Source organism: Thalassophryne amazonica, chromosome 5 (genome assembly GCF_902500255.1).
Source record: "Thalassophryne amazonica chromosome 5, fThaAma1.1, whole genome shotgun sequence".
Classification (NCBI taxonomy): Eukaryota; Metazoa; Chordata; class Actinopteri; order Batrachoidiformes; family Batrachoididae; genus Thalassophryne; species Thalassophryne amazonica.
This window is the reverse complement of record NC_047107.1, coordinates 118,521,563-118,665,741: the sequence shown is the minus strand read 5'-3', so window position 1 is coordinate 118,665,741 and position 144,179 is coordinate 118,521,563. Positions and strand designations below refer to the sequence as shown.

Below are 144,179 nucleotides of genomic sequence, written 5' to 3'. Positions count from 1 at the left end.
GTCTGCCCAAAAAATGTTAATTGTTGCATAGGATTCTGGGTATAAATAGCCACTTGAAACTCTGTCAGATCTAATTTGCAAAGAGAAGAAGTTTGCATGTGTCCATGAGCAACTTTCAGACAACATAATTTTAAATCTTGCTCTTGCATTTTGTTTCGGGGCATTTTGGGCCACTGTTCTGCAGGCGCTGGCAGCCTCTGATTGCATTATGCCTTGTAATTTAATGCATCAGTGTGTCTGTAAACACCGTTGAAGCTGCAGGGAGGCATGGGATGGATTTTTATTTATTTATTTTTTCTTTATGGAGGAGACAGTGTGATGGTCTGAGATGTCAGATTGTTGTGTTCTGAAAAATATTTTTGCTCATGAAGAAATCTGAGCTCAAATCCAGTGCAGGAGATTTTGTTTATAGGCTGCTGGAAGAAACACTGCTGGGAAAAGAATTCCAGAGTGACGTTTAGAGACAAAAGAAAGGTATATGTTCGTGAGAATAAAGTCATATGTCTACAAGAAGGTCACTTGTTTTTCACTCCGGAGGGCCCAAAGTACCATTTTCTCTCCTTAAGTGTCCAAAGAAATGCTCTTTTGTTTGTGCGTTAAAATTAGCCAGAAGCAGTGTCGTATTTTCCGGAGTATCAGTCATTTACTTTGTTTGTTTGTTTGTTTGTTTGTTTGTTTGTTTGTTTTGACCAGTTTGGGAGGTCCTGCGAGTTATTTTTTTTTTTTTTTAAATCACACATTTGTTTTTATTTATATTGGATTTTCCCATTAATCAATTCACCAAACAAAATAAACTCCAATAATAAAAGAATAAATGCCAATAATAAAAAAAATCTGCAACAATGCACAAAAACCCTAAATTAAAGACCTGATCATCCAGAAAAAGAGGTAGACTTATATTCTGGAAGATATGGTAATTTTTCGAATCAAGTCACAACTAAGCTGCAATTTAGCAACAACTTTCAGAAGGATCTCATCAACTTCTTTTTTATGGCCTCCTTTTAATTTTATAAAGAGGTTCAACTTGTCAAAACAACCGTTTTCTATTAAAACATGAATGTGTAAGAATTCTAATTGGTCTTGGTGCATTGTGGTCTATTTGGTCGAGCCGTGGGTGTTAATGTAGATTTTAAGATGCGGAATACGTAGCTCTTTGCTCCAACTAGCAGACAGCAGGAAGAGCAAACATCATAAAACAGAAGCGGTTCTTCTGTGATTATCGCAGCGACACAGTGTTGCCAATTTAACGACTTTCTCACTATATTTTGCTTTTTTTTTTTTCTTTTTTTTTTTTTGCTTTTTTTGCTTTTTTAATCGTCCCTGACGACACAAAATTTGGGCATCCTGACTTTGCCCATGTTGTTTTGCATTATTGTGGGCTCTGTGACATTTAGAAAAATGTAATTAAATCTGAGGCTTTTTATTCACTTTTTATGTCTCATCATAAAATGAGATTATATGCGTCCTGGTTCACTGGATTTTTGTTTTTTCTTTGTTTTGTTGTGGGGGTTGAACAGACTTGTGCACTGTGAGCAGTTTGCTAGTTTGAAGCTTTAGCTGTTGGTTTACACTTCCTGTAAAAAAAAAACAAAAACAAATATATTTCCTTGATTAAACGCCTGACCTTGAATCGGGACCTGCCTCATTTATTGACCGGGTCAAAAGTTTGTCTGAAAAAGATAAATGCCTGCCTTAAGTAAGGGTATTGTGTGCGTTAAAAGGATTACATTTGGTCGAGTCACTCTTTTTTTTTTTTGTGATCAAATTTTTATTATTCAAAAAAATTTTCCCAAAAAGGAGAAAGAAAAATGAAAACATGGCAAAAATGAAATTAGATACATTAACAAAAAGTAAGAGTAATCATCAAGATGAACTAAGCATAACCCAATAAATTCAATTAAAATAATCAACAACTCAAACTAAATCTGAAATCAAGAATAAATGAATGATTAAATAACCCCTCCCTCCCTTCCTCCCACCCACCTACCTCAGGGACCTTGATGCACAACACAAAGCAGCTTCAGTGACCTTCAATCTAATAAATTCTTCAGTTTCACAGATAGTGCGTTCCACATTTCAGTAGTATTGGTCGAGTCACTCTTTTGTCTAAGTCTCCTGTGGAGTGGTACCTTAAAATCCTAAAGACTGATTTCCAGCCAGATCTAAGGCCAGCTCCGTACCTCCGTGGCCATGCAACGACGTTAACGTGTGCGTGACCCTTTTGAAGTTCTGTGTCGCATTGGTGGCCATCTTAATGCAATTTACCACAGGAACAGTGGTAAACTGCGCATTTCTGGATTAATTTGTTCCTCAATGAGCTCCACTTCTTTATACAATCATCAACCTCCAAACCAACGTTACCGGTATTTGAAATTTTCCTCCATGAATTGTGGGTCATTTGAGCATCTTTTTCTGATTTCTGATTGAGTTTTTCTGAAGTGACAGAGAACTTTAAAATGTTCATGCGCATACTTCACGTTTTTTCCGTCCCCCCGTCACGAAATTAGTCAAATTTTCGTGACTGGGTTTTTTAACTCACGATTACTAACCCTACTCCTCCCCCCACCCTAACCTTAACCACCCCCAACCCCCCCACTTTATTTTTAATTTTGTGCAGCCATCACGGAATGAAATAGAATGAATTTGTGCTGCCGTGATGAAAATGAGGCGCTTTTCATCACAGTATCATGAACCAATAGATGTATATTTCGTGCTGCTGAATCATGACTTGCCATGAGACCAGGATGCCATTGCATGGCCAAGGAGTCACAGAGTGCAGAAGCATAAATCAGGCTTTAATATGTTAAGGTACCACCTCACAGGGGACTTAAACAAAAGAGTGACTCGACCAAATGTAATCCTTGCAGCGGACTTGGAAACGGATTTTGATTATAACGATCCATTATATGCAAGTTTTACTGTAGTGTGTGTGTGTGTGTGTGTGTGTGTGTGTGTGTGTGTGTGTGTGTGTGTGTGTGTGTGTGTATTAGAGCCCGACCGATATATATCGGCCGGCTGATATTATCGGCCGATATAAGCCCTTTTCAAATACTCACTATCGGCCGAAATTTTGCCGATAGAACGCCGATAATTTCTCATAACCAGAACAGTTACTGAAATAATGTTTGTGTCGGCAGTGTAAGTGTCCTTGCACCATTTGTCCAGTAGATGGAGCTCTGACTCCATTCAACTGAGAGCTGCTTACACCCCTGCTTAAATGTGTTCATCACCGGCCCCCATAGTTCGCCATCACACTGCACTGATCGGCTGACAAAAGCATACAAGTAAGTAACGATCTATATCTTTATCCTGAACCTATATCTAAGTTGCAGCAACAAGAGGTACAAGAGCAGATGTATTTCACAACTCTTTTTGAGGATATGTATTTGCTAATTTCACAAAGGTTTAATTCTTGATTGCATTTTTTGAACTTGAAAATTCTCTGTTATAAAGTTAATCAATATGAGGACAAAGCTTCAGCTTTTAGCTCATACCTTTTTTGTTAAGGGTCCAAAAAAGAAGATTTTATTCATTAAAATAATAATAATAATATCGGCTGATTTATCGGCTATCGGCAAATCAGCCGATTTATGGATTATCTGCATTTTTTTCATCCAAATATCGTTATCGGCATCGGCCTCAAAAAATCCATATTGGTCAGGCTCTAGTGTGTATGATACCTGCATACATACATACATTATGTATGTACAACCTCAATTCCAATGAAGTTGGGACATTGTGTAAAATGTAAATAGAAACAGAATACAATGATTTGCTAATCCTCTTCAACCTATATTCAGTTGAATACACCACAAAGGGAATTTTTTTTAAATGTTTCTGCTATGTGTATATATACATACATACATATGTATATACAAAAGTAGCAGACGTACTTCACATGTTGCAGCCAGAAAATACTTTTATGACCTGAATGCAAAAGGATATTTGTGAACAGGTTTTAAAAGCCAGCAGAGGTCGACTCAGAAATGAGACCTCGGAGGAAACACGGTAACATGAGCCAAACGTGCAGAATAATTCAGAGATCGCAGCGTTCTGAAAGTGTAAACATTTCGAGACCTGTTTTACACGGTGTGGATCGTTAATTCTTTATATCTGTTGTTCATCATGTTCTGGCCATCGTAAAGCCTGACAGGAAGCGAAACATAACCTGCGGCGTGCTGGCATCCATCCATTATGTTATAGTCCCATATTTACAACTCGCTCCCTCCAGTCAACCTTCTCCCCAGATTTACACCCTGAACTCCTCCCTGAGGTCCAACTCTGCTGTTGGACCACAAACTGCTGCTGGGGAAGAACCGAGGCCTCTGAACTCACCATCTTCGCCTCACAGTGTGACAAGTAGAGTTGTGTTACTGGTCCAGAACGTCACCGCTGACCTGGATACTCAGAAATAAGATGTCTTACTCATTGTGATTTTCACAGCAGGAAATCCTGATAACACAGGTCAGAGATCAGACAACACCCACATTAAGACTAATGGACATGGACTCAGCTCTCCAAATGCAAAGTTAAAAGGTCCTGGCTCATTGCATTCCAGTATGACCTGGCAGTTAAACTAAAAGAGCACTCAGTGAGCGTGTACCAAAGTGATAGTGACCTCTGCTGTAACAACTGAGCATTTGACCCCAGAGCATAGAACACCACCACGGGTACAGCCAGTTAAAATTGTTCCTTTGATCGAGCAGACGTACAGCAGCAGAAGTCTGAACCATTGTCCAGGTGAAAACAGACTGAGTGGAGGGGTCAGTCCACAAAAAGACAGTCCGACAGAAAACCGTGTCTGTGAGGGAAGCAGCAAGCACATAATCCAGGTAAACAAGCAGACTTTCAGCAAACAGCTCACAGTTCAACAACTCAAGAAATGGCAGGAAAACCCAGGAAAACGTAGAGGCAGCGGGAGTCAGTGACTGTGACTCAAACATGGGAAAGAACGCAAGAAAGCCAACGTGAGAGCAAGATGTATTGGCCCTGCAGTGACAGACTGTGGACAGTTATATACTGCAAGAAACCATCAGTGAGGAATTTAGAGTGCACGTGAAACCGGAAGCTCAAGTGACACGAAGTAACACGACTGAAAATATACACAGAGATGTCAAAATAAGAGCACGAAGAATCGCTAACATGTGGAAAATTCATAGAGAGAGCATGAAGAGACGTAATGAACATTATATAGGAATGTTATTAAAAATACAGACACATGAGACGTGAACCATGACACCTCCCCCCCCCACCCCCCGGCCCAATTGTGTGTCGATATTCACATACTGTGTATGGAAATGATCACATCTTTATGATGTTATTAGTCAAGAATCTTACTGAAGAAATCAAAGAAAATCAGACCTCGTACTGAAAATAACTGACAAATAAGGGAAAACTTTTTTTGAAATGATCCAAATCAACACTGAATTAATTAGTTCCCATTAATTTATCATCTCTGCTCACATGCCACAAACTGGCCAGCATCAATGTTTTTGTGGCAAATTTCATTGACGGCAGTACAACTGATGCAAGAACCGACACATCCACTAGGTGGCGAGTATGCTTTGGCCGAAGACAGCCGAAGTCTACCGAGCCGGGCCCGGAACCTGAGTTTTTTGTCATTGACAACCACACAGTCAGTTGCTCCATCTCACTCTCACACACAGTCTGCATGTTCATCACGCTACTATGTGCAGAACACTGACTGTATTCAACATGGAAACAAGATTTATTTTAAAAATGGTTGATATTTTCAGTACCTCACTTGGTATGCAGGTGCTGTATATGTTGGTTTTCAGGTTTAAAATGACGTATGTGCCTTTTTCTAAGGGGAAAAAAACCCCACCCGCCCTCATCACTTTTCTGACGTCAAGAATGATAAATTAATGTTTTCTTTACGGGGCCTTAATTGATTGTATAATTTTATCATAATTAAAATAACTGAAATGTTTTTACTGTTTTGTGACAGTCATCAGGGGTGAAAACTGACTGGTTTTCTATTCCTAAAGTGAGTCCAGCAAAATAAATAATTAATGAAAATAAATAAAAAGAAGAAAATCTTCTCCGTCAATTAAATTCACACCCTGCTGCCGCCTGACCTATTGATATTCATGGTATGGGGGAGGTGATGGTCTAGTGGTTAAGGTGTTGGGCTTGAGTCCAGAAGATCATGGGTTCAAATCCCCGCCTGACTGGAAAATCACTAAGGGCCCTTGGGCAAGGTCTTTAATCTCCTATTGCTCCCAGTGTGTAGTGAGCGCCTTGTATGGCAGCACCCTGACATCGGGGTGAATGTGAGGCATAATTGTAAAGCGCTTTGAGTGTCTGAAGCAGATGGAAAAGCGCTATATAAATGCAGTCCATTTATTTCCATTTATTCAATATTTCTTTTGAGAAGGCATTTTAAAATAATTTTTGTTTATTTATTTTTGCAGCTTTCAGACTTAAAGCTTGTTCTCAGTCAAAAGTTGAGAGTGCAACATTTAATTAGACTTTTCAACAACAGTTTGTTCAAATATTTGAATGATAAATGTATGAATTGTTCTTAAAACATTACTTTCATGTCAGTCATGTCAATCATCATCGTTATTATCATGTTGTTATTTTTTATTGTGTGGTTTGTTTGTTTGTTTTTCAAAACTGAAAACTTGTAACTGTACTGAAAGTAGAAAAGGTGAAGCTCAGATTCCGGTCGGATGCTGTAAATGAATCATTCATTTATTTTGGAATTCACACCTTCCTTTGGTTTCATTTTCTTATTAGCTGCAACTTTTCTTTAATGACTGTGAACTTTTAGCACTGCAGGCTCAAAATCAAATGGGAAACAAACTTTACCTTCTCCCACTCGTTACTCTGCAGCTGTTTTTTCTGCAATTAACTTCTATAACCTGCTGTTGAATATTAATAATAATGACACTAAGTACCTATGGAATGGTTTTGTTTTACATGAATGGTTACTTGGGGAGTGTTAAGGTTTTACCACTGTGACGGCCCCGCTGTCTTGTAGTGGGGCGGGCCCATAATCAGGGGCACCTGGGCCCGGTGTCCCTGTCTCTTATTTAAGTGGGCCCAACTAATTCATTTTGGTTCTCTCCCTCTCTCGATCTAGGATGTCTCGCTGCGCCGACCGGTAACAAAGTGCCTTTTTGCACAGCTGCACATCTTTGCACCTTTTAATTTATTGACTTAAACTATTGTAAATAAATACTTATGTTTTTCTAATCCTCTAGTTTGTGTCTCCTTCTTGTCACTGTCCTCTGAGCCACAGGCACGTGACAACCACCAACAAGCAAACTGGGAAAACCTGAGTGACATTGATGCAACAAAACAGGAGTACACAAAGGGTTAAATGTCAGAGTACCATCAAATGTAGAGACAGGAGGCTTGCTGGGCGGCCAGGTGAAGCCGAAGATCAGGTCTGGGCGCTGACCACGACGACATCAGGTGGTTAGCCGCGTGGCAGCAGGCGACTGTGCGGCCCCCGGGAAGCGGCCCTGTGACAGGCAGGAATTCAGGATGGAGTCTTAACAGCATCCATTCAGCCAGCAGGACTCCTTGGCAAAGTCTAGAGAGCAGTCGTTCAGCTGGCAGGAGTCCTTGGTGGAGGCAGGAGACCAGCCACACAGCCTCCTGGAGTTTGTGACAGAGTCAGCAGGGCGGCAGTATGGGTCACAGGAGTTCTCAGAAAAAAAGACTGAAGGCCCCTTGGCAACATTCCCAAGAGCAGAGGCGGACAGTCCGCCGCGATGCCTTCATATGCAGGGGTGGGCGGCCCCCCAACATCCTCTGAAGCGGCTGTGGATGGCTCCTTGATGTCTTCTGAAGGGGGGACAGATGGCTCCCCAACATCTTCTGAAGCTGGGGCAGAGGGCTCTCCGGTGACGTCATCAACGGCAGAGGAGGCCGGGCACGCGGTTATGTCTTCAGCTGTGGGGGCTGTTGGCTCCCTGGTGATGTCATTGGCTGTGGAGAGACCGGGCCCACAATAACGCCTGCATAGCCATGGCAGACAGCTCCCACAAACACCACCCACACTTGAGTGTGCCGAACTCAGCAGACCAGTGACGTCATCGGGAGCAGAGGCTGACTGATCCTTTGCAACGCCATTAGGGACCGGGACAAGTAACCCCTCGGTGACTTCTTCAGGAGTGGGACCAATTATCTCCACCATCTCCAGCATGCAGCAAATCAGTAGTAGGTCTGATCCTACCTGCTCACCAACCTGCAAGACAAAGTGCAAAAATCAGATGTCCCTGCACCCACCCCGGAGCTGGTAGATGGCTCTGCTGAGGAACTGGGCGTCCCCTCCTGGACCGGCCCCGATGAAGGCACGAATGGGAGGGCTGCCACTTCCATAGCCTGCCAGCGATCCTACCTGTCAGACTTGTACCGGCGTTTTTCCCTCTTCATCCTGGCCCCGCCCGTGCCACAGGTGGTGTCATGCAAGGGTGGTGACTGAGGAGGGCTGGCCAGTACCACTGGCTGTGGTAGTGCGAGGACCACCAATGACTGAACAGACATGAGGAACGCTGGCTGTGATGATGGAGCAAAGGTCCTGGAGTCCGGTGTTGCAGACCGAACGGTCCCCCCAGTAATCAGTCCGCCCTGCCTTCACTGCGCATGCGTCATTTTGGATGCTCAGTCATTTCTGAGCATCACCTGCGATTCACAGATTATCAACAATTATCATCTATCTCAGCGACAGATATCTGAAGCTTTTGTACAATAATCATTTCCACATGAATTCCATCCATCCATTTTCTTCCGCTTTATCCGGAGTCGGGTCGCGGGGGCAGCAGCTCAAGCAAAGCCGCCCAGACCTCCCGATCCACACACACCTCCCCCAGCTCCTCCGGGGGAACCCCAAGGCGTTCCCAAGCCAGCCGAGAGATGTAGTCCCTGCAGCATTTTACTGGGTCTTCCCCAGGGCCTCCTCCCAATGGGACGTGCCTGGAACACCTCTCCAGCGAGGTGTCCAGGGGGCATCCGGAAAAGATGCCCGAGCCACCTCAACTGACTCCTTTCGATGTGGAGGAGCAGCGGCTCGACTCCGAGCTCCTCCCGAGTGACCGAGCTCCTCACCCTATCTCTAAGGGAGCGCCCAGCCACCCTGCGGAGGAAACCCATGTCAGCCGCTTGTACTCGCAGTCTCGTTCTTTCGGTCATGAGCCAAATCTCATGACCATAGGTGAGGATCGGAACGTAGATCGATTGGTAAATCAAGAGCTTTGCCCCCCTACTCGGCTCTCTCTTAACCACGACGGTCCGATACAGCGACCGCATACAGCAGGGGTAGGCAACCTGTTCCAGAAAGAGCCATGAGGGTGCAGGTTTTCTTTGCAGCCACTGACTTCACCAGGTGATTTCACTGATTAACTGATTCCATCTGCTCAAAGTGATATTAATCAGTAAAATCACCTGGTGGAGTCAGTGGCTGCAAAGAAAACCTGCACCCTCATGGCTCTTTCTGGAACAGGTTGCCTACCCCTGGCATACAGCGACTGCAGATGCTGCACCGATCCGTCTATCGATCTCACACTCCATCCGTCCCTCACTTGTGAACGAGACCCCGAGATACTTAAACTCCTCCACTTGAGGCAAGGACACTCCACATTCCACATGAATTCAAATTTCATAACAAGAGACAGCGGTCTGATCAGAGTGCACAGCAACTGCTGCTGCGCCTACATCATTTCAGAGCGTCAGTAACAACTCAGCTAAAACAGCCTTCTTTCACTGAGGTGAGTGGGCTGGGGCTGGGTGGGAGAGTCTGAAGCAGGCTCTGATGAAGCGAGTGTAGGATGGTGGTGATGAATGGGTATAAAGAAGGTTGATCTGTTGAAGTGGGTGTGGTCTGAGACTGAATGGTGGATAGAAACATCTGGATGGAGGTTATGAGTGGTTGCAGGGGGGGTTATGTCAGTGATGGTGGGCGTGGCTGTTGTCTCCGGTCTGTCAGTAGACTGACCTTGGATGTGAGAGGTGGTTGTGTGAGGCGTGATAGTGGGTGGAGTGGCTGAACAGCTGGAGTGTCTGGACAAAGAAGGTTAAATTCTGGTTAGACCAAAACTGCTCCAGCAGGGACTCCCCTGCATAATAGTGACCCAACTTATTACGTTCTCCGAGGCCATAATAAAATCGGTGTTTATTTATTTATTTATTTGTCTGTCTGTTAGCAGGATTATGTCAAAACTACTTCATGGATTTTGATTAATTTTTCACCACAGATACATATTAGGCCATGGAAGACTCCATTGGAGGTGATCCGGATCTGGATTCTGGGTCCGGAAGATCAAAACACTTCGACAGTGGATCAAACACTTATATGCCTCACTGTTATGTGTTATGTGTTAAGATTTGAATATAATAGAAGAATTTCTGTAAACACAGACATAAAATTCTAATAATTTCAGGATATTTAAAAATCAAACATCAACTTCAAAACCTAATCCTTCAAAAAAAAAAAAAAAACACGTAATCTTTCAAAACCTTTATATAGGTTTTGAAGGATTACGTCAAAACTACTTAACGGAGTCTCACCAAAGTTGCACCACAGATAGATATTAGGGCATGGAAGACTCCAATGACTTTTTGAGGTGATCCAGATCCAGACTGGCGGACGTCAGAAATCTCAGATTGCTCTTGTTATTATTATTTTTATTTTCTTTAATCTGTCACAGGCCTTAAATGCAGGAATGGATGAATATTATTAATAAATTATAAATGAAGTTGACCGGGAAAAAAAACAACATAAAATATCTTGGGTTCATTCTGTCTGCAATGAAATAGAAGTCAAAATAAAAGTCAAAAATTGTTTTTAATTTGTATTTTCTATACCTCTGGTCTAAATTGGAGTTATTCTGGAGGTTCAAAGACTGTAACTAGACTAATTTACGGACTACAGACTTACAGACTAGACTAATTCTTATTTGTCTAAACATTTTCACTTGTGGAGTAGTTTCCGGTAAAACCTGGACCAAGCAGACCTCAAAGAGTCTCTGGACTTTTTCTCTGCAGCTAATGCAAATGTACAACACAGGTGTCCACGTCCAGCCCTGACCCAAACTACGTGGTGATTTACAACAAACCTAATGAATTTCTGTCCAATAGCAAGAGGGCCAAAATTCTCCTGATCCCTGGATTGGTTTTTGTTGGCGGTGTGCTGTTTCCCTTTTTCCTTTTAGCAACATTTTTAAGCTGCGGGGGGACAGATGGTCCCAATCACTTCACCTGTTGCACGGCAGTAAAAATTCACCCAGGAGTCACAGCAAGTGACACTGTTTGTTTTCCAGCACACAACATTGTGGTGTTGTTCTTGGAGGAAATGAGCTCTGACTAAATCAGAAATAAATATTAACTGTGCTTGGTGTCTCATGGATATCGATCCTGTTTTGATCCTGTAATCCACTGTAGCCATACAGACACCGTGGATGACTCCCAGGTGAGTTTTGTCCACCCTCGCTGATCCTGCACCAGTATTTGTGGAGCAGCTAAGTCCAACCCTGTCCATTCTTTGATGTCGTTGACCATTTCCTCTAATCCACCTCGTGGTCTTGTTCCCTGCAAAGTCCCTTGGAGAAGAGTCTTGGGATAGGCTGTCTGATCTGTGCCTCCTCAGCTTCCTGTGCTTCACAGTCATCAGCAGATCTCCATGTGGGCCAGCTGGTTGTTTGATCCTGTTTTGGATTTCCTCATTGCTGATGTGGTCTTGGTAGCGGACCTTACTGTGTCGTGCATGCTGCACACTCGGAGTCGAGGCTGTAGGATGATGTGCTGCTGCTTCTACAAGAAAGATTTCATTGAATGTCACCGTAAACAGTATGATTCAAATCTTGAGGTTAACGATCTATCTGCTGTCATTCAGGCTTTAGCTTTTTCTTTGTTTAGTTTTGTATTGCAAAAGATGCCAACATGACCCAAAATAGGAGGCTCACTGGTCATCACCATAGACTCTATATATCCTGGACAAAGCCTACGTGACATCACCCATAGGTTTTCTATAGAGACCCGGAGCAGCCAATATGAAGGCATCGTCATGCTGGCGGCACTGATTCCGGATATGTCATGATGAACTCATTAATGCATAAAGGGCAGAGCATGGATGGGTCAGTGTATGGCAAAATACACTTGAACATGCCCCTCTCTTGGGACCAGCTAAGCTAAAAGGCTAACCCTGGTTCAGGTGTTTATTAAATCATTTTTTAAGGATTGTGCAGTGTCTGTTGTAATGGTTTTATTGGTATGCACATTAAAAATTATAAGATGCTTATTTTCTCATTAATCGGGCATTAACAGAGTTTAACGGATCAGGCTCTGTTAAAAGTGTTAGCACTTTTATATCTGCTAAAAGTGTTAGTATACAACATTAAATATTACGAGATTCTATCACCTGCAAAGTCAGGTTACAGATGCCGGCTGATGTTAAATGTATTCCTGGGGCCAGAGCTCCCAACATTGCCTCCCATCTTAGGGTGCTGATGCTGCAGAAAGGTAGACAGACAAAGGAACATGACACTAGATACAGTCACATAGTTATTCACATCAGCACCAATGATGTCAGGATGAAGCACTCTGAGGTCACAAAAATGGACATAGAGAGGACTTGTGACCTTGCCAGAAAGATGTGTCAGCATCAATAAATTGAGTCTGGTCCTCTCCCCTCCCGGGGTAATGATGAGCCGTTTAGCAGGCTGACATCTTTAAACAGGTGGCTGGCGCAATTTTGTAGACAGCAAGGCTTTAGTTTTATTGATAACTGGCCTTTGTTTGGGGCCACTGTGGCTTGCTGATGCCGAACAGCCTTCGCCTTACTGGGGAAGATGTCGCCATCTTATCTGGGAACATCGATAGAGCTCTACAGGGAGGGTAACGTTAGGATTTTACAGCAGGCCACGGACCAGGTGAGTAGAGACCCTGCAATGCTTATGGCAAATGTGGGTGTGGAATTAGCTTAGCAGTGAAATTAGTGCCGAAAATCCACTATGGTGACAGTGCAGTTTATGTGGCAGGGAGGGAAATTCATCCAGTTGAGACTGTGACCTGTCTCCGCAGATGTGTCCATAAAAATCATAGAGGGATATGCTTTACAAACTTAATACCCATTACTACTCTGGATGACGTTGAAATTGAGGATGGCCTGCTGGCTGTTCCAGCAATATCAAATATTTTGTGTTTGCTACCTACAAACCATTTGGAATGTCTCAAACCTAAATCTGCTTCCAGGCATCTTATATATGCTACTCTGGAACCACCCCTAAACCCAAACAGTTCATCTGTCAACCCCACTGAGGTCCTTAGTCTGGGTCTCATTAATATAAGATCACTGTCCTCAAAATCATTGCTGGCTTAAACCTAGAGCTGTCCTCAACTTAAATGAAGCTTGCCCACCGGCATACACATTTAGTCACGTCTCTCCTGTTGTGAAGCAAGGCAGGGGTGTTGCTTTTATTTATAAATCTAGGTTTAGTTTATTAGCTGTTGGGGGTCACAAATATAAGTCGTCCGAGCATCTGATTCGCCGCTCCGCCCACGATGCTACGTATTGCCAAGGTCAGGAGAATAAAAATCAGCCGTATTACTTTGTCACTGTATATAGGCCTCCTGGCCCATATTCTGAATTCTTAGATGAATTTGGTGCATTCATCTCTAACCTGTCAACAAGTGCAGATAACATTCTGATCATTGGTGATTTTAATGTTTATATAAATAAGTCTTCTGATCCCGTCAGCAAATTTATTTACGTCAGCAATTTATGGAAATTGTGGCTGTATTAGGATTTCAGCAATGCATTCAGCACGCGACGCACATTAGTGGAAATACCCTGGATTTGATTCTCGCACATGGTATTGCTGTCACAAATATTGACATCATGCCTCTTATATCAGTGGAATCTGATCACTTACTTATTAAGTTTACAGTTTCACTGCCGTGTTTAGTGGAACAACAACCTTATTTATCACTGCTGCGACGCATCAACTCCTCAACTCCTCAACTACGACTGAACTCGAAGCTAGACTGCCTGATATCTTAGCTTCACATTTGGAAAATGCCCAATCAGTAGACAATCTTGTGGATAGTTTAAACTCAGCGCTCAAAACTACACTTCACATGATTGCGCCATCTATATTTAAACCACCACCACCCACCCACCCCCCAAAACACAGTCACCTTGGTTCAGTGATTACCTACATGACCTCAAGCACAAGGCTAGAGGTCTAAAACGGAAATGGCATAGTTCAGAATTAGAAGTATTCCACTTCACGTGGCGTAATGCTATCTTAGACTATAAGCATGCACTACTGGCTACAAAGTGGACCTATTGTTCTGATTTGATCAACATAAACAAGCATAACTCAAAGTTCTTGTTCGACACGGTGGCAACACTTATTCATAGACAACCACCTGTAAGTCACTGTCCTTTTACAGCACAAGATTTCTTGGATTATTTCGACAAGAAAATGGATGACATTAGGTTAAACATATCCCAGCATGCCTTAACCCAGCCGCTACACCCTGCTGTTGAGGTGGGTGCTATTACTGAGGTATTGCCTAGATTTATGGAATTTGATAGTGTATCACTAGGCGTGCTGATGAAACTTGTAACGTCAACAAAAAGCACAACCTGTTTATTTGATCCTATACCAACAAAACTGTTAAGGACCTGTGGCCCACTCTTGGGCTGACTGTGCTGGAAATTATTAATCTCTCATTAACCTCTGGATCTGTTCCTAAATGTTTCAAATCTGCAGTGATTAAACCATTACTTAAGAAATCTAATCTTGACCCTAGTGTATTGAAAAACTATCGGCCGATATCAAATCTATCATTTTGATCTAAAATTCTGGAAAAAGTGGTGTCACGGCAGCTCGTAGACTATCTTACTGAGAATAATCTCTTTGAGCCACTGCAGTCTGCTTTTAGAAAATATCATTCCACAGAGACAGCTCTCACTAAAGTGGTGAATGATCTTCTGCTTGCATTGGATTCGGACACCATGACAGTTCTGGTGCTGTTTGATCTTAGTGCTGCGTTTGATACCACTGATCATCATATTCTACTTGATAGGCTGGAAAATCACTTTGGGATTACTGGGAGTGCCCTTGCATGGTTGATGTCATACCTGACCAGTCGTTCTCACTGTGTTTTGTACAGTAACACTACCTCTAACTTTAGTGACATGAAATTTGGGGTTCCACAGGGGTGTTAGGCCCCTGCTTTTCTCTCTTTATATAGCACCCCTTGGGCACATATTGCGGTGTTTTGGGATTACCTTTCACTGCTATGCTGATGATACTCAGTTATACATGGCGATAACTGCTGGTAATCTCATCCACATAAAATCTTTAGAAGATTGTCTTGCATCAGTGAAAAGCTGGATGTCTAGCAGCTTCCTACTTTTAAACTCTGATAAAACTGAAATGATGGTTCTTGGTCCAGTGAGATATCAGCATCAATTTAACCAGCTAACGCTTTGCTTAGGATCATGTGTCATACATCACATTGACAAAGTGAGGAACCTTGGGGTAATTTAGATCCTACATTGTCCTTTGACCTCCACATTAGAGGTATTACGAGGACTGCTTTCTTCCACCTGTGAAATATAGCAAAATTTCATCCCATCCTGTCTATGGCTGATGCTGAGACCCTGATTCATGCATTTGTCTCTTCTAGATTGGAGTACTGCAATGTTCTATTTTCTGGTTTACCACAGTCCAGCATTAGGGCTCTCCAATTGATTCAAAATGCTGCTGCCAGACGTTTGACAGGAAGCAGAAAGTTTGACCACATTACACCCATTTTAGCATCTCTTCACTGGCTTCCTGTCCCAGTGAGATCAGATTTTAAGGTTTTGCTACTGACTTATAAAATTGTTCACAGACTGTTCACCTTCCTACTTAGCTGTCCTAATTAAACCCTACGTACCTGCCCGAGCTCTGCATTCTCAGGGTGCAGGACTACTTTTTGTCCCAAGGGTGAATAAAAAGTCTGCGGGTCACAGAGCTTTCTCTTATCGTGCCCCTGTTCTGTGGAATGATGTCTCTGCATCAATAAAAGTCAGATTCTGTAGAGACTTTCAAGTCCACACTTAAGACACAATTATTTTCCCTTTCGTATGGCTACCATACAGGCATAGATGTTATTATGCTTTTTACTCTTTTAAATTCATTTTATTAGGAAACGGAGTGTGCCGCGGCCTCAACTTTATCTAATTTCTGGGTGTTTTAGTGAAGCTTAGGGCTAGTGGGCGGTGATCACCTTAGTATTTCCTCTGTTTTTTTTGTTTTGGTTTTTTTTTTGGTTTTTTGGTTGTTTTTTTTTGTCGCTTAATGCTGACAAATTATACTGTATTTGTTGTCTTTCTGATGCCTGATTCTGTTTTTTCTCTCTGTTTGAGGTGTGGCTCCATCCAGAGATGGGTGTGGTGTCTGTTTTTGTAACCCTCTTGTCCTGTGCACAGCAAAATTTCCTGTATATTCGTTTTGTAAATTGTTTTGTGAATTGTCAGTCGCATGGCCCAAGCAGAGGGTCACCCCTTTGAGTCTGGTCTGCTTGAGGTTTCTTCTTCAAATCATCAGAAAGAGTCTTTCCTTTCCACTGTCACCTGTGTTCTTGCTCTGGGGCTTGGTAAGGTAGACCTTACTTGTGTGAAGCACCGTGAGGCAACTTTGTTGTGATTTGGCACTATATAAATAAAATGAATTGTGTTTGTTTGTTTTTTTACTAGTTTGGGAGGTCCTACAACTTATACTCCAGTGCAACTATAATAATAATAATAATAAAAATAATAAATGTTTATATCAGGTTTTCTCCGGAATAAAGCAACAAACAAAGTGATCAACAATAAAAGACTAAACTCCAATAATGAAACTACACTACAGCAATGCACAAAAATCCCAAATTAAAGATCTAATTCAAAAAACAAACAAATGGACTCCTGTTTTAATTGGTGTTAATAGTATGTTTGTGTTATTGTTGTTACTGTAGCGGGCCAGCAATCAGTGTCCATCTGATGAATTTCTTTGTCCAGATTGCATCAAATAACATACAAAATGTTGTTGTTTTTAGAACTGAGCAATCCTTATGTTACACACCACAAGCTGGTGGCTTCTGGCATACTTCTCCATGTTTCTGTGGGCCAGCTATCCATGTTCCTCTTGCAATTTCTTTAGTTCCAGGTGTCATATAATGGCCAACATGTTGTCCAATGCACCTTTTTTTTTTTGTCCATCTTGCTTATTTTTACAGTTTAACCCATTGTTGCGTTGCTTTCCAGAAGCTGAGGGCTTCCTGCATGCATCTGCTGTCCAGTTCTCCATGTTAATGTGGGCCACCAATCCGTGTCCATCTGATGATTTTGTTTGTCCAACCTGTGTCAAATAACATCCAGCATGCTGTCCAACACACATTTATTTGTCCATCTTGCTTATTTTATATAAAGTCACAGCACAGGCTGTGGTGTGCACCTGTGCTGCATGGTGTTCCTGCCCATTATTAAATTCCCCCCAGGGACATGGTGTGTTAAAAGTAAGTTCCACATACAGAAAGAAGGTGCGACTTAGAATTTTTTTTCCTCGTCACAGTGCATGTTTTGACACGTGACATACTTAAGTAAATATGGTCAGTGTATTCTAATTTGTGCTTAGTCTTCCCATTGCCACGTGTTCCATGGATGTGATTGTCCAACAGTTCCGATATGGGCGTGGATTTGGCTCTTCATGCAGTTTAGCTGCTCGGATGTGACACAGAAATGAGACAGGAGTCGTCTTCAAAGGGACCCTGTCGAGGACGCAGTTGGACAGACTGAGAGCAGGAGGGATCGAGTGACGGAACATATTTCCACCTGCTCAAAGCCTGGAGGATAACGGGATGACAGCAGGTGCTTCCTGCACCTCGATAGTCCTGCAGGGCCACGAGAAGAATAACGACTGACAGGCGCTGCTTTTCCTGTCTGCTGGGGGATTCAGCCGCTGAGGTTGAACTATTTTGAAATTGCAGACGGAGCTGTGGGGACGGCGTGTTTGAGGCCAAGCGTCAGAATGGCAGCGCAGCATTGAAGCTGTGGTCAAGTACCGCCCCGACCAGGCCGGCTATTAAAAACACAAGAGACAGCACAGGAAGCCAGACACAGAAAAACCACCCGTGTGCACACAGACCAGTTCAGTTCAGTCCAGACTGCCGGAGCCGGCACAGAACCATCCGGCTTTTCACCCACCGTGAGCTCCAAAGCTGCTCTTGTGGCTGCAGATCCGCAGGAGAACCTTCCAGAATCTGAGCTCACATTATCTCATTTTGGTTTGTTTACTTTTCTGCCTTTGTCGTACCGTGACCGCGTTCTGTGTCCTCGCCAAACAGGAGGCTCGAGGTCAGGGGTTTACGTGACGGGACGCTCATCAGAATTCAGCTGAAACAAAAACCTGCTGCACTCAGACCGCTGACAGTGATTTCAGACTCACAGAGCCGCCGGCTTTTCAGCTTACATAAATACAGACGTCAGTCTTTAAATTTTCTGTTTTCCCTGAATGCTTCATGAAGTCATTTTGAAAAATTTCTCCATTTTTTTTAAATTTATGTTCTTCTCCATCTGTTCTGTGTGATGTGCAGACATCCTTAAACAGCCTCCTGTTTGTTTTTCCTTCAGTCATATGTCAATGAAATACTACCATTTCCAGATTTTTCATTTTATTCTTGCTTGTTTGCTTAAACAAACATTTTCAGATGATGACAAACCTGGCGATATTTCAGGCAACAAATGCAGCATCATAATCAGTCATATTTGTTCTGTGACACCCGGGCATGTTAAAGCGTTTATTGTGTTCCTCCTTCCAAGAGTTTTTATACCATGTGGATCAAACTTGGTAGAATAGCTGAAGAGCAGCCAAATGACAGAGTGATCTGATTTTAAGATGACTTGGCTGAACGTCAAGGTCACAGTCCAAGGTCAAAAATTTGGCCCAGTGCTTATTTATAATGGCTGTTGTAAGGAACGAGTTAACGATGCAACTGTGGGTTATGATTAAACACAATTACAAAGTCATAGGTCACCTTTCTGTTAGTCACATAACCTTCGAACTTACATAAGCATGGAAAGTCAAACTTCATAATTACCATAGTCTAGTATTTATATTAATGCAGTAATTTGCATGAATGTGTCAGGTGCAAATGTTACACTGTCAACATGCAGATTAAACTTTAGTGTGTCGGTGTTTCATTAATTTTGCAGCATCCTTTACATATATATATATATATATATATATATATATATATATATATGCAAATAGTTCAAATACCATCCAACAGACATTTATTTGTCCATCTTGCTTATTTTTGTAATTGACATTATGTTAAATAACAGATCAGGCTGTGGTGTGCACATGTGCTACGTGGCGTTCATGTCCGTTGTGTGTGTGTGCGTGTGTATATATAATATTAAAGCTATGCTCCCACTAACCTTTTTAAGATTTAAGTCTTTTTTTTCTTTGGCATCACTATAATTTTATTTATTAGCCTTTAAATAAGAGATTACTAATATGACATTACCAATATGATCAAACTTTGCATTGTCTTGAAAAAAATTAAAAGTTCCCCTAAAGGGAAAAATGTAAAAAGAACAGATGGCCTTGAACTACTACTTCCGGTAGCGATACATGCAGTCTATGATAGCAATGTCATAGATCGCGTGTGGGCTTCCCCAGTTCACGTGAGGGATGCTAGGAAGCACATGCTGACAGCCAATCAGAGAAGAGAGGCACAGAGAGGCAGCCAATTGCTGGCTGCTAATCCAACATGGTGTAAAACACTTTGAAACAGCTTAATTTTTGTGTAAATCTAACATGTCTCACATATTTTATAAACGTTAGCAAGAAATAAATACTTCTGAATCTAAAAACGCTGTTTTTGCAACCAGGTAACACTTCTGATGTGATTTACAAACATCTCATGGATGTCAGCATGCACACTACGTGTGTGCATCACCTGAGGTCAAAGGTAACTTTGGTCTTTTCAAAAGCTCATTCTCACACACACACACACACACACACACACACACACACGTCATCCTGCAGTTGCGTTAAAAAGGAAAAGTATTTGTAATGAAATTGCTCCCCGATAAATATGTTCTCTTCATTAAGACATTATAAAACAACATTATAATGCTTGGATAACAGGAGAAATGACATTTTATCGGTTTTATTACATTTGAACAGCCATACAGTTTTAATATAATAATTTGGTAATAGCTCCACCTATGTGCTGGGTTCCAGTCTGGATCAGGGAGGACTGGAAAAAGAATTTTGTGCTATTAGGTTCTCTCCATCCATAATCTCATCTACACTGAAAAGAAAAATAAAGGTTTGTTGTATTTCGATGATTTAAATATGAACATGGGCTGCACATGATCAGAATCTGGCCAAATAAGATAATTTTCTTGTTTCAGAAACATAAGAGATTTATGTTAATTGGACAGTTTCTGATTATGTGCAGCCCATGTTCATACTTTAAATCGGGTTTCTTTTCTTTTTTTTTCCTTCAGTGTACGACCACAACATGAGAAGAGTTTGAGCCTCACAGGCTCCTGTACACAGACGTGAACACAGAGCAGAGGCAGCCTGTGATTGGACGGCTGTTCTCGCGCTCGTATCATACGAACCATCTGGGCGGAGGCTTTAGTGGAAACAACAACAAAACAATCGTCTGTATCTGAAGCTCCCCTGAGGACGAGGTGGACACGCCACTGAAACAACTCCGTGAGAATCATCTCAGATTTCACATCTCAGTTCAGATCACAAATTATAGCAACGCAGTAAAAAAAAAAAAAAAAACCTTCTTTTTTTAAGTAGATTCATTTCTATTTGAGTGTTTGTTTTCTAAGGAGGAGCTCACACACTTTTTTCCTCCAGATGCAAAGTTACAAATATTTTGCATTATATAAAACCTAAAAAGATCCTTGATATGGATCATTCATCCCATTTGCCAGTTTGTTCCATTTACAGTGCAGTTTTGGATCTATTTAGTGTGCAATTCTGGTTATATACATTTGTACCATTGCACGCCACAACCACTGCACGCTCACATTAGCTGCAGCGGCTCTTATCTTAAAAACAAACATGGCGGGGTTTGTTTTATTTAACAAATAAAGATTTTTTTTTTTTTTGAGTTTGTTTCTTTGTGGCCTGGAGCCCACAATTTTTTATGTATCATTATGGCATTTTTACAAAAGATTCATATCCTAATAGGCAAGAAATGATTCAGTTTTCAAGGTAATAAAGGGCAAAGTCAGGAAAAATCTTGGAAAATTGGAAAAATCCCTATCTTTAACATTGAATGAATTTTCAAAAATTCATACATCTGTCAAAAAAAAAAAAAAAAAACTAATTTCTTTCATATTTGATAGCATTATGTAGGATGGTGTCCTTTATTGATGGGCAAAGTTCGTTCTGGATCTGATCCAGATTACAGATTTTGTGGCCATTTAAATTTAACATTGAAAACCCCATTTAATGTATATTTTACATTATAGTAGAGAAGCTTGAATCTTCAACTGGACTGGGTTGCTTGATGTGAGGACGTTTCGCTTCAAATCGCAGAAGCTTCCTCAGCTAAAATTCCTCAGCAGAGTCGTCAAGGGAGCCATCAGGAGAGGGACAGCTGCCCTGTCATTAGGAGGGTATTAACTAGAGCACAATAGGTGCTAATTAGAGCTATTGTTTAGTCACCAGCCTATAGCAGTCTGCCTCTCGGTAGGAGGGGTCTGGTTAGGTTTAAAACTCCAGCTTTTGTGACTTCTTGATTATTCTTCTCTACAAGAGTCAAGACAGAAGTCAGACCACCAGAGCAAGAATTTTAGCTGAGGAAGCTTCTGCAATTTGAAGCGAAATGTCCTCGCATCAAGCAACCCAGTCCAGTCGAAGATTCAAGCTTCTCTACTATGGAAACCACCTGGACAACTGAGAGCCTACACAGAAACATTTTACATTATATCTTAATCAAACATGCCCCAATCATGCTCATATTTGAAAGTGAGGTGCAGACTGGCACTCACTATCGCCTGACAAAGTTTGATCCGGATCTGATCCGGATAGTGGATTTTGTGGATATTTGAATTTAATATTGAAAAGCCCATTTGATGTACATTTTGCACTATATCTCAATTAAAAGTGACCCAATCTCTCTCATTTGTGACAATGAGGTGCAAACTGGCACTCTCAATGAACAGACTGTTTTATCCGAATCTGATCTGTATTGTGGATTTAGCGGATATTTAATTTTAACATTGAAAAGTCCTTTTGATCTATATTTTGTATTATGTTTTAGCTTATGAAAAGCCACTTCTAACAGGACTTTGACCTTGAAAATTTTTTCCAAGGTAAAAATCTTTGGAAAATTTGTAGTGTTGGCGTAGGTGTTCGCTCTACGAGCCCAATGTTCTGGTTCATTTGCGCAATGGTAAGAATATTCTTACATAATATATTCTTATATAATCTTATTCTCATATAATATATAATATAATACAACCCCAATTCCATTGAAGTTGGGACATTGTGTGAAATGTATATAAAACAGAATACAATGAATCCTCTGCAACCTATATTCAACTGAATACACCACAAAGACAAGATATTTAATGTTCAAACTGATAGAATTTTTTGTTTTTGTGCAAATATTTGCTCATTTTGAAATGGATGCCAAAAAAGCTAGGACAGGGGCAACAAAGACTAGGAAAGTTGATGAATGCTCAAAGAACACCTGTTTGGGATATTCCACAGGTGAACAGCTTAATTGGAAACAGGTGATGACTGGCTATAAAAGGAGCATCTCCAAAAGGCTCAACTGTTCACAAGCAAAGATGGGGTGAGGATCACCACTTTGCGAACAACTGTGTGAAAAAATAGTCCAACAGTTTAAGAACAATGGGTCATTCCATGTCAGTTCAATGAGGGCCTCACACACTTTGTCTCAGATTTTTAATCAAATATTCCCAGACTATTCAGAACAACAAATCTGAAATTTCAGGCCTGTAGGCCAAGTAGTTTCTGAGATATGGCCAATTTAGTGTGCATGGGGTCTGCCGTTTTTTTAGGCAAAAATTATGTCCGTCATTTCTGGAGCCATGTTCAAGGTAGAATATCTCAGCAAATAATGGACTTAGAGGCCTGAACTTTTCTGTGGCAGTTGTCATGGACACCCAGACTTGGACTATAGTCAAACAACAGACATTGACACTAAACTGTGAAATTTATGTATGCTCAAACTATGGAAAATATTACATTGACTATTGCGAGCCTCCATGTTTGAGACACTGAAGCACACCATTACACTCAAAGAAGCCTTTCCATTTCTTGGCTCCTTAATGCCAGCTATACTGGCTATGAAATATGTAAATTTGGCATATCTGTGGTAAACAGTTATTGTGGGAGAAACCCACAATAACTGTTGTTGTTCTGAATAGTCTGGGAATATTTGATTAAAATTTACAGAAAATCTGAGACAAAGTGCATGTGAGGCCCCTCAAATATTTGTTGAATTGACATGGAATGACCCCAATGTTTCTCAACGTTCAATTACAAGGAATTTAGGGATTCCATCATCTACAGTGCATAATATAATCAAAACATTCAGAGAATCTGGAGAACTTTCTACACATAAGCGGCAAGGCCGAAAACCAGCATTGAATGCCCGTGAACCTTCGATCCCTCAGGTGGCATTGCATTAAAAACCGACATTATTATCTAAAGGATCTTACCGCGTGGGCTCAGGAACACTTCAGAAAACCATTGTCAGTCAACACAGTTTGTCGCTACATCTGCAAATGCAAGTTAAAACTCTACCATGCAAAGTGAAAGTCATACATCAACAACATCCAGAAACATCGCCGCCTTCTCTGGGCAGGAGCTCATTTGAAATGGACAGAGGCAAAGTGGAAAAGTGTGCTGTGGTCTAATGAGTCCACATTTCAGTTTGTTTTTGGAAATCCTGGACGTCGTGTCCTCCGGACAAAAGAGGAAAAAGACCATCCAGACTGTTACCAGCGCAAAGTTCAAAAGCCAGCATCTGTGATGATATGGGGGTGTGTTAGTACCCATGGCATGGGCAGCTTACACATCTGTGATGGCACCATCAATGCTGAAAGGTACATCCAGGTTTTGGAGCAACACATGCTGCCATCCAGGCAACGTCTTTTTCAGGGACGTCCCTGCTTATTTCAGGAAGACGATGCCAAGCCACATTCTGCACGTGTTACAACAGCGTGGCTTCGTAGTAAAAGAGTGCAGGTACTAGACTGGCCTGCTGCAGTCCAGACCTGTCGCCCATTGAAAATGTATGGCACATTATGAAGCACAAAACATGACAACGGAGACCCCGGACTGTTGAACAACTGAAGTCGTACATCGAGCAAGAATGGGAAAGAATTCCACCTACAAAGCTTCAACAATTAGTGTCCTCAGTTCCCAAATGCTTATTGAGTGTTGTTAGAAGGAAAGGTGATGTGACACAGTGGTAAACATACCACTGTCCCAACTTTTTTGAAACGTGTTTCAGGCATCCATTTCAAAATAAGTAAATATTTGCACAAAAACAGTGACGTTTGTCAGTTTAAACATTAAATATCTTGTCTTTGTGGTATATTAAATTGAATATAGGTTGAAGAGGATTTGCAAATCATTGTATTCTGTTTTTATTTACATTTTACACAACGTCCCAACTTCATTGGAATTGGGGTTGTATATAATATATAGAATATTCCATTGCACTCTTAAACATCCATTACTTGTAATACTAACCCCCTCAACGTCCGGCCCTGTTTGGCCTGGTTTGGGACCCATCTGGCTGAGTTTGTTTGGCATTCCTGAAGTGGAGTTCTTCGTTCTCAGGGCAGGAACTTGCTGGGGGACTTCAGGCTGGTCCCACCGTGTGTTTTGAGCTGTTTGTCTAAACAAATTAAAGGCGTAAGAGCTTTGAAAGAAGACGGGGGTCGCTTTTATGTCCTCCCCCAGGCTGTGGTAGCTCCAATTGGACTGGAAGAACAGCTAATGGTCTTAAAGTATTCCGCATGTTCCACAAGGTGACATCAAAGCACTCCAACATTTAGATATTAGTCATTCTCCGTAACAAAAACCTGTTTCGGGAAGTTATGCTGGAAGTACATTTTTCGACTGGCTCCCTTATAATTTCTGGATTAAGATTCTTCTTTGGCCACAAGTGACATTTTCTAGCAAATTACACCTCCGTTGGTTCTGAAAAAAAATTTTAAATTCTCCACAGTCAGTCCTCACATGTGCTCTCTCTCTCTCTCTCTCTCTCTCTCTCTCTCTCTCTCACTCTCTCCGTATAGTTGTAAACATCCTGCAGAAAAAAACAGCTTTGTGGAGCACAGGTGGTCCCTGTGGTAAACGAGGAGTTTCCAGCCAAATCCATCTGAAATACGAGCACAGCATCTCCCTGATGTACCGTTACACAGCAGAGGAGCCGCAGCACGCACAGCATTCTGTCGGCTGCCGCATACGCCTAAAAACATGTGGTTACATGGTCCCAGTCATGTGTGAAATCACCTTCTGTGGCTGTGATTGGAGAAACTGTGCATCGTGCAAGTTTTTCCTGATGCATCACCAGTTATATAGCTTCATGGTGGAGTGGAACCATGAAGCTATATAACTGGTGATGCGACAGGTTAAAATTGTACGATGCACAGTTTCTCCAATCAGCCACAAAAGCCTATAACTCCTTCAGAGTTGTCTTGGTGGCTTCCCTCACTATTCCCCTTCTGGCACAGTTACTCAGTTTTTGAGTACTGCCTCTGCTAGACAGGTTTACTGTGCAGTACCAGACTGCTCTTTTCTTCATCCTCGATGGAACTGAAGTCCAACAAAATGTTCATGTGTTCACCCGTTAACCCTGCAGAGTCCAGGGTATAACTGGTTAATTTTTACTACTTTTAGTTTTACCTTCATAATTTACCTGAAAGAAACTGTTTACTTTGCCTTGTTTGGTGTCATTTTGTTCAGCGGAACTTTGTGACTTTACAGTTTTTGTTTCTGACATATTGTATTAATATCATGAACCAAAATTCACACAAAAACATGAAATCTGAATAGAAAAAAGTTTTTTTTTTCACAGTGAAAACCACGAGCATGTTTAACAAACCATTTTTGCAACTTAGAATGCAAATATAAATTGCAAATTTCAAAAATGTACAAATATAGCAAACAACAAAGTTATATCCAAATATTTACATTAAAATGCAGGAAATGCTTCATGCATTTTTTTGTACAACTATTTACATGCAATAAGATGCCATAGAAATTATATTTGTGCCACTCAGAAAAACAATTCCTATCCAAAACAAAACCTCTCTGACTTGTACTGGACATGTAATGTTGGATATTAGAATGACCTGACATTTTGTCATTGCTGCTGCTGTCCACCTGGAGGCAGCGCTTGTTGTTGATTTCCCCATCGTGGGACTAATAAAGGATTATCTTATCTTAACTAGAGCACTGTGCTTGTCAAGCACAAACCTCTGCCAAAACTAGTTTCCAATTCCACAAATTTTGACCTTGGAAAAAAATTTCAAGGCCAAAGTCCTGTTGGAAGTGGTTTTCATAAGCTAAAATATACAAAAATGTCAATCAAAAGGGATTTTCAATGTTAAATTCAAATATTCACTAAATCCACAATAAGGATCAGTTGCAGATCACACTTAGTCTGTTCATTGAAAGTAACAGTTTGCACCTCATTGTCACAAATGAGAGTGATTGAGGCACTTTTGGTTGAGATATAATGCAAAATGTACATCAAATGGGCTTTTCAATATTAAATTCAAATATCCACAAAATCCACAACCCGGATCAGATCTGGATCAAACTTTGTCAGGTGATAGTGAGTGCCAGTCTGTATCTCACTTTCAAATATAACAGTGTTTGGGGCATGATATAATGTAAAATATACATTCAAGGATGTTTTCAATGTTAAATTTAAATGGCCACAAAATCAGTAATCTGGATCCGATCCGGAACAAATGATAAATAAATGGTAAATTGACTGCATTTATATAGTGCTTTTCCGTCTGCATCAGATGCTCAAACCTCTTATGCCTCACATTCATCCCGATCTCAGGGTGCTGCCATACAAGGCGCTCACTACACACCGGGAGCAATAGGGGATTAAGGACCTTGCCCAAGGGCCCTTAGTGAATTTCCAGTCAGGCGGGGATTTGAATCGAGGATCTTCTGGTCTCAAGACCGACACCATAACCACTAGACCATCAACAAACTTTGTCAGATCTTTTTTGGCAAAGTTATGAATCTTTGAAAATAGGGATTTTTCCAATTTTCCAAGATTTTTCCTGACTTTACCCATTGACCTTGAAAATTGAATCACTTCTTGCCTATCAGGATAATCTTCATTAAAATTTTCATAACAGTGTATGAAAAATTGTGGGTTCCAGGCTGTTCACAAACATGCAAACAAACAAACAGGGGCAATAACATGTCAGAGGTAACAATAATCCACCTACTTAATTTGTCCAATTGCTTATGGTCTCTGAAAATGTCACTTTTCAGCTTCGGGACATTTTTAGAGTCTATTTTCACTGTTACTGTGATGAGTGAAATGGTGAATCATCTCATGAGCTTAGACAAAGTCTACGCTGAGTGCGGAAAACATGGTATTTTTAATGTTTTTGTTTAAAAAACACTACTTTTTGTTGAAGTCGCCGTGACAGCCAGGTTTGCTGTCATCTCGTCTAACTGGTCTGATGAGGACCAGGGGCACGTTTCAATTTTGGCTGAAGTGTCTCTCTGATGTATGTTTGTTGTCGTCATTTCGAGGCCTCTGGGTAAAAGCACAGATTTAAGTTCAGGTGGCGCCCGTCACCGTTGGCACCCTGCGTTTATGTAAGAAAGACCTCAAACCAGAGGAATGGCAAACGAACACATCACCATCACCTCCAGCTGTTTGGGATTAGCGGCCGCAGCTCCTTGATGTGGCCCAGTGGTGGCACTGAGGCTTCCCGCTCTGCTCATCCACGCCCCCAACACACACACACACACACACAGGTACACACACTAAACACCGACCAGTCAAAAGAGCAGATGTTCACATGTGGAAATTAGCCATCTGAAAAGTTTGTGGGTGATTCAGGAGGGTTGGCATTTCGACAAACGAGCAAGTGCACGTTGCTCGTGAAGTTCACTGTCTGCTTTTCACGTGGTGTGAAAAACAACAACAAAAAAAGGAATTCACTGGAGCAAATCCTGTGCCTGTAACAATTTCACAGTAAAGTCTAATTGAAATGTTATTTCCTGCTTTGTTTTGTTTATTGGGCTTTTAAGTTGTTGGGGTTTTAAGTGAAGCGTGATTTTTTATTGGTGTCGCTGAGATACACGACATAAGGTACAGAGGTGGGTTCAGGCTCAGACGATGAGCACAGATTCACTCGCTTCGGATCAAAGTGTTTTGGATCTTCTTTTTTTAACACTGCTGCATTGTCGTGAGCATTTTGTGTACAAAAGATGGCCGAAACACATCGCAGTCAGCAAATGTTCTGAAATCTTCAACGTTAAAAATAAGATTTAAACAAAGAGCTGTGGTCTCAGCTTTTAATTTGAAATGGCAGGTTTTCAGTCTAAGAGCAGGTCCAATTATTTCCAACCATAATTCATAGCTGGACTTGATACAAATGATGTACTGACACTAACATGCAACACTGAGCCCATGCTCCACTTTGTCAATATCTCAGTGAGCCCACCTTTTATACCCAGATTCATGTACACATGAAGTCCTGTATACAACCCCAATTCCACTGAAGTTGGGATGTTGTGTAAAATGTAAATAAAAACAGAATACAATGATTTGCAAATCCTCTTCAACCTATATTCAATTGAATACACCACAAAGACAAGATATTTAATGTTCAAACTGAGAGACTTTATAGTTTTGTGCAAATATTTGCTCATTTTGAAATGGATGCCTGCAACACTGTCAGGACAGGCAGGAGCCCGTCACCAGGAGCGGCTGGACCCGCAATGCAAACTCCCAGACAAGGCTTTGGTGTAGGAGAAATCATGGTCTTTATTCCAGGCTTGGTTTCGGTACACATGTAATCAGTCGGCGTGGCAGAGGTACAAACAGGATCAGGCTGAGACGCAGTCACAAACGAGCAGGGTTCAGGGGCACAAGCAAACTCAGACATCTGGGATGAAGCAAAAGGCATGGTCGAGGTAAACAGAGCAAGGTTCAAGACACGGCAAGACAAAAACAGGACTGTGATGGGCGCTGAAAAGTGTGCTAAGACAACAATCTGGCGAGGAAGTGAAGGACAGTGGGGTTTAAATACTTGTGGACTAATTAGTGAGAAGCGAGGGACAGGTGGTGTAAACGAGGTGCACCTGAGGAACAATCTAGAAGGGGGTGTGGCTTCTGGCCAAAGAGTAAGACAGAGCAAGAGTGTGAGGAAGGGAGTGAGCAAAGTGGTGTGATGTAATAGACAAAGACATGGGAGCAGGTGCAAGTGTGTGAGCGAATGGAAACAAAACAGACTGCATCAAAGTGAGGGAAAACATAATGGCAGGTGCAGGGCATGGAGTGAACATAAGTAACTGGGTGTGAGACAAGGAACAAAGACATGATGGGAGGTGCAGAGTGGAAACAAATGGCAAAAACAGAACAGAGCTAAATTGGAAATCATGATCAGAATATAGTGCAACAACAGGAACTAAAATCAAACATGGCCATGAGTACCAAAGCAACTAGAAATGATCAGGAAACCAACACAAAAGCAAAATTAAACAGGAACAGATTAATAAACAGAAATCCAAAACCCAATATAAAAGTACAACAGAAAACAACAGCCAACATGTATACAGATGAAAGCTAAATGATAAACAATAAAAACACAAACCGGCTGAACAGAACTGGACAATGGCTAAAGTATGAAAAGTAACAAAGTGATAAGAAAAACATAACAGAATAACTCATGATGAAAATAATTACTGATAAATCAAAGCTGAAGCAGACGGAAAACCACAACAAGGGGAAAAACAAGAGCTCAGTGCCCTGACCCGGCCAAATCCCTGACAAACACGTTCCAAAAAAGCTGGGACAGTGTTATGTTTACCACTGTGTTACATCACCTTTCCTTCTAACAACACTCAATAAGCGTTTGGGAACTGAGGACACTAATTGTTGAAGCTTTGTAGGTGGAATTCTTTCCCATTCTTGCTTGATGTACGACTTCAGTTGTTCAACAGTCCTGGGTCTCCACTGTCGTATTTTGCACTTCATAATGCGCCACATATTTTCAATGAGCAACAGCTCTGGACTGCAGGCAGGTCAGTCTAGTACCCGCACTCTTTTACTATGAAGCCATGCTGTTGTAACACGTGCAGAATGTGGCTTGGCATTGTCTTGCTGAAATAAGCAGGGACGTCCCTGAAAAAGACGTTGCTTGGATGGCAGCATGTGTTGCTCCAAAACCTGGATGTACCTTTCAGCATTGATGGTGCCATCACAGATGTGTAAGTTGCCCATGCCATGGGCACTAACACACCCCCATACCATCACAGATGCTGGCTTTTGAACTTTGCGCTGGTAACAGTCTGGATGATCTTTTTCCTCTTTTGTCTGGAGGACACAATGTCCATGATTTCCAAAAACAATTTGAAACGTGGACTCATCAGACCACAGCACACTTTTCCACTTTGCATCTGTCCATTTCAAATGAGCTCGGGCCCAGAGAAGGTGGCAGAGTTTCTGCATGTTGTTGATGTATGGCTTTCGCTTTAACTTGCACTTGTAGATGTAGCGACAAACTGTGTTAACTGACAATGGATTCTTGAAGTGTTCCTGAGCCCACATGGTAAGATCCTTTAGACAATGATGTCGGTTTTTAATGCAGTGCCGCCTGAGGGATCTAAGGTCACAGGCATTCAATGTTGGTTTTTGGCTTTGCCGCTTACTGTATGTGTAGAAAGTTCTCCAGATTCTCTGAATATTCTGATTATATTATGGACTGTAGATGATGGAATCCAAATTCTCTTTTTTGCTTGCTTGCAGCTTGCTTGCCTCTACTGATGGTTGGCTCTCACTGCGGTATTGTATCACTTCCTGTTACGGAGCACAGCGGTGTTTTTCTGTATCTGTTAGCTGTTTAATCTGCGCAGTTAGATTGATCTAGTTATCTAGATTACGATTTGTTTCCCAGTGTAATCTTTACGTGCCTTAACTAAAGCACTCCTTCTGCTGAATCACCTCTAAATTATTTACACATTATTCACTTTGCGTGTTTTTAGGAATCCGCTAGCTTAGCGTAGCTACTAGCTCTTAGCCGATTTAGCATGGCGGCTTCTCCTGTCTCTCCCGCACTTTTCTGCTCTGGGTGTGAAATGTTTAGTTATTCCTCGGCCTCCTTTAGCAGTAACGGTACCTGTAATAAGTGTAGCTTATTTGTAGCTTTGGAGGCCAGGCTGGGCGAATTGGAGACTCGGCTCCGCACCGTGGAAAATTCTACAGCTAGCCAGGCCCCTGTAGTCGGTGCGGACCAAGGTAGCTTAGCCGCCGTTAGTTACCCCCTGGCAGATCCCGAGCAGCCAGGAAAGCAGGCTGACTGGGTGACTGTGAGGAGGAAGCGTAGCCCTAAACAGAAGCCCCGTGTACACCGCCAACCCGTTCACATCTCTAACCGTTTTTCCCCACTCGACGACACACCCGCCGAGGATCAAACTCTGGTTATTGGCGACTCTGTTTTGCGAAATGTGAAGTTAGCGACACCAGCAACCATAGTCAATTGTCTTCCGGGGGCCAGAGCAGGCGACATTGAAGGAAATTTGAAACTGCTGGCTAAGGCTAAGCGTAAATTTGGTAAGATTGTAATTCACGTCGGCAGTAATGACACCCGGTTACGCCAATCGGAGGTCACTAAAATTAACATTAAATCGGTGTGTAACTTTGCAAAAACAATGTCGGACTCTGTAGTTTTCTCTGGGCCCCTCCCCAATCGGACCGGGAGTGACATGTTTAGCCGCATGTTCTCCTTGAATTGCTGGCTGTCTGAGTGGTGTCCAAAAAATGAGGTGGGCTTCATAGATAATTGGCAAAGCTTCTGGGGAAAACCTGCTCTTGTTAGGAGAGACGGCATCCATCCCACTTTGGATGGAGCAGCTCTCATTTCTAGAAATCTGGCCAATTTTCTTAAATCCTCCAAACCGTGACTATCCAGGGTTGGCACCAGGAAGCAGAGTTGTAGTCTTACACACCTCTCTGCAGCTTCTCTCCCCCTGCCATCCCCTCATTACCCCATCCCCGTAGAGACGGTGCCTGCTCCCAGACTACCAATAACCAGCAAAAATCTATTTAAGCATAAAAATTCAAAAAGAAAAAATAATATAGCACCTTCAACTGCACCACAGACTAAAACAGTTAAATGTGGTCTATTAAACATTAGGTCTCTCTCTTCTAAGTCCCTGTTGGTAAATGATATAATAATTGATCAACATATTGATTTATTCTGCCTTACAGAAACCTGGTTACAGCAGGATGAATATGTTAGTTTAAATGAGTCAACACCCCCGAGTCACACTAACTGTCAGAATGCTCGTAGCACGGGCCGGGGCGGAGGATTAGCAGCAATCTTCCATTCCAGCTTATTAATTAATCAAAAACCCAGACAGAGCTTTAATTCATTTGAAAGCTTGACTCTTAGTCTTGTCCATCCAAATTGGAAGTCCCAAAAACCAGTTTTATTTGTTATTATCTATCGTCCACCTGGTCGTTACTGTGAGTTTCTCTGTGAATTTTCAGACCTTTTGTCTGACTTAGTGCTTAGCTCAGATAAGATAATTATAGTGGGCGATTTTAACATCCACACAGATGCTGAGAATGACAGCCTCAACACTGCATTTAATCTATTATTAGACTCTATTGGCTTTGCTCAAAAAGTAAATGAGTCCACCCACCACTTTAATCATATCTTAGATCTTGTTCTGACTTATGGTATGGAAATAGAAGACTTAACAGTATTCCCTGAAAACTCCCTTCTGTCTGATCATTTCTTAATAACATTTACATTTACTCTGATGGACTACCCAGCAGTGGGGAATAAGTTTCATTACACTAGAAGTCTTTCAGAAAGCGCTGTAACTAGGTTTAAGGATATGATTCCTTCTTTATGTTCTCTAATGCCATATACCAACACAGTGCAGAGTAGCTACCTAAACTCTGTAAGTGAGATAGAGTATCTCGTCAATAGTTTTACATCCTCATTGAAGACAACTTTGGATGCTGTAGCTCCTCTAAAAAAGAGAGCTTTAAATCAGAAGTGCCTGACTCCGTGGTATAACTCTCAAACTCGTAGCTTAAAGCAGATAACCCGTAAGTTGGAGAGGAAATGGCGTCTCACTAATTTAGAAGATCTTCACTTAGCCTGGAAAAAGAGTCTGTTGCTCTATAAAAAAGCCCTCCGTAAAGCTAGGACATCTTTCTACTCATCACTAATTGAAGAAAATAAGAACAACCCCAGGTTTCTTTTCAGCACTGTAGCCAGGCTGACAAAGAGTCAGAGCTCTATTGAGCTGAGTATTCCATTAACTTTAACTAGTAATGACTTCATGACTTTCTTTGATAACAAAATTTTAACTATTAGAGAAAAATTACTCATAACCATCCCAAAGACGTATCGTTATCTTTGGCTGCTTTCAGTGATGCCGGTATTTGGTTAGACTCTTTCTCTCCGATTGTTCTGTCTGAGTTATTTTCATTAGTTACTTCATCCAAACCATCAACATGTTTATTAGACCCCATTCCTACCAGGCTGCTCAAGGAAGCCCTACCATTATTTAATGCTTCGATCTTAAATATGATCAATCTATCTTTGTTAGTTGGCTATGTACCACAGGCTTTTAAGGTGGCAGTAATTAAACCATTACTTAAAAAGCCATCACTTGACCCAGCTATCTTAGCTAATTATAGGCCAATCTCCAACCTTCCTTTTCTCTCAAAAATTCTTGAAAGGGTAGTTGTAAAACAGCTAACTGATCATCTGCAGAGGAATGGTCTATTTGAAGAGTTTCAGTCAGGTTTTAGAATTCATCATAGTACAGAAACAGCATTAGTGAAGGTTACAAATGATCTTCTTATGGCCTCGGACAGTGGACTCATCTCTGTGCTTGTTCTGTTAGACCTCAGTGCTGCTTTTGATACTGTTGACCATAAAATTTTATTACAGAGATTAGAGCATGCCATAGGTATTAAAGGCACTGCGCTGCGGTGGTTTGAATCATATTTGTCTAATAGATTACAATTTGTTCATGTAAATGGGGAATCTTCTTCACAGACTAAAGTTAATTATGGAGTTCCACAAGGTTCTGTGCTAGGACCAATTTTATTCACTTTATACATGCTTCCCTTAGGCAGTATTATTAGACGGTATTGCTTAAATTTTCATTGTTACGCAGATGATACCCAGCTTTATCTATCCATGAAGCCAGAGGACACACACCAATTAGCTAAACTGCAGGATTGTCTTACAGACATAAAGACATGGATGACCTCTAATTTCCTGCTTTTAAACTCAGATAAAACTGAAGTTATTGTACTTGGCCCCACAAATCTTAGAAACATGGTGTCTAACCAGATCCTTACTCTGGATGGCATTACCCTGACCTCTAGTAATACTGTGAGAAATCTTGGAGTCATTTTTGATCAGGATATGTCATTCAAAGCGCATATTAAACAAATATGTAGGACTGCTTTTTTGCATTTACGCAATATCTCTAAAATCAGAAAGGTCTTGTCTCAGAGTGATGCTGAAAAACTAATTCATGCATTTATTTCCTCTAGGCTGGACTATTGTTATTCATTATTATCAGGTTGTCCTAAAAGTTCCCTAAAAAGCCTTCAGTTAATTCAAAATGCTGCAGCTAGAGTACTGACGGGGACTAGAAGGAGAGAGCATATCTCACCCATATTGGCCTCTCTTCATTGGCTTCCTGTTAATTCTAGAATAGAATTAAAAATTCTTCTTCTTACTTATAAGGTTTTGAATAATCAGGTCCCATCTTATCTTAGGGACCTCGTAGTACCATATCACCCCAATAGAGCGCTTCGCTCTCAGACTGCAGGCTTACTTGTAGTTCCTAGGGTTTGTAAGAGTAGAATGGGAGGCAGAGCCTTCAGCTTTCAGGCTCCTCTCCTGTGGAACCAGCTCCCAATTCAGATCAGGGAGACAGACACCCTCTCTACTTTTAAGATTAGGCTTAAAACTTTCCTTTTTGCTAAAGCTTATAGTTAGGGCTGGATCAGGTGACCCTGAACCATCCCTTAGTTATGCTGCTATAGACGTAGACTGCTGGGGGGTTCCCATGATGCACTGTTTCTTTCTCTTTTTGCTCTGTATGCACCACTCTGCATTTAATCATTAGTGATCGATCTCTGCTCCCCTCCACAGCATGTCTTTTTCCTGGTTCTCTCCCTCAGCCCCAACCAGTCCCAGCAGAAGACTGCCCCTCCCTGAGCCTGGTTCTGCTGGAGGTTTCTTCCTGTTAAAAGGGAGTTTTTCCTTCCCACTGTAGCCAAGTGCTTGCTCACAGGGGGTCGTTTTGACCGTTGGGGTTTTACATAATTATTGTATGGCCTTGCCTTACAATATAAAGCGCCTTGGGGCAACTGTTTGTTGTGATTTGGCACTATATAAAAAAATTGATTGATTGATTGAAAGTGGTGATCCTCAACCCATCTTTGCTTGTGAACGGCTGAGCCTTTTGGGAAAGCTCCTTTTATACCCAGTCATGACACTCACCTGTTTCCAAACAGGTTTTCTTTCAGCATTCATCAACTTTCCCAGTCTTTTGTTGCCCTGTCCCAACTTTTTTGAAATGTGTTGCAGGCATCCTTTTCAAAATGAGCAAATATTTGCACAAAAACAATAAAGTTTATCAGTTTGGACATTAAATATCTTGTCTTTGTGGTGTATTCAATTGACTATAGGTTAAAGAGGATTTGCAAATCGTATTCTGTTTTTATTTACATTTTACACAGCGTTCCAACTTCACTGGAATTGGGGTTTTAAAGATACTGGGCCTCATGTATCAATGTGGCGCACTTGTGGCATAAATTTACGGTGTAAATTTGAAGTACACCAAAGTTGCCGTGACATGTATCAAGCAGTGTGCACCTGCCCATTTCCGGCATACGCCTGACGTGACCTTGATAAATGCGGCGGGTGAAAACAATCGTAATTATAATAAACACGCCCATAAATATTCAGACTCCACTTCAGACACACCCTCATTTTATGACATGGAAGCTAGGAAGATGGCAAAGAAAAAGAACTCCACCAATCACGACGTGTGCCAATAGAGCGTCAAAAGCAGCCGTCGTATCAATTGTTTTGTAGTATAATCAAGTGTTACAGTGGTCCCTCGTTTATCGCAGGAGTTAAGTTCTCAGCGGTATTTTTACAATTATTATAGACGTTTTAAAGCTGTAAACACTCTCAACGTTCAAACCATAGTAGAAAAATAAGACCAACCTGTTTTCAGGCCCAAACATTTGTTTGAGAAATAAAAAGAGAATGTTTTCCTATAAATAATTATGATGGCATTTAGAACTAACGAATTTAATTCTAACGATCAACGTACAAGGTTGGACATATAAGAAATTATTAATAGTGACTGACCAGTATTTCACAGTTCCTCTGATCGCACCTCTTCGTCCTGGCGCCGCGCCTTTTTCCTCTGAGTCAAACCTCGCTGCAGGTGTCTTTGTCCAAGTGAAGGACACATTTGTGGGTAGTTGTTGGTGCTCTTTTTTTTCTTCTGGGTGAGAAGATTCTTATAAATATACACGCAGAACACAATGCACTGTAAAAAAAAGCATGCAAAATTGGACTAAAAAAATCCGTGAAACTGCGAGGCCGCGAAAGGTGAACCGCGTTATAGCGAGGGACCACTGTGTTCTCTTTTCACATCAATAATTCTTGACATATGGATATTTGCTCTCTCAATTAATAAGACATGCCTAATTTTTCAGATTTCTTTATTTTTAAAATTTATTTCTTTATTTATTTTATTGTAACAAACGAATGGAGAAGACAAAACCTGATTGCAGCACAGGCGAAGGGAATGACAACAGTTGTAATAATCAATTTCATTGTCTAAAATGATCACACCACATAAAATTAAGCTCAGCGCTGCTCTGGCTCCAGGCTGTGGAGAAAAAGGCAAGCAGCGCTTTCTTTGCGGTCAGCGCTGTGGCCACGGATCGTGCTCGATAGACCAACAATTTGTATGAATTATTATGTAGTATAATCAGGAAAGTGTTTTTTATGTAACATATGCGTTGATTTGTATAATGGCACTGTTTATCATGTTGATCATTTACATTTTTATGTGGATTCCAGCGCTGGTTCATTTTGGTGTATAATTTACACCACCGCTCAACCTGGTGTATATTTTCAGCGCAGCGTACGCCAACGACCACATTGATAAATGCCAAGTAGCGCAGCCATTTTGGCGTACACCCCATATACACTCAAATATCGTCGTACGCAACGTTGATACATGAGGCCCACTGAATATATAACGACTACAGGGACTGACACAGTTCATAGACCCACTCTGCCTTCGGTGAGGCAGGTCAAAACTCAAACTCAAAAATCCATCTTGCAGTTTTTACAGTATCTGCCAGACATATAGTGCACAACTTGTTCCGATCCATCTCCCACCTGATGGACCCGCGTCCTGGAGCATTTTATCTGTGCTTAACATCAGAAACTTGGTTTCTACAGTTAAACTGTTATTTTTGACTAGTGTGCACATCTGTTTAAGAAAAAATATATACTACAGGGTTTTTTTTTTTTTTTTAAATCTTATACAAACTTAGTCAAAAGTTTGGATTTGTGCTGAAAGAAAAGGCTTTAAATTTGGGGAATATCTGTAGGAAGGAACCAAAAATGTCAAATATCACGTGATGGGGCTTTTTCATGAAACATGTAAAGGTTGTGAGGAACCTGAAACAGAAACTGTTCCATTATTTTTGGTGTTTGGCTGAAGAATGCCCTCTGATCCCTCTTCTAGTTAATTATGATTCAGATTATTTGGTAAAACTGAATTTCTTTCAGTTTTTTTCTTATTTTTCTGTAAAAACTTTTGAACTATTTTAAGTGATTGAAGCTGTCTGGCAATTCTGCACTTGTTTCTGATGACATCCTGTTCTTGTCATGTCGGATGAAGGGGTTAAACGCGTTTATGTGTTCACTGTGACATCGCACGCTCATGTTATTATCATCAGATGGGGGGGGGGGGGCTAATCGTTTCCCCCGAGTGCCCCTCAAAGAGAAGCCCGGTGACGGGGTGGGATGGAGACCTGGAACGCCGCCTGGATACGCTATTTCTGGTGGGAGACGATGAGGGCGCGTCAGCGCGCAGCATTCGGATCGAGCCCTGATGGTACCGGATGTGTGCGCTTAAGTCCACTGGACTAAAGAGAGCAGAGAGCCTTTAATGCCGCTAATAAGCCACAGCTGAAAACGGCGCAAATTATGCACTTGTTTAGCACAGCACGGAGCGGCGACCCGGTGCGCGCCAGAGGTGCGCTGCCCAGGTGTGACATGGAACTCCGTCCAGAAAAGTGCGAAAATCACCTCTTCGTTTTTTTGGGCCGGAGGGGATCCCTTAAATGACTTACTTAGGGGGTGGCTTCAGTCACATCTGATGATCAGTTATACTCTGTGCGTAAAAGTGGAAAATCTCTCTCTCTCTCTCTCTCTCTCTCTCTCTCTCTCTCTCTCTCTCTCCTCTCTCTCTCTCTCTCTCTCTCTCTCTCTCTCTCTCTCTCCTCTCTCTCTCTCTCTCTCTCTCTCTCTCTCTCTCTCTCTCTCTCTCTCTCTCTCTCTCTCTCTCTCCTATAACACTAGGCACAACATGCTTGACCTTCAATGAAAGCTCAGTCGGGGGAACAGACTGGTGAAATAAGCTCAAACGTTGGATCGAAACCCAGCAGCTGTGATCCTTCAACCTGCTCCTGGACTTTGATCCCTCGCTCTGTCCGTTTTACACTCGCTGTGTAAATGGTGTCTCTCTGCAGCAGAAGGCTTCTCTTTGGGTGATGCCATGTGTTTTTGGAGATAAATCGAGTTTTGGAAAGGCGTTCGGTTTCCCCACAGCTCTTGTCTCACGGTCACACCTGCGCTCCGACCCCAGCATGGCTCTGCGCTGTCGCTTTCTGCTCGTCTTGCTGTACGCCTGGAGTTACGTATGCGCTGGATACTGTGTGATGCTGAAAAAAGACGCGAGGCGAAAGTTGGATTTTACGCATTCGTTGGATAAAAAGCAGTCTGGGAGGGAAGACCACGACCTGCTTTTACAGGATACCATGACGGAGCACATGCAGATGCTCTACGACAAGTACAACCGGGCTGGATTTCCCTTCAAGGACGGCAACACAGTGCGCAGCTTCAAAGCGCACTGGGGTACGTATCCAAACGGCTGTGCGCTTTTACGCACGCAGTGGAGCGCGCGCTGCTCTTCTCACAGTTAATGCATTATTACAGACGGGACGACAGAACGGCTCCTGCTGTCTTCTGCTGCTTTGCTCAGCAGTAAATTTTCCATACTTTAAACTTTAAAGCAGCGCTTCCACGGAATGTGTGCGCATGTTCAGCATTAATCTGGCCCTAACGGAGAATCTCCGCTTTTAGGCCACTTTAAATACCCATAAATGAATATTTAAGCTCACATCTTCATTTTGGTTTGTTTAAATCCACCTGTTGGCAGACTGTGCATCAGATATTTGCACCACGCGCGTGAAACCTACACGGAGTTTAAATTATTGACGATTGTGCATTTAAATAGTTTTATTATTGTTTTTCCATAAAGGGTTCCAGCAACCTTAATCTGAAAATGTCTAGATTGCAAACAGGTTTTGATATGTTGTTGTCACTTCGACTCTGCTGGAGGTCGTCTCTGGGTCCGTTTATTAGATTATACTGCCTCCTGCCGGTAGCTGTTTGTCATGACATGTAATAATGAAGCCAAAGTTTGAATTACGATGAACAGAATCTAATGGCAGCAAGTGCATGTACTCCAAACCATCAAGAACAACAGATTTTAGTGTGAATAAAGTGTGTGTGTGTGTGTGTGTGTGTGTGTGTGTGTGTGTGTGTGTGTGTGTGTGTTGGTGGGGGGGGGCTGTTTTGGTCATTCATGAAAGAAATAAAAATAATTTTTCTTGAAACCTAATAGCTGTAATATGAAATAAATTGTCAATTTAATGTAAGTTTGTTTTATGGCTTAACATACACTAAAATCTTTCAATAGATGGAAAGTCGGTGTCAGTTTACTGCAGCTGGTTTTCAGATTTAAGTTGCTTTTTGGTTTGTTTTTTTTTTTAATCAACCCGTTTGTCACGTGATCTTAACTGCATCACTGCAAACATTTGAAATTCTCAAGTTTATTTTATGCACAAATCACCTAAAACACACTGAAATAAAAAAGACAGTTTAAGATACTGTTTAAAGACAGATTTCTGTACGTTATCATGTTATTCATTTTGAAAACTTTATATTCTGCAGTGCTACTTAAAAAAGGTTTGATTTAACTGAAAAGGTTTTTTTTTAATTAACTAATGAACTATAACAGCAAGTCACAACAAAATGCAAATAAAAGAAATCAGTGTCAATTAAACCAGAACTGTTTTCCACTTAATTTTATTAAGGAATTCGTAACTTATTATGTGCAATTGTGCAAAAAAAAAAAAAAAAAAATCTCAGTTGTCATAGCTGGAACTAGGCAAACTATAAAAAAGAATAATTTGTTCTATTTTCTGAATTCAGTCCTCAACTCTGATCTGATTTCTAGACAATTAGGAATAAAAACTTGCTCGCATTTTCTTAAATGTAATTTGTTTATTTATTTTATTTATTTATTAATTTATTTTGGTGATTTACTTCATCAAATAGTTAGTCCCTTCGGCTGCTCCTTTGTTTGCACTTGGGGTTGCCACAGCAAATCCAAGGTGGATCTACATGTTGAATTGGCACAAATTTTACACCGGATGCCCTTCCTGACGCAACTCCACATTACATGGAGAAAAATGGTAGGGGTGGGATTTGAACCAGGAACCTTCCGCACTGAAACCAAGTGCACTTGGCCACCACCCATCAAATAAACCATGAAATAGGCCAGAAATGAAATGGAATGGACGTGTCCCTACCATGTAGCCTGGCCAACTGCTGGTGACATGCTCAGCGTAGCATGAAGAATAAACACAGGGGTCAGACTTTAAAAATGCTCCAATCATAGTGTAAACTATACCACATTATTTGTCTGATCATAAAGATTCCAAAAAGGTACAGTTTGGACCAAGTATGACTGAATGTTCTGGAGTTACGAGGTAAAAACAGCAAAATTGGTGACAAAGTTCAATTTCAGTTTGTACAGGGGTCAGAAGTTAAAGTTGCTAAAATTTTGATAACACAGAGCCTGAGATTATTGGTTCAGCTGTGTGGTGACATGACTCAGCCAGGTGCCCCCCCAATCCAGTCCTGCTTTGAACTTTATTTGGATTATTTTAGTTAATAGACTTGTGGATGCATCTGCATTGCACAGAAGCTCTACAGAGTTCCAAAACACTATAAAATACACTTTAAAAAATAATCAGTATAAATTCAATTATAATACTGATTTATTAAGTTATTAGCAAATATAATAAAATACATCTAAAATATCAGCTTGCCAAATCTGATATGAATAAGGCTGAACAAACGTCTCCTCGATCCAAGCACCTACCGGATTCTACCATTCTTGGAGATTTCCAGTCTTCTCATAAAACTGTAAAACCTTAAAACTTTCATATGGTTGCCTCGAAGCACTGCACATCAAAACTTGCACATATTTTACTATTGCTCTCATACATCGGTACACCCAGAAACACCTTTAACATATTGTGGAATGATGCATACAAGCTGTTTATCAAAGAGCTTCTGTGTCCAGTACGGAGCGGAGAGCAGTACGACTGAAATGGTGTGAATGAACAAAAACAAAAAAATTTGAATGGATCACATTTATATGAGCCTTGTTTGGTTGCAGCCTTAAATGTTGGGAGATTGAAGGAAGTAAAGTCCATCAGAACTGTCACATTAAAGATTTGACTGATACGGATTTTTGTGGGGCAATAATTACATTAGGGTCTGAAAAAAATTACTATACCAATATATCTGCCAATATACATAGAAAATGACAATGATTTCATTAAAGTCCTTGTGACAAAAAATTGAATTGAGGTTTGATGTTTTACAGTTTAAACATGATCTTTATTTTAAATAACAATAAATATAACAAACAACCAACCAACGTACCTCACACTGCCTTCACTCACATTGGCAGTCACCATGTCACATCGCTCAGCATTTGCAAAAAATAGACTTATCTATTTTTGTCCCCGCCGACTTGGCAGCATAGTGACCACTTGTCTATTGCCGCTGTAATTCGTCCACTCTGATCGAAAATGAATGACAGCTGGTCACTTTGCCGCTGTCTCTGTGTGTAGCTAATGTGACCAAGAGGTTATGGGGGTTCCAGCCATGCAATGTCAACAATATCATCAAAACACCCTCTGCTGGGCAAACTACATAATGAGACAACCTCCAATAAAACCAATGTGTTTATTGAAGTCTTTATTGGGTAAAATAAAAGTTTTCATATCGGCAAAATTAATACCAATATCAATATGATTGTGAAAGGCTTATATCAGTTGATATTATCGACTAACTGATATATCGGACAGGCTCGATTCATTTCACCAGATACCTGAGCTGTGGTTCTGTCCTGTCCATGTTTTAAAACAGCAGTTATGGAGTAAAAACCTGGTTTGGCTGAACCCAGTCAAAGTTAAACAACAACAGCTCCTTTGAGTTTTCTTGAATGATAAATGATATTGCCTGATATATTCACAGGTACCGTCAACACGAAGCAGCTGCAGGTTTTCAACTTGACCTCCCTCACCAAGTCTGAAGATGTCCTGTCCGCCACGCTTCACTACTACATTGGAGACCTTCACAACACCACCCAGGACTGCTCTGGGTCCAAAAGCTGCAGCCGGCACGGCCCCCGCAGGCAAAACCGCATCCAAATGGCCATCTGGAGCTTTGCCTCAGTGGATAACAACATGAGGACTTTGGGACACTTTCTGATTAACGTGTCCACGCTCTACAGGGACTTCATATCTTGGCAGTGGAAGGACATCACCCGTGTGGTAAATCAGGCCAAAGACCACGACGAACTGCTCATTGGTATTGAAGTGACCTCGCAAGGACCCCAGCCCTGGAAGAGTCTCCTGTCCGACCGCTCGCCGTACATTTTAGTCTACGCCAATGACTCTGCCATTTCAGAGCCGGAAAGCGTAGTCGCCACCCTCCAGCGGCACCACCCAGTGGGACGGGACGCTTCTGCTCCACTTGGGCTCCACAGGGTGGGACTTCGTGAGCGTAACCACACCAAAGAAGAACAGCTGCACCGAAGACACAAGCGCTCAGTGAATGTTTTGCTCCCACTACAAAATAATGAACTTCCCGGGCCCGAGTACCCGTACGAGTCGCCCACGTGGGACGAGACCCGTCCATATGAACCCTATGAAAACAAACAGGCCCGCCGGCCACGTAAAAAGACACGCAAGAACCAGAGGCACAAGATGCCCCTGCTGCAGTTTGATGAGCATACTATTAAAAAAGCGCGGAAGAAGCAGTGGAACGAGCCCAGGAACTGCGCACGCAGATACCTGAAAGTGGACTTTGCTGACATCGGTTGGAGCGAATGGATTATTTCACCCAAGTTTTTTGATGCCTACTACTGCTCAGGTTCCTGTCAGTTCCCCATGCCAAAGGTGAGTACCACAGTCTGTCACACAATGCAATAGAAGCCCGTTACCATGGTAACACAACATAACTGTATACTCTGTGAACGGTCCAACATATTGCAAAGAAAATGGAGCAACAACAAAACAAAAATGGCTAAAGGTTTTGGCAAAACGTGTTTGTAGATGATACGTGGGTGTGTCCTTGTTCAGTTGCTGGGGTCCTCGGCAGCGAGGAAACTGCATGCTGGATCGTGCCCAGAGAAATGTGCCACATGGCCGTTGTGTTTTAGATGATGTTCCCTCACAGTGCAAACCAGTACAATTCATCTGAGTCCCATGAAAGTTCCCACCATACGCAATTTTGACCATGACTGTCCAAAATACGCCCCCAGCAAAGCTGCCCTGATCAACCTTGACCACAGTGTGTCTCTACCACAAAAACATGACTGTACTCCAATGTAGAAGACGGTTCATTGAGATTAAAATAAGAACCACCATGACTTAGCGCAACACCATCAAGACTGGACTGTGGTGCCATCCTGTCTTGATGCATTTGTGATTAAAAATATAAAATTGACAAGAATATCCCAGAAGGGGGTATGATTGCCTTCAAGATGGCAGCAATGAAGTTCCACAGCAGTTCATGACCATTTTTAAACCGTTCTAAACTGTTGCCGGTAGCTTCTTGTACCATTGGGATCTATGAAGAGTGTGCAAAACACACCTAAGACTGTCTTCTGGACCTGCTACGGTTTGATAGTCGTGGTAAAAAATCATGTATGTGAGAACAGGACCAAGGATCCCCCAGAGAGGACCAAAGACATTCAGTCATCACCGGAGGTCATGGTTTGTTGAGGTCTTACAATCATACGAAACTATACCTAAAAAATTTAGTCGCTAAAATAAATAAGGGTGAACACCATCATTAAAAATAGTCATATGTAGATGTAGATTTTTAGATAAAGATGTATTTTATTCTATGTAAATTGATTCAATTTGATCCTTGGCAAATTTTGATATAAATCTTATCCCATATATTTCACCAATCAGACTTCTTCTGACTGCTTGTGTTAGGCGGCGCCACAGCAGATCATCCATCTCCATCTCATCCTGTCTTCTGTATCTTTCTCTGTCACACCAACCACCTGCATGTCCTCCCTCAGCACATCCATACACCTCCTCTTTGGCCTGCTTATTCTCCTCCTCCTGCCTGGTGGCTCCATCCTCAGCATCCTTCTTCCTATATACCCTGGGTTCCTCCTCTGCAAATGTCCAAACCATCTCAGTATTACCTCTCTGACTTTGTCTCCAAATCGTCCAACCTGTGCTGTCCCTGTGATATGTTCATTCCTAATCCTGTCCATTCTCGTCACTCCCAAAGAGAATCGCAACACCTCTGACTCCACCCTCCTGTCTTTTTGGTTAGTGACACAGTGTCTCAGCTGTATAACAAACATAGCTGGACTCACTACTGTCTGTAAATGTTCCCTTTATTCTATATGACATTAACCTGCAGGCTTTAAATTCCACTCCAACCTGAGGATGTCAGCAGTAGTCACAAGCAAGGGATGATGGGAAATATACAGAATTGACTGCAGCAGGTTTGACATGGTGTGACATCACAGGTGGTCAACAGATGCCAGACGGCACACATGCATCTGTTTTAATTCATAAGTACAGCGATGCTAATTTATCCGCATATCTGTCGTTTGGCCTTTAGTTCATCTTTAAAACTTTTCTCTTTATGATGTTAACATGAAACACACCGACATCAAACGTCCTCGTCTGTCGTATATTAAATATGATAATGACAATGAAAGAACATGACGGAAATGTGTACCATCTGCTTCAAGGGTCCACGGGGGGGGACACGGGGGGTCATCGTGCAGATAAACTTTCTACCGTACAAATATCCTCCAGACCTCCTGACAGTAGACTTTACACGCTTTATTACCTGTTGGTGTTTTTGTCTTTTATTTATTTTTTAATTTTTAATTTTTTTGCTTAAATTACACAAGTAAAAGTAAGTCCCTTCGGCTGCTCCCTTGTTTTCACTTAGCGTCACCACAGCAGATCAGAGGTGGATCTGCATGAAAATTCAGTAAGGTATATCTTATATATTATATTCCAGTTCTAAGGTGGAACTATGCCAGTATACAAAGGTATATCTAAATATCTAAAAGTAAAATAGGAGAGTAGAAAAGAGTAGAGTAGAGCCACTTACAGTAGTGTTCATAATAATAGTGGTGCTATGTGACTAAAAAGATTAAACCAGGTTTTGAGTATATTTCTTATTGTTACATGGGGAACAAGGTACCAGTAGATTCAGTAGATTCTCACAAATCCAACAAGACCAAGCATTCATGATATGCACACTCTTAAGGCTATGAACTTGGGCTATTAGTAAAAAAAAAGTACAAAAAGGGGTGTTCACAATAATAGTAGTGTGGCATTCAGTCAGTGAGTTCGTCAATTTTGTGGAACAAACAGGTGTGAATCAGGTGTCCCCTATTTAAGGATGAAGCCAGCACCTGTTGAACATGCTTTTCTCTTTGAAAGCCTGAGGAAAACGGGACGTTCAAGACATTGTTCAGAAGAACAGTGTAGTTTGATTAAAAAGTTGGTTGGAGAGGGGAAAATGTATACGCAGGTGCAAAAAATTATAGGCTGTTCATCTACAATGATCTCCAATGCTTTAAAATGGACAAAAAAAAAAAAACCCAGAGATGCATGGAAGAAAATGGAAAACAACTGAAGAATAACCAGAATGACAAAGGCTCACCCATTGATCAGCTCCAGGATGATCAAAGACAGTCTGGAGTTACCTGTAAGTGCTGTGACAGTTAGAAGACGCCTGTGTGAAGCTAATTTATTTGCAAGAATCCCCCGCAAAGTCCCTCTGTTAAATAAAAGACGTGCAGAAGAGGTTACAATTTGCCAAAGAACACATCAACTGGCCTAAAGAGAAATGGAGGAATATTTTGTGGACTGATGAGAGTAAAATTGTTCTTTTTGTGAGACGACCCCCAAACTCTGAATTCAAGCCACAGTTCACAGTGAAGACAGTGAAGCATGGTGGTGCAAGCATCATGATATGGGCATGTTTCTCCTACTATGGTGTTGGGCTTATATATCGCATACCAGGTATCATGGATCAGTTTGGATATGTCAGAATACTTGAAGAGGTCATGTTGCCTTATGCTGAAGAGGACATGCCCTTGAAATGGGTGTTTCAACAAGACAGTGACCCCAAGCACACTAGGTAAACGAGCAAAATCTGGGTTCCAAACCAACAAAATTAATGCCTCGCAGATGTGAAGAAATCATGGAAAATGTGGTTATACAACTAAATACTAGTTTAGTGATTCACAGGATTGCTAAAAAAGCAGTTTGAACATAATAGTTTTGAGTTTGTAGCATCAACAGCAGATGCTACTATTATTGTGAACACCCCCGTTTTCTAATTTTTTTTTTTACTAATAGCCAATTTCATAGCCTTAAGAGTGTGTATATCATGAATGCTTGGTCTTGTTGGATTTGTGAGAATCTACTGAATCTACTGGTACCTTGTTTCCCATGTAACAATAAGAAATATACTCAAAACCTGGATTAATCTTTTTAGTCTCATAGCACTACTATTATTCTGAACACTACTGTAGGTGCCTGGTCGTGCATGTTGAATTGGCACAAGTTTCACACCAGATGTCTTTCCTGACGCAACTCCACATTATATGGAGAAATGCGGCAGGGGTGGGGTCTGAACCGGGAACCTTCTGCACTCAAACCAAGCACAAGTACATTGTAAAAAAAAATAAATCCCCGAATTCAATTGTTTTCCTTGATGGGTTGGGGGGGGGTGTGTGTGACAGCTGTGGTTCCCAGAATAATTGTGTTAAAAAATACATTCATTTTGGAATATGATATACAGTTCATTACATTTCAGAATAGTTCTTTTGTGTGACAGCACAGGGTCACCAACAGTAAGTGTGCTTGTCACCGCAGGTTTAAGGCTGCCTTAACCTGTGACCCCTTCACCTTATACAGCTGAAGCTGGTTCAGGAAAACCTGATCACCATGTGGATCCCACGCCAAACCTCCAGTGGTGGCCCTGAGCAAAACAGGAGCAGTACAACAAAATCTCACTGAATGGGATTCAGTGTAAAATAATTAACAGCTGCATTTAAATTCTACAGAAATATTTAGTTTTAAAATCTGCATTATAATGTTATTTTAGCATAAAATTACAACTTTATACTGTAAATTTTACACAATGTTCTGTGAAGGTGTTTGAGCATTTTCCTGTATACCTTACAGAATTACTCTGGAAACCACAGTTACTATTGTTTTTTATCGTAAAAACAAAAGTTTTTTTTTTTTTTACAGTGTAGAAGTCTTATTAGTGCAACACATAAATGAGATGTTTACTTTGTATAAACTGATATTTGAAGATATCTGGAAATTGCATTGACATCAGGTTTCAGTTGATGATAAAAAAAACTAAAATATTTTTGCCAAAGGGATTTTATTTCATTATTCACATTTTTCTGTTTTAAAAAGTGCATTTTCTTAGTTTTTCTCACATGCACAACATAAATTCTTTCTTCAGCTTGGCTGTTGTCTCTTTCGGTCCTGAACACCAGCTGTTTGTTCCTCAAGCATTCCGTCCTTTGACACAGATATTATCCACGGGAACGCTGTGCCTGTTGCCATGGCTAAACAAAAGCTAATAGAACCATGTTGTCCCATCAATCAAATTGTCTGCTCTTCTGCGGTTGAATTCCATTGAAGGACTTTAAATTTAAGGCCGTCTTAGAAGTAATGTCATCAGGAAGTGAAGCAGCTATGTTTTAGCCTGGGGGTTATCTTGTGCTTTTTTTGGATTCATGCCTGGATTATGGCATTAAAAAATTACAAACCAAGAGCTGTGAAAGCGGCGCAAGGTTGCTCATGGTACAGGGAGTCCCAAACAGGAAGTGCCACATTTTGAGCCCACAGTGAAACAGGAAATGTAAAATGTTGAACACTTCCTGGATTGACAATAGAGGAGATCTTGTTGTATCTCACGGGAATTCAGTGGCAAGTGACACTGAAACAGGAAGGTGCCAAATTTGAGCCCACATGATAATGATCATTTTGTCCCATTTGCAGTTTTGTTCTGTTTACTGTGCAATTTTGGTTCCATATGTTTTGCACAGTTGTACGCTGCGACCACCTTAACGTAAAAACACAACGTATTGTGTTTGTGTGCATGCATTGCGTGCATCAAGTGTTGACGGACTGCACACAAACACAAGCACTCTTGCAACCCTTGACACGTGACAGCGCTTAGTATAAAACAAACATGGCGGGGTTTGTTTGGTGACAGACGATCATTTCAACGAGCTTATTAATGGTGCTCAGTCTGGGGGCCTTTGCAGTGTTTGCTGGGACGTTCTAGCTGACGTATATCACTGCTGGATGAAGAGCTCGACAAATTTTCTGTCTAGACGTTACACACACCAAATGTAACTTTTCTCTTATTTATAAATTAATAAAATATGGCAGGGGTGGTGGCCAAGTGGTTAATGCACTTGGTTTCAGTTCGGAAGGTTCTGGGTTCAAATACCACCCCTGCCACATTTCTCCATGTAATGTGGAGTTGCGTCAGGAAGGGCATCCGGCGTAAAACCTGTGCCAAATCAACATGCAGATGCACCTTGGATTTGCTGTGGCGACCCCGAGTGCAAACAAGGGAGCAGCCGAAGGGACTTACTATAAATTAATAAAATATCAAATGACATTGAACTATTTTAGGTGTTATATAAAACAAATCAGTTTTTTTCATTGTTGCAATGGAAAGAATATTTCATAAGTATTCGCAACGAGGCAGAGCCTCGTTGAATGAAACATTTCATATTTCACCTCATGAAATATTCTTTCCATTGCACTCATAAACAAGGGCCTTACAGTGGGATAGACGTCTCATCTAGCTACACTTTTTAATGGGTTTTATGGGTTATAATAGACATAAATTTCTTTTTTTTGTGATAAATATGTGATGAAATCTTTAATAGTTTTCCAGTTTGGAGACACCAGACTTGTGAAAATATTGGGTTTCTTGTTGGATCTTAAAAAGAAGAAGAAAAGTGTGACGCTCTTCCACACGTTCACTCTCACTGTAGTTTGTCATCTTGGTGATAACTTCAAAGGTATTCCAAACACGGTTCCATTGCACCACTTCATTCATTATCTCAGAGGAAACAACCCTTGCAGTCACATTCCGCAGGTACCTGTGCACCCAACACTGCCCCCTACAGCCTCACAGCTTTACTGCATCATGTCTCAGCCATCCCTGACTTCAGTCTTTGGCCTACCTGCAATGGTAATGGTAATTACAATTATACTCAACAAAAATATAAAGCAACACTTTTGGTTTTGCTCCCATTTTGTATGAGATGAACTCAAAGACTCTAAACTTTTTCCACATACACAATATCACCATTTCCCTCAAATATTGTTCACAAACCAGTCTAAATCTGTGATAGTGAGCACTTCTCCTTTGCTGAGATAATCCATCCCACCTCACAGGTGTGCCATACCAAGATGCTGATTAGACACCATGATTAGTGCACATGTGTGCCTTAGACTGCCCACAATAAAAGGCCACTCTGAAAGGTGCAGTTTGTTTTATTGGGGGGGGGGGATACCAGTCAGTATCTGGTGTGACCACCATTTGCCTCATGCAGTGCAACACATCTCCTCGCATAGAGTTGATCAGGTTGTCAATTGTGGCCTGTGGAATGTTGGTCCACTCCTCTTCAAGTGGCTTTGCGAAGTGCTGGATATTGGCAGGAACTGGTACACACTGTCGTATACGCCGGTCCAGAGCATCCCAAACATGCTCAATGGGTGACATGTCCGGTGAGTATGCCGGCCATGCAAGAACTGGGACATTTTCAGCTTCCAAGAATTGTGTACAGATCCTTGCAACATGGGGCCGTGCATTATCCTGCGGCAACATGAGGTGATGTTCTTGGATGTATGGCACAACAATGGACCTCAGGATCTTGTCACGGTATCTCTGTGCATTCAAAATGCCCATCAATAAATGCACCTGTGTTCTTCGTCCATAACAGATGCCTGCCCATATCATAACCCCACCGCCACCATGGGCCACTCGATCCACAACAATTGACATCAGAAAACCGCTCACCCACACGACGCCACACACGCTGTCTGCCATCTGCCCCTGAACAGTGTGAACCGGGATTCATCTGTGAAGAGAACACCTCTCCAACGTGCCAAACGCCAGCGAATGTGAGCATTTGCCCCACTCAAGTCGGTTACGACGACGAACTGGAGTCAGGTCAAGACCCCGATGAGGACGACGAGCATGCAGATGAGCTTCCCTGAGATGGTTTCTGACAGTTTGTGCAGAAATTCTTTGGTTATGCAAACCGATTGTTTCAGCAGCTGTCCGAGTGGCTGGTCTCAGACGATCTTGGAGGTGAACATGCGGATGTGGAGGTCCTGGGCTGGTGTGGTTACACGTGGTCTGTTGTTGTGAGGCTGGTTGGATGTACTGCCAAATCTCTGAAACACCTTTGGAGATGGCTTATGGTAGAGAAATGAACATTCAATACACGAGCAACAGCTGTGGTTGACATTCTTGCTGTCAGCATGCCAGTTGCAGGCTCCCTCAAATCTTGCAACATCTGTGGCATTGTGCTGTGTGATAAAACTGCACCTTTCAGAGTGGCCTTTATTGTGGGCAGTCTAAGGCCACCTGTGGCACTAATCATGGTGTCTAATCAGCATCTGATATGGCACACCTGTGAGGTGGGATGGATTATCTCAGCAAAGGAGAAGTGCTCACTATCACAGATTTAGACTGGTTTGTGAACAATATTTGAGGGAATGGTGATATTGTGTATGTGGAAAAAGTTTTTAGATCTTTGAGTTCATCTCATACAAAATGGGAGAAAAACCAAAAGTGTTGCATTTATATTTTTGTTGAGTGTAGATTAATCATCCCATCTTTTATTTTCCTCATGAATTCAATATATTTGATATGTCTGAAAATTATAATTTTGCAGGTGTTTTAATTAAAAATGGAAAAATTCATCGACACTATTTGTGCATAACTGGTGATATTAATCAATCAATCAATCAATCAATTTTTTATATAGCGCCAAATCACAACAAACAGTTGCCCCAAGGCGCTTTATATTGTAAGGCAAGGCCATACAATAATTATGTAAAACCCCAACGGTCAAACGACCCCCTGTGAGCAAGCACTTGGCTACAGTGGGAAGGAAAAACTCCCTTTTAACAGGAAGAAACCTCCAGCAGAACCAGGCTCAGGGAGGGGCAGTCTTCTGCTGGAACTGGTTGGGGCTGAGGGAGAGAACCAAGAAAAAGACATGCTGTGGAGGGGAGCAGAGATCGATCACTAATGATTAAATGCAGAGTGGTGCATACAGAGCAAAAAGAGAAACAGTGCATCATGGGAACCCCCCAGCAGTCTACGTCTATAGCAGCATAACTAAGGGCTGGTTCAGGGTCACCTGATCCAGCCCTAACTATAAGCTTTAGCAAAAAGGAAAGTTTTAAGCCTAATCTTAAAAGTAGAGAGGGTGTCTGTCTCCCTGATCTGAATTGGGAGCTGGTTACACAGGAGAGGAGCCTGAAAGCTGAAGGCTCTGGCCTCCCATTCTACTCTTACAAACCCTAGGAACTACAAGTAAGCCTGCAGTCTGAGAGCGAAGCGCTCTATTGGGGTGATATGGTACTACGAGGTCCTAAGATAGATGGGACCTGATTATTCAAACCTTATAAGTAGAAGAAGAATTTTAAATTCTATTCTAGAATTAAACAGGAAGCCAATGAAGAGAGGCCCAATATGGGTGAGATATGCTCTCTCCTTCTAGTCCCCATCAGTACTCTAGCTTGCAGCATTTGAATTAACTGAAGGCTTTTCAGGGAACTTTTAGGACAACCTGATAATAATGAATTACAATAGTCCAGCCTAGAGGAAATAAATGCATGAATTAGTTTTTCCAGCACACTCTGAGACAAGACCTTTCTGATTTTAGAGATATTGCGTAATGCAAAAAGCAGTCCTACATATTTGTTTAATATGCGCTTTTGAATGACATATCCTGATCAAAAATGACTCCAAGATTTCTCACAGTATTACTAGAGGTCAGGTAATGCCATCCAGAGTAAGGATCTGGTTAGACACCATGTTTCTAAGATTTGTGGGGCCAAGTACAATAACTTCAGTTTTATCTGAGTTAAAAGCAGGAAATTAAGAGGTCATCCATGTCTTTATGTCTGTAAGACAATCCTGCAGTTTAGCTAATTGGTGTGTGTCCTCTGGCTGTCATGGATAGATAAAGCTGGGTATCATCTGCGTAACAATGAAAATTTAAGCAATACGTCTAATAATACTGCCTAAGGGAAGCATGTATAAAGTAATAAAATTGGTCCTAGCACAGAACCTTGTGGAACTCCATAATTAACTTTAGTCTGTGAAGAAGATTCCCCATTTACATGAACAAATTGTAATCTATTAGACAAATATGATTCAAACCACCGCAGCGCAGTGCCTTTAATACCTATGGCATGCTCTAATCTCTGTAATAAATTTTATGGTCAACAGTATCAAAAGCAGCACTGAGGTCTAACAGAACAAGCACAGAGATGAGTCCCACCTGTCCGAGGCCATAAGAAGATCATATTAATAGTAGTTAAATGTCAAAAGAAGAGGACTTGAATCTACACGACTTTCCTCAGTTAAATCTTAATCCAGATATATTCTTAAGAATGCCGCTTAGGAAAAATATTTACATGCTGTGTCATTGAAACATGGGAAAAATGGCCTTTGGCATAAAGTAAAACAAGTCTTGTGGCAGATGATTTCATTCATATTAAAGAAACTCAAGATGTTCTTCACCTTTATTAGGAGTACTTGCAGGTGTAAAAGTAAAATTCCTCGTTTTTGTGCAGAGTTTGAAAAACTATCTGCTGTCTAGTGGTTAAAGGAGTGAATGCAGTAAAGAAAAACTAATAATTATGATATATTGTGGAGGCATAAATTAAAGGTATAGTTGGATATCATCAAAATAGAAGTGATGTGACATATTTTGAAAGGATTTATAGTTTTACAAAGAGAAAAGAAGAGAACCGAGAACAGAGCCTTGAGGGACACCATGAGAGGAGTTAGTAGAAATGGTAACAGGGAACAACTTTTGTTAGGGTAAAAAAGAACAATCTAATTCTGGGTCTTATATCACCTCACTACTGAGGGTCTTAAATCACAATAAGCTGATCAGTGGTATTGAACGTTGCACTGAGGTCTAGCGTAACTAAAACGCAGCCCTCCTCAGCACTTATCTTTGTGACGTCGACTGATGCTCTGAAAAGCCCGACTTCAGGGTAATGGGTTGTTGCCAGAAACCAGACTGAAACATTTTGAGAATATTTCATTGATTCGAGACTCCAATGACCTGCTTTAGAAAATTTAAACCTCTGCCCTAAAATGTATCCGTGCATGTGACACAGATACAAGCTTCATGAAATATGTCATGTACCTGCCATACCTGGTGCTTTTGCAATGTTTTTCAGTTTTGTGGTTCCTCCCATATTTTTTCTGAGGATCCTCCCAAAATTTTGCAGCTTCTGTTCAACTTTAAATTCCTCCCCAAATTTGTGAAAATCCGTTAATAAAGTGATTAGTTTTGGATTATTCCTTGTAAACAACAATGTCTCCTTAAACGTTGCCTGTGGCTGATACTTACCACCCCCTTCCCCCACCCCCAAAAGGTCCCATTTCTGACCACCTCTGTTTGTTAGGTTCTCACACGTTGGCTGAATCCTTTGTTCAAACATAGGATCTGATGCTGGGTAGAAGCCAGTATATTTTGAGGGAATTCTGTTTAAAGGGTGCAGCTGGAATATTTTACAAGAAGTTTTCCAGGAACGCTTGAGCCTTGGCTGACGATATGCCAAATTGATGAAAAACTGATCCACAGTGTGGAACCTTTAGAGTCAAACCTTTACGCTTTTATCTTTCAGGCTCTGAAGCCATCGAACAACGCCACCATCCAGAGCATAGTGCATGCGGTGGGCGTGTCCCGGGCATCCCTGAGCCGTGCTGCGTCCCTGAGAAGATGTCTTCCCTCAGCCTCCTCTTCTTCGACGAGGACAAAATTGGTGTTGAAGTCTACCACAACATGACTGTGGACTCCTGCGCCTGCAGATAGTTTATTTTCTCCGCCTCTTTACACTTCCTGTAGATTATCCAAACGTAAAGCAGCCCAGAGGACTGTCTTTTCTCCAGTTTCTCTCAGCATAACGCTCACTTACTTCCCTACCAAACGCAGTTTTACCTTTAGCCCTGGAGAGGGCGTTGCCTGCCTTTGTAAGAGGAATCAGACTCATGAAGCGGGCCTGGCGCCTCTCCATATAGAAGCTAACTGGAAGGAAAACCGAATTCCACACCACCACACTTCTATCCATCAGGCTGCAAGTTTATCTGTTGTGTGGTCGCGAGATGAACGCAGTCAGTGACTTTGAGGCATCGGAGACAAAAACTGAAAGACAACCTGTTTTCCGGAAAGATTTTAAAACCCGAAAGAACACACCAATCCCACCAATGGATGCTTTGGCTTCTTTCCCTCGTGGTTTGACGTTATCGGTCACCGTCGCCACAACTCACCTCTACTTGCACTTTGCAAGGCTTCATGTATTTATGTCTGTTTATCACTGTTATCGGCTGTTTGAGGAACGCTCAAGTTGGTATTGGCTTTGCTTCGACGAACAACATTCCAAAACTGGAATTGTAGATCAACAGTGTCCTGACACGTTTGTCTGTTTGAAGTGTTGTGAAGAATAATTAAAGTAAGGATGACATGTCTGTCATTGGTGGAAATGCAAGCATTTGATGGGCTCCATCATCAATTCTCCAGTTTTTATTCTGACAGATTGAGACAAAAAAGTATGAAAGATTGAAATTCAGTTTGGGATAAGATGAGACGTTTTAAAAATGGTTCCAAACCTGATGACCCAAAAATGATCAAATTAATGAACCTAGAAGAAAACTCGCGCTGGAAGTGAGGCTGATACCGAGCAAAGTAGCTTGTACTGCTGTTAGCGGCCAGCAGATGGTGTTGTTGTATAATCTGGTATAAGTACATTACTATTTTTATTTTATAGTATATAATAATTTAATGAAGACAAATTGTATTAGTGCTTCTAAAAATATATATAAAAAATATGTCATAATCTCAAAGTTACAAAAAAAGAATACAGTTTAATTTTGAGATGTCTGGTGACGTGTTACAAAACTCGGGTAACCAGATAAACCACATGATTGGACTTAAAGTTGCCTAGAGTAGAATATGAACAGACTTGCTGTTGCTTGAGGATTTTCGTTGCTTTTCTCATTTTCAACAAAATATGAACAAACCTTTGCAGTGGATCAGACGGGTGTAAGATTAGAGAATTCCTTTTTTTGTGGGTTTTGTTTGTTACTGTTGGAAGCATTACTTAAAAAATAAATTAAAACTAAAAAAAAAATTAAAATCACCAAATGTGAAATGTTTGTGCCTAATTTAGCACAATGCTTTTACGTTTGGGGCTTCTTACAGCATACATTGTTGCCCTGCATAATTTGTTGCTGGATGTATTGACACCACCATTTTTTAGGAAGTCAAATACTGGAATTCTTCCTAGGTGAGTAATTTTTCAGGAATATGTATTTGTTACATAAATTCCATAATGCAGGGACATGTCCTATATTCATCAGAGGGATGATACTGGTTCAAGCAGAATATTATCTGTGTTGTGCGCGTTAGTGCATCCAGTAAGTATTCACAGTGCTTCACTTTATTCACATTTTATGTTACAGTCTTATTCAAAATGGAGTAAATTCAGTTTTTCCCCTCGAAAAACCTACTCACAACACCCTTTAATGACAAAAAAGTTTTTTTTTTGTTTGTTTTTTGCATGTTTATTAAAATAATAATAAAAAAAACCCTAAGAAATCACATGTACATAGTATTCACACCTTTGTTCAATACTTTATTGATGCACCTTTGGCAGAAATTACCAGCCTCAGGTCTTCTTGAATATGATGACAAGCTCTGGGCAGTTTGGCCCATTCCTCTTTGCAACACCTCTCAAGCTCCATCAGGTTGGATGGGGAGCGTCGGTGCACAGACATTTTCAGATCTCTCCAGATATGTTTCAATCTGATTCAGGTCTGGGCTCTGGCTAGGCCACTCAAGGACATTCACAGAGTTGTCCTGAAGCCACTCCTTTGATATCTTGGCTGTGTGCTTAGGGTTATTGTCCTGTTAAAGACGAACCATAGCCCCAGTCTGAGGTCAAGAGCACTGCCTTGGAGCAAGGTTTTTCTCTGTACATTGCTGCATTTATCATTCCCTCAATCCTGACTAGTCTCCCAGTTCCTGCTGCTGAAAAACATCCCCACAGCATGATGTTGCCACCACCATGCTTCACTGTACGGATGGCGCCTGGTTTCCTCCAAAACATGACACCTGGCATTCAATCATCAATCAATCAATCAATTTTTTTATATAGCGCCAATCACAACAAACAGTTGCCCCACGGCGCTTTATATTGTAAGGCAAGGCCATACAATAATTATGTAAAACCCCAACGGTCAAACGGACCCCCTGTGAGCAAGCACTTGGCTACAGTGGGAAGGAAAAACTCCCTTTTACAGGAAGAAACCTCCAGCAGAACCAGGGCTCAGGGAGGGGGCAGTCTTCTGCTGGTACTGGTTGGGGCTGAGGGAGAGAACCAGGAAAAAGACATGCTGTGAGGGGGAGCAGAGATCGATCACTAATGATTAAATGCAGAGTGGTGCATACAGAGCAAAAAGAGAAGAAACACTCAGTGCATCATGGGAACCCCCCAGCAGTCTACGTCTATAGCAGCATAACTAAGGGATGGTTCAGGGTCACATGATCCAGCCCTAACTATAAGCTTTAGCAAAAAGGAAAGTTTTAAGGCCTAATCTTAAAGTAGAGAGGGTGTCTTCTCCCTGATCTGAATTGGGAGATGGTTCACCGGAGAGGAGCCTGAAAGCTGAAGGCTCTGCCTCCCATTCTACTCTTACAAACCCTAGGAACTACAAGTAAGCCTGCAGTCTGAGAGCGAAGCGCTCTATTGGGGTGATATGGTACTACGAAGTCCCTAAGATAAGATGGGGACCTGATTATTCAAAACCTTATAAGTAAGAAGAAGAATTTTAAATTCTATTCTAGAATTAACAGGAAGCCATGAAGAGAGGCCAATATGGGTGAGATATGCTCTCTCCTTCTAGTCCCCATCAGTACTCTAGCTGCAGCATTTGAATCAACTGAAGGCTTTTTAGGGAACTTTTAGGACAACCTGATAATAATGAATTACAATAGTCCAGCCTAGAGGAAATAAATGCATGAATTAGTTTTTCAGCATCACTCTGAGACAAGACCTTTCTGATTTTAGAGATATTGCGTAAATGCAAAAAAGCAGTCCTACATATTTGTTTAATATACGCTTTGAATGACATATCCTGATCAAAAATGACTCCAAGATTTCTCACAGTATTACTAGAGGTCAGGGTAATGCCATCCAGAGTAAGGATCTGGTTAGACACCATTGTTTCTAAGATTTGTGGGGCCAAGTACAATAACCTTCAGTTTTATCTGAGTTTAAAAGCAGGAAATTAGAGGTCATCCATGTCTTTATGTCTGTAAGACAATCCTGCAGTTTAGCTAATTGGTGTGTGTCCTCTGGCTTCATGGATAGATAAAGCTGGGTATCATCTGCGTAACAATGACAATTTAAGCAATACCGTCTAATACTACTGCCTAAGGGAAGCATGTATAAAGTGAAGAAGATTCCCCATTTACATGAACAAATTGTAATCTATTAGACAAATATGAGTCAAACCACCGCAGCGCAGTGCCTTTAATACCTATGGCATGCTCTAATCTCTGTAATAAAATTTTATGGTCAACAGTATCAAAAGCAGCACTGAGGTCTAACAGAACAAGCACAGAGATGAGTCCACTGTCCGAGGCCATAAGAAGATCATTTGTAACCTTCACTAATGCTGTTTCTGTACTATGATGAATTCTAAAACCTGACAGAAACTCTTCAAATAGACCATTCACATTCACACCAAAGAGTTCAATCTTTGTCTCATCAGACCAGAGAATTTTGTTTCTCATGGTCTGAGAGTCCTTCAGGTGCCTTTTGGCAAACTCCATGTGCCTTTTACTAAGGAGTGGCTTCCATCTGGCCACTCTACCATACAGGCCTGATTGTCCTTCTGGAAGGTTCTCCTCTCTCCACAGAGGAATGCTGGCACTGTGACAGAGTGACCATCTGGTTCTTGGTCACCTCCCTGACTAGGGTCCTTCTACCCCATCACTCAGTTTAGACGGGTGGTCAGCTCTAGGAAGAGTCCTGGTGAATCTGAACTTCTTCCATTGCCAAATAATGGAGGTCACTGTGCTCATTGGGACGTTCAAAGCAGCAGAAATGTTTCTGTACCTTTCCCCAGATTTGCTCCTCCAGATAATCCTGTCTCAGAGGTCTATAGACAATTCCTTTGACTTCATGCTTGGTTTGTGGTCTGACTGCCCACTGTGGGATCTTATATGTAGACAGATGTGTGTCTTTCCATATCATGTCCAATCATCTAAATTTACCCCAGGTGGACTCCAATTAAGCTGTAGAAACATCTCAAGGATGATCAGGGGAAACAGAATGCACCTGAGTTCAATTTTGAGCTCCATGGCAAAGGCTGTAAATACTTATGTGCATGTGATTTCTTAGTTTTCTTATTTTTAATAAATATGCAAAATCTAAAAAACACTTTCTTTTCTCATTGTCATTATGGGGAATTGTGTGTAGAATTTTGAGGGAAATGAATTTTATCCATCTTGGAATAAGACTGTAACAACAAATGTGGAGAAAGTGCAGTGCTGTGAATACTTTCCGGATGCACCACAAAATAACCCGTAACTGCTGCCGCTGACAGGTAGGGCAACCTCATATGTATCAGAGAAAAAAAAATCATGTACGTCTGTACTTCATATATCCACATTTTAATTGAATGTTGATGATTTATTGATTTTGCTTTTGTTGGATGACAGTATGCGACAATACTTACGGAGCAATTGAAACCAATGTTATCTTGTGGGCACAACAGCGAATTTCACCATAAATTGTCGCAGACTGCAATATATGCCTTTTATCGTGATATTATTGCTAGGGACAATTTGTGCAGGGCGTACTATACCGTAACAGGACTGTTGCTGAAGAAAGATGTGGCATCTTAATCAGTTTTTGTGATACGTGTTGAAAAAGATTAACGTTACAGGAATAAGAGGAGATCTGTACTTTAAGTGCCTTTCTAGTTCTAAGTACATTTAAAAACAAAAAAAAAGCAATAATTCATGCACCTGTGTCATAATAAATCAGCTCAGGCAGAGCTGGTCCTGGTCAGCATATGCGTACCTTTTACTTTAGAGTGTGAATTTAACATAAAACGTGGGGGGTCACATATACTGTCATTCATGTGCTGAAATGTTCCTTTGAATATTACATATTGTTAGTTCCAAACAAACAAATATTTATTTTAGAGCTGACAGATTGAAATACAGCAGTTATTTTCCTCTTGTACATTGTTTTTGTGTATATCTCCATGTATGCTGATGATATTATGTCTGTTTGAAATAGAAGTACTTTTTGAATGAGTGGGGTTTTGCTTTTTAATGTTTGATTTTGTTCTTTGCTGGTTCAGGAGAACTCAGTGTTCATCACAGCTGAAATCTCAAATATCACGTTTTTTTTAATGGTACAAATATACAGAGATTGAATAAAGTGCATATTATTTTGGTTTGTATAATTGCCAGTTGAAATGTATTTCAGGTAAATTACAATTTTAATATTTCAGAGACGTTTATATTGTGTCTATATCTGAAGGCAGAATGTTTAATTTTATATACAGCTATTTTATACTTATTTTTACTCCCACTGTGCTCCTCCTGGTGTCCATTGTTGAAACACACTGCAGACAATAGGACTGTTTATCAAATGTTCATTGGAGATTTGTACTCTGACTTGCATTCTACATCTTGTGAACGTCTCTTCTTCTCGTAGCCTTTGCTTTCGCAGCACTGGAGACTCAACACAGGTCGTTGCTGCAGAATTTCTACAGCTGCTACTATTTTTTTTTTTTTTTTTTAGATCTAGGCTATAGAATGTAAAGGAAAAGTTACAAAAAAAAACAAAAAACAAATCACAACATCCCAAAGTATATTTTGTGTCCCAAAAGCCAATCAAGTCTAATTTTCAGTGAAACAAAAGCAAAGCAAGTCTTCATATCAGAACAATTATATCTTACAAATTAAAACCCCCCAAAAATGTTTTCAGTGGTACAAACTTTACAAACATCTTTTCAGGCATCAGAATTGCGATGTTCAGGTGTTTATAAGAGCTTCTTCTGTGACACTGTTAAATCGTGTAAATGTTGAGGTGTCGGTGAACCTGCGTGTACAATAAGCTTCATAAAAACTATATTTGTATATGGAAATGATCCTTAACATGCATTTATTTATTTTCTGTACGCTGCATATCTTATGGTTAGGGGAACTATCGGTGGTGGACAGCTGTTTAAAGGTTGCTTCCCTTCTGACCTTTGGCCCATCTTACAAAGCATTCAAAAAAATAAAAATATGTAAGTCATGTAGAAGATTCATGTTTTCTTCTCACAAAGTGAAAATGGTGTAAAGACAGAAAGTGGGCAAAATAATTTATTTCCTTCATCTCATTTGTACGGTTCACCAGAAAATACATGTTAAATATACAGTAGAACTGCAGATCAACACTTTTACTAATAAATTTGTAAAAAGTCATATTTACACATAGGTATGTAATGCTGCTTTTCCATTCAGCCGTAGTGTAGCGGGACCACATCCCACCTTCGGTCCAAATGGTCCTGTTAATTTGGAAGGTCACCGCTGAAGGTTCTCCTACTGTTAACCAACATCACATGGTATAAGTTCCGGCTTTTTAACTTTGTATTAATGACCGAAAACGCCAGTAAAGAAAATACGCAATAACACAAAATGCCTGCTTATTTGTTGGATGGCATCATCATGAAATCAGTTATATGAGCTCAGATGCTGTCATGGTTTAAGCATGAACAGTGACAGTCCCCACTTTAACAGATTTGATATTCCCGACACACAACTACGGCACGGCCAATAAAAATCTGCCAAACCCAGCATGCGGAAAAGCAGCATAACTTGTAGGATTGTACCAGACTGAGGCAGTCGTGGCTAGCATGTGTGCTATAAAATGCTGACATTTTCTTAGGAAAGCTGAGCATAGGGTTGCCATCAGTCCCTTAAAATACAGAACTGTCCTTTATTTGACAACTAATTGTTGCAGCCCGTATTGAATCAATATGGGACGTAAATTGTTCCATATTTTTATAAATGTCCCACACACACTCATCAAAACTGAATAATGAACAAAATAAAACACAGGAAACATTAAGGGCTGCCAATGTCATCTCTGTACCTCCTAGACCGAGGACCCGTTACGAGGTACAGCGGATAGACCTCAGATTTTCATGTCTGCATCTCTGTGTGCCCACCTTTCTGGTCCTGTCATGGGTGGCCTGGTTGCCTGGCATGTCTACACCCGAACGTCCACCACATCCAAGGAAGCAAAAACGTTTGCAAATGTACAGACCTTGAGTGAAAAGAGTCGAACCCCTGGCTTGACAGCATTAGTGGCAATGGGTACAAGGAAAACTGTAGGCAAACAAGTATTTTTATTTTTCATTTCCGCATAAAGTAAAAATGCCCTCACTTTAAAGATTAAAAGTATTGGTCTGTTGTCTTTAATATTTATGTTTTTTTATTGCACACATCAGTAACTGCACAGTTTATCATGAACAGTTTTGTGTTAATAAAACAAAGTTTTAAGCATGACTAAATGCTTTTTTTCAAAATTAAATATATTACTGGGCATCCGTTATTTTCATTTCTGAAAGGTGGCAACCTTAACTGAGCATGTGCTGTATTTTGCAAACGTTTACTTTTTTTAAAAGTAATTTAAAACATATAATTGTTCCATATCAAACAAGATGCAAAATTTCCCAACAGAAGACATTGATGGTTGAAGCTAGCAAGAACAATGTGACTGTGGAAAATGTGGATATCCCTGGTTTAAGCTAGCGTGACTAATGTGACTGGAAAACGTAGATTTTGTTGGCTTAAGGTAGCATGAACAATACGACTGCGAAAAACTTGGATATCACCGGTTTAGGCTAGCGTGAAAAATGTGACTTTGGAAAATGTGGATATCACTGGTTTAAGCTAGCATGAACAATGTGACTTTTGAAAACCTGAATATCGCTGGTTTAAGCTAGCGTGAATAATGCGACTGGAAAACGTAGGTGTTGCTGGTTTAAGCTGGCATGAAAAATGTGACTGTAGAAGAGTACCCCCCCTTCTCTCTCTCTATCAGTACTTTGACAACTAAAACATTAAGCATACAAATGTTACTGTTACTGTTTGGTGTATATCACTGATAGCTAAAATTATAGGCCTTTTTATTGGTTTGTCTATAAACTTTACTGATAGACCAATAAACAAACCAACAATTTCTAAAAACAATAACAGTTTCTAAACTGATTTTGAACTACAGGAATATTTATTTACCTTTACTTCTGTAACCCGGTGTCGCTGACCTAACACCCCCACCCCCCAATAAGTTGGTCTGCCCTGTCTTCATTGTGCATGCTTCATTTCTGAGTGTCAGTAGTGATTCACCAATTATCACCTCGTTTCTACTTAAAATTGCACCCCAGTCATCATCTAGCTCAGAGACAAATGTCTTAAGCTTTTGTACAACAATCGTTTCCACATAAATTCAGCATTATTTCACAATAAAAGACAGGGGAGCGATCAGAGTGCCTACGTCATTTCTGAGCGTCAGTAGCAATTAAGAGATTATCGCCTTCTTTCTGCTTAAAACTGAGTTTCGAATGATTTAAGAAGTTTTATTTTGTCATCTGATGGTTAATAATCACATTATTTCCTTTGATCACTTTGGGTGTAGAGAGTCAGACTCAGCGAGTCAGTCTCAGACGCATGCGCAGTGAAGGAAGGGCAGACCAATTTTTAGGGGGGACTGTTTGGTCGGCGACACCAGGTTCTCTGAGTAACACATAAGTGACATCACATCAGAAGCGCTCATTTTAAAGTCTTTTTACAGTACAAAAATATTCAACTGTCAACATTCAAGCAGATTTACTAATTTCATAAATAATTTATTATATGGTGTATGTGTCTGCATGAGGGTGCAGCTGTATTCCATAGAAAAATGTCATTTAACAGCATCAGTGGCTTCAGCAGACCGTGAACAGAAAAAATTTTTTGAACGGGACATTGCTTCATATAACTATGATTAATACCAATGTTATTAATTGCCCACATTGTCTTAATTTTAAAAAGTTTTTTTTTTTTAAACAACACAAAGGTTTCACTAACTGAACAGACAGCTGGATTGTTTCTAAAAGCCACAGCTTCTCACACAGTTACAGTAAATATAGAAGTAGAATATGTGATATTTACAAAAAACCATTCACACAACTTTTAAGGTTTCCGTGAAGAAACAAATGTATTTTAAGAGTGTAGCCTGCATTGTATAAATGGTAAATGGACTGCATTTATATCGCTTTTCCATCTGCATCAGACACTCAAAGCGCTTTACAATTATGCCTCACATTCACCCCGATGTCAGGGTGCTGCCATACAAGGCGCTCACTACACACCGGGAGCAACTAGGGGATTAAAGACCTTGCCCAAGGGCCCTCAGTGATTTTCCAGTCAGGCGGGGATTTGAACCAAGGATCTTCTGGTCTCAAGCCCAACACCTTAACCACTAGACCATCACCTCCCCTAGTTGTAAATTAAATATAAATAAAATTAAAATTATTATTTATAAATTATAAAATTTAAATTATAAAATTAAATATAAATAAACTGTATATTTGTGATTTATGGTGTGTATATATATACACAGACACACAGAGTTAACTCATACAAAACACAGATAAGAGTTTAGTAATTCTATTGTGCCACTCTTAGAAAACCACCGGCACTGAGTGCAACTTTATTTAACTATTAATTCAGCCTCTAAAAGTTTAAATATTTCTCCAGCTCAGAATCATAAAATCACAAAAAAATAAATAAATAAAAATAAAAAACCTGAGCCCTTCTTCTCCAAACCTGTCTGTGAGCCGCTGTCAGGTGTCTGAACCAGATTACACACAAAAAAAAAAAAACAAAAAAAAAAACCACAATAACAGGACACCAGACAGTGACCTGTTTCCTGCATTACTATTTCAAAGTTCCCAGTCCTCCCAGTACCCGTGGAACTGGCTTCCACAGTTACACAGGTACTACTGAGTACTAAAATAATAATGACATGCTGTTGTTGTTGAATGTGTACAACAAAGAAAAATAATTCCAGATCCTCAGTCACTCATCAGAAACAAGATTTTAAGAAAACTATTCCCACCTTTACACACCACCATATATTGTGCAATAACGTCATTTGTCATCATTTTTTTGGTTTACATTTTATACTCACTCAGTGCTACAGAAATCTGATGCGTGAATCCGCTTTGTGTCTCAAGCGCATTTGGTCCAACATTTTCCCGGCTTTGTCCAAAGCCAAGATGTGTACCCTCAAAACCCAGTGAGTGAATGAACAGATAAATCAATGAATCCATCTCCTTACACAATAAATCACACAACCAACTTGTACGTCTCCAATTTAACATACTTACAGCGAGAATCAACAATTTACAATTCGTTAACTCTGATGCACCAGATCAATTAAAAAAAAACAACTTTGTGTTGCTTATGTAATATACCGGTCTGCCACCTGGTGGACAAATCTGGGCTTGTTACAGGGAATAATCTTATCACATGCATGATGGAAATTAGGAGCAGGTGTTTTTGCTATTGATCCTGATGTAAGTGAAAACTGTCTATATGAAGGTTAAATTATATTTTAAAACGAGGCCGTTCGCAGGAAAGTAGGCGGAGCTCAGCGGTCACCTGGAACCCGTGGTTACATGTGAGATTGAGTTGTTTTGTGCACAGCAGAGCTCTCAGAAGTCCACGTCCCAGCCCGACAGCTCTTCAGGAGGAGAATCCTCATCTGGAGGGTAAATGTCAAAGTAGCTGTGGTCCATGGGTCCTGTGAGCTGCACGAGATGAGAAACAAACTCATTCTATGAGCAGTCGCCTCGACTACAACCTCAATTAACCCCAGTGCTTTCCTAAATAAACAAAAATGTTTTATAAAATATGTGACCGTATGTAATGTTCGAAATACAAAGTCGAAGTCCAGAGTCTGAAACTGGATATTGCAGAATACTTGCTAAGCAGGGTGACTTTGGGTGGACTCGGCGGAGCCTTGCAATCGTGTGTTTTCAGCCACCTTTCAAGCCTATAAATTCTGTTCAAGCATTTGAAAACAGCACAATGGGCACCTGTCATTACTGTATGCGTCGCTTAAGGTTTAAAGCCTTTGAAACAATCCCTGTAAGCCTTAACTTTCACAGTCCGCTAACGCTACTGTATACGAAATTCAATGGTAGCGGTGTGTGTTTGGTCGCTGGAATTTCTGACCCCGTTTGACCCACGCATGCGCAGATGCGTTGCGTACTTCGCTTATACCATGACCTTAAAGGAGTATTCACTAAAAGTCACACTCTTTCGCTTCTCCCTCATTGCCCCTACGATCGATTTACTTCCGGGCGCACCTCTCCTCAGCAGTAAGCTGCACAATCCATCATGCCCGGAGAGGGAATCGATGGAGCAATACATCCACGACTCCCTGGCCGCTGGACTCATCCATCCCTCGTGGGGGCAGGTTTCTTTTTTGTTGGGAAGATGGCTGGAACTTTACGCCCCTGTACTGAGTTCCAGGGGTTGAATACTATTACTATTCGCAACAAATATCCATTACCACTCCTTGATTCGGCTTTGGACTCCTTACATGGGGCATCCATATTCACCAAACTGGATCTGCTTAATGCCTACCATCTAGTCAGAATAAAGGAGAGGGAGATGGAAGACGGCCCCCCCCACCCCCCGGGGGGGCATTTTGAGTACCTTGTGATGCCCTTCGACCTCACCAATGGCCCGGCTGTTTTTCAGGTCCTTGTTAACAATGTCCTCCGGGACTTTCTCAACCACTTTGTATTTGTCTACTTAGACGACATCCTGATTTTTCCCCATGACGTCACTGAACACGTGCGCCAAGTCCATTTGGCGGTACAATTACTGTCAGAAAATAGATTGTTTATCAAAGCTGAAAAGCGTGCCTTTCACCAGACCACCATCTCTTTCTTAGGGTATATATTTCAACAGAATCAGATTAAGCGAGAGCCAGCTAAGATTCAAGTAGTTTCCGAGTGGCCAGTTCCTTCAAACATAAAACAGCTTCAACAGTTTCTGTGTTTCTGTAACTTCTATTGCCAGTTTATTAGTAACTTTAGCTAGATTGCTGCACCTCTCCATAAACTTACCTCTGCCAAGTCCCCCTTTGTTTGGTCCCCCGAGGCCGATCAGGCTTTCAGTACACCCAAACACCAGTTTACTCATGCTCCAGTTTTCATCCAGCCCAACCCTTCATCTTCTTCCACCTCATGGACTGATTCTCCAAGGCAGCACATTTCGTGGCCCTGCCAAAGCTTCTATCGGCCCAGGAGACTGCTGACCTCCTCATCCACCATGTGTTCCGGCTGCATGGCATTCCTATGAACATCGTGTCGGACCGAGGACCCCAGTTTACCTCCCAGGTATAAAAGACCTTCTGCTCGGCGCTCGGGGCCTCGGTCAGTCTCTCGTCTGGATACCATCCCCAGTCCAACGGGCAAGCGGAATTGGCCAACCAAGACCTGGGATCAGCACTTCGGTGCATCACATCCTCCCACCCAGCCACCTGGAGCCAACAACTACTTTGGGTGGAATATGCCCACAAGTCGCAGGTTTGCTTGGCTACTGGTATATCTCCTTTCATGTGTTCCCTGGGATACCAACCACTTTTGTTTCCATCTCAAGAAGCTGACTTGTCTGTTCCCCCTGTTCAAGCTCACCTTCGCCACTGTCACTGGGTGTGGAGGGCTGACCGTTCTGCTTTTCTCTGAGCAAGGAATCGGGCGACCCACCATGCAGACCGACATCGAACCCCAGCCCCCTAGTACCAATCCAACCAGGAAGTCTGGCTCTCTGCCAAGGATGTCCCTCTCCAGGTAGACTCACGTAAGCTGGCTCCTAAATATTTGGGTCCTTTTCAAGTGGACAAGATAACTAACCCTGTTTCTGTACGGCTTCGTCTTCCATGCTCCTTACCTATTCATCCAGTATTCCATGTGTCTTGTCTAAAGCCAGTCTGCAAGAGCCCTTCGTGAATTTTAATCCTGTCAATATGTAGTTAAACTGATATTGTTTTTGTGGAATCACTGAAATAACTTTCAGCAGCAGTAGCATTAAAGACGGCCACAGTGAAGGGAAATAAATCTCTTATGTATGTGAAACCTGGATGAGCCCCAAAGCCAGTAGATCTGTTACAGGCCTCACACGTTCGGCAAGATGTTGTTAATTATGCATTTTGACAAAATGTCTTTTACAACAGTAAAACAAATACATGTACAATACTTTTCAGAAAAATGCACCATGAACAGGATAAAAACGCAGTGTATCCGCATATTGGAAGCCACCCCCGCCCCTCCGCCGCCAAGCATCCACCCAGCCCATTTTTTTTATTGAAAGTTGCTTAAACGCCCATACTAAATTAATTTTTTATTAAAGGTCATTAAACGCCACCTCTAAATTAAATTAATTTGTGGCCCCAGCACATCATTAAAAGCAAAAAATGAGTTTTCAGGGTTGTTTGTTTTTTGCTTCTGCATCTTAGATGTGTTGGTCTTTACAGAGTTCTGTAAATATACCGGGTGACCCAAAATAACTTTTGTAATAGATGGGAAATTGAATTAATTTAATCAGCAGTAGTCGCATGACAATGATGTGAATTTGTGAGTTTGTAGTACAAGAGTTGCGCGCTCAAGGAGGATCAAATCTGGCACCAAATGGGTGACTTATCTGTGCTGAAATCTGACATTTTATTAATGTATGGAGGGGTGGGCATTCTGACAAACATAATATTTGTCACATACTCATGATTCACCTCTTTCTTCAGGCAAAATTTCAGCAGATAAGGTATATAAGTAGCACCGGAGCATAACCAAGGAAAAAAATTTGCTGCAACATGGCAAGATTATTCACATACGTGCCTAACTGAGATAAAAAATATCTTTAATGTTATGTTTCTTATTTCCACTGTACTGAAAATGTATAAAACCGTGATTTTTGTGTATCGTTACACCATAGTTTTTGACATAGTATGAGTCGATTTGGAAAATGTCACCTACCCTCTCAAAAAAAAACACACCTTATCCAGAAAACGCACTTAGTTTGTCTTAATTCATTAGCATCACTTGCCAAAGGTCTTATGCTGGGATTCAATTATTCTTCAAAGCAAAAATAAATGAATCAATGTCATTTGAACAAAGGTTGTGATGAATTTTTTTATTCAATGACTATTACAGTCACATTTATAGCATAAACACAAATCTATTTATGGATGCCGCAGCTGCCCTTAAAACCTTCACAACTTTAAATATTAATATCACAGTCTTATGTGTTTTTTTTTTCACTTGTCACTTCTTTTGATGGTAAATCTAGTAAACACAGGATAAGGTGAGAAAACACAACTGCAGGACACGTCAAAGCGTTAATAGAGTTGTTAATTAATAACACAAATTTAACACAATATACAAAGTGACTACAGCTATTTAATAAAGCAGCATTTTTTTGATTATTTAAATAAAAATCTATTTTACTTCTTCTGCTTCCCTCTGTTTGACTTTACTTACTTCTCTCTTGAGTGGCGAAGGTAATGTCCGGGCCTTCAGTCCCTCCCAGTTGAAGCCATTAAACCACCTTTAGAAACATTACACCACCCAAAAAGAAGTTTTAAATGTATTTTAAGATGAATAGTTTGAGATTTACACATCAGTAACTTAGAAGAAATATGTTCCACAATGATATGAACTTCTTGAATGATTGATTTTCAAGAAGAGAGAATTAAAAATCATATACATTATAAAATCATAACATATTCACATACAGCAGATACAAAATATCTGAGGAAAATAGAATATTGACTGAAACGGTAAGAGCGACATATTAAGAACAGTATGAACATTGGATTATGGATTCGTTCCCATACAGAGTCCATCGTTAACCTGAAAAAAAAATTTCCAGTCATTTTATGTTTACAATCACTGGAATACCTATCATCTAATACATATTTAACAAGAGATATTCTGTATTTTTTGGCAAGTTTGACAAGCATGAGTGATGAGATTACTCTGACTATAATCACAAGTGTAAATTCAACAAATAGGTACTAAAACTAGCTGCCTGCAAACCACATCTAAAAATAATTCCTCAACAGTTCCATATAACTAATATCCAGAGTTATTTCAATGTTATTCACTCTGAAGCCATTAGGTACAGTTGTATTATGCAGTATTTCTGTATTCTTAGACATGATTTCAACAATTAGAACTGTTGAAATAACATGTGTGTATATATATATATATATATATATATATATATATATATATATATATATATATATATATATATATATATATACACACACACACACACACAGTGGTGGGCAGATCCACTTACCGCTAATTATCGAAGCTAACATTTTCATTATCGGATTAGCTTTTCAGATAACTCTGAAAACCATCATCGGATCAATTATCTTCCGATAAATTTTGGTCTGATAATTTTTAGACCGATAACATATTACTGCAAGCTTAGTGAATAAACCTTTAACAGTTAAAACATTTTCAAATTCTTATAGCAAAATTTTAGAGCCTACCTGTTAAATGTTTCATAGCAGATGTACAGCTCTATCCTCTACAAACAGAGGATAGCTGGTTTCAGGAGAAACCGCTCTATCCTCTGCAATCAGAGGAGAACTGGTCACAGAATACAAACAAAATTAAACCATTTCTCTTGACACCCTACTCACCAGCCAGCAATATCACCCAAGTCATCCAGAGGCATACAGTTTTAACTTATGGTCAAACTAATTTTGGACAAGTTATTTAAATTAACATCACGTCTAAAGTGAAACTATCAGCTATATGTTTTAGTTTTAAAGTATTGCACTAATTGTAAAGGTTTTAGAGTGGACATGGTGTGCGTGCAGTGCATTATGAGTAGCGTAAAACTTCATGACAGGAAAATGCATTTGAGACGCTCTGATCAGGCCCACATGGACAACACCATTAAACCCTTTGTATATTGTGCCTAAAACTCTGGTGAATATATTCTCTCGTTTTATAGACATTGTTATTGTGTTTGTTTTATGTAAAAATGCCAGAAGAAGCTCAGGTTGCTTCTAGATTATTTTCAATTGGAATCACTGTGAGTTGCAATTGTTCCTGTTTGCTCTATAATGTCCTGGTTATTGCCCTTTATAACACTGTTTGTCGTCTTTGTCCAGAGTAATGTAATATATATATATATATATATATATATATATATATATATGATGTCTGAAATTCGGTTTGTGTTTATTAAATTCCACGCAGATTAAACGTAGCTGACACAGATTATTTGGAATAGTTCTTTTGGCAGGTTTTCACGGTCTCCACTGCCATCTACTGGCCAGGAGTATTCATGGCAGTATTATCAGGTTATATCAGATTGGTTGTCTAATCATTTATTTATTTTCATTTATATCACAACTTGACCTTTGGCTTTGTCAAATTGCTTTTTTTAAATATGAAAAAATGGCATATTTTACAAAAGCACATTTATATGTAAACCAACACATCACATTAAAGTGTTTGTTTTTACATAGAATGAATGAGTCAACCAATCAGTGTCAGCGGATGCTATTTTACCCATAATCCCTTTGGCATTTGTGTGTGTTTGTTACAAAACTTTAGAATTAGTGCATTATTTAAAATTAAAAGTTATGTGTTATATATTAACTTTGTACAAATGACAGAATTGTCGTTAATGTAGTTATTCTATACATAATAATTGAATTTATAAATCAAAACCATAAGTCAAAACTGCTTTATTTTCCAAGACCTCTGCCTCACAGCGGAACTGCTGTATGCGGTTGCGGTTTGCTGCGGTAGAGTAAAATACATAGTAAACAGGAGCTTCTAGCAGGGGGCACAGCGCACAAAGACAGAAGTGGTGATTCACTGTTTTGGTTTGTGATCGTGGTGTTAAAACTCAATTTTGAAAGTTGTCGGTTATTGGTTAGCTGCAGCTTCCAATAAATTTTTGGGTGGTTTATCAGTTTAGCTTTATAAAAGATAACTTTTCAGTTAGCTGGTTAGCTGTGCCCACCACTATATATATATATATATATATATATATATATCAATTCAATCAATCAATTTTTTTTTATATAGCGCCAAATCACAACAAACAGCTGCCCCAAGGCGCTCCATATTGCAAGGCAAGGCCATACAACAATTATGTAAAACCCCGGTCAAACGACCCCCTGTGAGCAAGCACTTGGCTACAGTGGGAAGGAAAAACTCCCTTTTAACAGGAAGAAACCTCCAGCAGAACCAGGCTCAGGGAGGGGCATTTTCTGCTGGGACTGGTTGGGGCTGAGGGAGAGAACCAGGAAAAAGACATGCTGTGGAGGGAGCAGAGATCGATCACTAATGATTAAATGCAGAGTGGTGCATACAGAGCAAAAAGAGAAGAAACAGTGCATCATAGGAACGCCCCAGCAGTCTACGTCTATAGCAGCATAACTAAGGGATGGTTTAGGGTCACCTGATCCAGCCCTAACTATAAGCTTTAGCAAAAAAGAAAGTTTTAAGCCTAATCCTAAAGTAGAGAGGGTGTCTGTCTCCCTGATCTGAATTGGGAGCTGGTTCCACAGGAGAGGAGCCTGAAAGCTGAAGGCTCTGCCTCCCATTCTACTCTTACAAACCCTAGGAACTACAAGTAAGCCTGCAGTCTGAGAGCGAAGCGCTCTATTGGGGTGATATGGTACTACGAGGTCCCTAAGATAAGATGGGACCTGATTATTCAAAACCTTATAAGTAAGAAGAAGAATTTTAAATTCTATTCTAGAATTAACAGGAAGCCAATGAAGAGAGGCCATATGGGTGAGATATGCTCTCTCCTTCTAGTCCCCGTCAGTACTCTAGCTGCAGCATTTGAATTAACTGAAGGCTTTTTAGGGAACTTTTAGGACAACCTGATAATAATGAATTACAATAGTCCAGCCTAGAGGAAATAAATGCATGAATTAGTTTTTCAGCATCACTCTGAGACAAGACCTTTCTGATTTTAGAGATATTGCGTAAATGCAAAAAAGCAGTCCTACATATTTGTTTAATATGCGCTTTGAATGACATATCCTGATCAAAAATGACTCCAAGATTTCTCACAGTATTACTAGAGGTCAGGGTAATGCCATCCAGAGTAAGGATCTGGTTAGACACCATGTTTCTAAGATTTGTGGGGCCAAGTACAATAACTTCAGATTTATCTGAGTTTAAAAGCAGGAAATTAGAGGTCATCCATGTCTTTATGTCTGTAAGACAATCCTGCAGTTTAGCTAATTGGTGTGTGTCCTCTGGCTTCATGGATAGATAAAGCTGGGTATCATCTGCGTAACAATGAAAATTTAAGCAATACCGTCTAATAATACTGCCTAAGGGAAGCATGTATAAGTAAATAAAATTGGTCCTAGCACAGAACCTTGTGGAACTCCATAATTAACTTTAGTCTGTGAAGAAGATTCCCCATTTACATGAACAAATTGTAATCTATTAAACAAATATGATTCAAACCACCGCAGCGCAGTGCCTTTAATACCTATGGCATGCTCTAATCTCTGTAATAAAATTTTACGGTCAACAGTATCAAAAGCAGCACTGAGGTCTAACAGAACAAGCACAGAGATGAGTCCACTGTCCGAGGCCATAAGAAGATCATTTGTAACCTTCACTAATGCTGTTTCTGTACTATGATGAATCCTAAAACCTGACTGAAACTCTTCAAATAGACCATTCCTCTGCAGATGATCAGTTAGCTGTTTTACAACTACCCTTTCAAGAATTTTTGAGAGAAAAGGAAGGTTGGAGATTGGCCTATAATTAGCTAAGATAGCTGGGTCAAGTGATGGCTTTTTAAGTAATGGTTTTAATTACTGCCACCTTAAAAGCCTGTGGTACATAGCCAACTAACAAAGACAGATTGATCATATTTAAGATCGAAGCATTAAATAATGGTAGGGCTTCCTTGAGCAGCCTGTAGGAATGGGGTCTAATAACATGTTGATAGTTTGGATGAAGTAACTAATGAAAATAACTCAGAACAATCGGAGAGAAAGAGTCTAACCAAATACCGGCATCACTGAAAGCAGCCAAAGATAACGATACGTCTTTGGGAGGGTTATGAGTAATTTTTCTCTAATAGTTAAAATTTTGTTAGCAAAGAAAGTCATGAAGTCATTACTAGTTAAAGTTAATGGAATATTCAGCTCAATAGAGCTCTGACTCTTTGTCAGCCTGGCTACAGTGCTGAAAGAAACCTGGGGTGTTCTTATTTTCTTCAATTAGTGATGAGTAGAAAGATGTCCTAGCTTTACGGAGGGCTTTTTTATGGAGCAACAGACTCTTTTTCCAGGCTAAGTGAAGATCTTCTAAATTAGTGAGACGCCATTTCCTCTCCAACTTACGGGTTATCTGCTTTAAGCTACGAGTTTGTGAGTTATACCACGGAGTCAGACACTTCTGATTTAAAGCTCTCTTTTTCAGAGGAGCTACAGCATCCAAAGTTGTCTTCAATGAGGATGTAAAACTATTGACGAGATACTCTATCTCCCTTACAGAGTTTAGGTAGCTACTCTGCACTGTGTGGTATATGGCATAGAGAACATAAAGAAGGAATTATATCCTTAAACCTAGTTACAGCGCTTTCTGAAATACTTCTAGTGTAATGAAACTTATTCCCCACTGCTGGGTAGTCCATCAGAGTAAATGTAAATGTTATTAAGAAATGATCAGACAGAAGGGAGTTTTCCAGGGAATACTGTTAAGTCTTCTATTTCCATACCATAAGTCAGAACAAGATCTAAGATATGATTAAATGGTGGGTGGACTCATTTACTTTTTGAGCAAAGCCAATAGAGTCTAATAATAGATTACATGCAGTGTTGAGGCTGTCATTCTCAGCATCTGAGTGGATGTTAAAATCGCCCACTATAATTATCTTATCTGAGCTAAGCACTAAGTCAGACAAAAAGGTCTGAAAATTCACAGAGAAACTCACAGTAACGACCAGGGTGGACGATAGATAATAACAAATAAAACTGTTTTTTGGGACTTCCAATTTGGATGGACAAAGACTAAGAGACAAGCTTTCAAATGAATTAAAGCTCTGTCTGGGTTTTGATTAATTAATAAGCTGGAATGGAAGATTGCTGCTAATCCTCCGCCCCGGCCCGTGCTACGAGCATTCTGACAGTTAGTGTGACTCGGGGGTGTTGACTCATTTAAACTAACATATTCATCCTGCTGTAACCAGGTTTCTGTTAGGCAGAATAAATCAATATGTTGATCAATTATTATATCATTTACCAACAGGGACTTAGAAGAGAGAGACCTAATGTTTAATAGACCACATTTAACTGTTTTAGTCTGTGGTGCAGTTGAAGGTGCTATATTATTTTTTCTTTTTGAATTTTTTATGCTTAATAGATTTTTGCTGGTTATTGGTGGTCTGGGAGCAGGCACCGTCTCTACGGGGATGGGGGTAATGAGGGGGATGGCAGGGGGAGAGAAGCTGCAGAGAGGTGTGTAAGACTACAACTCTGCTTCCTGGTCCCAACCCTGGATAGTCACAGTTTGGAGGATTTAAGAAAATTGGCCAGATTTCTAGAAATGAGAGCTGCTCCAACCAAAGTGGGATGGATGCCGTCTCTCCTAACAAGACCAGGTTTTCCCCAGAAGCTTTGCCAATTATCTATGAAGCCCACCTCATTTTTTGGACACCACTCAGACAGCCAGCAATTCAAGGAGAACATGCGGCTAAACATGTCACTCCCGGTCTGATTGGGGAGGGGCCCAGAGAAAAACTACAGAGTCCGACATTGTTTTTGCAAAGTTACACACCGATTTAATGTTAATTTTAGTGACCTCCGATGGCGTAACCGAGTGTCATTACTGCCGACGTGAATTACAATCTTACCAAATTTACGCTTAGCCTTAGCCAGCAGTTTCAAATTTCCTTCAATGTCGCCCCCGGAAGACAATTGACTATGGTTGCTGGTGTCGCTAACTTCACATTTCTCAAAACAGAGTCGCCAATAACCAGAGTTTGATCCTCGGCGGGTGTGTCGTCGAGTGGGGAAAAACGGTTAGAGATGTGAACGGGTTGACGGTGTACACGGGGCTTCTGTTTAGGGCTACGCTTCTCCTCACAGTCACCCAGTCAGCTGCTTTCCCGACTGCTCGGGATCTGCCAGGGGGGGAACTAACGGTGGCTAAGCTACCTTGGTCCGCACCGACTACAGGGGCCTGGCTAGCTGTAGAATTTTCCACGGTGCGGAGCCGAGGTCTCCAATTCGCCCAGCCTGGCCTCCAAAGCTACGAATAAGCTACACTTATTACAAGTACCGTTACTGCTAAAGGAGGCCGAGGAATAACTAAACATTTCACACCCAGAGCAGAAAAGTGCGGGAGAGACAGGAGAAGCCGCCATGCTAAATCGGCTAAGAGCTAGTAGCTACGCTAACCTAGCGGATTCCTAAAAACAACACGCAAAGTGAATAATGTGTAAATAATTTAGAGGTGATTCAGCAGAAGGAGTGCTTTAGTTAAGGCACCAGACAGGCCATGAAGCAGTACAGGTAACGCACGGCAACAGTGCTAAAAAATAAAATAAAATAAAATCCACCAGACAGGCTGTGGAGCAGCACAGGTAACACACGGCAACAGTGCTAAAAAAATAAAATAAAAATCCACCAAACAGGCCATGGAGCAGCACAGGTAACGCACGGCAACAGTGCTAAAAAATAAATAAAAATCCACCAGACAGGCCATGGAGCAGCACAAGTAACGCACGGCAACGGTGCTAAAAAATAAAATAAAAATCCACCAGACAGGCCATGGAGCAGCACAGGTAACGCACGGCAACAGTGCTACAAAATAAAATAAAATAAAAATCCACCAGACACGCTGTGGAGCAGCACAGTAACGCACGGCAACAGTGCTAAAAAATAAAATAAAAACAAAGCGTTAGCAAGCTAGTTAGCTTGCTAAAAAAAAAAATTGATATGGCCCAAAAAATTGAAAAAAGTGCTCCGTCGCGACGTTTCGACCGTTAGAGGTCTTCTTCAGCGTTGGAGCACGGTGAAAAAGTCTTGAAAAAGACTGTTAGTTCAGAGTCCAAAGCAGCAGGTAGCAGTCTCTGTGTAAACAGTTCGGCGTTCGGTGCGGAAAAAGAATATACACACACACACACACACACACACACACACGAGGTCTGTCAATAAAGTAACGGTCCTTTTTTCAAAAACTATATGGATTTCATTCATATGTTTTTACGTCAGACATGCTTGAACCCTCATGCGCATGCGTGAGTTTTTCCACGCCTGTCGGTGACGTCATTCGTCTGTGAGCACGCCTTGGAAAGAGTGGTCCCGCCCCCTCGTCGGATTTTCATTGTCTGGAAATGGCGGAATGAAAAGGACTTTTTTTCCATCAGAATTTTTTCAGAAGCTGTTAGAGACAGGCACCTGGAAACCATTCGAAAAATGTATCTGGCTTTCGGTTGAAAATTTACAGGCTTCACAGAGAATAAGGTCTGTTAGTACAGCTTTAAGGACCCCTTTAAGGACGCTTGGCGTTCCATGCTCGGCGCGCCACGCTCCGAGCTGCGACGACGCGGCACAAGCCACCGGACCATTTCTAAATGGATGGCTCTGTGGATACGAGACCGTCGTGTGCTCTTTCTCTGGTTATCACAAGAGCTGGACATCAGCCATTTTCCGGCAGATTTCACTTTTAACAAGAGATTTTGTCATGGAAAGCCGCGTGGAGGCTTTGCGCGTAAAGACAGATTCGCTTTGGAAGCAAGAGAAAGGAACACCTCCGTTTCGGCGTGTCAGAGGACAAGTTTGGACATGTCTATCTCGGTTTTCAATGCTTACCAGTCAGTAAGTATCAGTGAAATTATGGAGAGCTGGATATTTCTATTACTTCTATTTCTGCAAGTTTGGGACCCTGGCTGGAGTGAGACTGTGTGCGCATAGCGCATGCCAAAATCATTAGTAACCCTAACCCTAATTAAAAAAACAAAAAAAAAAAAACAATCCTTGTTTACTAATAAAAATAATAAGAGAAGGGAACTCTGTTTGGTTCTTCTTTCCACATCCATCCTCGTTCCTTTGTCCGAAATAATTTAGCAATCTCATCAACAGGCGTCAAGATGGTCGTGGTTGTGGGGTCATGTCAATGCTCTCCAGAACCAATTTCTGCAGTGAATTTGCAAGGAGAGATAGGGAGCCAGCTGTTTCTCCAACTCTTTACAAGTTGGACAAAATCTGTCTTCATATGACACCAACGTCTGTGTTGTGTGAGTCTTCTCTCCAAAAATGGAAAGGAGGACTCAAGCCTCCTTAGACTAAAGCCTAACACCACTGAAATTATCTTGTTTTTAAATAAAAACCTTTGAAGCAGCCAAATCCCCTTCATTTTGTATTTCACAATTTATATCTCTATTACATACAGTATTTTATAATAGCACAATCACATTATAGAGAAAAACCAAATGATCCGCACAGCCACAGCACTCCCAGACAAAAAAAAAAAAAAAAAAATTATTTAACAGAAAATAAATGTAACGTTTCAGGCGGACTCCCTTCGTCAGACAGCCAGGCTGTCTGATTTTCTGTTAAATAAAATTTTTTTTGTCTGGGAGCGCTGTGGCTGTGCAGATCATTTGGTTTTTCTCTGTGATATGTTTTTGGTCCTGCACGCCTCTTTATGTGCTTTGGATGTGCGTGTCTCCATTGCACAATCACATTATAACACAAGTATATTATTAATGTCTTTAAACAAAAATATAGTAAAAATTTCAAGATGCACATTGAACCTTTATTTAACATACATATCAGTGCCTGTTTAATTGTTCAATGCAGGTGCTATGTTAAAGAGTGGCCAGCAGATGTCGCCATATCAAATGCTTCAAACACTGAACCATCTCAACACAATTGCTTTATATTGATTCAGTGGTTCAGAACGCTTCGGTTTCTCAGTCACTAATAGTTATCAAATTATCAATAATTATCTGTAGTGACAACCCAGTGTTATTAGACAATAGATTATTTGATGTGTTTGCACAGCTGCAGGGTTTTCAGCCAATCAACTATCAGAGAATACTGCAGTCAGAAAGTTGTCAGCAAATATTAACAGCTGTTTTGTGTGTGTGCCTTAAACTCCTCTCCTTTTATTAGGAAACAATACGCTGTGGTCTGGTCTAATCTAGTCATCAACAGAAAATTAACGGGAGAAATTTTTATTTTGGTGTGACATTTCTTGGTGGGCGTGAGAGCATGAAATTGATGCTGAAAGCGTGATTATCACACCAGATGTGTGAGAGTTGGCAACCCTGGGCATGAGCCTACACAAACTAACAGGCCGCTAACAGACACCTGCTAACAGGCTGCTAGCTTCTGAGTATTTTAATACACATATTATCAGATAATATGGTTTGATGTGTAGTTAACTGGACTAACGGTTCATCTAAGAAGTCTGTGCCAATCTTTTGTTGAGTGAATTTTAGTGTTATTTAACTTGTATGTTAGCATCATTAGCTGTAATTATCGATAGCTGGGTAACATTAGCATTGGTAATGCCTCATTATAGAGATTATTTGTGGTACTAATTTTTAAAAGCCACAGTTTTTTAAAGCTACTGCCTAGTTTAGGGGAGGTGATGGTCTAGTGGTTAAGCGTTGGGCTTGAGACCAGAAGATCCTCGGTTCAAATCCCAGCCTGACTGGAAAATCACTAAGGGCCCTTGGGCAAGGTTCTTAATCCCCTAGTTGCTCCCGTTGTGCAGCGAGCGCTTTGTATAGCAACACCCTCACATCGGGGAATGTGAGGCATTATTTGTAAAGTGCTTTGAGCGTCTCATGCAGATGGAAATGCGCTATATAAATGCAGTCCATTTACCAATTAGTCCACAAAATATATGTTAATCACCCCGAAGCTTGTTTAAGGCTTGTTAGCCTTAGCTATCTTAGTAATTTTGAGATAATTGGGCATGTTCGGGCTTCATTCATTTGGGTCACACTGGTCTTGCCCTTGCTCCACCCCTTTACCCTTTAATGGCTTGGCTGGGAGTTGGGCGGAGTTAAGCACTGCCATGATGTGACCACCCAAAACCAACTCACTTAAGCTTCAAACCCTGTCTTCCAAAAGCCTCTAGGTGACATCACAGAGGGTTTGTCCATCATCTGTTCAGTCAATGGTCGCTACACAAAACAAGCTAGTTTGAAAGGAAATCTTGCATTTGGCTTATAGGTTAAAGTCATCACAATGTTCATGATATTAACAAGTTATGCGTTTGACAACGGGTGCCATGTGACCAACAGGGTGCTCTTCGTCATCGAGGACAAACAATGCAATTAGCAAAGTAAATGTGCCATGTGTCTCTGGTTTCAGAATCCTTCAGGGAGCTTCACTGTGAACATTCATTCTTTTTCATATCTTCATCAATCACAACCTTTTCCTTTGCTTTCATGTTCTGCTAATAAAGGAAAGTAATGCAAATAATTCCAGTCGCACAATGAACCATTTGAAGATTCACCCTACATTCAGTGGTGATTTTAATCACTCGGCTCATAAAAGTCTGAGGACCAAACTCATAATGTTCATAACGCACTCGACTGATGCCTCCACTGAGACCAGCAGCAAAGTGAAGCAGCTCTATCTCACCACTGCTCTTTAAATTTTTAAATTTAACCTTTATTTAACCAAGTTAGTCCCACTGAAATCAAGATCTCTTTTACAAGGGAGACCTGGACAATTATAAAGTTTCCAATCCACCTAACCTGCATGTCTTTGTATGTGGGAGGAAACCCACGCAAACACAGAGAGAAACATGCAAACTCCAACCAGAAAGGCCACAGGTGGGAATTAATCCCATGGCCTTCTTGCTGTGAGGCAACAGTGCTAACCACTAAGCCATCGTGCTGCCTTAATCAGATCTGCAGAAAAATGAAGCAGCTCCATCTCACCCATGCTTCTTAGTGAGACCAGGAGCAAAACAAATCAGCTGTCTCACCTGTGCTTTTTAATGTCAATGATTCCGTTCTTCAGGTTTCCCAGTCGCTCTGAGGGGTTCCGCCTGTGAAGAAGACCAACATGAAGAATCACCGTCAGCTACAAACATCGTTCTATGGACTTTCTCCTCAGAGTGTGAAACATAAACCTTTGGCAACAGGCGGACATTAAGTGGTACAAAATGTCAAATCTGAGCTGTTTCTACATATCTTATCAGGTAACATTTGATACATGATCAATTTGTTCTTGACTAAAGCTGGCTGTTCATTACACGTTGACATGGTACGAAATGCACGGGAAATGAGTGTCTTCGCATCACCCCCCCAAAATGCATAAAACACTGTCATATACTGGATGGGCGTGTGAATAGCAACCAACATATTTGTGAATCTCAAATGCAGTTTTGTGCTCACATTGTCTCAATATTGCATAAGTGAGAAAAGCGATGAATGCGTGTGATCGGTGATTCACAAATGCTGAATCACGCTTTACAAACAGAATTTTCAGTTTTGCAAATGCCTTTTTTTTTTTAACAAATGAAAAAAAATGAATATACACATTTATTTGTAAACACCAACACACAAGTTACAAATCAGAAATTTGTGTTTCTGGTTCGCAAAACACGTGTGCAAATCAAGAACTATTTGTAGATCACCCTATGTGCATTTGCAGATAATAATGAGACAAATTTAACTCAATAAGTGTCTTTTCACTTATAAAAGTAAAGATTTGCATGTACACACTGTCTTTAAAGCAGACACACTGTTGATCGCTATTGCAATGCATTATGGGAGTTCAGGGTTTGTTTTTTTATTGTAGTACATGTTAGTTTAGCAGTGTTGTGAGTGTTATAGATTTGTTGTGTTTTGATAGTTAAAGTAGTGTAGTTAGTTTGATGAAGAGTTATGTTATGACCATGAGTGAAAAGTGCCTTGCGTTTTGATCTCATCTGCCACTATCTGTGTTGTTGTGTGTGAAAAGTAAGTGACAGTTTTTTGCAGCAGCCGAGCTCCTCACAGCGGTCTGACTTTTGCATAACACACAACAGGCAGGAAGTAACATGTATGATTTTAGGGTTTGCAAAGGTTTTTGACCATTAAGCTTTACTCACTATGTCAGCAAAAAAACATTAGCAGACTGAAAGTTAGTAGAACTAAATTTAGCGGAAGTTAATTGGTCCACTGACGGTTTTCAAAGTTAGCTGAAAAGCTATTCCACTAATGAAAAAGTTAGCTTTGCTAATTAGCGGTTAGCAGACTGTGCCCACACCTGCCTGAAGTACACATATATTTAAATAAAAAGTTCACATTTGCAACACGGGGAAAACCATACATTGCTATAGAGTTCATTGTAATTTCAAGCTCATACAAGGGACGCAGAATGGACTCTGTCCCCGTGTATTGTCTGTCCCTGTAATTTGTTCCATAGATCAAACTGAAATTTGATCTATGTAAAGGGGTGGAGCAAGGAATTTTAAAAAGACTTTTCAACATTGCAAGTTGGTGATATTTTAGGCTTTGATGGAGGTATAAAGTCTAGTCAGTTCCGCTATAGCTGCACTATAAAAACCTTTGGATGAAATAATTTTAAATGTCAGCAAGGAGGCATCAACAGTTTCTTTTTTTAAATCACAGGATTTACAACCTGCATAACTTCCGTATGAGGTCTTCAGGTCTTTTGCTGATCTTCTTGGGGAAGTCCATCTTCTCAATGCCTTTGAGGATGAAGGTATACGTCATCATCTGATCACTCCCTGTGAATGGAGGGCTGCAGAAACATCAGCACAGACTTCATCTAAACCTTCTGGTGTACTGGAGAAAAATCACTGTTCACTGTCTCCATCAGTCGCCATAAAAGACCATTAAAAGCCCAAAGTAATACAGCAGACAGCCAGAACCAGAGCTGGTCTAAAACCTGTTACAGTTTAGGTTCTTGTGTTCCAAACCTGCCAGTGAGGAGCTCAAACACCAGAATGCCCAAAGACCATAAGTCCACACTGAAGTTGTGGCCTTTGTTGAGGATGATCTCTGGGGCCACGTACTCTGGTGTCCCACAGAAGGTCCATGTCTTCTGCCCACACCTGATCTTCTTGGCAAAGCCAAAGTCAACCTGTGAAGGTAAATCAACACTCTCTGGTCACCCTGGCAGGAGAATGGTTTAGCCCAATGGTGAACTCTAAAAGGTTCTCAAGGAGCATTTTCAGGAACACAGAAAATGCATTTTAAGATTGAGGATCTTCAGCAAATCTTTGTTGTGTTACTCAAGTGCTTATTGTTTTTTTGTTTTTTTTTGTTTTTTTCAGCACATGTTGTGGAAGTAGTAGTGGAACAAAATCATCTGGTAATTTATGGTAGACATGGGACTTCACGTTGACTGACAAAACATATACTGTATTTTCCAGAGTAGAAGTCACACCTGTGTTCTGTATGTGAAACTCACTTTTTAACAGTGTTTCCCTGGGGACAAGTTTAAGAATGGATAGCGTGTGCTGTCAGTTAATTTAAGAACTTTTAAATTCTAAATATAACCATGATGGACAAATAAACATGCTTTGGACAATATATTGAATGTTTTTTGACACCATTTGAACAAATCCTCAGATACAGATGGAAACATGAACAATGGATTTAGGCAGGATGTCTTGAGCCTGTGGTGTGTACTATAAGGACTTTTAAATTTAAAAATAAATAATAAAATCTAATTCCTTGACAATAACCCCCATTTCCTTGACCCTGCTAAAGTGAAAAGCAATTTTGACCTTTTGCCTTTGCCAAGCATGATGCAAGTTGGGGTGGAGGGGAATTTTTTTTATTTTATTTTTACTTTTAACCCTAATGGTGTTGGCAAATTTGGACTAGCATGGACAATTACAGAACTCGTCCAAACCCAGTGACCTTGGCCTTTAACAAAAGGGCAACACCAAGGTCGGGATTCACACAAACACACACCAAGCAGGGGGGCAGACAAACAAAGGAATGATGTTTGGCTCAGTTTGGGGCACTGACCAGTTTGATGTACCCCTCAGTGTCCAGCATCAGGTTCTCAGGCTTCAGGTCTCTGTAGAGGACGCCTTTGCGATGAAGGTAATCAAAGGCCTCCGTGACACAACCAACGCAAAATTTGGCAGTTGCATCGTCAAAACATCCCCTGTGGATGAGCGAATGAAATTCACTCGTCTGTGCAGTGATTGGTGGAGATGATGTGTCACCTGGTGGGCGGTGCCAGCGTGTGGCTCACATGTCTCTCAGCAGACTCCAGATTTCTCCTCCCAGACACGCCTCCAGCAGCATGTAGACATATTTGTTGTCCTTAAACGTGCGATAGAGTCTGCAGACAGAAAGGACATGTCCAAATTTAAAGCATTCAGGACCTGATTTACCAAGATCCCAGATAATGAATGCTAAATTAAGTAGGCTTTCCAAACTTTTGTGCAGGTTTTTTTTTTTGCAAATGATAGCGGGTGGGAACACGATGTAGCCAGCAATCAATCAATCAATTTTATTTATATAGCGCCAAATCAGAACAAACAGTTGCCCCAAGGCGCTTTATATTGTAAGGCAAGGCCATACAATAATTACGTAAAAACCCCAACGGTCAAAACGACCCCCTGTGAGCAAGCACTTGGCGACAGTGGGAAGGAAAAACTCCCTTTTAACAGGAAAAAACCTCCAGCAGAACCAGGCTCAGGGAGGGGCAGTCTTCTGCTAGGACTGGTTGGGGCTGAGGGAGAGAACCAGGAAAAAGACATGCTGTGGAGGGGAGCAGAGATCAATCACTAATGATTAAATGCAGAGTGGTGCATACAGAGCAAAAAGAGAAAGAAACACTCAGTGCATCATGGGAACCCCCCAGCAGTCTAAGTCTATAGCAGCATAACTAAGGGATGGTTCAGGGTCACCTGATCCAGCCCTAACTATAAGCTTTAGCAAAAAGGAAAGTTTTAAGCCTAATCTTAAAAGTAGAGAGGGTGTCTGTCTCCCTGATCTGAATTGGAAGCTGGTTCCACAGGAGAGGAGCCTGAAAGCTGAAGGCTCTGCCTCCCATTCTACTCTTACAAACCCTAGGAACTACAAGTAAGCCTGCAGTCTGAGAGTGAAGCGCTCTATTGGGGTGATATGGTACTATGAGGTCCCTAAGATGAGATGGGACCTGATTATTCAAAACCTTATAAGTAAGAAGAAGAATTTTAAATTCTATTCTAGAATTAACAGGAAGCCAATGAAGAGAGGCCAATATGGGTGAGATATGCTCTCTCCTTCTAGTCCCCGTTAGTACTCTAGCTGCAGCATTTTGAATTAACTGAAGGCTTTTCAGGGAACTTTTAGGACAACCTGATAATAATGAATTACAATAGTCCAGCCTAGAGGAAATAAATGCATGAATTAGTTTTTCAGCATCACTCTGAGACAAGACCTTTCTAATTTAGAGATATTGCGTAAATGCAAAAAAGCAGTCCTACATATTTGTTTAATATGCGCTTTGAATAACATATCCTGATCAAATAATGACTCCAAGATTTCTCACAGTATTACTAGAGGTCAGGGTAATGCCATCCAGAGTAAGGATCTGGTTAGACACCATGTTTCTAAGATTTGTGGGGCCAAGTACAGTAACTTCAGTTTTATCTGAGTTTAAAAGCAGGAAATTAGAGGTCATCCATGTCTTTATGTCTGTAAGACAATCCTGCAGTTTAGCTAATTGGTGTGTGTCCTCTGGCTTCATGGATAGATAAAGCTGGGTATCATCTGCATAACAATGAAAATTTAAGCAATGCCGTCTAATAATACTGCCTAAGGGAAGCATGTATAAAGTGAATAAAATTGGTCCTAGCACAGAACCTTGTGGAACTCCATAATTAACCTTAGTCTGTGAAGAAGATTCCCCAATTTACATGAACAAATTGTATTCTATTAGATACATATGATAAAAACCACCGCAGCGCAGTGCCTTTAATACCTATGGCATGCTCTAATCTCTGTAATAAAATTTTATGGTCAACAGTATCAAAAGCAGCATTGAGGTCTAACAGAACAAGCACAGAGATGAGTCCACTGTCTGAGGCCATAAGAAGATCATTTGTAACCTTCACTAATGCTGTTTCTGTACTATGATGAATTCTAAAACCTGACTGAAACTATTCAAATAGACCATTCCTCTGCAGATGATCAGTTAGCTGTTTTACAACTACCCTTTCAAGAATTTTTGAGAGAAAAGGAAGGTTGGAGATTGGCCTATAATTAGCTAAGATAGCTGGGTCAAGTGATGGCTTTTTAAGTAATGGTTTAATTACTGCCACCTTAAAAGCCTGTGGTACATAGCCAACTAATAAAGATAGATTGATCATATTTAAGATCGAAGCATTAAATAATGGTAGGGCTTCCTTGAGCAGCCTGGTAGGAATGGGGTCTAATAGACATGTTGATGGTTTGGATGAAGTAACTAATGAAAATAACTCAGACAGAACAATCGGAGAGAAAGAGTCTAACCAAATACCGGCATCACTGAAAGCAGCCAAAGATAACGATACGTCTTTGGGATGGTTATGAGTAATTTTTTCTCTAATAGTTAAAATTTTGTTAGCAAAGAAAGTCATGAAGTCATTACTAGTTAAAGTTAAAGGAATACTCGGCTCAACAGAGCTCTGACTCTTTGTCAGCCTGGCTACAGTGCTAAAAAGAAACCTGGGGTTGTTCTTATTTTCTTCAATTAGTGATGAGTAGAAAGATGTCCTAGCTTTACGGAGGGCTTTGTTTTTTATAGAGCAACAGACTCTTTTTCCAGGCTAAGTGAAGATCTTCTAAATTAGTGAGACGCCATTTCCTCTCCAACTTACGGGTTATCTGCTTTAAGCTGCGAGTTTGTGAGTTATACCACGGAGTCAGGCACTTCTGATTTAAAGCTCTCTTTTTCAGAGGAGCTACAGCATCCAAAGTTGTCTTCAATGAGGATGTAAAACTATTGACGAGATACTCTCACTTACAGAGTTTAGGTAGGTACTCTGCACTGTGTTGGTATTTGGCATTAGAGAACATAAGAAGGAATCATATCCTTAAACCTAGTTACAGTGCTTTCTGAAACACTTCTAGTGTAATGAAACTTATTCCCCACTGCTGGGTAGTCCATCAGAGTAAATGTTATTAAGAAATGATCAGACAGAAGGGAGTTTTCAGGGAATACTGTTAAGTCTTCAATTTCCATACCATAAGTCAGAACAAGATCTAAGATATGATTAAAGTGGTGGGTGGACTCATTTACATTTTGAGCAAAGCCAATTGAGTCTAATAATAGATTAAATGCAGTGTTGAGGCTGTCATTCTCAGCATCTGTGTGGATGTTAAAATCGCCCACTATAATTATCTTATCTGAGCTAAGCACTAAGTCAGACAAAAGGTCTGAAAATTCACAGAGAAACTCTCAGTAACGACCAGGTGGATGATAGATAATAAATAAAACTGGTTTTTGGGACTTCCAATTTGGATGGACAAGACTAAGAGTCAAGCTTTCAAATGAATTAAAGCTCTGTCTGGGTTTTTGATTAATTAATAAGCTGGAATGGAAGATTGCTGCTAATCCTCCGCCCCGGCCTGTGCTACGAGCATTCTGGCAGTTAGTGTGACTCGGGGGTGTTGACTCATTTAAACTAACATATTCATCCTGCTGTAACCAGGTTTCTGTAAGGCAGAATAAATCAATATGTTGATCAATTATTATATCGTTTACTAACAGGGACTTAGAAGAGAGAGATCTAATGTTTAATAGACCACATTTAACTGTTTTAGTCTGTGGTGCAGTTGAAGGTGCTATATTATTTTTTCTTTTTGAATTTTTATGCTTAAATAGATTTTTACTGGTTATTGGTGGTCTGGGAGCAGGCACCGTCTCTACGGGGATGGGGTAATGAGGGGATGGCAGGGGGAGAGAAGCTGCAGAGAGGTGTGTAAGACTACAACTCTGCTTCCTGGTCCCAACCCTGGATAGTCACGGTTTGGAGGATTTAAGAAAATTGGCCAGATTTCTAGAAATGAGAGCTGCTCCATCCAAAGTGGGATGGATGCCGTCTCTCCTAACAAGACCAGGTTTTCCCCAGAAGCTTTGCCAATTATCTATGAAGCCCACCTCATTTTTTGGACACCACTCAGACAGCCAGCAATTCAAGGAGAACATGCGGCTAAACATGTCACTCCCGGTCCGATTGGGGAGGGGCCCAGAGAAAACTACAGAGTCCGACATTGTTTTTGCAAAGTTACACACCGATTCAATGTTAATTTTAGTGACCTCCGATTGGCGTAACCGGGTGTCATTACTGCCGACGTGAATTACAATCTTACCAAATTTACGCTTAGCCTTAGCCAGCAGTTTCAAATGTCCTTCATTGTCGCCTGCTCTGGCCCCCGGAAGACAATTGACTATGGTTGCTGGTGTCGCTAACTTCACATTTCTCAAAACAGAGTCGCCAATAACCAGAGTTTGATCCTCGGCGGGTGTGTCGTCGAGTGGGGAAAAATGGTTAGAAATGTGAACGGGTTGGCGGTGTACACAGGGCTTCTGTTTAGGGCTACGCTTCCTCCTCACAGTTACCCAGTCGGCCTGCTTTCCCGGCTGCTCGGGATCTGCTGGAAGGGAACTAACGGCGGCTAAGCTACCTTGGTCCGCACCGACTACAGGGGCCTGGCTAGCTGTAGAATTTTCCAAGGTGCGGAGCCGAGTCTCCAATTCGCCCAGCCTGGCCTCCAAAGCTACGAATAAGCTACACTTATTACAAGTACCATTACTGCTAAAGGAGGCAGAGGAATAACTAAACATTTCACACCCAGAGCAGAAAAGTGCAGGAGAGACAGGTGAAGCCGCCATGCTAAACCGGCTAAGAGCTAGTAGCTGGGCTAAGCTAGCGGATTCCTAAAAACACACAAAGTGAATAATGTGTAAATAATTTAGAGGTGATTCAGCAGAGGGAGTGCTTTAGTTAAGGCACGTGAAGATTACACTGTGAAACAAATCGTTATCTAGTTAACTAGATCAATCTAACTGCGCAGATTAAACAGCTAACAGATACAGCAAAACACCGCTGTGCTCCGGAACAGGAAGTGATACAATACCGCAATGAGAGCCAACCACCAGTAGAGGCAAGCAAGAGCTCGCAATCGTATCGTTCTGAAGATTTCCAAATGCGCTGATAGAAATTCAGCAGCAGCAGCACGTAAATGAGGATTTTTGCACAAAATCAAATTCATTCAGCCACTTGCAGCTATGCACCTTGTGCAGTTGCCCACAAACTCTGCCACATAACTGAGCATGTTCACGTCCTCGCATTTTTTTTTAATCTGGTATTTCGGACATTTAATTATTGGTCCATCAACAGTATTTCAGCAAAGTGCTGAGTAATTATGCTGCATCCTACTGGTGGAACACAGCAAACTGTTCTCTGTGCGCTTTACGCACACAGAATTGATCAGGTCAGGTGTCATCATCCCACACAGACTCTTGAGACAGACAAGTGTGTGTTTGTGTAATTGACAAAGCGTGACACGGGGTGAGAACAAAATTAATTTAGTGTAATGTGATTGTAGATTTCTTTTTGTTCTGTGCAAGGACATGATATCACAGCGTGGTTCACATCAGAGAAACACATTTTATGCCACTTTTCAGGAGGTTTACTGTGGCCTTCACATGAAAGTGATTTTGAAGTGCAGCAATGACTGTAACGCTCAGAAGTCACACTCAAATATACTTTGAACTCAGCTTAGAAAAGTGCACGAAAAAACTACGATCCACCTGTTACACATGGAGATATCGAAACAAACAATGTAAACCATTAACTCTTTAAATATGCTTGACAATGAATGTTTTTTTAAATTCTGACTACGAGGCGGCGGTGTTTTGACATCTGTAATGTACAGTGAGTTAACACCCAGGTTTCAAATGTGTGATACCCAGACGCTAAAATTCCCTTTTTATCTTCATAAATCTAATTGCATGTGCAACCCTCACCTATCTGCATGTTTACATCCCACAATTTTGCCCATTCGGGCAGACAAACACCGAAATTGCAAATTCATGAAAGCAAATGCACTAAATGAAGCACACATGGGTGGAAAAACACAATCCTCAGTGCATACTTTTAATAAATCAGCATGCACTTTTTTCTTTTTTTTGCAAGTGCTATGGCATTCGTGCACATTTTTACACACACAAACAGTAAATCAGGCCTTCAACATTTTGCAAAAGCAGAGGAACAAAACACAACAATGTTGAACAGAACAGGCACTAAACACTAAACTCTCTTAAATCTTTTACTGCCAAATCATGTTTAACAGGATCTAAGTTGAAGCAATTAAAGTTAAAGCATGGAGAAATAATGAAATAAAGACGTGAAGAAAAGCAGAAGAAAAGGTCCCAGATGTGTCTGATGGTTTTAATATCTCAACCTGTTCTGTTGTGTGCCGTAAAATTTAATCATCTCACAAAGCACCGAGAAAAGTCGTATTTCACAGCAGAGGTCTTGCTGGCTCGCCTCCAGGCCTCAGAGCTCATCAGAAACTTTTAAGCCCAGCATCGAGAACCATAATTCTAAGAATTTTGTAGTTGGAGCCTGAATACTGACTTGACGACGAACGGCGAGCAAGCCTCGGCGAGGATCTTCCTCTCTGAGTGGATGTGCTCTTCCTGTTTGTTGTCCACCACATGCTTCTTCTTGATGACCTTTAACGCAAAGGTGACATCATCACCCTTTATCTTCACCTGCAGGTGGAAATCACAGGATGTGATGTAATAAAGTTCTAATGCCGCCTTCCAATCAGGTGTGGTGCCACAGAGTGATGGAAAAGACAGCTAGACAGGTACTGGATGGAGTTCATGGCCCACGGTTCAAGACATCCCGGCTCTGGGTTTCTACTGCAGACTGGACTCAAAATTTTCATCTGTTTGCCAGAACTGTTTCATGAACAACACAAAACCTTATGTAAAAGACACACACACACACACAAAGGGCTACGTCTGTCTGTCTGGGATAAACCCCCAAACTATAATATGTAGCCCTAAAAACTATATAGATTCTGAATCATGACATGGGGAACAAACTGGTACCATTTTTTTTAAAGTTGAACTGAAAATTACCCCCAAATTAGCCATTTACGTAAGACCATACAGTGTTGTACCATGTGCGATAAACTCCCATACTATAATATGTAGCCCTAAAAAATATATACAGTAGTGTTAAGAATAACAGTAGTGCTATGTGACTAAAAAGATTAATCCAGGTTTTGAGTATATTTCTTATTGTTACATGGGAAACAAGGTACCAGTAGATTCAGTAGATTCTCACAAATCCAACAAGACCAAGCATTCATGATATGCACACTCTTAAGGCTATGAAATTGGGCTATTAGTAAAAAAAAAAAAGTAGAAAAGGGGGTGTTCACAATAATAGTAGTGTGGCATTCAGTCAGTGAGTTCATCAATTTTGTGGAACAAACAGGTGTGAATCAGGTGTCCCCTATGTAAGGATGAAGCCAGCACCTGTTGAACATGCTTTTCTATTTGAAAGCCTGAGGAAAATGGGACCTTCAAGACATTGTTCAGAAGAACAGCGTAGTTTGATTAAAAAGTTGATTGGAGAGGGGAAAACTTATACGTAGGTGCAAAAAATTATAGGCTGTTCATCTACAATGATCTCCAATGCTTTAAAATGGACAAAAAAACCACAGATGCATGGAAGAAAATGGAAAACAACCATCAAAATGGATAGAAGAATAACCAGAATGGCAAAGGCTCACCCACTGATCAGCTCCAGGATGATGAAAGACAGTCTGGAGTTACCTGTAAGTGCTGTGACAGTTAGAAGACGCCTGTGTAAAGCTAATTTATGTGCAAGAATCCCCCGCAAAGTCCCTCTGTTAAATAAAAGAAATGTGCAGAAGAGGTTACAATTTTCCAAAGAACACATCAACTGGCCTAAAGAGAAATGGAGGAATATTTTGTGGACTGATGAGAGTAAAATTGTTCTTTTTGGGTTCAAGGGCCGCAGACAGTTTGTGAGACGACCCCCAAACTCTGAATTCAAGCCACAGTTCACAGTGAAGACAGTGAAGCATGGTGGTGCAAGCATCATGATATGGGCATGTTTCTCCTACTGTGGTGTTGGGCCTATATATTGCATACCAGGTATCATGGATCAGTTTGGATATGTCAAAATACTTAAAGAGATCATGTTGCCTTATGCTGAAGAGGACATGCTCTTGAAATGGTTTTTCAACAAGACAATGACCCCAAGCACACTAGTAAACCAGCAAAATCTTGGTTCCAAACCAACAAAATTAATGCCTCGCAGATGTGAAGAAATCATGAAAAACTGTGGTTATACAACTAAATACTAGTTTAGTGCGTCACAGGATTGCTAAAAAAGCAGTTTGAACATAATAGTTTTGAGTTTGTAGCAGATGCTACTATTACTGTGAACACCCCCTTTTCTACTTTTTTTTTTTTTTACCAATATCCCAATTTCATAGCCTTAAGTGTGCATATCATGAATGCTTGGTCTTGTTGGATTTGTGAGAATCTACTGAATCTACTGGTACCTTGTTTCCCATGTAACAATAAGAAATATACTCAAAACCTGGATTAATCTTTTAGTCACATAGCACTACTATTATTCTGAACACTACTGTATATATTCTGAATCCTCATGACATGGGAAACAAACTGGTACCATTTTTTTAAAAGTTAAACTGAAAATTACCCCCAAAAAAGCCGTTTATGTAAGACCATACAGTGTTGTACCATGTGCTTTTCATGCTGCCTCTTCTGTCTGTCTTTCTGTTTGTCTGGGATAAACTCCCAAACTATAATATGTAGCCCTAAAACTATATATATTCTGAATCCTCATGACATTGGGAACAAACTGGTACCATTTTTTTAAAAGCTGAACTGAAAATTACCCCAAAATAGCTGGCTGTGGGTATGACCAGCCAGATTCAAATTTCCAGCCCTGTATATGTATTGGCCATCATCTTTCTACAGTACACTCAGCACAGCACAGCCACAGCACACTCAGCAAAACAACAACATGCTTAGGCTGAAGCTGTGGGTATGACCAGGCAGATTCAAATTTCCAGCCCTGTACATGTGTTGTTTTTTTTAAGAGTCCTCTAGCTTAGCCAGAGGTCCTTCTGATGCAAACAAAGCACCCAACATACATGTTCTGATGGTGGGAGAAATCCAGGCACACACTTGTGATCATATACTCCAAGCCACCCTATTCTCTGTGTCTGTGAAAAAAATAGATGATTTGATGTTGAAAATAAAAATGTGAACGTTTCTTCTCACCAGTTCCACTCGTCCAAAGCCGCCGACCCCCAGAGTAGCGACCACGTCGAGGTGGTCAAAGGGCTGGGAGGCCGGGAACGCCGACACCAGGCTCTTCAGTTGGAGGTTGTGAGGGGACAACGGCTGGCTCTGATGACGTGACACTGACCTTCTGGACAGACACACGAAGGAGGGAGGAGGAGCTTCCATAATGGTTTCAACCAATGAGAAGAATGACGATGTGAAGCGATATGGCGTGTTTTGATTTTCTGCCATTACAATGTGAAGTTTACACAGTAACTTTGAAATCTGAAAATGTTCTACAGCCCACCCAAACCTTTAATCACAGATTTGAGCAACACACAAGACAAACATGAATTGATTTCACATTTGTTTATATAATGCTAAACTTAGTCATATAAATGATAAATGGCTTTGTTTTATTACTTTTGATTTCTTGTTACTGTTTGATATTTTAAAATAATTATTAATATTTTTGAGTGATTTTAACTTTATTATGAAATTTGAAATGAAATCTATTTATTTATGTACAATGACCTCTCACAGCCCAACTGCAGTACCTTGACAGCCCACTAGGGGTTGGCACACTTTGGGAACCAATGATTTAATTAATAAAGAATGTTGGTTTTACTTTTTTTGTCTTAATGTTTCTTTCATGGTTCAGTTTTCTACACAAAAATCTTATCTGCGTAACATTTACTATGACGTTCTTGCCTTATTTTGTCACACAGAAGTAATTAGCATATAGCTTTCCAAAAGCTAGTCTTATTCGTTTATCATGACTACTTTCAAAGTTTTATTCATTCCTGAGCACCTACTTGGCGTGCCTCTTCTTGTCATCTCGATCGAGTGTTGCCACATAGCCTTTGAGGTACTTCTGAAGCTCGTTGAATGTGCCAACTGTCTGATCAAATGTCCTGCAAAAATAAAAAATAAGAAACTCAAATTGAAACAAGTGGAAGCTTGGCGAGTTTCTGGTGTTGCCGGTGTAGCTATTAGCCATTGCTGTTAGCTCATAATCAACAACTCTGCATCATGAATTTACTTTTTATAACTTAAAATCATTGGCTGGGTGCCAATGGGCCTCTGTCTCATCAGTGCATTTGCAGAATTTGCTGAGAAACAGTTAAGACAACATGCTAACTAGCATTGGTTAGGGGGTGTGCTACCTGGATTTCAGAACTTCTTGCAGTTGTGTTCTGAACTCATACATAATGTGTAAGATCAAAACCTCTAACACAGCAGTGCCTTAATATTTTTTTATGTAAGTGAAAGATATTATTTTCACCTGGAGGCTACATAGGCAAGCTAGCTGCATGGTGAGCCACTGCAGCAACATGGCTAGGCTAATTAGCATACAATTATTACATGAAAACAATTCCATTTTTAACAAGCTGTACATTACATTGATCTCTGTCTGGGACAGTGGCAGCTCTGCTAACACTAAATTTTTATAAAATTGGATCATGTAGTTCAACTTGCTAATATGTCATTTATTTGGAGTATTAGTATTTTCATGCATTATAATATTTGAAACTAAAGCATCACACTTGTAGAGTGCAAACCTCCGGCAACACTACAAATTTTCCACAAATTTTATTGTCCCATTAGGGACAAATTTCCCTAATGGGACAATAAAGTTGACCTTGAAAGTTAGAAGTGGCTTTTCATAAGTGAAAACAGAATAAAAAAATTGAGCAAAAGGGCTTTTCAATGTCAAATATCCACTAAATCAGCAACACAGATCAGATGTGGATTAAAGTTAGTTTATTCATTAAGAGTGACAGTTTGCACCTCATTGTAACAAATGAGAGTGATTCAAGCACTTTTGATTGAGATATAATGCAAAATGTACACCAAATGGGCTTTTCAATATTAAATTCAAATATCCACAAAATCCACAATCCAGATCAGATCCTGATCAAACTTTGTCAGGCGATAGTGAGTGCCAGTCTGCACCTCACTTTCAAATATGAGCATGATTGGGGCATGTTTGATTAAGATATAATGTAAAATATACATCAAATGGGGTTTCAATGTTAAACTTAAAGTCTGTAAATCTGGATCAGATCCGGATGAAACTTTGTCAGTTGATAAAGGATACCATCCTACATAACTCTCTCAAATATGAAAGAAATTTGAACTTTTGACAGAGGTATGTATTTTTGAAAATTCATTCAATGTTAAAGATGGGGATTTTTCCAATTTTCCAAGACTGTTCCTGATTTTGCCCTTTGACCTATGACCTTGAAAACTGAATCAGTTCTTGCCTGTTAGGATATGAAAAGGTTTTACATCTTGTGTGCTTCTGTTAAAATATACTACAACGTTGGCAAAAAAAAAAAAAACTTGGAATTGGAGCATACTTCTAAAAATACACCTCAGTGACAAAATTTTGAATTTGTAGTATGAAAAGTGTTTCTTTTTTTAACATTGATACTTCATGGTTTTCGCAACCAAGTGAAATTTTAATTTAACTTAACCAGATTAGTCCAACTGAGATCGAGACAAGGGAGACCTGGACATGTATAAAGTTTCCAATTCACTTAACCTGCATGCCTTTAAATGTGGAAGGAAACCAAAGCACCAAGATAAAACCCACATAAACACAGGAAGAACATGCAAACTCCACAGAAAGGCCACTGGTGGGAATCAAACCCATGACCTTGTTGCTGTGAGGCAACAGTGCTAACCACTAAGCCCCCGTGCTGGTCATGGTTTGCAGATGCAGCCATCTTGTGAAGGTTTAATGTGCAAAATGTGTCCGTGTTGGGAAATTATTTTTAAATAACTCATCAGTTTAAACTATTTTAAGCCACAGTGTTGTGACCGTTGAAAGCTGAATATTTAATACTCACTCTCTGTCGATGACGAGACACTCCACCCCGTTTTCTTCAGCGATGATATTAGCCGACCTGACATCATCACTGAAGGGTCACAAAAATAAGTGTCACATGTCGCCTTCAATCCAGTCAATGAAGCTCCAACTTCAAATGAAACTCCTCCATCATCAGCAGGGAAAAGGTCCTCCAAATCAAATGTTTTCAGAACAAGGACCACTTCACCAATTTAAGAATAAATAACTCTCCAAATATCCACAAACAATAATAATTTACATTTGAGTTGACTTAATACTGAAAACAATACATATATACTACATTCTGTTAGACTTTGGAGTCATTTTTAAACAGTTTGAGAGACATGTTTCAGTTAGAATATATTTATTTAAAATGGGATATTTTACCAACATACTCATGGACCACTAGGGATCACTCATGAACCACCAGTGGTCCACACACCACTCTTTGAGAAAGCTGTCCAAATCCAAATGACACCATGGTACTTTTTTGTTTGTTTGTAAACACTGAACACACATATCATTTCAGGTTTTCAAGTCCACTTTAAAAAAAACTAAAAAAGACTTTAAAAAGCATTTTAAAAGTTCACACATGTAGCTTTTTCTTCAGAGTGTGTGTGTGTGTGTGTGTGTGTGGGTGGGTGGGTGGTTGGTTGGGGCAGATTCATCATCTCGTGTTTGTCATTATTGTTTTGGAATTAGTTGGCTGATATTTGCATTCTTGACCTTTAATTTTAGTTTTCTGAGGTGTCTATTGGTTTCATAGCTTTGTTAAATTTGTTAGCAGGATTATTCAAAAACACAACTGACTAATTTCCATTAGACTTCGTAACCAGCACAGAATTAAAAACATTTCATGTTCAGTCAATTTTGGGTACTAATTTAGTTACCAAAAGCTAAAATTCTATTATTATCAATGAAGTTCACATCCAGTCGACCTGAGAATGTTTCAGCATTTGTTCTTGACTCAATAGGTTACCGCAGTCTCGAGAGAACCCTGCGTGATATGGTGGGATTTGACCACTTATGGGGTCCTCCACTCCCGTTGTGCTATATATACACAGCATAACTTCACATGGAAAAATGGTGTACTCTTATGGTTTCGGCTGCAATCACCGAAGCAGTCAGGGAAAGTTTTTTTGGTTTTTTTTGCGTTTCCCAGTGGAGAAGGGAAGACAAAGCGAATGGAAGACGTTGTGTCGCTAAGTGTTAGCCTGCACAGCTAACCAAAGTAACTCCGTTCTCTCCCCTGTAAAACGGCCTCAACATGTTTGTGCTCCGGGTCATAAACAAATCTCAACACAGGTCCACTTTTCCACCGCATCGTCACTTTTTCTTTGCATTTTCACTTTGTTTGCGTGTAACTTACCCAAAAACCCATTGAAAATGCAGTGGTTTTTCCCCCAGAAGTTGAGAAATTACATCATATCAGTGGTGGGCACAGCTAACAAAAAAGTTAGCTTCAATAACAGTTAATCCGCTAACTGAAAAGTTATCTTTTTTTAAAGCTAAATCGATAAGCCCCTAAAAAAATTAGCGGGAGTTACAAATAAAAGCTAAACCAATAACTTCCAGTATTGATTTCAGTACACTAGCAACTCCTGACACAACAACAAGCCAGAGCTTGTGTCAGATTAGCGTTCTCTCAGCCAAAGAGACCTTGTGACTGAGGAGGAGGAGGAATAAAGACAATTTCTCTTTACACCATATAGACTCGCCAGCATATCATGCAAGTCATCAACAGGCATACAGTTTGAACTTATTGTTAAAATTTTAATCAAACTAATTCAAGGCAAGTTATTTAAATTAACGTCACGTCTGTTGTTTTATAAAGTAAAAATATCAGCTATATGTTTTAGTTTTAAAGTAATGCACTAATTTTGAAGGTTTTAGGGTTTGGACACATGCTGCAGTGCATTATGGGTAAAGTTTTACAACAGGAGAAATGCAATGAGATGCTCTGATCAGGCTGCACTTTAACTGCTGCACACGGACAACACCATTAAGCTCCTTGTATATTGTGCCTAAAACTCTTGTGAATATATTCTCTGGGTTTATAGACATTGTTATTATGTTCGTTTTATGCCAGAAGCTCAGGGTGTGTGAACTGTGGTCGCTTCCTTTTCATGTCATTCTGGGGGAAAGTATTTTGCTCTTTAACGTCCTGCTTATTGTCCTTTACAACACTATTTGTCCGCTTTGTTCCAGAGTAATATATATATATGTCTGAAATTCGGTTTGCGTTCATGAAATTTCATGTAGATTAAACGTAGCAGACACGGATTATTTGGAATATTTGTTTTAGCAGGTTTTCAGGGTCTCTACTGCCATCTACTGGTGTTCGCCCTAATGAGATATCCCATAATCCTTTGTGCACCAGAACATTGTTGCGGTCTACAGAACAGAGAATCCACATGACAACTGTAAATGAACATTATACAACCAAAATGTACATTTTTATGCTTTTCATCACGTTAATAAGAGGCTGCAGCAACTCTCTGGCATGCAATGGATTATGGGATATATCAATAGGGCAAATACTGCCATGAACACTGCCATCTACTGGCAGCAGTAAAGATGTTAGTGGTCTAAAAATTATCAGACCTAAATTTATCGGAAGCTAATTGGTCCACTGATGGTTTTCAAAGTTATCTGAAAAGCTAATCCGATAATGAAAACATTAGCTTTGATAATTAGCGATTAGTGGAACTGTGCCCACCACTGCGTCATATGCATCATATTTTACCCCTTTAGCACCCGCCCTCAAACGAGACTGCAGTGCCCTATTATAAACTAGTTGCAGTTATATCAAACAACCACCAGATGTCAGACAAAGACTCCTCTGAGAAGAGATCTGGCCTCTGGTTCCAGTGGTGTAATGGTGACTAACAGCAGTAACCTGTCTGGTCACTGGCGACCTGGAAGCTCTGAGCTTCACGCCAACAATTCACATGTGTGCACTGACTAAGTAGAAAGAAGCACTGCTTCGTGGGAAGAATGCTGCTATCTAAAAGCTGATGTGTCCTTAAATGAAGATGTTCTCCAGCATAGACATTTTTCACATCTTCTGTTTTATCTTGGCTGAATTTTTAAAGGGTTATCTTCTTAACACCAGGAGTGTTTCTGTTTGTCCGCGCGGTGGCAACGTGAAGCCAGAGTTTGTGGTTACCTTATGAGTGCTTTCTCTCCAAAGTAATCCCCCTTCTGCAGCGTGTTGATGGTCTGTGGTAACTTATGGGACTCTGTGCTCTGTGTCACCTTCACCTGTACACCACAATCAAATATCTGTTCACACTGGGGGAGCGTTTAAATGGCATAACTCAAAGTTCTTGTTTGACACGGTGGCAACACTTATTTATCGACAACCACCTGTAGTTCACTCTCCTTTTACAGCACAAGATTTCCTGAATTACTTTGAGAAGAAAATGGAAGACATTAGGTTAAACATATCCCGGCATGCCTTAACCCAGCCACTACACCCTACTATTGAGGTGGGTGTCATTACTGAGGTATTACCTAGATGTACAGAATTTGAGAGTATCTCTCTTGGCGTGCAGATGAAACTTGTAACATCTACAAAGAGCACGACCTGCTTATTTGATCCTATACCAACAATACTGTTTAAGGACCTGTGGCCCACTCTTGGGCCGACTGTGCTGGAAATTATTAATCTTTCTTTAACTTCTGGATCTGTTCCTAAATGTTTCAAATCTGCATTGATTAAACCATAACTTAAGAAACCTAATCTTGACCCTAGTGTATTAAAAACTATCGGCCGATATCAAATCTATAATGTTCTAAAATTCTGGAAAAAGTGGTGTCACGGCAGCTCGTGGACTATCTTACTGAGAATAATCTCTTTGAGCCACTGCAGTCTGCTTTTAAAAAATATCATTCCACAGAGACAGCTCTCACTAAAGTGGTGAATGATCTTCTGCTTACAATGGATTCAGACACCACTACGGTTCTGGTGCTGTTAGATCTCAGTGCTGCATTTGATACCATGGATCATCATATTCTACTTGATAGGCTGGAAAATCATTTTGGGATCACTGGGAGTGTCCTTGCATGGTTGACATCATACTTGACCAGTCGTTCTCACTGTGTTTTGTACAGTAACACTACCTTCTTAAAAGCTCAACGAGAAAAGGGTCAAAGAGGTACAATGGCCTCAATAGATAGAAAATTGGAACAGAAAGAAGAAACAGCGAACCTTTGTTTCTGTGTCTTGACATTGATGATTCCTTTTTGAGAATATCTCCTGAAAAATGGTGTGGTAATGAGGCATTTGACAAAGGAAAAGCCACAATAGACAGCTTGAAAGTTGTGAATGATGCAGCTGAAAGGGGTGTTGCTCTGATTCAGAGTTTCAACAGCATCTTGACCAAACAGGAAGACCAGAAACAGTACCTTCTGCAGGTTGTCGAGGAACACTGCAGATGCTTTCCAAATGCAAACAAATCCACTGTGACCCACACCACTTAAGAGATTAATTGATATATTTATAACTTTATCCATGTCATTTTGATTTTGATATCATTAGTTAATCTTTTAAGGGTTTGTATAGATCAAAGTGACTCTACATTTAAGATGTCTCAGTTGTCATGTTTTGCATAATAAGCATGTATACACAAAATTATTAAATATTTGAGCAACCTCTAAATATTGTTCAATTGTATTGAAATTTTGACTGTTCAACAACTGTCTGAAAAGGAAAAAATATAGGGGATGAGACCTTTAAAATTCCAAGATTTAATTTTCACTGGCACTCTAACCCCTTGGGCACATATTGCGGTGCTTTGGGATTACCTTTCACTGCTATGCTGATGATACTCAGTTACATATGCCAATAACTGCTGGTAATCTCATCCACATAAAATCCTTAGAAGATTGTCTTGCATCAGTGAGAAGTTGGATGTCTAGAAACTTCCTACTTTTAAACTCTGATAAGACTGAAATTATGGTTCTTGGTCCAGTGAGACATCTGCATCAATTTGTCCAGTTAATGCTTAGCCTTGGCTCGTGTGTCATACATCACATTGACAAAGTGAGGACCCTCTGGGTAATTTTTGATTCTACATTGTCCTTTGACCTCCACATTAGAAATATTACGAGGACTGCTTTCTTCCACCTGCAAAATATAGTGAAGACTCGTCCCATCCTGTCTATAGCTGATGCTGAGACCCTGATTCATGCATTTATCTCTTCTAGATTGGACTACTGCAATGCTCTATTCTCTGGTTTACCGCAGTCTGGCATTAGGGGTCTCCAACTGGTTCAAAATGCTGAACCCAGCCTTTTGACACGAAGCAGAAAGTTCAACCACATTACACCCATTTTGGCGTCTCTTCGCTGGCTTCCTGTCCCAGTGAGATCAGATTTTAAGGTTCTGTGACTAATCTATAAAATTGTTCATGGACTGGCACCTCCCTACTTAGCTGACCTAATTAAACCTTACGTACCGGCCCGGGCTTTGCGTTCTCAGGGCGCAGGACTACTTTGTGTCTCTAGGGTGAATAAAAAGTCTGCGGGTCACAGAGCTTTCTCTTATCGTGCCCCTGTTCTGTGGAATGATCTCCCGTCCTCAATAAAACAGTCAGATTCTGTAGAGACTTTCAAGTCCAGACTTAAGGCGCACTTGTTTTCCCTTTCGTATGGCTAGCATACTGGCATAGTATAGTTCTAAGCTTTTTACTCTTTTAAATTAATTTTATTAGTAAACAGAGCGTGCCATGGCCGCAACTTTACCTAAATTCTGGGTCTTAGTGAAGCTTAGGGCTAGTGGCTGGCGATCACTTTAGTATTTCCTGTTTTTCTTGTTGTTTAATGCTGGCAAATTATACTGTATTTCTTGTCTTTCTGGTGCTTGATTCTGTTTTTTCTCTCTGTTTAAGGTGCAGCTCCATCCAGAGATGGGTGTGGTATTTGTGCTGGAGACCCTCCTGTCCTGGGCACCAACAGCATTTCCTGTATATTCGTTTTGTGAATTGTTCTGTAATTTATGTCTGTAGCATGGCCCAAGGAGAGGGTCACCCCTTGGTCTGCTTGAGGTTTCTTCCTCAGAGGGAGTTTTTCCCTTACCACTGTCGCCTGTCTTCTTGCTCTGGGGGTTAGTAAAGTTAGACCATACTTGTGTGAAGCACCTTGAGGCACTATTTTAACCAAACTAATTCAATAAATCCGCTATATACGGTAAATGAAAATAAATTGGATTTTTTTTTTTTTTTTAATTCAGGAACAGTATCCGGCATAAAACTTATGCCAAATCCCAATGTGGGTTTGCACTGGATCCACTGTGGCAACCCTGAACAAAACTGGGGCAGCTGAATGATTTAAAAAATTAAAAATAATTAAATAATGTGTTATTTGGACAAAACAGCACCACCAACTGCAAATCAAGTCAGTTAAGGAAAGAAAAAATACAACTTTTGAACTTTATTTGAGGTGTGCACTCTAGTTCTTACCTGTATTGCTTTTTTTTTTTTTTTTTTTTTTTGGTTGTTAAAGTACAGCTCATTGACTTTTTGTATTTCCTCCTTTGGCAACAAACTACTGTAGCCATTTTGTCTTTAAGTCAGAGGATGTTTTACTACATTTAATGTCTAATGAGTCAATTAGTCACTTGATATGTTTATATAAGTTATGTTAAGAAGGTGTTAATTTGCATAATTCATCTTAGTTCCCAAATTGGCAAGATGACAAAAATATAATCCACAGTCTGTCACATGGATTAGAATACGGTGTTATTACTATTTGATAAGACCACATATTCACATTGGACTGTTACTGTTCTCTCTCTACATTTATCTAAACATTTGACTTCAGCAATTTGTGTTTTATAACAACTGATAGTTAAAATAAAATTTGATACAAGTGAAGCTGCATCTGCTGTTCATAAAGTCACCAATAAAACTTTTAGTTCTCAGGAACACTGATTTGGGTTTAAATGAGATTCTTATGCACTTCTATAAATGATTTTTCCATCCAGTGCTGACGTCAGCATTTCTGGGACATTCACAACTTAAATGTTGTGGGAAAACGACACACAAATGTTTTTCACATCAATATCTGACTTCTACGAGCGTGTTAAATGTTTAGATTTTCCTCCACATGAATATTTCACAGCCATGTGACAGAAGAAACCATAAAATGTAGATTTAGCAGGCTAACATATCACGTTTGCATGGAGACCGTTTGAAGTAAATTCATCCCAAAGACAGATTTTGATTTATATGAATAACGATAAAATCTGTAACATCGTCTCTCATTCGCTGCAGTGTGGTCAAGCGGCAGCACGTACCATTATCCTTCAGTCTTGGGTCAGGACGTGAAAATGTGAGACTTAATATCCACTGTGACGTCTCATCAGAGACATTTCCAAACATCATGAAGACAGACCACAGAGTAAATCAGATGCGCACCAGAAAACAAAAATAACCCTTTTTCTTCTCTTGAGTTTATTGACGGTCTGCAAACCAACACTGTGCATTATCACCACCTACTATTTGCATTAATTCATTCATTTGCATTAATGGATTCTGAAGTATGCCATCAAAAATAACCCAGAAACGTTCTCCACATAAGTTAAAAACCCAGTGTTGCTGACTGAACGGTCCCCTAAAAATCTGTCCCCCCTGCCTTCACTGTGCATGTGTCGGACAGCCAGACGGACAGACGAACTGACGGAAAGACGGACGGACAACCTGTATGCTATATGCCCCGCCTTGTGGTGCAAGTGCCACGCGGGGCATAAAAACTTGTTTTCACTCATGAAAATTCAGTAAGGTATATCTTATATATCAATCAATCAATTTTTTTATATAGCGCCAAATCACAACAAACAGTTGCCCCAAGGCACTTTATATTGTAAGGCAAGGCCATACAATAATTATGTAAAACCCCAATGGTCAAAATGACCCCCCGTGAGCAAGCACCCGGCCACAGTGGAAAAGAAAACCCCCCCCCTAACAGGAAGAAACCTCCAGCAGAACCAGGCTCAGGGAGGGGCAGTCCCCTGCCGGGACTGGTTGGGGCTGAGGGAGAGAACCAGGAAAAAGACATGCTGTGGAGGGGAGCAGAGATCGATCACTAATGATTAAATGCAGAGTGGTGCATACAGAGCAAAAAGAGAAAGAAACAGTGCATATATTATATTCCAATTCTAAGGTGGAACTATGCCAGTATATAAAGGTATATCTAAATATCTAAAAAGGAAGAGTAAAAATAGAAGAGTGGAAAAGAGTAGAGTAGAGCCACTTCCGTGCCTGCTCTTGAGAACCAGGGATGGTAGGTTAGTAAGCCATTAGCCATTTATTGTCAAACAACTGTGTTTACTCTTTTTAAATCATAATGACAACAGAAAGTAACCAAATGACCCTGATCAAAAGTTTACATCCCCCAGTTCTTAATACGGTGTATTGCTTCCTTTAACATCAAGGGGAGGTGATGGTCTCATGGTTAAGCATTGTGCTTGAGACCAGAGGTTCCTCAGTTCAAATCTGACCAGAAAATCACTAAGGGCCCTTGGGCAAGATCCTCAATCCCCTAGTTGCTTGGCAGTGTGTAGTGAGGGCCTTGTATGGCAGCAGCCTCACATAGGGCTGAATGTGAGGCATTACTGTAAAGCACTTTGAGCATCTGATGCAGATGGAAAAGCGCTATATAAATGCAGTCCATTTACCATTTAATGACAGCTTGGATTCTTTTGCTCTTTATGTTCTGTGATGGTTAAACTGCCCATTTAACCAATTCCTGGGCTGTCTTGCACATTTGAGAACTTCTCTGAAAAATGACCAACAAATTCTGCCAGGGTATGTAAACTTTTGAGCACAGGTGTATGCGAGGATGCTGTTCGTGGACTACAGCTCAGGGTTTAACACCATCACACCAGACATTCTCATCACCAAACTGCTGAAATTACAGCTCCCCCTCCCCACCTGTAATTGGATTCAAACCCACCACTCCTCCACATCCACACTCTGCACTGGTTCTGAGCCCTCTACTGTACGCCCTGTACACCTACGACTGCTCTCCAACCCACCCAACCAACTGCATTATAATATATGATGATACCACAATGGTTGGTCTCATGTGAGACAGGAACGAGACAGTGTACAGGGCCGCGGTGGAGGAAGTGTCGCTCGGGTGCTCAGAGAACAACCTGACCCTGGAACGTTCATAAGACAAGAGAACTCATCCTGGACTTCAGGAAGAACAGACAAGACCGGGTGGGAATTGATCCCATGACATCCCTGCTGTGAGGCAACAGTGCTAACCACTAAGCCACCGTACTGCCCCCGTACAATGACAGTAAAGACTCTTCTATTCTCTGGAGGTGAAACATCCCAGTTGTGACATCAGACCATTAACGAGTGGGGTGTGTTTTAGCTACGTGTCGTCTTTGACCTCAGTGACCTTCGTTTCCATTCTTTTTTCTGGTGACAGACGGTGTCGGAGTCTGTTTTCTCCGCGGACAGCAGATATGGGGAGGCGGCGACAGAGACGTTTCCTGTATTAGCCACCGCCTTCCCAAATGCGGGCATCTCTCTCTCGCTCTCTCTGCTTTGGTTAGCTTAGTGCTGGTGTATCGCTGCCTCACATCAGCTCATAACGGCACTCTGAAAGTCCCTGTGGACCACTGCCGTCCTTCTGTAGATCCCATCGCTCTCTGGTGTTGGGTTTCCGAGTTACCTGAAACCATCCATCACCGTCTGAACAATGAAGCGTTTTGTTTGGGAAGCATCCCTCTCACTATTTAACGATCCAGCATGAGTGACGTGTTTGGACCAAATGGACAAATCTGTTTTCAAAAGTGTCGTACTACTGAACCAGGTTTTGAGATGTGATTCAGGGAGAGAGTTTTTTAGAATGATACTTTTCAGCAGAGAGAAAATCTAAAATCTCTCAGTTGTGTTCTAAGTGGGGATCTGGATGGGGGTGAAGGTCTGAAGACTTTTGATTGTATTTGCTTGATCTTTGTTTGATGATTGGATTTAGAACTTGGCAGGGTACAGAGAGTGTACGTACTGGTGTTCGACGCATTACCTTTCCATGTGCGATGATGTAGAAGGTGCTGCCCTCCTCACCCTCGCGGATGATGTGTTCTCCTTTGTCATAGTATTCCTATGGGGGGGGAGAACAATCAGAACTGTAGCAGTGCATTGATTTAAGCATTGACCGGGTCGGCCTGATTCCTGGTAGCCCATCCCCTGCGGGAAGAGAGCCGGAGTGCATCCATCAATGATGCTCCATCATTCAGGATCTGATTTTCGGCCCTGAAACCTTAAACACAGTTCAAGCGTGTCATCTGCTGAGGTCACTTTGGCGTGACTCGTGAACTCTCAATTTCAAACCTTTTTCAAATGATAACGCTAAAGATTCACAACTGACACCGTCCTATTGTTGAATTCTTAAACATTTGCATTTTACTGACGTTTACTTCATCAATCTGCAAACTGTTGGCTTAATCATTTGTTTTTCTAATAAAGTAAAAAAAAAAAAAAAAAAAAAATGCCCAAACAAAATTAAAGGGACACTCCTTAATAATTATCCATATGCCACACATCGCCCACTACTGTTTGTTTTGAAAAACTACATGTCCCAAATCGATGTTTAAAACAAATCATGACATTTTAAAACTGTAACTTGTCAATGTTTGCAACTTTAACATAAATAATCAAGAGTTAACGCTTGAACTTTTATCATTTATGTTAATGTAACAAACAAAATCAGTAAACAGCCTATAAGTGTATGCCATCTTCTGCGTGACTTCATTATGAAGTCATTCATACCAATCAATCACAAATACTTTGCTGATGATTACGGTATATGTTTAAGAAGATCATCCAGCTAGGCTTCTTGGTTGTTGAGATATTAAAAAAAGGTATTTTTTGGGCCATGATTTCCTTGACCTTTGTCCAAACTACTCCAAAATGTAATCACCTCTAGGTCTCTACGCAAGTAATATTCTCACTAAGTATGAAGGAAATTCGCTCTGCCATTTTTGAGTTGTACTGTCCACACACACAAGAAAACAATACGCTGCTGTCAGCACTTCTGCAGTCCATGAAAAAACAAAAAGGTCAGACTCAGTGAGTAGATGGCAGTTGTCAAACCAGATCTGATCTGGTCCTACATCTGATTCTTAATTTAATCTTTATTTAACCAGGTTAGTCCCACTGAGATCGAGACCTCTTTTGCAAGGGAGACCTGGATAATAATAAAGTGTTCAATTCAATTCGTACCTGATCTTTAGATATCTGCTGTGAGAATGTTCATAAAATCAGATCTTATCTTTACCGTTTTGTTGTGTGAATGTGACAAAAATCAATTTTTCTTCTATATTAGCTTCAGAACACATATGGACAGATTTGGTTCTCAATCTGATTCATGTCTCACGTCTGGTGACGTTGCTCCTGTGAGAACACCGGTTTCCACTGTGGGATTTTACTGAAATACAACACAAACAGTTCCTCCACACCAGAGCACAGGAACACCGAAGTCCTCTCTCTGCTCGCTGAGACGATTCGATATTATCTGACACACTCGTGGCGCCGCGGTCGGACGGAGGAGAGCTGGCTGAATCAGGAAGGTGCGATTTGGAGACGAGAGGAACAAGCGAACCCCCTTGAAGGCTGACTGTGAGGAGATGCTAAGAAATGCTGAGTCTCAAGAGACGCAGGAATCCGTCCTGCTGCAGGTTTTCACACACAGACACACACGCGCGTGCACGCTCACACCAACGGCCTGTCACTAGCGCGTCTTTAATAAATCCCCACGTTTGAACAAACTCTTCCTGGGGTCAAATAAGAAATGCTGAGTCTCAAGAGACGCAGGAATCCGTCCTGCTGCAGGTTTTCACACACAGACACACACGCGCGTGCACGCTCACACCAACGGCCTGTCACTAGCGCGTCTTTAATAAATCCCCACGTTTGAACAAACTCTTCCTGGGGTCAAATAATTACAGTAAGAAGACTGACAGGAAGGACAGCGGCTGCGTCGCTGCCTCGACCCGCAGGAAGCAGAAGGCCCTGCTGCCGCGCGGTAACGTTGGATGATTTTTGACAGCAGCTTTCTGCAGCGCCGGAGCTGCCAGACGGCTGCGTCAACCTGAAGGGGTCACAGGGACAAATCTCAATGTCTCTGCAGCACAAATGGAGACAGTGTGACAAGAGAACTTACCACCTCCAGGCAATCCACGATCTTGCTCAGCTTGTCCTCGGGTAGATTAGCCAAGAGTGAAACGCTAACAGAAAAGATAAAAAATAATTAGAAAAATAATCATCTGATAAATTACTCAACAAATAAGGGCAGTGACCTGGAAAGTTCCAGTTCCCCTGTCTGTCTCCTTGCAGAAGACACTTCATCTGTCTTCTCTCAGTCCACCCAGCTGTAATCGGGTACCGGTCTTGGCTGTGGAAGTGACTGGTGTCCCGTCCTGGAGGGTCATAGAGTCTTTTCCACTTGATGCTATGGATCCCAGAGATAACCGGTCTCACGGACTACGTAGGACTAACGACTTCATCTATCATCCTCTGGGCCAGAAACAGCTTCAGTTTTATTTGTTACTGTATAATCTGATTTCAGCAGAAACAGTTTTGTGTCCACAAATGCGCACTCGGTGCAAAACGGAGCAGCGGGCCTGATGGTTTCCAACATGTGAGACTAAACGCGGGCTATATGGACTCTAACCTGCATCACTGAGCACAACCCAGAACTTACGCACCGTGTTATAAAGGTATAAACTGCAGCAGCGAGTCCTTGTGGCGTCATCATGAGCACTCGGGATTCAGACACTCGACTCCATGATGGGTGCAATTTGAATCCAAATCCACCCAAAGTCAAACTTGTCTGAATTTTTTGTGAGGTTGACCTTGTGCACCACGTTTCAATTGTGGAAAAAATATTAGAACCTTTCAGAGGAAATCCATAGTCCCACTTTCGGTACCAGTTTAACAGGCCAAATTATTTCCCCGCCAAAACAAAATAGTCTATCTGAAATTCTGAAAGTTTTATACCCCAGGGTGTCACCCAGAATATGAGTATATCCAGGGTATAAAACAGTAGGACTGGAGACACTTATGTCCAGGTATGATATGTATCATTATATTTAGGTGCCGATTCGATACATGATTCTTCAAAAATGTGATTCTACAAGTACTGCAATTTGATATTATGATGTATTGTGATTCTTGTTTGCTCTTTGTAACACAGACCATGGGGGAAAGTCAATTAATACACTTTTCAGGACTCACTCACTCACTCACTCATCTTCAACCGCTTACTCCAATTAAGGGTCGTGGGGGGGCTGGAGCCTATCCCAGCAGTCATAAGGCGTGAAGCGGGGCACATCCTGGACAGGACGCCAGTCTGTCGCAAGGCCACATATAGACAAACAAACACATTCAATGGACAAGCGTGTCTTTGGATGTGGGAGGAGAGAACCGGGGAGAGCATGCAAACTCCACACAGAATCCAAAAGAAAGGCCACAGGTGGGAATCGGACCATGACCTTCTCGCTGTGACGCAACAGTGCTAACCACCAAGCCACTGTGCTGCCACTTTTCAAGACTATATATAATAAATTATATTTACATAAACAATGCACATCACCGTTTTTGAGTCTTTTTCCGTTTAGAGCATTATATGTTTACATATAATATTGAAAAAATTCTGATGGAAAAAAAGTCCTTTTCATTCCGCCATTTCCAGACAATGAAAATCCGACGAGGGGGCGGGACCACTCCTTCCCAAGGCGTGCTCACAGGCGAATAACGTCACCGACAGGCGTGGAAAAACTCACGCACGAGGGTTCAAGCATGTCTGACGTAAAAAACATATGAATGAAATCCATATAGTTTTTGAAAAAAATAAAAAGGACCGTTACTTTATGGACAGACCTCATATAAACTACACGACAAGTTAGGAATAATTAGATGGTGCGCCTACAACCCTGACTTCAAACCGAATCAACTGGACTCTAGATTTAAATGCTGGATAATCAAGGGAATAACAACATTTCACTCGATAACAAATAAAGGACAATTTAAAAGTTTTGAGACTCTGAGAAGGGAACACTTTCTGGAAAAGCAAGACTTTTACAGATATTTACAATTACGTAATTATTTTAACCAGGTGATTAGAAATTTTACATTGGACCCTGATGATCCAATACTAAAAGAGGTATTACGTGCTTATTCATCGGAACGAGGCAAGGGTATGATATCTAGACTATATAAGAGCTTTATGAATAAAAAATCTTATTCTACAGATTATATTAAAGATAAATGGGAGAAGGAATGTAATTTTGAAATTTCGAGAGAGGAATGGGACAGTTACTGTGAGTTTCAATGGAAATGCACCAACTCACATACATGGAGAGAATTTGCATGGAAATGTCTAATCAGATTCTTTGTGACCCCCAAGCAGAAAGTTCACTTTGCAGGAGGAGACCCATTGTGTTGGAGGTTGTGCGGGAGCCGGGATGCTAATCACTGGTATATATTTTGGGAATGTCCAGCAATTTTAAGTTTTTGGTTTGAGATACACAAAATATTAGAAAACATGTTCCATATAAAAATACCATTTCATTTCAAAACACTTATTATGGGAGAAGTTAACTTTCTCACAGGCCAATTCAACAAATACTTATTTGGTGTTTTGATTTCTGCCGGCAAGAAAACTATCACCTGACACTGGCTACATCCCAACCCCCCCCCACAATAGAGGAATGGACGGATATTGTTAATGAAATTTATATAATGGAAAAGATTACTTTCTCACTTCGTCTACAAATTAATAAATTCACAAGGTCATGGTAAAAATGGGTCTCCTATGTACGAAAGGTATAGGCACATCCTACAGACGTAATGAATTAAATCATCTCTTCCTTCTCTGCCCTTTAACATCACTGGCTAATTTCCGTTGGTTTAAAAAGGATTGTTTGGTCTTGTATGTACTATATACATATCTCAAAATGAAACAATATAACTGTATATGTCCCTACAAAAGAATCCACTTCCTGTTGTTAGCCCATACATCCCCTTTTAATTTATTGTTCATTAATTTATTCTTCATTAAGTAGTACTTCTTATTATTATTGCCCCCTTTTTTCCCCCCCCCTCTCTCTCTTTCTTGGTCTTGTCCTTTTACAAACATATAAAATACATGTTGCAGTTTTGTTCTCAGCACTTTATTAAACAGTAATAGTATTGTTACTAACAGCAAGGTTTTTTTATGCTGTTTTTTTTTTTCTTTTCCTTTTATTCCTTTCTCTGGATGACCAATATTGGCTGTGTAATGTGATCTGTGAATAATAATAAAGAATAAATGTTTAAAAAAAAAAAAAACTGTCTTGTATTCTGAGAGTCTCAGGTTCGGTACTGACCTGCGGAGGAAGTTGCGGTACTGTTCATGGCGTGTCTCAGCCGTCCTCCTCATGATGTTCTGAAACACCTCACGGTCCAAAGCCCACGTCCTCACTTTGTTCACCGCTGTAAGAACAGCATCATATTCATCAGATATGCCGTCTTCTGACAATTTAAACCATCAAGCAGTTAACCTTTGACCCTGGACCACTTGAAAGCCAAACAGGCAACATCTGCTTCCAACAGGAACCGCAGTAGAAAAGACCGCAAGTGCACACAACTCCAAAAAAAAACAAAAACACAGTAATAATTTGAGATTTCAGTGAAAAAACTTTAAGAAAAATGGTTAGACAGTTGAGATTTTTCACATATATAAAAATATCTTAAAAAAAAATCATATCTGCGATTAACTACTTCACTTTTTGTAGCACCTTAAGTTGAAGGATCCTCCTTTTTAACCATACATTGATGTACTTTAAATATATATATTTTGTATTCTAACACAGGGGTCACCACCCCTGTTCCCGGAGAACACCTGACCTACAAGTTTTCCATATCGACCTACTCAAGTCACACCTGATTTTTTTTTAAAGTGGTGTCTTCCGTCTCTTGATTGGCTGAGCACACCTGATAGAGGAAATTACCTGAGAGTGGAACAGGGAGAGTTAGAAAGCATGCAGGGGAGGAGCCCTCCAGGAACAGGATTGGGCACAGCTGCTTTAAACATTAAACCACTCTGAACTGTCATGTTTTAGGTTCATTCATACAATGACGTGTGTGAAACACCGGAGAAGACGCACTCCAGGCGTACAAATTTTCTGTCTTCAACGCAGGTGGACGTAGCTCAGCAGGGGTGACGTGCTGGTGGAGTTCAAGGTTTGTCAGCAGCCCACGGACTTACTATAGGACATAGTTCAATTTTCTCCATTGGAGGGCAGGTGCATCGGTAGCACATTCCACGGAGCAGTAGTGTGGCTGATCGCTGACTCAATGTTTGAGACATCACGTGACGCAGCCTTCATAAGTCTGACATAACTCTGTGATTGCATCACTTGCTACTGGTGTGTCATCAAGACAGTTTCAACATATCCCTTCACATTATTACATATTTCTTCATGCCCAAAGTATCCAGAAGTCGTGGTGCGTCCGGACAAGCTTCCGATGTTGGCCAGCGGAGGCCAGTGAAGGGGAACAGAGCACGGCGTAATATCAGAAGTGACGTAGTGGTCGCAGATCTCAAATGTTGCTCAAGTTCTACCATGAATGTTGGAGAGTTTAAGCACATTAAATTTTTCCCAGATCCACAACGAGCATCAACATTGCCCGACGGATGTCCACTTCACTCCTGTGGACTCTGGCTGACCTCTGCGTTGGTCGAAGTTAATCAACTTTTCACTCTCGTTCAGCAAACACTGGGTTAATCGTTGCACCACTAGTTTTGGGTTTCAACCTTGCGGACTGCGGGTGTTGTTAAAAAAAGGAAAAAAAAAAAACACCAGAGAGATGTTCTGAAGTTGAGAATATGCAATCAGAGGTTTTGCACAAACACCAGGCATAATCAACCCGCTGACTCAACCTTCATGTTCCAAAACTTTCAGAGGGGGCCGTCAATAAATGAGAGAATTTGCCTAAAGTTGTCTTAAAGGAACGGTTCAGTCTAGTAATCAGTACTGATTATTTTAGTCGTGCAGTCGGGCTTTAAAACGGGGTCATCGGGTTTTACGTGAATGTGAGATCGACGTGGTGACACTGAAGGGAAAAAGTGGAACATGAACTTGTGTTATGTGGTCACAGGATCCTGACTGGGATCAATGTCTGTTTGGATCTGGTTCATAAGGTTGCCGTCGGTGGCGTTACCTCGCACAGATGCCGTGCGCGTGCAGTTATACAGGATGGCTAACTCCCCAAACGTGGTCCACGTGCTTAGCGACGTGATCAGCTTGTTGTGTTGAAACACTTCCAGCTTCCCGTCTGTAAAATACAAAACCAGGACAATCAATAATTTTATTAGATCACAAGTCGGCCACAAAACAAAATAAAAAAGACTTAGAGTATAATTACGAGGGTAGGCTGAAAAGTTCTAAGGCTCACTATAATGCAGTCAATGCATTACTCCTTCATGGGGAGCCTTAGAACTTTTCAGCCTACCCTCATAGTGTTGCATGGAAATATTCAATCTTCAAAGACAACACAATTCAACAGGTTTGAGGAAATTAAGATCCTAAAATATTCTGGAAATATCTGCAGTATGAAATTTGAGTCAGACTTAGTTAATGTGATCACAGTCGGCGAGTCCTGATGATCGTCTCAAAAGCTTTCGTCTGAATAATTATTATTAATCATCAGTAACTTTAATCTCTCAACTTTTCAAATGTTCCTTTCAGCGGCTGGGACACTTGTTTATTTTGTGTGTCATTGCAAAAAAGTGTTAAATTCATCTTAAGCACAATCTTCAAAATCACAAACAGGTGAAGATATGTTTCAGTTGGGTCCACAAGTATTTGGACAACAATGGAATTTTTCTGACTTTGGCACAATGAAATTAAAATAAAAAGTTATAGGCTATGACTGCTGGGATAGGCTCCACCCCCATGACCCTTAACTGGAGTAAGTGGGTATAGAAGACGGATGGATGGAATGTGGACAATCAATGGGTTCAACAAAAATATTGCATTATTTATGAATCCCAGCCATTTTTGCACACAGTCCCTGCATTTTCAGAGGACTTAATTGGACAACTGATAAACAATTTTACAGCTAGTTTTTGCAAATTAAGCAGGTAAAGGTTCTGGAGTTGATTCAAAGTGTAGAATTTGAATTTCATAAACCATCTTGGGCCATAAAACATGGGTGCACCCGGACCATTTGGTTAAACATTATTTTAATGGTACCTGAAAACATGATGGTTGGTGACAGTTTTAGTGAGAGTCATTATATTTTCCCATAAATGTCTATGAGGTTTAACGCAAAAACATTCATGCATTCCCACATAGACACTAAACAGTAAAATGATGGTGAAATACGCAAAGTTTCACTTTGTCAATACTTTGAAATGAAACCAACCACTTCTATGAAGTTGAAATAAATTATTTGAAAATGTTCTGGCTCTGCCCCATTTTTAAATTAGGAGTGGAACTCCATCATATGATACATGTCACAATACACCTGTTGTAATTTTTACATATCGCATTCGCAATACACCGAGCACAATTAGATACCTATCACAGTTCAAAACATACACACCTATCGCAATTTGATATGATTTGATATGTATCGAAACACACGTGTCCGATAACAATTTGCTGCGTACAGTGAAAAGTATTCACAGCGCTTCACTTCTTCACTTCTTCCACATTTTGTTATGTCCATAATGACAATGTGAAAAAGTTTCTTTTTTGAGATTTTTGCAAATTTATTCCAAATAAAAAAAAAAAAAAAGAAATTACGTGTACATATGTATTCACAGCCTTTGTCATGAAGCTCAAAATTGAGCTCAGGTGCATCCTGTTTCCACCGATCATCCTTGAGGTGTTTCTACAGCTTAACTGGGGTAAATTCAGATTACTGGACATGATTTGGAAAGACACACACCTGACTACATATAAGGTCCCACAGTTGACAGTACATATCAGAGCACAAACCAATCATGAAGTCAAAGGAATTGTCTGTAGACCTCTGAGACAGGATTGTCTCGAGGCACAAATCTGGGGAAGGATACAGAAACATTTCTGCTGCTTTGAAGATCTCAGTGAGCACAGTGGCCTCCATCATCTGTAAATGGAAGAAGTTCCATTTACAGATCCACCAGGACTCTTCCTAGAGCTGGCCGTCCATCTAAACTGAGCGATCGGGGAGAAGGGCCTTAGTCAGGGAGGTGAACAAGAACCAGAATGTCACGCTGTCGGAACTCCAGCATTCCTCTGTGGAGAGAGGAGAACCTTCCAGAAGGACAACCATCTCTACAGCAATCCACCAATCAGGCCTGTATGGTAGAGTGGTCAGACGGAAGCCACTCCTTAGTAAAAGGCACATGGCAGCCCACCTGGAGTTTGCTAAAAAGCACCTGAAGGACTCTCAGACCATGAGAAACAAAATTCTATGGTCTGATGAGACAAAGATTGAACTCTTTGGTGTGAATGCCAGGCATCATGTTTGGAGGAAACCAGGCACCATCCCTACAGTGAAGCATGGTGGTGGCAGCATCATGCTGTGGGGATGTTTTTCAGCCACAGGAACTGGGAGACTAGTCAGGATTGAGGGAAAGATGAATGCAGCAATGTACAGAGACATCCTGGATGAAAACCTGCTCCAGTGCGCTCTTGACCTCAGACTGGGGCAACGGTTCATCTTTCAGCAGGACATTGACCCTAAGCACACAGCCAAGATATCAAAGGAGTGGATTCAGGACAATTCTGTGAATGTCCTTGAGTGGTCCAGCCAGAGCCCAAACCTGAATCTGACTGAACATCACTGGAGACATCTAAAAATGTCTGTGCACCGACGCTTGTGGTCGCAAGCTTGTGGCATCATATTCAAGAACACTTGAGGCTGTAATTGCTGCCAAAGGTGCATCAACAAAGTATAGAGCAAAGTGTGTGAATACGTATGCACATGTGATTTCTTTATTATTATTATTATATATATATATATATATATATATATATATATATATATTTATTTTTTTTTAGTAAATTTGCCCAAAAAAAAAAAAAAAAAAAAAAATCATGTTGTCCTTATGGGGTGTTGTGAGTAGAATTTTGAGGGGAACATGAATTTCAACAATGCACTTATTCCAATTTCATACATACAACAACATACCTATCACAATTCAATATGTATCACAATGCATAATTATGTCACTGTTCACACCAGTGGTATGTTAGAAACAAATAAACAAATAATTATTCTGAAATATAATTAGTAATCCTTGATGTAGTGTTTTTCTGATTGTTCTGTAAGAAACCATTATTTCTTCCATGCAGATTATCACAATACCGCGACTGTTCATGGTATCATAATAATCTTTAAAAACAATATATGATGTATTGTTCCACGTCTACTAGAAATTACGCAAAATCTAACAATCCGTATTCCAGAACAGGACCAATGGTTCACGAGGCTTATCAGGTTTTCTGTTTTTCTCAGTGTTTTAAATTTCTGATGACACTCCTTTGTATCTGCCCCCCACATTTAAAATTAGACACGCCCTTTTCACAGAGATACTAATAAATAATGCAGACAGTCCAACAAATGTACATTACTGTGGTTGAGGAAAAAAGGTTCCTGTCAGACCTGCCAGGACAAACAGATGGTTCCCAGGTTCCCCCTGCTCGATGACGTACTCCCCCTGCTGGTAGGTGCGCTCGTACATGCATTCCACCATGTCTTTGATCTGTGGGAGTTCCAGCCTCTTCAGGTACTGGTTCTTGTTCAGGGCTTCGGTCAGCAGCTTCTTCACACTGTCACAACCACATGAAAATGGTTACTGTCTAAAACCCCAGGTGGGTGGAGCCTGTGTAAGTCAGCTGGGCTTACGTTGAACCATTTACATCAGCAACCAAAAAAAACAATTTCTCTCAAATATTGTTCACAAATCTGTCTAAATCTGTTAATCTTTGCTGAGATAATCCATCCCACTTCACAGGTGTGGCATATCAAGATGCTGATTAGACAGCATGATTATTGCACAGGTGTGCCTTAGGCTGGTGTCGCGGCTCGTCTTTAGTCTTCTCAGGATGTCGTCTTTTAGATAACACAAACTAATTGCAAGTGATATGCTAGAAAATGACACAACACTTTAGAATAATTCAGCCTTAAGCAAGATAAAATGCACAGAGTTTTTAAGTTTATTTAAGCCTTCGACACAGAGCTTAGACAAACTGAGTCCTCTAGAGAGACTGAATAGGTGACAACCGCGCTCATCTATTTATTGGAGACCCGCGGGCATCGCTCCTCCTTCGACTTTTTTATTTATTTCATTCCCAAGACATGGTTTTCTATTGGAAGCGTCCTCTAGTGAACCCTAAGCAGGTGTTAGGCCATTATTTCAATGTGACAAACGCTCCCATTAAAACGTGAAGGATTTACAACTGATTTTTTTAAAAGACCTTCAGCCACAGGTGCAGCTGGCCTGAGGCCCCCCCCGCACGTGGCCTCAGTCACACGTGCAGCTGGCCTGAGGCCCCTGCACGTGGCCTGCGGGAAAGCACCTAAAAGGCCTTGGAAAGCCCCTGACAGACTGAATGACTAATAGAGCCCTTTTTTTGGGTTGAACACCTGCTAGTTCAACCAGAGGACATACAGTTCGGATCAGGACACTTGATAGTTCATCACAGTTCAAATATGGACCTAAAAATTCTTCTACACTGGCCACAATAAAAGGCCACTCTTGAATGACGGTTTCATTCAAGGTAGAGGTGGGATTACACCAAGGATCAGCTCTGAGTCCTTTCTTATTTGCAATGGTGATGGACAGGCTGACTGACGAGATCAGACAGGAGTCTCCATGGACTATATTATATCCAGATGACATTGTGATCTATAGTGAGAGTAGAGAGCAGGTTGAGATGAGCCTGGAGCGGTGGAGTTATGCTCTGGAATGAAAGGTGAATGACAGTCAGTAAGCGTGAAACTGAGTACATGTGTGTGAATGAGAGGGAGCCCAGTGGAATTGTGCAGTTCCAAGGACTAGAGGTGGTGGAAATAGATGAGTTTAAATTCTTTTACGGATGTGCTGAGGGAGGACATACGGGTGGTTGGGGTGACAGAAGAAGATGCAGAGGACAGGGTGAAACTCACCTCCCATCTTTGGGCACCCGGGCCTTCTCAAAGGAGAACTTGGGCAGACTGCTGGAGTCATAGGTCCTGGAGGTGGGTTCGGCCGACACCCCGGCCTTGGCACCTTTCCTCCTGTTGAGTGTCTCCTTGTTTTGATGGCTGAGGCTGGGGCTGGTCTTGTCGCTGGTTTTAGCCTGGGATGGCTGTGCCAGAGCCCCTGAGGTTCCCGTGTGGTTCCTCATGACCTCCTGCAGCTTGCCAAGCTGGAGGCACTTGCTCTGCAGCTCCTCGCTGAGCTCGGCAAGCACCTGTGTCTGTTTGACCAGCTGCTCCTGGAGGCCTTTGATCTGCTGCTCTCTGGCACAAAGCTCCTCGTCCTTCCTTTTGCCATCTCTCTCCAGCTCCTCCACTCTACTCCTCAGAGCGTAAAAGTGTGACCGCTTGAGCTCACAGCCCTGGTCTTTGTGTACACAGCCATTCGATGCACAGAAGGAGCCGTCAGCGTGTCTGTATCGCTTTGATTTCATTGAATTGTTCCCCATCTTATCAGCACCTGAAGATATTAGGAAGAGACAAGGAATAAGATGAATTTGTGTGTGTGTGTGTATATTCAGACACATTATAACTTCGGGACCTCCTCGTGACAAGCATTTGAGAGTTTTGTGGAAATTTTGAGTGTTATTCTGCATATTACTCACTCTTGTGAGGACAATGAATATTGCAATATGAAAATAGAGAAATCAAACAAAGAGAGGAGAATAAATCGATGCCTGATGGCGAATGAATTTCTCATAAATTATTCAAACAGCAGGAAGTATGACATCATCGCTTACTGTTGGCCACAGACTGAAACAGAAAAATGATACAAGAATTAACAACATAACAGCATGATGAGAGCAAACGTGTGCATGTATGCGTGCGCGCACAGTAACCAAAGAATGTCAGAGAACAATCGTGTGTGTGTGCCCACCTACTCACTCAGTCACAAAGACGACTTCATTCAATACACAAAACAAGCTTTATTGTAAAAGTCAAACCACTCACTCACTCATCTTCAACTGCTTATCCAGGATCGGGCCGTGGGGTCAACAGCTCCAACAGGACCCCAAACTTCCATTTCCCAGGCCACATTAACCACCGCTGACTGGGGGATCCCGATGCGTTTCCAGGTCAGTGTGGAGATATAATCTCTCCACCTAGTCCTGGGTCTCCCCCGGGGTCTGCTCCCAGGTGGACGTGCCTGGAATATGTCCCAAGGGAGGTGTCCAGAAGGCATCCTTACCAGATGCCCGAATCATCTCAGCTGGATCCTTTCAATATGAAGGAGCAGTGACTCTACTCCGAGCTCCTCACAAAGGACCGAGCATCTCACCCATCTCATCTCTAAGGGAGACATCAGCCACCCTCCTGAGAAAAGCCATGGTTCAATGCCCCCAACCTCCACAAGGATGCCTGAAAATCTCTGCCAGAGGTGTGAGTTAAAGATCTGTCGGACAGTGGGTTCCTCCAGACGTTCCCACTTCACCCGCACTATTCGTTTGGGCTTACCAGGTCTGTTCAAAGTCCTCCCCCACCCTCTGATCCAACTCACCACTAGATTGACAGCTCTGCTCCCCTCTTCACCAGAGTGTCCAGAACATGCGGCCTCAGGTCAGATGATACGACCACAAAATCAATCATCAACCTTTGGTCTAGGGTGCTCTGCTACTATGTACACTTATGAGCATCCTTCTGTTCGAACATGGTGTTGGTTATGGACCGTCCACGATTAGCACAGGAGTCCAACAAGAAACACCTGCTCGGGTTTAGATCGGAGAGGCCATTCCTCCCTGTCACGCCTCTCCAGGTGTCTCTGTCATTGCCCATGTGTGCTTTGAAGTCCCCCACAGGAGCCCCATGCAGGACTCCAGCCAGGTTCTCCAAGAAGGCCAAACTGGTGTTTGGTCATAGAGTTGGCTAAAGTGAAGCAAGAGGGTGAAGTCACACCTGGCCGTGTGCGGACAAGGAGCATGTGCCACCATTACCAAAGAGGGCAAAAAAAGTGATGTTTGAGTGCTATAAGTGACACGGTGCAATCGTGCTGTCATGTTTTCCAGATGGAAAATATCACCCAAAAATGCTGTATTCATGTGCCTGCATTGGCTGCTGTAACCGCTGGAAACCAGGGATTAACACTGCTTTTCACAAGTGAGTAGTTTTTAAGATTTTTATGACAAAAAATAACTTTGCTTGCATGACTTTCCTATGTCCCAAAGTCACACAGCCATTTACATCAGAAGAGAGCGTCGTAACATTATCTTTCAATTTAGCATCAAATCCAAAATAATGAAGTGTTTCAAAAATAAATTCATGTTAGCAGAGTGGAATGCCTTATGAGAATCAAGGAAGAGTATGAAGCCGTTGTCAATGAAGTTACTGTAGTCTTCACATACCATAACAAGTCTGATGTTATTATGTAGGACTCTTGCTTTTATAAAGCCCGACTGTGTCTCACTAATTACGTCTGCTATCCCTTTTTTGAGTCTAGTTGCAATTGATCCTGAAGAAAATTATAATCTGTGTTTAATAATGTAATAGGCCTTAAATTTTCTAACTCTGGCTTGTCTTTCCCCGGGTTTGGAATCAAAGTAACGACTCCCTGTTTCATGGTAGTCATCAATTATTTTCTAATTATGCAACACATTCTCTTAAGGCTTCAAATAATGAAATCCTCAAATCCTCCCAAACATGTTTGGAAAAATTAACAGTGAGAACATCTGATCCCGGGGATTTATTAGAGGCCATTTTTTTAAGAACTGCATCTAGTTTATCAATTTTAAGCTCAGAGTCACAGGCCTCCTTATAAGATAAATCAATCTGTGGAATTAAATGGCAAATACTATGATAAACATTATTACTATCCTCTTTTCAACATGCACGCTGTATTGCACATCCGGGTACTTTGTGTCCTTTTTGCCCTATTTCATAACGGCAGTTGCGCCCCCATGTAGGCATGTCAGCATTACGTTAGCGGTATAGGAAGTGCACGCTCTAGCTTCGCTATATCCAGCTCCGTGTGTTCGGTGCATATGCACAAACAACCTGAAGGTGCAGGGAGGCACCCTCTCCTCTACCGGGGTAAACTCCAACGCAGTGGCACTCAGCCGAGGGCTCATGGTTCTCACCACACCCGCCTGGAGCCTCACCCCCTGGGCAACTCCAGAGCAGAATAAGGTCAGCTGACCCGACCCCAGCGGTTCTCCCTGTGGGTGGTAAGCGCACAGGGTGAAGATGGAAAAGTTCACGTTGCCTTTTCGGGCTGAGCCCGTTGTCGCAGACCTAACGGTCCCCCCCTAAAAACTGGTCCGCCCTGCCTTCACTGCACATGCGTCATTTGGACCACAGCAGCTCATCTGAGTCTGACTCTTTACACCCAAAGCAATCAAAGGGAATAATGTGATTATTAACCATCAGATGACAAAGTAAAACCTCTTAAATCATGCCTCTTTTGTCCATGGAGTTTTTGTGAAACATTCTTATTTTGGCTTTCCGCCTGAGACCAATTTGCCATGCCTACTAGGAGCATGAAGGCTCCAGACAACACAGCTCTCAGGTTCATAGGAGCACACAAACCTCTCCACCACCATAAGGTGACGGTTCCCAGTGGCAAATCAGCAGCACTCAAACATTACAGAAACATCTTATTGTTTGCAATACAACCGTGTGCATGTGCCATGCCATGCCATGCCTTTAGCCTTCAGAATTTCAAACAGCTGGTAATGTAACAAGGACCCATTTAGCACAGCACGATAACTTCCTCGGACTCAGGAACAATGTTTTGCTGAAGTTTGAAATGTTCCAGAACAGTGTTTCTCATTGTTTCTTATTTTCTGTCACTAATTTGCAGTAACAATGAAAAGCAGCCACGTGTTCTGTACATTGTGATTTTACTGACGATCACGTGAAGGTAGGCAGTGGGTGGAGCCCACCAACAAGCACAGGAGCACAAAGACAAGCATAGGACACACCCATCGTTCAACAGGTGGCAGACAAACTACATAAAAGCTCAACCACAGCTGTCCAGTATTTTCCATAATCCAGCATCCACAAACCATCCAGCAGGTGGCAGACATCTATTAGATATTACGTAGGCAAAACAAAGTTGCTTTTTTCCCCCCTCATGTGATGCACCAAAGACTATCTAATTACTTTATTGTCATTATGTGCTCTTTTAATCTGATAACTTAGAAGATGGAAGCATTTGCTGTTTTTGCGTTAGTGTTCACATGAGCTGTCTGGGATGAACTCACTCACCCACTCATCTAAATTATTACTGTACAAGACCTACTAAATCCTACGACCAGCACAATGAAATGTACAAAGCCATCACATTTGTTACATGAAAAGTATATTATTTTTCCATTTTTTAACATAAAGTTTAAAGCCAAAGTTTTGGTTTGTTTTTTATATACTTTAAAAATGGGGAAGGGGAAAAAAAGAAGGTTTCCAGAAAGTATTCACAGCGCTGCACTTTTTCCACATTTTGTTATATTACAGGCTTATTCCAAAATGGAGTAAATTTATTTTTCCCCTCAAAATTCTACTCATAACACCCCATAATGACAACATGAAAAAAGCTTTTTTTCCCCAAATCAACTAATAATAATAATAATAATAAAAAAAAACAAGAATTCACGACATGCATAAGTTTTCACACCCTTTGCTCAGTACTTTGTTGATGCACCTTTGGCAGCAATTACAACCTCAAGTCTTCTTGAATATGATGCCACAAGCTTGGTGCACCTGTCTTTGGTCAGTTTTGGCCATTCCTCTTTGCAGCACCTCTCAAGCTCCATGAGGTTGGATGGGGAGCGTCGGTGCACAGACATTTTCAGATCTCTCCAGAGATATTCAATCAGATTCAAGTTTAGGCTCTGGCTGAACCACTCAAGGACATTCACAGTTGTCCTGAATCCACTCCTTTGATATCTTGGCTGTGTGCTCAGCGTCATTGTCCTGCTGAAAGATGAACCGTTGCCCCAGTCTGAGGTCAAGAGCACTCTGGGACAGGTTTTCATCCAGGATGTCTCTGTACATTGCTGCATTCATCTTTCTCTCAATCCTGACTAGTCTCCCAGTTCCTGCTGCTGAAAAACATCTCCACAGCATGATGCTGCCACCACCATGCTTCAATGTAGGGATGGTGCCTGGTTTCCTCCAAACATGACGCCTGACAATCACGCCACAGTTCAATCTTTGTCTCAACAGACCAGAGAGTTTTGCTTCTCATGGTCTGAAAGTCCTTCAGGGGATTTTTACTGAGGAGTGAGTTTCGTCTGGCCATTCTACCACACAGGCCTGATTTGTGGATTACTGTAGAGATGGTTGTCCTTCTTGAAGGTTCTCCTCTCTCCACAGAGGAATTCTGGAGCTCTGACAGACTGACCATCAGGTTCTTGGTCACCTCCCTGACTAAGACCAGCTCTCTGAAGAGTCCTGGTGGATCTGAACGTCTTCTGTTTACAGATGATCGCGGCCACTGTGCTCATTGGGACCTTCAAAGCAGCATAAATGTTTCTGTAACAGCAGTCTGTCTCGAGAAACAAATCTTGTGTCTCAAGACAGTCCTGTCTTGGAGGTCTACAGACAATTACTTTGACCTCATGCTTGGTTTGTGTTCTGACATTAGATTAGATTAGATTACATAGAAAAATGAGGTTCCAGCAGTTAACTGTGGGACCATATATGTAGACAGGTGTGTGTATTTCCAAATCATGTCCAATCACCTGAATTTACCCCAGGTGGACTTCAATTAAACTGCAGAAACATTTCAAGGATGATCGGTGGAAAGCTCAATTTTGAGTTTCATGGCAAAGGCTGTGAATACTTCTGTACATGTGATTTCTTAGTTTTTTGTTTTTGTTTGTTTGTTTGTTTGTTTTTAATAAATTTGCAAAAATCTAAAAAAAACCAACTTTTTCTCATATTGTCATTATGGGGTATTGTGTGTAGAATTTTGAGGAAAAAAAAATGAACTTCATCCATTTTGGAAAACAGCTGTCATAAAATGTGGGAGAAGTGAAGCGCTGTGAATATTTTCCAGATGCACTGTAGAAGAGATTTTAAACACACCAGCTGATTGGTGAAATGACTTGAAAGTCTTCAAATAATTCTTAATAGTAACCACCCTTTCAAACTTAAAATACTACTTTAATTATACGATTTGTGGAAAGAGATTCATATCTCCACATTAAATGATGATTAGCTGGACTTCAAAACAACAACAAAAAACTAACATTTAACTTAAATGAAGTATTTTAAGTGGACTGAAGTTGTCATTGATACATATGAAATTGAAATGTTTTATCGACAGTTCAGTACATAAAAATAAAATGTTTAAATGTACTAAAGGATAAGAGTTCTTTAAGTCCATTTTTTTTTACCTTTTCTAAGAGTTTTATTATTATTATTATTACTATTATTATTATTATTATTATTATTATTATTATATGATTTTCTGTTGTGCATTTCTGACAGATTTATTTTTGGTATTTCCAGAAAACTGAGTCATCACAAACTGATCTGATATTGATCGATGGTATCGGCTCCTACCTTTATTTCCGACGGATGCTTTAAGGCTCCAGGTTTAAAATGCGCTAAAAAATGCGGCTGTTGGCTCTCCTGGAACACGGTAAAGTAACTTGCAACGTCGAGCGCCTGCAGCCTGAGAAGCTTCGTCCTTCTGCTCAAATGAATCCTGCTTCACAATACAGCGACACTTACCGCTTTAGGGTTCGGAGCTTCAAAACGAGCTTCAGTGATTCAGATGGGGGAAAACGACGTCACTTAAAAACGTTGAGCATCAAAGGAGAGCAAATCCATCTCCAGCGGTCTGCATTCTCTCTCTCTCTCTCTCTCTCTCTCTGTTTTCCCGTGCGCGTCCTCGCATGCGCGTTCACCGTTCACGATTGACACTTCTGGTGTGATCAAAGTCGATTACCAAAAAAAGAAAAAAAAAACATCTGTATGGGATTAGTTTTGTGTAAAGCATATTCAGCATTTTTTTTTACATTAAATTACATATTTTTAATTAAATGTCACATTAGAGTAAATTATGGAAATATATATGTTCAAGAAGTTATAGACGACATAAAATTATATCCTTTTAAAGAGCATTATCAAAACTGTGGCGTATTTAAAGCATCAATATTTTACAAATATAATTAACTTTCCCTTTTAAAACTGAATGCCACATTTCAGTAAATTATGGGATCACATTTGTTTAAGAAGTTATACAAGATTTTAAAAATTATCCTTTGCATTCACACCCATCGCTATGGGCGGGCCCTAGGGGGCAGTGCCCGCCCATTGCCCGCCCACTGATATGCTTGGGCCCGCCCCGGCCCGCCCACCCAAGCCAGATCACAGTCACAGATCTCAAATAAATAAATAGATAAATAAAATCTTAATTTCATTTTATTGTACTTGCTTTGGGTTAAAACGGCCAGTGTTGCATAATCACTAAGACATTAAGTATATTAAAACCGTGTGAGTTTGTTGGAAAGTTTGTCTACGTATGTAATCACGTCAGTGTTGCCCAGCAACAATCAGTTACCGCGTTTATGGGGGGAAATGAAGTGAGTTTTTGCGAGCAGACAGCAGCTAGTTTTTGTGCTTTCCTAAATGTGGATATACGTAACTGGTTTAAAACCGCAACATCGGTAACTTCGGATAAACCAACACATGATGTCGTTGGCAAAGAAAACCCTGGACCCATTTCTACCTCCGTGGATCCTGCACTGACACAGGGTGCACGAAAGAGAGGACAGCGCTGGCACTCTACTCAAAGTAGGTCCATATTTTTATTGTGTGTGTGTGTGTGTGTCAGAGGCGATTGCTCTAAGACTGCAAAGGAAGCTCAGCTTCTCCTAAATTGTCAAAAAATAAGTGATCAAATATATACTGTTGTGTGTACATGTCACTGACTAAATATGCGCTACAACGCGCTCATCTTTTGTTCAGAATCAGCTTCTTATCAGTGGTAACGACGCGGCTTTCCTCTCACTCAAACCCGCAGCTTCACAGTGCTTTAAACAGTGTGGACGCTGAGCATCCAGAGTTCAAAAGCGAAGCAAAGAGTGCAGCGAAACGAGACGAGTCATTGGATAAATGCTGGGCTTTGTCCCGCCCATCGGACGCTCAGCGTGTCTGTGGGGCAGTGGGCTGGCCCGGACGCTCAGCTTCTGCATGATGATTGGATGATCTGTCTGAGGCTGAATCCCTTTTTGATTGACAGCGAAATGAGCGAATCAGCGATCTTTTGGTGTAAACATCCGTGGGAGCATTTTTTAATTTTCATTCTGTTCTGAGTTGAACCGGAGACTTTCCTAACCCTCTTCGTGGCATTTTTTTCTTTGTTAAAAACGACTAGCGACAAATCGAGCTTCTATTTCTGGTGTTTTTTGTTTTTTTTGTAGCTGCTTGTTGTTTGGAGACTGACTATCACTCTTTCTGACTTCTATCGCAGTTTCTGTCCCTACCGAGCAGCGGGTGCTGCTGAGCATCTCCGTCACAAAGCACTCACAGGCGGACACACTTCACACTAGCCCCGCGACTAGCTCGCTTGCACATAATGGCATACAATTTGAATGTTGTGGATCGGATTTTGGCGAAGCCATTTGATAGTATTCCTTACGAAGAAAAACTTAGAGTTAAACAGCAGGGCCGATCAACTCCTCAGATTAATTTGGTGCAAAAGGTGGGGAAAAGTAACAGGTCTTTTCAGCTGTCCTGGTATGACAAAGCTGGCTGACTGGAAGTGCTGTAACAAATAAAATGTACTGTTTCTTGAAAAGGAACGGAGGGTAGAATTTACGTATAAATAAACCGACACATTTTATGATGTAGGCCGAAATTGAGCTTCCCCTGTTTGGAGGACCAGCATCCACCACAGGTGTGTGTGTGTGTGTGTGTGTTGGCAATTGGTACTATTGCGACTGCGACCCCTCTGTTGGTTGCTTTGAAATGCACCCGCCGTGGTGTTTTTTTGTTTGTTTAGTTCGAGATGCTGCGTGTGATCTAATACGTTATTTGTACTTGTGTGTGTGTGCGCGCGCGTGTTTGTTTGTGAGAGAGAGAGAGAGAGAGAGAGAGAGAGAGAGGGCGCTGGTCCGATCATGGTTAATGTGATGATTATTGTGAGGGATTAGGGCTGCGTGAATAGTGAAAATAAGCAAAAATAAGCTATTAATAGTGGTGCCCACCTGGTGGATTTCATAAGCCCCCCTTAAGACTGAGATCTGGCGACGGGACTGTTTGCAATACCAAATAAAGTCAGGAATTTGTTTTAGATAAAAAAAAACACACACATTAAGGCATAATTTATGTGTAGCGGCTGCACTCTGTGTTATGTTGTTATGACTCCGCCCATTCGCTCCCCTCAAGATGCAAACTCACGATCCTTGGCATGGAAGCCGAACTCTCTAACCAAAAGGCTAGCACTGGTACCACAGTCTCTTATACAAAGAGACTGGTAGTGTGTTTTTGAAAACATGGATGTGATTGGTCCATCTGATACGTCGGCCGTTATTGGCTATCACGCCACGCTCTGTGATTGGCTGTGCCGTAACCGCCGAAAATGTGAAAAACAAACGACAGACTTGAAAAGGGAGACACACTAGTTGCAAAATGTCGCAAATGTGGGGGGTGGGAGTTTATCTCACCCCTGTCAAACCAAAATGGAAACCAGGTATTTCCTTTGTATGTCTGGAATTCGCACGGCAACCAAAAACATTTGGAGGTTTGAAACGTTGTAAACAAAGGCTGCAGCCAATCAGAGAGCGGCGTGTCTCAGCCAGTCAGCAAAATGTCAGAATCCTGACTAAAAGTCACGTGACCAAATAACCCAATACCGACTCCTGTGTATTGGCTGGAGGAGTGAAACCAACTTACCAAAAGGCTAAAATCCAAGGCTCTGACCTTGTGACCAGAGAATCCTTTTGAGCTGTTGGGAGTGAGGTTTACTAACTACATATGCACAGTGACACCTGCTGGCCTCAGTTACACTCACCCCCCTAAACTCACTCCCATCCGGGTCACGGCACCACTGTAGTGGCTGCACTCTGCGTTGTGTTGTTATGACTCTGCCCATTCGCTCCCCTCGGGACGCAAACTCACGATCCTCGGCATGGAAGTCAGACTCTAATACCTGGCCATGTTTCTCCAATCACAGCCACAGAAGCCTATACTTCCTAGAGTTGTCATGGGTGCCTCAGTGGCTTCCCTCACTCGTCTCTTTGTTGCATGCTCATGCAATTCTCTAGCTCCATACAGATTTACCATACAGTCACCGTCCTGTTTGTGTTTCCTAAAGATTAATGCAAATGGTGTCCAAGATGTTTTCAGTGACTTGGAAATGTTCATGTGTTCATCTGCCAACTCTGCTAAAAAGTGATTACATTGTGTTATAATAAAGGGAGCCCATACATACAATATCAAGTCAAATCTGGAACATGCGCTGGTGCAGTTCGTTGTGTTATCAATGACAACACAGAACAAACTTGGGTCCTGAATGGCAACCACCCAGACAGACAACTGGTCCATCCCCACATCGCTAAACTAACCATCTATCTGCTACAGCCAGGTCAAACGTGGGCATGTCCTTGGTTTTCTTCAGGCATTGGGGTCCTCAACACTCAGGAACCTGTGTGGTGGATCATGCACAGAGAAATCAGACAAGCAACCATCTGTAGCCTAAAACACAATTCAACTGTGGAGGCACCACTCGAGTTTCTTTTTCAGTTATATGTACACAACACCCTTGTGTTTTATTTTATTAAATGGTTTCGTAGTCTTTACATAATAAACTTGTGTATGACACCCTGTGCAATATTTACACTTGTGCATGTGCAGATGAGTGTATTGGGCAACATGCAATCCAACCCATTACTGTAATGTGCAATTACAACCAGGCACTTTTGCATTTTTGCACTTAGCACTTGTCACTTTAATACAGTACTTTTGCACCTCAAAACCCATCATGAAACTCTTTTGGTTCCTCCACCTGTCAGCTACTTATCTATCAATTATTGTTACTTTGAATTGTAAATATCTGTATGTGTATTTTGTTTTATTGTTTTTCTGTCATGAAAATTCAGTAAGGTATATCTTATATATTATATTCCAATTCTAAGGTGGAACTATGCTAGTATACAAAGGTATATCTAAAAAGGAAGAGTAAAATAGGAGAGTAGAAAAGAGTAGAGTAGAGCTACTTAGGTGCCTGGTCTTGAGAACCAGGGATGGTAGGTTAAAAAGCTTTTTTATCCCATGGGAACTCTCCCTACCCACCCAAGCAGCTCAAGAAAAAGGTATATATAATATAATAATAAGACATAAGAAGGATAAGACATCACAGTAGAAGATTGTTATCAAACACAAAGGAACCAACTATTTTGTAAGCTACGATGAACGTTGCTAAGGCCGGCTAGATAAGCTAACGTTAGCTGTTAGGTATAACTAATTGTACCCCACTCCTCCAATATTTACTTAAATATAATATTAAAAGGGCGGAACAAGAAAAAGTAAAGCGTGTAGAAATGTGTATGGAGACATAAGTACATACGAGGTCTTTGCTCCATCAACATTTTTTCAGAAACTGTGAGAGACAGCCAGGTGGAAACCATTCGGAAAATTCAGATGGCTTTCGGTGAAGATCTTATGGGGATCACACAGATTAAGGAGCATTAAAACCGGATTAAAGACGGCCCACAGCGGCTGAGGGCGCGCCGCGCTTCGAGCGGCCATCGACAGGCTGAAACGACCAGATCATTTCTAAAGTGAAGGCTGTGTTGATCCGGGACGTCGTCTGACTACCAGAGAAATGGCAAGAGAGGTGGACATAGCACTTTTTCGGCACTGTTACAGGAGATTTTGTAATGAAAGACATGCAGCAGAATTTGCGCATCAGGACGGAGCCGCTAATGGCGCAGAACAAAAGGCACCTCTGTGTTGGAAGTCTCACGGGACATGCTCAGGTCTTCCACCATTCGGAAGATTCAGACGGCTTTGGGTGGCTTTTCAGTTGAGTGAGTATCCGAGAACTTGTCGAAGAGCTGGGCATGTTACAACATGGCCTGTGAGACCAACACGGAGGTGCTTTCGTTCCGCGCCATTAGCGGCTCCGTGGCGAATTCCTCCGCTCCTGTTTTCATGACAAAATCTCCTTTAACAGTGGAATGTGCCAGGAAAGTGCTATGTCCACCTTTTCTGCCATTTCTCTGGTAGTCAGACGACGTCCCGGATCAACACAGCATTCAGTTTGGAAATGGTCTGGTCGTTTCAGCCTGTCGATGGCCACTCGGAGCGTGGCGCGCCCTCAGTCGCTGTGGGCCGTCTTTAATCCAGTTGTAATGCTCTTTAATCTGTGTGATCCCCATAAAATCGTCCCTGAAAGCCATCTGAATTTTCAGAATGGTGTCCACCTGGCTGTGTCTCACAGTTTCTGGAAAAATTTGATGCACCGCTGCTCCAGCCATTCAGACATTTTCCTCACAATGAAAATCCGCTGAGGGGGTTGGACCACTCCTCCCACAAGGCGTGCTCACAGGCGAATGACGCAACCAACAGGCGTGAAAAAACTCACGCATGCGCACGAAGGTTCAAGCTTGGCTGATGCAAGTGCACGTGATTCAAATCCACAAGGTTATTGCAAAAAATAAAAGGTCCGTTACTTTTCTAAAAGACCTCGTATATCATATCATGATTGATTTGTTTTGGTATGTTGTGTGTTCTTAGTCTGTTTCTATGTTACTGGGACTATGGATGGAAATTAGCATCTTGCTATAATCCGGCATATTTACATGTAGCTATGTTCATTAATATGCATTGCCCCATTTCAAAGAAACATATGTTATTATTACAAATGCACCACAGGTCCAAAATGCTGAAGTTGATGCTCCCTCACAATGCAGATGATCCCCCTCATTTCAGTCTCCTGATGTAACCGCTCATCTGACACAAAATCATTCCAGTGGTACCCAAGAGAAATCCTGCCATCACCTTAGGTCAGTGGTTAGCATTCAAGTCTCAAAACCGTACCAGGACCCCAAAGACCTGGACCTTCACCAAACACCTCAATCCCGTGACCTCATGACTCCATCAGGACTTCTGAGGCAACTGTAATCTCAAAAGTTGAACCAGAGACAAGACTGTCATTGCTGAGATAACTTCAACATGCTTACCATATAAACAGATAGACTTCTGATGCACTCTAAAACAGTAACTGCTTGTTTAAATGAGAAAAACTGATGTAACAATTTGCATAGATTTTTTTAAAGTTATTTCATGTTAGTTATTTCAAATGTCAACTGAATTAATGCCTTAATACTTCTCTAGTTAAATTGAAATAACTTTATTTAAGTTGAAATAACTTTTAAAAACATCTATGCAAATTGTTACATAAATTTTTCTCATTGAGACAGCGGTTAATTTTTTAGAGTGTGGTCAAGTCCAGGAAGTCACGAAAAGCCTGATCTTCATGTTGATCCAAGACAACGAAAACCCAGAGACTTTGATTCCTCACTCAGCTTCTCAAGTGCTGCAATCAACAGCATCGTCTGCAACATCAAGGTCAGTAAACCTTTTTTCACCAACGAAAGCGCCCAAGTCACTGGTTTCCACAACCCGACCAAACACCCAGTACATGCAAGTGCTGAACAGTGGAGGAGCCAGAACACATCCCTGAGGAACACCAGCTTTCACTGAGATCACTGTGATCTCTGTCTTGATCCAGGATGACCCCCAGCCCACTTTGACATACAGTGTGCTTTGAATTAGTTTGGCTTCAACACATTTCATTCAGTTTATCAAGTATCAAATAATATCATAAATTTAGGCATCTTTTTAAAAGAACAATACCTCAGTTTTCAGTTGTGGGCTATTATGACCCCTTTAAATTATGTTTTTTTTTTGATGATCTACAGAGGTTTGAGGGAGCTAATTATGATTTTCTTCAAGATAATGAGTTTTTAAGATTTTCCTGTCAAAAACAAACATTCCTATCTGCATTTTAACAAACTGAGGTCACAGATGTGGTCTGGACCTGATGTGCTGGCGGCTTGAGTTTTAATGAGTGCTGCTCTAGGTGTTTTAGACAGCCTGCACAGAGCAGCAGCCACAGAGCCAGAAATGATTAATTGGTTTTCCCAGTGTGTTTGTGCATGACGTTTGCCTGAAGCACGTTCCATCAGTGGGTTCAGAACACTGATGGCAGGCAGCCAGAACCGGGATCCAACCACAAACACGTCATCCACGTCACTGCCGTCCCACCCGGCATGGAGCACACATCTGACCTGCTTGATATTAAAGACTTTTCGAGGAGGCTGCGCTGCCTCCAGTGGCTGAGGCGGGCTTCAGTGCCTTGCTCAAAGGCACACAGCCAGAAAATGTGTTAATGGAGGCTTTTAGCTTTTGTGTTAATTAGAGAACTGGAGCAGTAAATATTTGCACAGGATCAGTGTGATGCAGAATTACATTTTTCTGTGCTCTTGTGAACGTGTCATCAGGGTGCGAGAACAAATTGGCATGTGTTTGTGGATCTGAAGCTGTAATCCTGGAGTCACTGATCAGGAAGCCCACATTATGATTCAATGGATTCAAAAATTAGCTATCAAAACATGATGATTGTGGGTAATAATCATCTACTACTATAAGCAACAGAATCATGTCCCAAGGTTCTTGAGATGGAGCAATATCTCCACCTGGTGGGCATTTACCACTAATGGGGGTACAATACAATTTCAATTTCTAGTGTACAGCTAATTAACAGGCTTTCACTGTCATCTCTAATGACGGGCTGGTAAAACCTGTAATTACATGCAGCCACACTAGGTGGTGCAGTAGAAGACGATAAGAATTCAGTCACATGATGTCTAGAGTTTTACACATCAAAGAAGTACGCACACTCGTTCACCATGTGTCTTTGGGTTCACTTGATCAGTTTGGTTGTTAAATTCATTGAAGTGCATCTTTTATGTTCCAATACTGTATTTGGAAATTAAAAACAACCAGCTGTGTTGCCGAACTCACTGCACTATCACATATCAAATTGTATATAATCATCATTATATTATTAATATATAAACAAAAATAAATTTAAGAAATATTACAATTTGAAAACAAATGCACCCGAACGCGATGAGAGCTGCAATTGCTTAATGCTAAGTTTTAACATTGAAAATGCCATAGACATGCTAACGCGTTAGCGTCGCTCCCGTTTTTAAGTTATAAAATACATCTATCAACTGTTTCAGAAGACCATAACAGGTCGGTTTAACATAGAAAAGGTAAATAATACTCACAGAAGTATGCTCTTTAGGGTTTTAGCGGGGGGAAATTAAGCGAAAGAAAGAAAGAATAAACGAAGCAATAGGTCGAAGCATTGCTTCAATCTGCGAACCACTGCTTCGATTGGTTCACGGTTCAAAGCAAAGCCGTGGTGCAGAAAAGTTGATTACAGTCGCACATGACGTGAAATATATATATATAAACATTAAACTGAAGCCAAGAGTAACGAGGCTGTTTGTTTTAAAAATGTAAGGAATAGAAAGTACAGATACTTGTGTGAAAATGTAATGAGTAGAAGTCAGAAGTAGGCAGAAAAATAAGTAATGGAGTAAAGTATAGATACCTAAAAAATGTACTTAAGTACAGTAACGAAGTATTTGTACTTCGTTACTTGACACCTCTGGTGTTTAGTTTAAAAACAAAATATTTGTTATTTCATGAGGACTTTAATACAAAATAAACAAAAAAGAAAACCGATGAAATGTAGGCTTCAGTCCCCCGTGTGCCTTCTGGCAAATAATATCTGAATTTGAATGTTTTAATTTGAACAATTCTTCCTTTCTGAGTTCTGGCAAATAATATCTGAAATTGAATGTTTTAATTTGAACAATTCTTCCTTTCTGAGATACTCCTGTTTGGAATATTCCACGCAAATTAGCTGAAAAAAATATGATGAATTTTGTACTGATGGGCACAACAATCAGTACTCTGTTCAGTAAAGTGAGTGGTCCTGAGAGGGTCTTGTTGAACCCCAGTCATGTTCCTCTGAGATACTTTAAGAGGAAATCGGCAGAACCGTACGTTGGAGATCCACTAAAGTTGATGTGTGTGATGTCGCTATTCAACCGGCCATGTGTGCCATGTTTTGATTCCCCGGAGTCTTCCTATCACTTCACTGCCTCAGGATCCCATTCAAAATATAATGGAAGTCTCTCGGAATGCCAGTGTTGTCCGAATGTCTTGATGACTTTCCTGTCCTGAGATCCAGTGTTTTGTTGGATCATACATGCGGTTTCCACTTGTGGTTTTTCCACATTCATTCATTCATCTTTTTTGAAGTTCTGGGTCGGGGTTTCAGTGGCAGTAGACCAAGCAGTTCATCCCACATTTCCCTATCTTCAGCCAGGTCCTCTAACTCTTCCTGGGGGATCCCAAGGAGTTCCCTAACCAGCAAGGAACTAGAATCCCTCTAGTTATCCTGAGTCTTCCCCGGGGTCTCCTTCTAGTTGGATGTGCCTGGAAGACCTTCCTATAGGGAGATGACCAGGGGGCATCCTCAACAGATACCCAAACCACCTCAGCTTGTTCCTTTCAATGTGAAAAAGCAGTGACTCTAGACCAGGGGTGGGCAATCATGTGCCATGAAGGGCCGAAGCACTGCAGGTTTTCCTTGCTACCAATTACCTCAGCAGGTGATTTCATTAATGTTCAGGTGTTTCAGCAGGTGGTTTCATTGACAACCAGGTGTTTATGTTCAAGGGAGAAGCTCATCAGCAACCCACCTGCTGAGGTGATTGGTTGCAAGGAAAACATGCAGTGTCTCGGCCCTCGTTGCCCACCCCTGCTCTAGACCGACTCCCTCCCAGATAGTTAAGCTTCTCACTCTGTCACAGAATGTAAGCCCAGATATCCAATGGAGGAATCTCATTTGTATAATTTGTATCCATGACCATATTCTTTTGGTCATTATCCAAAGTTCATGACCATGGGTGTCAAAAGGAGTGTAAAAAGCTGCTGTCAAACTCTTGATCATGTCCTCTGAGAGGTCACATGTGGCACCAATTTTAATTGCTTTTCATTGGCTCCTGATAAAAGCCTCCAGAAAAGGTTTACTGATTTGGAATCACGGGCACAAAGAAATAACATTTGCATTTTTGGATTGCCAGAGGGCAAAGAGACAAGTCCCATGCCACAGTTTATTGACACATTCTTGAAGACCCAGCTGCAGATACCTGAGCATTTTAATCTGAAAATCCAGCGTGCGCACCATTCTCTGGCGAACAAGCATCACGGAGACCTGTCGTCATTTACTTTCAGGAATATTCAACTAAAGAAATGATCTTGAGGGAAGCATGGAAAAAGAAAATTAAGGTGGGCGACAGATTAATTCATCTCGACCACGACTACCCAGCGGAGATCGTTAAGAAACGCAAAGAGTACAACGCTATAAAGAAAATACTCAAGGAGAAGAACATACGTTTCCAAACTCCATTTACTAACATGAGGATCCACTGGGAATTTGGCACTCACATATACAAGAACGCCCAGGATGTTTACAGCGAGTTAAGGAGGCAAGTGGAGGAATCAGCCCCCGCTGAAGAAGGGACGACTGCAGTGTCGTGTCTCCAAGAGCTTCTGGGTTGGCAGTCAGTGGGAAACAATGGTCTCGCAGTTTCACGGAGAGCAAAGGTTAAACTACAGGGCTTCCAGAGAGACCTGGTGAATTAACATTGAGGCACCTCCACCTTTATTCACCACCATTCCGGCCTGTTTTCAGTCAATCGGGTGGGAGAACTGGCTTTTTTCAGTGTATGGGTGATTCTTTAACTACGGGCACTATTGGCCTTGTAAATATAATTTCCACCACACCATTGCCTTACAATATAAAGTGCCTTGGGGCAACTGTTTGTTGTGATTTGGCGCTATATACATGTGCTCTGATGTCACTGTTTATCTCCATAGAAACTACCCAAACAATCTTTCATACAAACTGTTTAAAGGGACATTACAGTGTTGTGGTGGAAATTACGGCAATAGTGTGGGACAACTACATTTTGTTTAAAAAAAATCACAACAGTTGTATGACATTGAATACCCCAATTATGTTTTGATTATTTTACTGATATTTTATTCAGAGATATTTTAAAACATTAGAAAAAACATTTCTTTACCATTCATTTTTATCATTGAAGATCAAAAGTCTGGGTGTGGGACAAGCACAAAATGGCAATATTTGCATATAATGATGCTGAAAAAAGGTGAAAAAGTCATCATAGACTACTAGAACAAATTTCTTAACACACTTTCATTGTAAAGATAACTATAAAAGTGTGAAATTTCCCCTTTTTTCATTTTTTCATACAATATGATCAAAGGACATCATAAGTGCCCGTAGTCTAAGAATCACCCGTATTTGAAATACGTTGGACATACAGGATGGAAGTGTTTATGTTTATAGACACAATAGCGGTTCTTCCGGGGCCCCCTCTTCCCGAGGGGCCTTCCCTTTGGCCCACCAACGGGGCCTTTAAAGAGGAGCGAGAGTCTTCTTCTGTTCTGGAAGTTAAAAGGTTACTGTTCACTCAGTTTTTTACTGTTCACTTGTGTTTGTGGGGTGTCCTTTACAACTACTTTCGTACTAATGACTAAATGTTAAATACCTTGAAAATACTTTCTATAAATATAAATGGTCTGGGATATCCAACAAAAAGAAAGAGATTATTGGAAAAATTGAAAAAAGATGGGGCACATGTGACTTTTTTGCAGCAATAGCAGGCAGAGAGGCGTAACTACTCGAATATCTAACTCAGTAAATTTTGAGCTGCAAGCTGAGCTCGGAGATAAGGAGGGTAGATATACAATAGTTAAAGGAAAGATGGATAACACTCTGATTACATTAGTAAATGTATATGTTCCTCCAGAATCTGACAGGAATTTCCTGAAGTTTCTTTTTGATACTATAATAACAATGAGCGAGGGGATTCTAATTTCTAAATTCTAAATTTTTCTATGGCCACTACGAGTTGCAAGAGACAAAAGTCCTATAGATCCAAGGATCGTAACAATATATTAAAAGAAAATAGTTTGTTTGATGTATTGAGAGATCTCCATCCCAAAAATCGTGACTACACCCATTATTCTTTTTCACACAATGTTCACTCCAGACTTGACTTCTTTCTGATGAACATTGTGAATCATCATAAAGTAAGGGACTGCTCAATAGGAACAGCTGATATATCAGACCATAATACAATTTACTTGGTGATACAGTTGTCAAGCCTCCCGAAATTGACATTAGGGAGTTTGAATATAAGTATACTAAATATAGAGTCCACTATACTTGAGATAAATAAGGAAATTACAGATTGCATAGGAGTCAATGATAATGGGCAGGTTAGACGTCCCATGGTTTGGGATACTGTCAAAGCAGTAATGAGGGGTAAACTGATCTCAAAAACTGTATATTTAAAGAAGACTAAAAGGTCAACATATGATCACTTAGAAAAAGGGCTTAGAAACCTGGAAATGCAATTTCAACAAAACAACGGGGACCAACATTTAATCAATGAAATAAAGACAACTAAGAACAAAATTCAAATTTATGTGGAGGAGCAACTGGAAAGGAAATTAAGATTTTGCAAGCAATCCTTCTACGAATCGGGCCCAAAAGCAACTAAAATGCTAGTGAGATGGCAACAAGAGCTAAAACATGCCATCCTCAAAATTAGAGACCCCTCAACAGGTAAACTGACCTATCATCCAAATTCACACAATCTTCAGAGAATACTATAAATCACTGTATTCGAGCCCAACACAAATAAAAGGGAGCAGAATTAGTCATTACCTTTCATCTTTAGACCTACCATCCATAGGGCTATACAGAACAAAGCTTTAACCACACCCATAACGAGAAAAGAATTGGATAGTGCAATTAATAATTTAAAAAATAAGTGCCCTGGTAGTGATGGATTCACAAGCGAGTAGTACAAACTGTTTAAAGAAGAACTTGCCCCACCTCTGCTTAACTCATTCAGTTGGACTCTTGACAGGGCTGAAATACCACCATCTTGGCGAGAGGCGACCATATCAGTCATACCTAAAGAGGTTAAAAATAAAGAGTTTTGCAAATCTTATCGCCTGATATCAATCCTAAACTTAAACTCCAAACTATTTACCTCAATAATCTCCAAAAGATTAGAAAATCACTTGGTAGAATTAATACATGAAGACCAGACCGGATTTACTATAAAGGTCCGGCAAACTCATGACAGTATACGACGGACACTACATATTATAGAGGAAGCAAGCAATCAGAAACTTAGCGCAGTACTCGCAAGCTTTGATGCAGAAAAAGCTTTTGACCGTGTTAGTTGGTCCTTTTTATTTAAAGTATTAAAACGTTTGGGATTTAATAGAAAATTTATTGCTTGTATACAATCATTATATAGTAACCCAGTGGTCAAGATAAAGACAAATGGACATCTAACTACTAGTTTCCAACTGTACAGAGGTACGCGTCAGGGATGTGGACTTAGCCTCGCCCTTTTTGCTTTGTTCATAGAACCCCTGGCTATCGAACACTGAACATATAATATCCCTTTTTTCAGATGATATTATTGCTTATCTTCAGAACCCAGAAGAATCGTTCCCTAAACTCATGACAATATGGAAAGAATTCAGGTACCTGTCTGGCTATCAGATAAATATACCAAAAAAAAAATTCTAACACTTAACTACTCCCCAAGCAACTTTATAAAACAAAACTATAAACTCAAATGGGATGCAAAAAAGATGAAGTATTTAGGTGTCTACATCTCTCAGGACTTCAATAGTCTCTTCACCTTAAATTTTGACAAACTCTTACACTCAGTTCAACAGGACATAATTTGCTGGACCTCACTGACTCTTGATTTTAGTTCAGGGATTGAACTAAAATCTTTATCTTTTTATGTCACTACCACTTAGAATTCCTGATTCACAGCTTAATTTTTGGGATAAATTAATATCACAATTTATTTGGGCAGGAGCTAGGCCAAGGATTAAATCTATAAGAATCATGGGAGCCTTGCTTTCCCCAACCTGAAGGAGTACTGTTTTGCAGCCCATTTGAGATACATACAGTAGTGTTCAGAATAATAGTAGTGCAATGTGACTAAAAAGATTAATCCAGGTTTTGAGTATATTTCTTATTGTTACATGGGAAACAAGGTACCAGTAGATTTAGTAGATTCTCACAAATCCAACAAGACCAAGCATTCATGATATGCACACTCTTAAGTTCTTGAGTTCGTCAATTTTGTGGAACAAACAGGTGTGAATCAGGTGTCCACTATGTAAGGATGAAGCCAGCACCTGTTGAACATGCTTTTCTCTTTGAAAGCCTGAGGAAAATGGGATGTTCAAGACATTGTTCAGAAGAACAGCGTAGTTTGATTAAAAAGTTGATTGGAGAGGGGAAAACTTGTACGCAGGTGCAAAAAATTATAGGCTGTTCATCTACAATGATCTCCAATGCTTTAAAATGGACAACAACAAAAAAAAAAGACACATGGAAGAAAACGGAAAACATCCATCAGAATGGATAGAAGAATAACCAGAATGGCAAAGGCTCACCCATTGATCAGCTCCAGGATGATCAAAGACAGTCTGGAGTTACCTGTAAGTGCTGTGACAGAAGACGCCTGTGTAAAGTTAATTTATTTACAACAATCCCCCACAAAGTCCCTCTGTTAAATAAAAGACATGTGCAGAAGAGGTTACAATTTGCCAAAGAACACATCAACTGGCCTAAAGAGAAATGGAGGAATATTTTGTGGACTGATGAGAGTAAAATTGTTCTTTTTGGGTCCAAGGGCCGCAGACAGTTTGTGAGATGACCCCCAAACTCTGAATTCAAGCCACAGTTCACAGTGAAGACAGTGAAGCATGGTGGTGCAAGCATCATGATATGGGCATGTTTCTCCTACTATGGTGTTGGGCCTATATATCGCATACCAGGTATCATGGATCAGTTTGGATATGCCAAAATACTTGAAGAGGTCATGTTGCCTTATGCTGAAGAGGACATGCCCTTGAAATGGGTGTTTCAACAAGACAATGACCCCAAGCACACTAGTAAATGATCTTGGTTACAAACCAACAAAATTAATGCCTCACAAATGTGAAGAAATCATGAAAAACTGTGGTTATACAACTAAATACTAGTTTAGTGATTCACAGGATTGTGAAAAAAAGCAGTTTGAACATTAATAGTTTTGAGTTTCTAGCGTCAACAGCAGATGCTACTATTATTGTGAACACCCCCTTTTCTACTTTTTTTTTTTTTTACTAATAGCCCAATTTCATAGCCTTAAGAGTGTGCATATGATGAATGCTTGGTATTGTTGGATTTGTGAGACTCTACTGAATCTACTGGTACCTTGTGTCCCATGTAACAATAAGAAATATACTCAAAACCTGGATTAATCTTTTTAGTCACATTGCACTACTATTATTCTGAACACTACTGTAGTTCATCATATCTCTTGCTTGCCTCTACTGGTGGTTGGCTCTCACTGCGGTATTGTATCACTTCCTGTTCCGGAGCACAGCGGTGTTTTGCTGTATCTGTTAGCTGTTTAATCTGCGCAGTTAGATTGATCTAGATAACTAGATAACAATTTGTTTCACAGTGTAATCTTCACGTGCCTTAACTAAAGCACTCCCTCTGCTGAATCACCTCTAAATTATTTACACATTATTCACTTTGTGTGTTTTTAGGAATCCGCTAGCTTAGTGCAGCTACTAGCTCTTAGCCGGTTTAGCATGGCGGCTTCTCCTGTCTCTCCCACACTTTTCTGCTCTGGGTGTGAAATGTTTAGTTATTCCTCGGCCTCCTTTAGCAGTAATGGTACTTGTAATAAGTGTAGCTTATTTGTAGCTTTGGAGGCCAGGCTGGGCGAATTGGAGACTCGGCTCCGCACCTTGGAAAATCCTACAGCTAGCCAGGCCCCTGTAGTCGGTGCGGACCAAGGTAGCTTAGCCGCCGTTAGTTCCCCTCCGGCAGATCCCGAGCAGCCGGGAAAGCAGGCTGACTGGGTGACTGTGAGGAGGAAGCGTAGTTCTAAACAGAAGCCCCGTGTACACCGTCAACCCGTTCACATCTCTAACCATTTTTCCCCACTCGGCGACACACCCGGCGAGGATCAAACTCTGGTTATTGGCGACTCTGTTTTGAGAAATGTGAAGTTAGCGACACCAGCAACCATAGTCAATTGTCTTCCGGGGGCCAGAGCAGGCGACACTGAAGGAAATTTGAAACTGCTGGCTAAGGCTAAGCGTAAATTTGGTAAGATTGTAATTCACGTCGGCAGTAATGACACCCGGTTACGCCAATCGGAGGTCACTAAAATTAACATTGAATCGGTGTGTAACTTTGCAAAAACAATGTCGGACTCTGTAGTTTTCTCTGGGCACCTCCCCAATCGGACCGGGAGTGACATGTTTAGCCACATGTTCTCCTTGAATTGCTGGCTGTCTGAGTGGTGTCCAAAAAATGAGGTGGGCTTCATAGATAATTGGCAAAGATTCTGGGGAAAACCTGGTCTTGTTAGGAGAGACGGCATCCATCCCACTTTGGATGGAGCAGCTCTCATTTCTAGAAATCTGGCCAATTTTCTTAAATCCTCCAAACCGTGACTATCCAGGGTTGGGACCAGGAAGCAGAGTTGTAGTCTTACACACCTCTCTGCAGCTTCTCTCCCCCTGCCATCCCCTCATTACCCCATCCCTGTAGAGACGGTGCCTGCTCCCAGACCACCAATAACCAGTAAAAATCTATTTAAGCATAATAATTCAAAAAGAACAATAATATAGCACCTTCAACTGCACCACAGACTAAAACAGTTAAATGTGGTCTATTAAACATTAGATCTCTCTCTTCTAAGTCCCTGTTAGTAAACGACATAATAATTGATCAACATATTGATTTATTCTGCCTTACAGAAACCTGGTTACAGCAGGATGAATATGTTAGTTTAAATGAGTCAACACCCCCGAGTCACACTAACTGCCAGAACGCTCGTAGCACGGGCCGAGGCGGAGGATTAGCAGCAATCTTCCATTCCAGCTTATTAATTAATCAAAAACCCAGACAGAGCTTTAATTCATTTGAAAGCTTGACTCTTAGTCTTGTCCATCCAAATTGGAAGTCCCAAAAACCAGTTTTATTTGTTATTATCTATCGTCCACCTGGTCGTTACTGTGAGTTTCGCTGTGAATTTTCAGACCTTTTGTCTGACTTAGTGCTTGGCTCAGATAATTATAGTGGGCGATTTTAACATCCACACAGATGCTGAGAATGACAGCCTCAACACTGCATTTAATCTATTATTAGACTCAATTGGCTTTGCTCAAAATGTAAATGAGTCCACCCACCACTTTAATCATATCTTAGATCTTGTTCTGACTTATGGTATGGAAATTGAAGACTTAACAGTATTCCCTGAAAACTCCCTTCTGTCTGATCATTTCTTAACATTTACATTTACTCTGATGGACTACCCAGCAGTGGGGAATAAGTTTCATTACACTAGAAGTCTTTCAGAAAGCGCTGTAACTAGGTTTAAGGATATGATTCCTTCTTTATGTTCTCTAATGCCATATACCAACACAGTGCAGAGTAGCTACCTAAACTCTGTAAGTGAGATAGAGTATCTCGTCAATAGTTTTACATCCTCATTGAAGACAACTTTGGATGCTGTAGCTCCTCTGAAAAAGAGAGCTTTAAATCAGAAGTGCCTGACTCCGTGGTATAACTCACAAACTCGCAGCTTAAAGCAGATAACCCGTAAGTTGGAGAGGAAATGGCATCTCACTAATTTAGAAGATCTTCACTTAGCCTGGAAAAAGAGTCTGTTGCTCTATAAAAAAAGCCCTCAGTAAAGCTAGGACATCTTACTACTCATCACTAATTGAAGAAAATAAGAACAACCCCAGGTTTCTTTTCAGCACTGTAGCCAGGCTGACAAAGAGTCAGAGCTCTATTGAACTGAGTATTCCTTTAACTAGTAATGACTTCATGACTTTCTTTGCTAATAAAATTTTAATTATTAGAGAAAAAATTACTCATAACCATCCCAAAGACATATCGTTATCTTTGGCTGCTTTCAGTGATGCCAGTATTTGGTTAGACTCTTTCTCTCCGATTGTTCTGTCTGAGTTATTTTCATTAGTTACTTCCTCCAAACCATCAACATGTCTATTAGACCCCATTCCTACCAGGCTGCTCAAGGAAGCCCTACCATTATTTAATGCTTCGATCTTAAATATGATCAATCTATCTTTATTAGTTGGCTATGTACCACAGGCTTTTAAGGTGGCAGTAATTAAACCATTACTTAAAAAGCCATCACTTGACCCAGCTATCTTAGCTAATTATAGGCCAATCTCCAACCTTCCTTTTCTCTCAA

At 40.9% G+C, this 144,179-nt stretch overlaps 2 protein-coding genes across 3 annotated transcripts; one reads left to right on the top strand and one right to left on the bottom strand.

The window, feature by feature from the left end:
- Positions 1-38,929: 38,929 nt before the first annotated feature.
- bmp3 (bone morphogenetic protein 3) lies at positions 38,930-55,636 on the top strand. Its single transcript, XM_034171191.1, is given in 4 exon segments — positions 38,930-39,457; positions 42,941-43,866; positions 54,898-54,949; positions 54,952-55,636. Coding segments are annotated over 4 exon segments (1,476 nt in total). The 5' UTR covers positions 38,930-39,093; the 3' UTR covers positions 55,086-55,636.
- A 10,051-nt stretch (positions 55,637-65,687) lies between these two features.
- prkg2 (protein kinase cGMP-dependent 2) lies at positions 65,688-125,518 on the bottom strand. Of its 2 annotated transcripts, none has more exons than XM_034171189.1 (19): positions 125,449-125,518; positions 118,708-119,239; positions 117,202-117,368; positions 113,767-113,880; positions 111,930-112,035; positions 108,725-108,788; positions 106,586-106,663; positions 99,711-99,805; positions 96,543-96,611; positions 94,503-94,601; positions 93,685-93,835; positions 90,965-91,101; positions 84,601-84,690; positions 84,369-84,510; positions 83,309-83,472; positions 83,008-83,130; positions 81,365-81,427; positions 69,875-69,941; positions 65,688-66,136 (listed from the first exon to the last, which is right to left on the bottom strand). In XM_034171189.1, exons 2-19 carry the CDS (start codon positions 119,226-119,228, stop codon positions 66,041-66,043), a joined length of 2,346 nt encoding a protein of 781 aa, XP_034027080.1. In that variant the 5' UTR covers positions 119,229-119,239; positions 125,449-125,518; the 3' UTR covers positions 65,688-66,040. The 2 variants fall into 2 exon arrangements, with proteins under 2 accessions (XP_034027080.1, XP_034027081.1); XM_034171190.1 differs by lacking the exon at positions 125,449-125,518 and adding an exon at positions 125,278-125,379.
- Between the last annotated feature and the right edge of the window lie 18,661 nt (positions 125,519-144,179).

Coding starts and splice junctions, on each gene's coding strand:
- prkg2 (XM_034171189.1), bottom strand. CDS start 119,228: ATGGGGAACAATTCAATGAAATCAAAGCGATACAGACACGCTGACGGC. Junction 117,369..118,707: donor CGGGTGCCCAAAGATGGGAG/GTGAGTTTCACC, acceptor TGGTTGTGACAG/TGTGAAGAAGCTGCTGACCG. Junction 69,942..81,364: donor ATTGACATTAAAAAGCACAG/GTGAGACAGCTG, acceptor ATGTTTCTAAAG/GTGGTTTAATGGCTTCAACT.